Source organism: Sus scrofa, chromosome 16, assembly GCF_000003025.6.
Source record: "Sus scrofa isolate TJ Tabasco breed Duroc chromosome 16, Sscrofa11.1, whole genome shotgun sequence".
Taxonomy (NCBI): domain Eukaryota; kingdom Metazoa; phylum Chordata; class Mammalia; order Artiodactyla; family Suidae; genus Sus; species Sus scrofa.
Genome location: NC_010458.4, coordinates 7,259,335 through 7,403,513, shown reverse-complemented (window position 1 = coordinate 7,403,513; position 144,179 = coordinate 7,259,335).

Here is a 144,179-nt window from a genome sequence, read left to right as displayed (position 1 = left end):
TACACAATGGAATACTACTCAGCCATAAAAGGACAAACTAATGTCATTTGCAGCAACACGGATGGAACTAGAGATTCTTATACTAAGTGAAGTCAGTCAGAAAGAGAAAGACAAATATATGATTTCACTTATATGTGGAATATAAAATGTGGCACAAATGAACTTATCTACAGAAAAGAAACAAACTCATGGACATGAAGAATAGACTTGTGGTTGCCAAAGGGGAAGGAGGGGGGAGGGGGTGGGATGGACTGGGAGTTTGGGGTTAGTAGATGCAAACAATTACATAAAGAATCCATAACCAATGGGGTCCCTCAGTATAGCACAGGAAATTGTATCCAGTCATTTGTGATGAAACATGAGGAATGATATTATGAGAAAAAAAAATGTATATATATGTATAACTGAGTCACTTTGCTGTACAGCAGAAATTGACAAAGCATTGTAAATCAACTATAATAAAACTTTTTTTTAAAGGAACTCTTTTGGGAACTGCATTTTTGGATTGGTGTCCATTAGGAATATTTGCAGTCTTGCTTATGAAATGTTCCCCAAGGAAAAAAAAATGTGGAAGATATATGACTTTCAGCAGTGGAAAACTGAGAAGATTCAACTGAAAATTTTAGAAGGTTATGATTAGAGATCATTATCTTAATTGATTTGAATCAGCTTATAGACTTTTATCAAAAATTTATGAATTATTATACATGTAGTAATCACAAATTTATGAAAGGAAATTACTCTAGCTAAGCTTATTACTGTATCAAGAGGACACATGAAAAATCATGGTAAAACCAAGCATTTCAACTTTCACTCACCTCCTGTGGACCTCTGAATATATTTGATAATTTCAGATTTGACAGTGACTCGAGACTTACACTTTACTATTTTAAAGCTACTAGAGATATTCTGATAAATCCTGATCTCCTAACTACAAAATTACAGGAGTTAAATATGACAGAATTAATAAATTTATAGAGATTTTAAGCTTGAAACATCTTTCTTCTCAGCTTCTCAACTCAATGTTTTATATCTGAAATTCCATTATATCAATTATCAAGATATGTGAAATATCTACTGGCATTATCTTCAAGCCAGGTTGAATATATGAACGAATGAATTAACTCTTTGAGTGCATTAATATATTTAAAATGCATAAATAAATATTTCTATATGTTTTAACTTTAACTTCTCTGTTCTGAATGCCATGAGATAAAAGAGTACAGTAAAAGGCAACAAACTTTATCCAAAACTGGATACACTATGATTTAATTATAATGTTTAGAAATATCATGGTCTGAAATAAATTAATGAAACTTTTAAAAGCTATATAAGGGAGTTCCCATTGTGGCTCTGTGTATACATGAAGATGCAGGTTCAGTCCCTGACCTTGCTCAGTGGGTTAAGGATCCAGCTTTGCTGTGAGCTGTGGTGTAGGTTGCAGATGTGTCTTAGATCTCTTGTTGCTGTGGCTGTGACTTAGGCTGGCAGCTGCAGCTCTGATTTGATCCCTAGCTTGGGAACTTCTACATGCCATGGATGCAGCCCAAAAAAGGGAAAAAAAAAACTGTATAAAAGGAAAACAATTATATAAACATCTATGTGTCTATATATATATATCTACACTACATGATGCTTAGGAAATTCAGGGGATAGATAAAATACTAAAATGTCCACTCTGTTCTAAGTAGCACCTGTGATTCACAGTCTTGCTTTCAGAAAGACAATTAAACTTATTGCACACCATAGGCATCTTCAGTTTATAAGTAACAAATTTCACTTGATTTTTAAAAAATGCCAAACTTTTTTCATATGCAGAAACACTAGAGTGTGTACAATATCATAAGCATGTTATCTTATATCTGAGTAATTCTGCCCTTGGCATCTACATAAGCATAAGGGACCAGGCTGAGTGTTTGAGGAACAGCTAAATTCAGAAAAGCCATTAGATTTATTTTATTTTATTTTTTCTTTTCAGGGCCAAACTCGCAGCATATGGAGCTTCCCATGCTAGGGGTTGAATCGGAGCTACAGCTGCCAGCCTACACCACAGCCACAACAATGCAGAATCCCAGGATCTGAGCTGAGTCTGCTCCCTACACCACAGCTCACGGCAACGACAGAGCCTTAACCCACTGAGCAACGCCAGGGATGGAACTCACAACATCATGGTTCCTAGTCAGATTCATTTCCACTGCGCCACAATGGGAACTCCAAGAAAAGCCTTTAGATTTTCTAACCATGCATAACCAACTCTAATCTCCCTGGTCCTCCGAACCCCATAAATGTTGGTTGCTTTTTACTCAATAAACAGTCCAGAGCAGGAACTCCTCCCTGCTTGGTCTGATGCATACGTCTCAGCCAGATTTAAATTCTTAGATTACAATATCTGGAATTACATGTTGCAAGGAGAATTGACCAGTGCAGATATTCATATACCCCCAAAGCTAGAGGAAAGGCCCAGAACCAGGGCCTCTCCTTCAAACTTTGAGCAAAAAGTTAGGTCCTGTGGGAATGCTTTATTTGAATAAACAAAAGCCACTTAAAATACTCTTATATTTATCAGTCAATGTTTGAGGACACATTGAAAAAGAGTATTTACTATTTTAAGTTATAAAATGTATTAAATATATAGATGAAGATACCATAATGTAATCATTAAAACAATTTGGAATTTGCCTTTAAATAGTTGATGTGGGAGTTCCCATTGTGGCTCAGTGTGTTACAAACCCAACTAGTATATATAAGGATATAGGTTCAAAGGTTCGATCCCTGGCCTAGCTCAGTGGGTTAAGGATCCAGTGTTGCCATGAGCAGCGGTATAGGTTGCAGACGCAGTTCAGATCTGAAGTTTCTGTGACTAGGGTGTAGACTGGCAGCAGCAGCTCTGATTCGACCTCTTGCATATGCAGTAGGTGTGGCCCTAAAAAAAACCCCAGCAATAAATAAATAAATAAATAAATAAATAGTGTGGAGTCAGTTAAGTGATTGGACCACTTTGAAATTATTTGTTTACCTCATGCCCAAGGAAGATAGCAGCTAGGTTCTTAGAAAGACTGACCTTAGCTCTCTTTCTCATTTTTCTTTTCTAATTATCATTTCCTGGAGTGTATTCACACATTCTCAATGATTTGCAGACCTTGAACAAACTGTATTTTTAGTTGTCGATTTTTCTAATATCTAAAGTAGAATTTTTAGTGTGGGCATTATTATCTCTAATGCATAGTTTGAGAAGGTGAGCATCACATCGCATAGAGCAAGCAAACTATGAAGTCAATTTACTGCTTTGCCCCAGTCCTACGGCTCTTTTTATTTAGCTGTACTGTCTCCTTGGGGGAAAATAGCTTCAAAATTTGGGAGAATGATGTCCCAATGTTTTAGAACATACGTAATTCCTGAAAAGAAATAAAAAATTCAGAAAACAAAAATAAGGATTATACAAGGATAGGGACTACATATAATTTAGCTTTATGTGCCCATCACTGAGCCCAGTATAGTACAGACATTTAAAGTTATTTTTTTCTCTCACGAGGGAAATAAATGTACTATAATTCTATACATCACAGAAAGGAAGTGTATATCCATGGTCTGAATTGATTCTTATAATAACCCTGACAATAAAGGTTGTTAGAATTGGACTTTCCAGATAAGGACATAGGCAGTGAGTGAATCTTGTAAGCTGAGGGTCATTGTTTTATTTTTTTCACTTTCTACTCTAAACAGTGTGCTTATATTTAGAGATTCTAATTAGTTCTTCAATTATTTTAAAATACACACTCTTATGTTAAATAAATAATGTAATAACTTTTCAAAAGAAATATTTTCTGTGTGAAGATGCTGAGGTTCAAGAGGTACAATTTTTTAAAATTTACTTACATTTCTGAAATTTGGATGCACAACTGTATGATATTGTGCTGAAGATAAATTCATGAGGGAGTTTCCGTTGTGGCTCAGTGGTTAACGAACACGACGAATATCCATGAGGACATGGGTTAGATCCCTGGCCTCTCTCAGTGGGTCAGGGATCTGGCGCTGCCATGAGCTGTGGTGTAGTTCACAGATGCGGCTGGGATCCAGCATTGCTGTGGCTGCGGTGTAGGCCGGCAGCTGTAGCTCCAGTTTGGCCCCTAGCCTGGGAACTTCCATATGCCACAGCTGTGGCCCTAAATAGACAAAAAGACAAAAAAAAAAAAAAAAGAACAAGCAAAAAGATAAACTCATGAGACACACTGTAACTCTTCGTCATTTCAGAATACTTTCTTATAATTTTATTAAATTTGATTTATAAATTGCCCCAATCTGTTATGTGAAGTTGCTCCTGTAAGTGCCAACATAGAACTACATAATGTAATTCAAAATGTTCTCATCCCTATCGATGAATGTTTAGCCCAAATCTTCATTTACAAATGATATTATTTTATTTTTTTCCTCCACAGGGAAATTTTCACAGTGATACTATGTGTGTATTCACTCTTGCAAACTACCTAGGTGATCAAGTTCATTTAATTTGTTTAAGGCCAGTTCAGGGAAAGTGAATAAGTCTTGGGTTTCAAACCCTGTGCTAGGTAGGATTCCTGCTATTCAGTCTCATCAAATCCACTACGAAGAGTCCTATCAAATTCTTCAGAGTGTGACTCTTTATTTCCAAAGTCATTCATGCTTACCTAACAGGCATGCTGCCTGATAACACACTAGTCAGATGGATGATACTGAAAACAAGAAGAGTTCTATTAACAGTGTTTTAGATACCAGCATTGATCCCAAATGTAAAACATTTTCCATGTATAAAAGGCGGCGCTGACCCCGTGCATTCTCTAGTGAGCTCTGAAGTTGGTTAATCACAGTAATTAGGCGTCAGATGATGACATGCATTTATGATCACCATCATGAATACTGTCATAAGCAAAATTTTCTACTGCTCATTAACGAATGTCTGTGTCATCATATCTTAGGAGGTTTTATTATAACCTTGTATTCTTTTGTTTCGATGAAACATTCTTTAAACGAAAAGAAAATCTTTCAAGAATACTTATGCTGCAAGCTAAGATGTTTTTAAACAGTCATTAGTGTCTCACAAATTTTTTTCCATACCAAAATAACAATTTGATTTCCCAGCTACCAGCATTTTTTTTTTTCTTTTTCTTTGGTGTTTCCCTTAGGCTTGCTATTCAAATAGTATGCTTCCATTAAGAATAATTTCTTAAAGACATCAATTAATGTTTATATTTTCTATCAGTGATATAATATGATATGCATCAGATTTACTGGAGCACTTTTATTTTATTTTATTTTTTTGTCTTTTTCTAGGGCCTCATTCACAGCATATGGAGGTTCCCAGGCTAGGGGTCTAATCGAAGCTGAAGCCACCGGCCTACCCAGAGCCACAGCAACACCAGATCCCAGCTGCATCTGCAACCTACACCACAGCTTATGGCAATGCTGGATCCTTAACCCATTGAGTGAGGCCAGGGTACTGGATCACTTTTAAGGCCAGTTCAGGGAAAGTGAATAAATCTTGGGTTTAAGATATCTTCTTAAACATGACTAAAAATGAGCTTTTGAGGATATGTTTATTTCTTAAAAATTCAAAATAAGAGTACCCTCCCATATAAGCTGGTATCTTGTCTGTCTTGCTATTTGCTGAATTAGTAATTCTATATATATATATGTGTGTGTGTGTGTGTGTGTATACATACATATATATATATATATATGCTTACTATGATCTGTGAGTTTAACTTCTAAAAGAAAAAAACAAAAACATGAAACACAGTAAATTATGTAAAATATTTCAATAAATATAATCTTTTCCTTAAGAAAATATATAGTATTAAAAAATGGCAGTTTCAACTTTGCAAAAAATTCAGTGGCACAGTCAAACATGCAATTAATTAAAAAGCACTTTGCCTGTATTTGCTGGGCATATCCAAAATTATGTGTATATATATATATATATATATGTCTCTACATCACATTAATATCTACATCACAATTTACAAGCTCATATTATTTCCCATGCACACATATAATTGTAAAAACTTCTACTAAAATTTAATAATGAAAGTATTAAGTTATTGTGATAAAAATGCAAAAATTGAATTACTCCCCCTAATGTGAAATTAAAAAAAAACAAAGAACAAAAAACTGCAGAACTGGATTAACATGTACTTTCTGAAGTTGCAATCCTGATCCTTCAAATAGACATGCATCAATATCATGCTTATTTAATGATATGACTTTACAAATCGGATAGGCATTTGCTGAGCTCTAGGACAAACCTTTAAGATGAGTACCTTTTGAGTTTATTTCTTCCTAGTATTTTTTAAGCTTAATTAGGAGTTTGAATCATGTTGAAAGAATCAAGGGACATATGGGAATTTGTGAGTAAACCTATTGTAAGCAAATAAAATAATGTAAATTGTCTTTTTTTAGGGCCACACGCGTGATATATGTAAGTTCCCAGGCTAGGGGTCAAATGAGATCTGCTGGCTTATACCACAGCCACAGCAACGCAGGATCTGAGCCACATCTGTGACCTGCACCACAGCTCACAGCAATGCCAAATTCCCAACCCACTGAGTAAGGCCAGGGATTGAACCTGGATCCTCATGGATACTAGGCAGATTCATTTCTGCTGAGCCACGAAGGGAACTCCCTACTTTGTCCTTTTGACTCATATCATTAGTTGATTTTCCCAGAGCCTACATTATACATGCTGACATTATGACTCTGGCAGGTAGTAGACTGTGTACTTGGGTACTTTGTTTCATTTTAAAATTTTCTCTTTAAAAAATTAATATCTACCAATCCAGCATTCATTTTGTCCTCAGTATTTCTTTATACATATTAAAATATTAAGAACCCCAAATGACTGAAAACAACTGGAAAAGAAGATTGTGATTGCTACATTGTTAAAGAGATAGAGATAGATACATTCATAGATAGAATGTTATTTCTTTTCCTCCATGTTTAACCATCCCATTGTCTGGTAACAGAAACTCTATCCTGTAGTTTAAATAGGCATACTGTTACCCAGTCCAGGCTCTTACTGCTTGCTTCATGACAGGCCAATAAATCAAGAGGAGAGTTTTTAGAGCAAGGAATAGCCCCTTTATTCAGAAAGCTAGCAGACCAAGAAGATGATGAACTAGTGTCCCAAAGAACTATCTTGCACAAGTTTGAGTTGTAGCTTCTTCTTTTTCTTCTTTTTTCTTTTTATGGCCACATCTGGGGCATATGGAAGTTTCCCAGGCCAGGGATTGAAAATGAGCTACAGCTGCAGCCACCCCAGGTCCTTTAACCCACTGTTCCAGGCTAGGGATCAAACCCTGTGTCTTTGCATTGACCTGAGCTGCTGAAGTTAGATCCTTTTCCTACTGTGCCACAGCAGGAACTCTGGATGCTCGTTTCTTTATATGACAAAAAAGGGGGAGGTGAAGAGGTAATGTAAAAAAGGTGATAAGGCATTGCAAATATTTCCTAGTTCCAGCCAGATCTGGAAGGGACGTGTTTTCTTCTTTCCTGCAACTGTTCATAGTGGGCCTAGTCAGGATGTTTCCTACAAACAGTGCAAATACATTTTAGCTTAATGCTTAGGCATCAAAAGCGGGGATCTTGTGCCTTGAAGCTATAGGCAGCATTCTGTTAGTGATTAAAGCTTGTAGCCAAAGCAACAGAGTAAGAAGTTTAAAGGAAAAGAACCAGATCCAATATGGAGTCAGATTTGTTCTCTATTACAATACCTCATGTTTTCCTGCTTTAAAGTGAAGTATTTGGCCCTGCCTAGAAGATCAGAGAATAGCCAGTTCCTGGCCACTACAATGGTTTAGGTTTGGGACTCAACTCAAGTTAGGTCTACCAAAACCCTTTATCAGAATTTTGCTGCAAGTGTTGGAGAGGCCCATGTTTCAGAAGCTGTGAGAAATATGGCCAAATAGTCAAGGAGTTTGCTGGAAGATATACATCCTTACTGAGAAAAGAAGATCCAGGTCAGAAATGCAGAGATTAGAACACAGATATCATGATTTAAACTTCTAAAATCCCACCATATTCACCAAATGTATAAATTAAATAACAGTGCATTATTTGTTGAAACTACTCTGACTTAGGTTTGAATTATATGTGAATGAAATAACCCTGACAAGTATAAACTTATTATTTAAATACTGTGGACTTTGCAATGTTTTATTTTTGAAAACATATTGCTCAGTGTGCTACATGCATTAAGATCAAGTAATTTCTCAACCGACTCTATTTAATATCCAATTAATATGCTGATTTTTAAAATGAGCAAACTGAGGCATATAGACATATAGCAGGTCGGTTATGGTATAGCTATGTTAAAACACAGGATTTTCTTTCTTCTAGAAATTGTGATCTTATTCACTGACTGAAATTCCTTCCTTTTCACACGTTAAATTGTGGAAACTCAAATTTAATAAAGCACAAAGTGTTGGGAATACACTCAAAGCCTCTCTGTTTTTGCACACTGAGAATATTCTGCTGCAAAGGTCATGTACTCAATTCATTTTCCAAGTTCTGAGCATGTGAATCTGGTGATTTTCTGCAAGAAAACATAGTCAATATCATGAAACTTCTGTTTAAGACTTAAAGGAGAATTATAAATCTCAACCGGGTGTGTCCTGGAGGAGAACTAATGCAGTAAATTTCTGAGCAAGGAAGTTCACATTATCCCATAAAAATTATTATTTTTTTTTTCTTAAAGATGCAAACACCTTTTTTGCCTCTGATCTAATTTTTTTCACAACAGATAGAATCTCAAGGCAGCATTGGTACTATTTCCATCTCAGTATACCTCCCATCTCAGTATTTTGAGAAGAAAAACAATGGCTAAACCCATCTTTACTTCAGCAGGGAAGAAAATGATAACATTCTCAGGAGAACCTATCCTCTGAAGAAGACTATTTGAACCAGTTCCAAAAGATTCACAGAAACCATATTTCTAAGTCACACAATTAAACTCTCACACTGAATATTGTCAACAATAAGCTGTAAGCATTTACTCTGCTCTAAGGTAGGGGTTTTCAGGTTTCCAAAAAAAATTCCTTAAAAATGTCAGTGATAGTTTTGCTATAACATTGCGACTAGTTCAGTTATGTTTAAATGGGGGAGGGGTGGGCAGGTCAAGGGTGGCAACTGACCATCACATGAAACTCCAATTTTTCTATCTTTTTGTAAACATCCAGAAGTACACAATTAACACAACAAAGATATTGTTTGTATTATTGATTCTATTGATTAACAAATGTATTTATTTGCATTAAGAGAATTTCTATTCCTGATAAATATCAAATGCATAACTTTATAACACATGTCATATAGCACATTTGATTATTTAAGAAAAGAGAAAACAGAGGCCAGTGTTAATGTGAGGAAAGTCAGTTGCTCAGAGAAATAAGTGTCTTCTCAAATGGTATCAAACAGGAGGAATGGCTTCCAAATCCTTTTGGCCTCAACATTTAGGCTGCCAACTAGCCTCCTAATTACTTCCAGTTGATGTAGCGGCCTATGTCTGCAGAAACGTATAAAACAAATTGTGTCCCTTTATCTGTGAGTTGCTGAGCATCTGTTAGGACATAATGGGCATTAAGTGAAGCTGTTACCAGAGTTTCCACTGTGGTTCAGCAGTAATGAACCCAGCTAGCATCCATGAGGATGCAGGTTAGTTAGATTCCTGGCCTCTCTCAGGGGTGCTCAGTGGGTTAAGTATCTGGCATTGCTGTGAGCTGTGGTGTAGGTCACAGATCCCATGTGGCTGTGGCTATGGCGTAGGCCAGAAGCTGCAGCTCCAGTTCCACCCCAGCCTGGGAATTTCCATATCACAGCTGCGGCCCTAAAAAGTAAAAAATAATGTTAATAATAATTACCCGTTACATTTTCAAAATTTCCATGTAACTCAGTGTAAATCACCAGTACTGATTGAGCTTCTGTTCTAATCTAAAATTATTCATTTTTATTCAAATTCCAAAATGAAATTTCCTTTGTGTGGGGGCGGGGGGCAGAGTGAGAGAGGGATGACATGGTACAGCTTTCACTTGTGTAATATCAATGCCATTTTACATAAATGCCCCTTGAGTTTATTTCGTTATTAACTTGTTCATTTAATGAATACTTGAGTGTCTGCTGTTTGCAAGGCATGGCTCCCGTTTCTATGGATAGAGCTGAAAGTAAAGATATAATAAAGCTTTTCCCGTAGAGCTAATTAGCTATTTTCAGCCTTTATTTGAGAAGATGTGAATTCTGTACCCTTAACAATTTATTAGAGGAAGAAATTTATTACAGGAAGAATTACAAAATCTAGATTTTCATTTTTGATTTACCAAAAACATTTTGTTCTCATTATTTTTCCCAAATTCTATTAACTTTTCCAGAGCCAGAATATTCAAGTTACTATCACGCATTATTTTTCTTTATACTCAGAAGTATTTAAAACTATTTACCTTCTTGTATGTAATGCAATCTGTAACGAGTACAACTTTTCATTGTATAAGATTATATAAAATGTATCTAAATGAAGGCAATTATTTATCTACTCATAGCTATTCTTTCTAAGTGTTTCTAAGTGTCTTGAAGATGAGACTATAATTTGGAAATGTTTACAAAGAAATTCTAGATGGAAAAATAGATCTCATAGCAGATTAAATATACAAAACTAACGTACATTAACACAACTCTTACAAAATTATTACAACTATATCACATTTAGGCAAAATGGACTAGACCAGTATTTCTTTTTAATTTTTTTTATTAAAGTGTAGTTGATTTACAATGTTGTGTCAATCTCTGCCGTGCAGAAAAGTGACCCATATATAGATACGCACATTCTTTTTCTCATGTTTTCTTCCATCATGTTCTATTCTTAGAGAGTGGATATAGTCCCCTGTACTGTACAATAGAAATTCATTGCTTATCCATTCTAAATATAATAGTTTGCATCTACTAACTGCAAATTGCCAGTCCATTCCACTCCTTGCCACTCCTGCTTGGCAACTGCAGATTTGTTCTCCAAGAACTACCTGAAGAACTTACTAAAATGCAGATTACTTGCTAAGAACATACTAAAACACCCCTAAAGTATCTGGAGTGGGACCTGATAATGTACATTTTTTACAAACTGCTGCTGGGTCAGAGAGCACAATTTGAGAACCATTGGTCTAGACTAATGTACATTGCTCTCTGTATTAGTCTAGACCAACTGTTCTGTGATATAGGATATATATTCAATTAGAGGGCAAAGCCTAGAGCATACTAAGTCTAGGAGGAATCCCAATTCAAAAATTCTTTCCCAGGTGTAGAACCCTATTGAAAAATGAATAGCTGGTTGTGAGGATGTTAAGATGAGTGAGCTAAGTCATACTAATAAAGACAAATACCATATGATATACATGTGGAATCGAAAAAAGCTGAACCCATAGAAACAGGATAGAATGGTGCTTAGCAGGGGCTGGAGGCAGGTGGAGCTTTGGGAGGATGTTGGTCAAAGTGTAAAAACCTGGGCTTAAAGGTAGAATAAGTTCTGAGGATCTGAGGCACAGCATTGTGATTATAGTCAGCAATACTGTATTATGTACTAAACGTTGCTAGGAGACTAGATCTGAAATATTCTCATCACAAAAAAAGGAAAGATAATTACGTAACATCCTGAAGATACTAGCTAACACTATGGTGGTATTCACTTTACAATATATAAGTACATCAAATCAAAATGTCGTACACCTAAAACTTACAAAATGTTAGAAAAATGGCTGGCTAAAAATCATACAGTGCAACACTTAATGTTAGAAGACTGCATATCAATACCTATAAACCACATCAAGTATGAAGAATACTTTTAAAAATCGGAACGTTCAAAGATTATTTAATCTAGTCATACTTATTTTTAATTATGAATGTGCAATTGATAACTATGTAATCATTCAATTTTTCCTAGCAAAGATAATGCCTGAAGATTAAATCCTGTCAAAAAGGAACAAAATGAGTATTTCTTTTGAAGGAATCAAAAAAAAGACAAAGCACAGGTGTGTTATTAAGCATGTATATATATCAAAGGAAGGGTTTTCAGTCTTGCCAGGCTTCAGAATCACCTGAGCATCTGAGTTTTAAAAGCTCCATAGAAAATTTCAATCTGCAGCAAATACTGAGAAATGCTAAAAACTCTCAGCATCTCTGGGGATTAGTGCTGCAGAATATAGCATAGAGTTAGAAACTTTTGCAACATGAAAGCAATAGTATATCTAAGAAAAAAAATTCAAATTGAGGAAAGGAAAAGAAAATCTCTAAGAAAGTGCTGCTGTAGTCATCTTTTTCAGGTGATATTAAGCTCATGATGTCCAAAATAAATATACAGTGTTTAGAGATAGTTCTCAGCATTAGCTCTCAAATCTGCTTATATGTTAGATTACCTATTTTCAACATGACTGATTTCTGTATCTTACCCTCTAAGTTTCTGAATATATTATTCTGAAATAAATCATCAGTAATTTAAAGCTCTCCAGGTAATTTCCTTATAAATTTTAAACCACAGAATTTGATAGCAATGACTACAAAAAATTACGAAGCATTTTAAATATGTGTTGTGTTGTTAAGAGAAACAAATACCCATCTGGATCCATAATTCAATGGTTATGAAGTGGACTTATAAGAAATCATCATTTCAGGTAAAAATATTGGTACATAAAAAAATCAAAATAAGACATGGAATTGTCCTACATTCTTACATTTGAGAAGCAATTTGAGCAAAAGAACAACTACAAATATATACACATGCACATTAATTTAATCAACAAATATGTCCTAAAAGCTTTAAATCTATAAGATCAAGAAATTTGTGTTAACATTATTGAAGAGAAAATTGATGAGATTTGCTTTACTGTTGACAGAATTGTTTAAACAATCGTTTCACCCACAGGATTAAGTTATTACACTGAAATTATACTAAAATTGTTTCATGCAATGGACTAATTGCATTAATCAGCACTTCACATGTTGTGTTTATGCAAAATTAATTGATAATTGTTTTATATAGTCATAAATTTTCTTCTGTCTAACCATATAATTTTCATGTTTTAGAAAATTAATAATCATCTGTTTAATTCTTCAATCAATACAATAATAATTTACCTGTGGCAGGTCACAATTTCATCTGTTTAACTTCAAAAGGAATCATCTATACAAAAAAATGATGTTTTAATAGTGTAAATTAGGGAGTTCACTTCGTGGCTCAGTGATTAATGAACCCGACTAGGATCCATGAGGATGCGGGTTCAATCCCTGGCCTCTCTCAGTGGGTTAAGGATCCAGCATTGCTGTGAGCTGCAATGAGGGTCACAGATGCAGCTCAGATCCTGCTTTGCTGTGGCTGTGGCGTAGATTGGACCCCTAGCATGAGAACTTCGATATGCCGCAGGTGCAGCCCTAAAAAATAAAAAAACAAACCAAAAAAAGCCCAATAAAAACAAAAAAATAGTGTAAATGATAAAATAAGTGTATTTTATGAAATTAATTACAAATAAAGTAGACTGGCAAAACATGATCCTAAATTTGATAAGTCATTCTTATCACATGATCTTTTATAAACATAACTTGTAAAGAAAACATATCTCAATAAATAGCTAAAAAATGTATAAAAAAGTATAAGTGCATAGTTTATTCTCTGACATGCATAGTGTAACTGTAGAGAAAAGGAGATACAAAGTAAAGTAGAAAATGTCATATATGATGAATTTTTAAGAATTTATTTCCATCTGGGTATTTCTGAAAAAAGAAGAATTTTTAAAGTTGTGAATGCTTTATTAATATGATAGGAATATTTATACAGTTTATCCCCTTGTGAAAAATCATACTTTAGTGATCTCAAATTCTGTCTATTGCCAAAGCTAGAAAGAGCCTATACAATTTTTAGAACAATGCTGCAGGGAATTACCTTTGCAAATATTTACCTTGTTTTTGTAATATGGAGTTTCAGTTCTAGAATCTACCTTTTTAACCTGCACCTTGAAATTTTCAGTTTGTTGTGAAATTAGCGAGCTGACTGACCAAAGAAGACTCTTCATGCACTCCAGCCATACACAGTCCTTAATTTTTATTTTCACTTTTTCCCATGCCATGAGAAAGTTCATTCTGAATGAGACTACTAAACTGTCTTCCACAGATACCCAATTGGAAAAGAAAATAGAAAGACCTAAACATTCTCCAATTTAATTGTTTTATTCTCAACAATCTGGTTGGAACTTTCATTGCTTATCTACACCAATGTTAATGGATTGTTGTGCTTTGCTGGAGAAGCTAGAGAATAAGGGAATTAATTTCATTGTCCTAAGAAGGGTGTACACAGTCACATTACTCACTACACATTGGTGTCCTTAATCCTCACGTCCTGTTGACTTGTTTCCCACAAACCAACTCTCTTTTAGGAAAGACACTGCACACTCCTCTATCTGACCAATGCACTGCAAAAGAGCATGTCAAGACCCCACAAGCTGCTGTTAAGTTTTAATATTCCCAAAACATGTAATCATGTTAAGAAATGTTGCCTTCTGAGAGTTCCCTTGTGGTGCAGCAGGTTAAAGATCCGGTATTATCACTGCAGTATCTCTGGTCACTTGGTTAGATCCCTGGCCAGGGAACCTCTGCATGCTTGCAGGCACAGCCAAAAAAAATAAATAAATAAATAATAATAATAAAAAGAAACACTGCTTTCTTACCCAGATGGATGGAGAGAAGCTTCTTCCTTCTCACCTAGTTTCTGAAGCACACATTCTGGCAGAACCCTACTCTAATCTTAAGCAGAGGAGCTCTGAATATAGAAAACTTGTGACAAATTCATCAGGCCTGTCTCTCCCCAAGTAAAGAATAGTTTTGCAACTCATCCTATCTAAGGCTAATATTGACCCAATGATATAGTCTTCTGAGACTTCTATATACAGCCATATGTACTGTATGTCCAAGACCGGTTTTGCCCCAGGTATGGGTGGGAAAGAGAAAAATAGAACTAGAGAATCAGTGCTTTGAACCTGGGAAATATCTCAAATGTGAATCTGATGGAAAATAATTTTTCTGATTCCTTATCACATGGATGCAACTTTTGATCTATAAAAATACACCAAATATCTTTGAGGTGATTAAAGATTGTATCTAATACTCCTGTCCTTAGTTCTTATAATATGCATTTATAACATCATAATGTATTTTTTTCTAATCTGAAATTCTATTCATTTTTCATTCAGTCAGTACTCAAATGCCATCAACTGTATCAAGCAGACATTTGTGGGCATAACAGAGTCATCACAGTTCTCAGCTCCTGTACTTTTAACCTACAGGCCCTGTTCTCTTAAGACAAATGATTATGGAGATCAGTCAAATAAATGAATATTTATGAGTTTTTCAGATTCTACCAGCTACTCATTCTTCACTTTTCTTCCCTGATCATCTCAAAACAGACAGGGATTTCATATGGTACTTATGAATGAGTCATAAGTATTGGAAAACTCAGAAATATTTTAAGGAAATTTTTCTTGCTTCCCACATGTGATTTTTCACATCATAGCCATAAAATTAGCAGAGGCTTTCTTTTAGATACGTTAGTTCAAGCCCATTGGGTAACACTGAAAATAACTTCTACAGAGTTGTGTTGTAAGTGTACCCATTTTACCTTAGTTGACATAGGAGTCCCTGGTGGTACTCAGAAAGGTACCTTAAAAACATGGCCCAAAGAGCAAGCTCTCAGCTGGAAAGTGCAGTATAACCAATATGTTAAAAAAAAAAATTCTCTAACCAATCTGTAAAAATAGAGGCTCAATAGAAGGAATGTGAAAGAAAATTGTCTTCCTCTAACTAGCACAAGTTACTGACATTCTCCACTGAATAAAAAAAAAAGGGAAAAATCACAGAAAATGTGCCTAATTAACAGGGCAGGGTGAAAGGATTATGGGCAGTAAATCTTGTATCTATTTCCCATCTTTCTTGCTTTCTATCTGTCTGTCTATCATTTATCACTTATCTATTTTCTCTATCCCCTCTATTTATCTATGTATTTTTTCTTTTCTCTTCTTTTTTTTCCTTTTTATTGGCCATGCCAGCTTCATGCAGAAGTTCTGGGGCAAGGGGTCGAATCCATGCCACAGCAGCAACCTGAGCCATAGCATTGACAATGTTGGGTCCTTAACCCACTGCACCACCAGAGAACTCCTTATTTGTGCTTTTAGCAAAAGAGTTTATGTCCTTTTGAGGGGAGGGTTACTTCTGAGTTAAAGTAAGGGTAGTGGACGAACATGATCATTGATAGATACTGCTGTTCTTATATAAAGTCGACATTAAATCAATTATTAAGTTCAGTATTTGGTTAGTTTTATTAGGTAGACAATGCCAGATCTGCATAATATATACCCATGCTCATAAAAATACACACATGCACCACATGATGTTGAATTACATCAATTTATATCTAGTCATCTACTGAGATGTTTAATGGTCAAGGACATTTATTCCTTTTCTCATCATTTTGTCATGTGGAATTTTTCTTATATGACTTCCTAAAAGAGAATAATGTTGGGTGAACATTTCTGGCTCTATTGTGTTCCCCTTTCTGACTCTTCATCAAGGTGTGAGGAAGTACTATTTCTGACTGGTGATACAGAGAAGAAAAATTGAATTAGTTCCCTCTTCCTGGGAATTAAGACAAAGGAGGAGGAGAAGGAAGAAGAAAGAAGAGAGAGAGGAGTAGAGAGAAAGAAGATGAGAGGGAGAAAGACGAAAAGGAGGAGGAGAGGGAAGAGTCCACATATGGCACATACAACTCATCAGATACTATCCTAAATGCCCATCATATACTGTCTCATTTAATTCACACAGCAGTCTGCGTAGCTAAGGACTTTTATTATCCCCATCTGAAAATACAGAAACTCAGGTGCAAAAGGATACAATGCTTATCCAACTAATAAGCTGTAGAGCTGAGATGTTTATATAGACAGTTTGACTCCAGAATTATACTTAAATTTTAATAATGGCTTTGATTATCGCTGCTACTTGAATTTGACATTTCCATTCCTTATATTCTCTGTTTTTCATCAATAAATATATTCAGACTATTTTAGATGTGTTTAAAATTGTTAAACTTCTCACACAACGTAAGATAATTTTTTTTCCCACCTTACTCTTAGAAGTATGGTAATTCAGAGCCATGATTTCTTGCTCTTTTACAGATTTTATTGTTTTGTATCTCCTAGAAATCAATTCTGCAGAACTGTATTGCAAATCTAATTCATGCTGCTTTGTAAATAGTCTGATATTTTTCTTTTGAAACTTTTCAGAATTTTCACTGTAATTTATTTTAATATCATCCATGTGTAACTGAATGTAGGTCCTTATTTTTCTCTCATTAATCATATTTGCTATGTGACTGGCAATTTTAAAGAGAATAATTACATCTTAAGTTCAATGGAATTTGTTTTTATTATTAATTTGATTTTGTCCTCTGAGTGGAATTTACAAATCTGTTCTTATGGAGCTTGATGACTACATCTCTAAGTTTCTCAACACCCAAGACATTACCCAAATATCACCTCTATTAAATTTCTTCTTTAAAAAAATTACTATAGTTGATTTACAATGTTGTGTCAATTTCTGCTGTATAGCAAAGTGTCCCAGTCATATATAAACACATGCTTTTTCTCATAGTATCCTGCATCATATTGGGCACAGTTCCCTGTGCTATGACCTTTGTTAATTTTTAATAACGGCTACCACATCATATTATTTAAAGTAAAAATATCCTCTCTCTTCTTACACTCATCTACACCACTTCCACTCCACCCTCTAACTTTTTATGTAGTACTATGGTCTGACAACTCACATTATCTTGTAAGCTCCTTGAGAGCAAGCTCCATGGTCTTTTTGGAAGCATTGGAACAATGTCTGGCACCTAACAGGGGCTTCATAAATATCTATTAATGAATGAAAAGACGTCAAAACTTTGACATCTTTCCTCTATGAGTCAACTTTTCCAGATTCTCTGCATCCTGTTCCGATGTATCTCTTTGGCCTTTAGATCACTGTTTCAGTCCTCAGGGCACTTTTGCTTACACTTTTCCACTATTGCTTATTTCACAATTAAATATGCAAAATTATGCTGCTAGATTCCTACAATTCTCTTTCTCAGCACTGCTTCACTATTTACAGATATGACATGCTTTCAAATCTCTCTGTTGAAAGGAATTATATTGATCTTACGTATCTTCTGTTTTGCACAGGACTTTATTATTTCTCTGGATTTTTTTCTCCTTGGTGTACTGGTTGTTTTGTTGTTATTGCTTTGTCTTTTACCATATTCAAGTATTTCTGTGGTGTTTGTTCATCTTGGTTATCTGTTCCAATTCAGTGATGGGAAGTAGATTAACAAAGTTAGCACTGTGGAAAATGTTTTCCACCTGAAGATTCAGGGTTGACAGTGAATAGAGATTCTGCTGACAGCATGCCTAGAGGAAGGAAGTGTAGCCAGGGAGAGTGTGCAAATTGCTACTCTCTATTTAAAATTGTTCTTGCTCCCTGGGTGACTATAAGAAACCTTAAATACTGATCCACTCCCTGGTGCCAAAATTCTCTTTGTTTACCATGAAGAACAAAAGAGACCCCATTGCTCAACATTTAATAGGCATTTAGAACATGTTCAATAAATGTCTGTTGAATTAATTCTTTATGCATTAATATCCCAAATATGACTTGCCCAGGCAGACAGCTGCTGATATAACACCTTCCTGACCCTACAGTACTATCAGAGAGTTCTGTGAACTGATGTTTCTAGGAAAAGGAGTCTTTTCTTAGTTATTAAGATTTTAACATTTATCACTTAGGGCCAGATCGGTTCACCTGGGTCTGACTTTGCTCTATGTGAAATGATGTTTTAAATCAGCACATAGAAAACTATAAAAGAAAACCGGCTGCCATGAACCAGGATTCAATTCTTTCTTAGTGATGGATATTGTTAAATTTTTTAATAAATTGTATTTGGGAAAATATGACTTAAGGAAATTAAAATCCTCACATATGAACTTGTTTAATTGCCAAAGTCATTAGACTAAAACAATGGTAAGATCTTTTAGGCAAAGGAACTTTGATTCCATTTAAGTTTTGATTCTGCTTTTTGTTAAGGGAAATTCTCCACTGACTTATGATTTGAAGATCACTTCCTTCTCTTCATGTCAATGTGATTGTTGTTTCCTTGACTGGTTACTGCCTCAGAACCTGCGTTGCTACCATGTGTGTTGGTTTTCTAGGGCTGTCTTAACAATGCAAAGAATGGAATTCCCGTCGTGACACAGAGGAAGTGAATGTGACTAGGAACCATGAGGTTGCGGGTTTGATCCCTGGGCTTGCTCAGTGGGTTAAAGACCTGGCATTGCCATGAGCTACGGCATAGGCTGGCAGCTGTAGCTCTGATTCAGTTCCTAGCCTGGGAACCTCCATATGCCATGAGTGTGGCCCTAAAAAGAAAAAGAAAAAAAAAATGCACCAGAAACTCAGTGACTTAGAAAGTTTTGGTCTCATAGTTCTGTAGACTAAATGTTAAAAAGAAAATGAACATATCAGTTGGATTGCTTTCTTTTGAGATCTGGGAGGCAAGGTTCTCTTCCACGACTCTCTCCTTGGTTTAGGAGGCATGTCTTCTCTCTGTGTCTTCACATAAGCTTCTTTCAGGGATGTCTGTTGCCATATCTAAATGCCCTTTTTAAGTAAATGTACTACTAAACATATTGGATTAAGGCCTAACTTAATCCTATTGGCAAGGATGGAATTTCCAGGACTAGAGTCACATTTCGAGATTCAAGGAGTTAGGGCTTCCACCTATGTATTTTGAGAGGGCACAAGACAGCCCATAACACAAATGAATATAAGCATCTCTGGTCCTCAAAAGCTCTGGGATGCAGCTTTACCACCCTCCTGATTCCCTCATGTATGAGTTAAATACATTTGGGACATGTATTCAACCTATACAAACATGAGAGTTGAATTTTAACATTTTTTTGAAAAACTATTCTTTAAAAAAAACCTCTGAAATTATTCATGTTTGGCTTTATCTCCATATATGTTGGTAGGCAAGTCTCCCAGTAATTTTTTTTTTTAAAAAAGGGTAAAAACCTTTTAATTCTGCTCAATAGACAATTTTCTAGGGCAAAGCACATATGCTTCTCCTGTATCCCAACCCAAGCTGCCACTGGAACGGGGAACTTCTGTCCCCAAGATAGTAAATATTTCCTGCCTTCCTTCTAAAGAGGGAGAAACTTAATTTACCTGACTCAGGAGTGTGGGAGAAGGAAATCTGCTAGAAGAGATTTCTTTGCCTTTGAGTGTCCTGCTCTGGCCTCAGCATGGATCTGCTGAGTGGAATGCTAGCTGCCTGGCGGTAAACTACCTGCACCTGGCAGTGATTAAGCGCAAAGTGACCAGCAAGGAAGGACATTCTACTTTTCATAATATATCTCTGCTTTGCTCACTCACAATCACCAAATAAGTCGCTTGATCTCATCAGTGAATTCAAGGGAAAGAGTGAGAGCAACTCCGCCTGATGCTTTGAGCATCCTTCACCTCTTTCTGCCTCCAGAGAATGAGTTTGGTTTTTTAGTTGTTTGTTTGTTTTTCCTGCTTGCAGCCATGTGATATGGCTGCACAGGCAGTATTTACTCCTCAAGAAGAGGTCTATGAGTGGTCAGCTTTTTCTGTTGACTCAGTAAGTTAATTCTGGATGAAGTAACAGGAGCTCCATCATGACTGGCTATTCCAGCAAGGTACTCCAATCCAGGCTTCTACGTAGTACAATCGATATTTTCCTCTAACTCAGGTTTCTTTGACTTTTCTCTACTGATTCTGAACACAAAAGGGGAAGAAGAAAATGTATGATTGTTATCAATCTAGAACTCTGTATCAATCATCTAACAAGTTTTTTTTTTACCTGTCTTATCTACTGCTAAAAAAATATTTTCTGCCTATGTAACATATATTAATCCAGTATTTATTAGACCAGGGTTAGTAAATCTTTTTTTTCCCATTTTTAATCACTTCCTGCCATATCCTCTTCATCCTAAATTCAGTCTCAATTAATTTTACTTCATTTTTTCATCTGCTTTTTCTCTCCTCTCTGTGAGAAGCTCATTCACCTCCATTGTTTTGTGTGAAAGAGTAATTACTAACTGAGTTCCCCTAGGAAGATTCTTTTCCTAATAAGAAAAGACATCCTTTTTAAGAGTTATAAGATGCTCAGGGAATTTAATTGTTCATTCTTAGATGAGTGCAATACCCTATGCCTCTCATTTTATAGGGGTTATGATGTAGATTAGAATAGCTACAGTTTTCAAAGATCATACCATGAAGAAACCAATGTAATATTGCTTAATCTAGAAGTTTCTGAATATGCTTCACAATGGGAGACTTTGGGTGTTTGTTTGTTCCATCCCCCCAAAAACATTATCCTGTCCTACCTCAGAGATTTTTCTCTGACTTGTCTGGGCTCCATTCTTCATTGTAGTTGTTATTATTAGTTTTCTTTTAATTTAGCAACCTTTCTCACTACTCTGTAAATTCTACAAGAGCAGAATGTTACCTGTTGAGATTTTTGCATTATAGCCAATATTTGGAAACTTGTTTTTCTGTATCAGACACTGACACAAAAGAATCAATCTTTTGTGAATCTTCTGTGAAGAATGAGTTTTTCATGGTGCATTAAGTCCCTAATGCTTCTCTGTCTCCTTTATTTTTATGTTATAAACATAGTACCATATCATATGTGATTAAGAATATTTAAAGCCGTATTTCAGTACTATCCAAAGCTCTCTTATAAAGAAAAGTCTATTTTCTATGCCTCCTTTTTAGCTAATATGTACATATATCAAGCCTCCATATAATAAAAGCTATAGTCATATAAGTCAGAAGCTTACTATAATACAATGTATACTAAAAAATGATTAAACTGCTTTCTGGCCAAATTTTCTAATTGGTAATATTTAAAGTTAAAAGAGACAATTTTTGTTTGCTGGTCTTTTCTCCCCCCCCCCCTTATTTGCCAGTACCATTTTAGAAAGTTCTAGCAAAAACTTCAATCATTCTATTTCATGAACCTTGCCAAATACTCATCCAGTCTGAATAAAGCAACAATTTTCCAAATCACATTAAGTTGCATTTTTAATATATTGGACAGTAGTCTTTAAAACAGGAATAAAATGACAGAGCCACCTGGACATGTTATGAGATCTGGCTCTACTCAAAATATTGTCCTGTCTTGATTTGCTTCTACAAGGGTATGCCAACCAGTTAAATGGCTTTCAGCTGAGCAATCAGCAGGCCCACTTTACCATAAAATATCTTGCTTCATATCTGAGCAAAAGTCCCTCTTCAGCTATAACCAGTGCTTATCCTGTTGATTAAGACTCTAGTGTTGGTCTACAATATTATAGATTCTTTTTTTTTAATTTTTTTATTTTCCCACTGTATAGCAAGGGGGTCAGGTTATCCTTACATGTATACACTACAATTACATTTTTTCCCCCACCCTTTGTTCTGTTGCAACATGAGTATCTAGACATAGTTCTCAATGCTATTCAGCAGGATCTCCTTGTAAATCTATTCTAAGTTTTGTCTGATAAGCCCAAGCTCCCGATCCCTCTCACTCCCTCCCTCTCCCATCAGGCAGCCACAAGTCTCTTCTCCAAGTCCATGATTTTCTTTTCTGAGGAGATGTTCATTTGTGCTGGATATTAGATTCCAGTTATAAGTGATATCATATGGTATTTGTCTTTGTCTTTCTGGCTCATTTCACTCAGGATGAGATTCTCTAGTTCCATCCATGTTGCTGCAAATGGCATGATGTCATCCTTTTTTATGGCTGAGTAGTATTCCATTGTGTATATATACCACCTCTTCCGAATCCAATCATCTGTTGATGGACATTTGGGTTGTTTCCATGTCCTGGCTATTGTGAATAGTGCTGCAATGAACATGTGGGTGCATGTGTCTCTTTTAAGTAGAGTTTTTTCCGGATAGATGCCCAAGAGTGGGATTGTGGGGTCATATGGAAGTTCTATGTATAGATTTCTAAGGTATCTCCAAACTGTTCTCCATAGTGGCTGTACCAGTTTACATTCCCACCAGCAGTACAGGAGGGTTCCCTTTTCTCCACAGCCCCTCCAGCACTTGTTATTTGTGGATTTATTAATGATGGCCATTCTGACTGGTGTGAGGTGATATCTCATGGTAGTTTTGATTTGCATTTCTCTTATAATCAGCGATGTTGAGCATTTTTTAATGTGCTTGTTGGCCATCTGTATATCTTCTTTGGAGAAATATCTATTCAGGTCTTTTGCCCATTTTTCCATTGATTGATTGGCTTTTTTGCTGTTGGATACAATATTATAGATTCTGATAGAGTTTCTCCAGAAAAGTCTTTGTCCATAATAATAAATAAAATTTACTGTTCATCTTCTAGGGGAAAATGGAGATCTTGCAAGGTCGTCCTCTTTATGTATCTAATAACGACTCCTTTAAAGATCCTGCTTTGCACACAAGCACAGAAATAGAAATATTTTGTAGATTTTTGTCCAAGTAAATGCCACTATATTTAAGACAATTAACAAGCCTCCTTCTTCTAGCATTTTTTCATAGCCCTGTTTTGGCATATAAATATATTTTCTATGTTTCAGTCCATTATAGATTCCAAAACTTCGAGTCATATCAAGAAGGCCGTTTGGGCCTAAAGGAAAAGTGTGGTGTTTTGATTTGTTTCACAGAAATTTGTTTTACCTCATTTGGATGGGTTTTGTTTTATTGGACAAAACATTCTTCCTTTATATTGATTTGTCCAATAAAACAAAAATAAATAGAAAGAAAAGAAAGTGTGAAATATTCTCTTCTGCTCAGAATAGAAAGTTCAGTGGTTTTCATTTATCTCCTTACTAGAAATTCCATTTTTAACATAATTTTTCTGAGTAACTTTGTGTGCTCTGAGCAAAGATAAATCTGTTCAATTTTAAAGTGAAGTATTAAAGCTTTGATATATTGTTTGTAGGATACTTTCTCATAATTAGTGTTATTTGAGATAGAAATTTATGGATATAAAGGTTAATACTAGAGTAACTCTTTCAATTACCCTCTCGAATTTCTGCCTCTAAAACACTTTTAGATCATTCATTTGAGAAATATGCTCTGATGTGCTTCTGTACAGAGCATTTTCTTTTTTGTCTTTCATCTGATTTCTGTCACCAATACTCAATAAATACTTAGATCCTTGAGACCATATAATTCGGTCTTTCTTGTGTATAATGCAAAAATTCATTCTTGTTTTATATTGTGTGATGGAAGGGGAAAAAATGGGATAGCTGGTGCAAATTGGAGAATTGAGATTCCTATGATTTGTGAGTAAGTACTCTTCATAGCAGAGAAAGCTTATAATACATTGGTAGATACAGTATGTTCTAAACTGTAATGCACAATATATGTCTGCTCAGAAGTCATAGCAAAATAATCATAGACTGAATGGCTTATGGACAGGTACCACCTTGCTCTGTGATCTCATGACATCTTCTTGTTATGGGAGGAGAGGAACAGCTCTCTGGTGTCTCTTCTTAAAAAAGACAAATCTCATCAGACCAGGGCACTAACTTCATGATGTCATCTAACCTTAACTACCTTTCAAAGGCCCTGTCTCCAAATACTATCATACTGAAGCTTAGGACTTCCACATATGAACATTTGAGGGACAAAACCATTCAGGCCGTAACACTAAATATCAACATTTAAATAACTTATTAAGTCAAGGCTTAAGAACTTTATTTCCTATAAGTTATGATTTTGGTGAGTAGATATGCAAGCTGGATGCTCTAGGAAGCAGATGTCAAAATGCAGTTAAGAGTTCACGCAGTTTACTAGGGGATTACTTCAGTGAGAGATAAAGAAGGAAAGAGAATTGGGCAGGAAAATCCTTCAAATGAGCATGCATATCTGACATGTGAAAAAGGGTACAGTAAGAAGGAGTGGGGCAGATAGAATATCGGACTGCAATCTAGATCTGACACAGTTTTCCCAATGGGGAGGTCTAGTGGAAAGCTTGTCTATCAAGTGAATTCTGCACCAGACAGAAATAACCAATATACAGCATGCTTACATTGTCATTTATTAGCTCTGGCTTTCTGAAATGAGTGTGCCTTCTTTTCAAAAGCTAAGAAAGAGCCTGTAGGCACTGAGGCCTGTGGCTGTCAATTCACTCCTCTAGTCTGATGTACACCCAGGTCTCAATGATTGCCACAGTCTCACTCTTGTGCTGTGTGGACCAACTTCTATAAACCCATTGAAGGAAAAATTGCTTCAGAGTTCTAGTGGGCTTTTCCTTTTGAAGAAAATGTAAAAGAGAGAGATTAATAGGATATTCAGCTCCAGTTGGTATAGCTATTCTTGGTTTCATACTGGTATTCATCACCTCCTACCTATCCCAAGTCTGTTGACCTCAACTATCATCTCTACTGGGTCAACTGGCTTACTTGGTGGTAAGATGCAAACTCTACTTCCTGAAGGAGAACAGCCTTTGATAAACATAACTTTCTTGGGCTACTTTTGCTGCACTTGTCCATTCACAGTCATAATCTGTTAATGGAGTAACAAGACACTCCCTAGGGGATGACCTGAGTCCCAGACATCTTGTTTCATGCCCTCAATGAATAACAATATCCATACGTCCTTCAGCTGATCAGGGTCAGTTACCCCTACCAAGGTAAACTCTTCTTCCTTCTTAGTTCTTTGAAAACAAGGAATAAAATATGCTCAATTGGCAGCACTAGTTTGTGGTCCAATATAACACTTGCTGTGTCATCTGGCAAAAGTGCATAATCTTTAGGGACCAAACTTTCTAACCCAGAAAAGCCCACATTTATAGATATGAGAATGACAGCAAGCAAGGCCACTCCTACTACCAACCAATCTCCTGCATTATTCCTATTAGGAACACAGCTCCATATACAAGTCTCTGATTTAGTGTTTACACTGAATTGTGGAGAATAGTACTTCATATTCAAGGATGCTCACACTGGTGACTCGGTTGTGCCTTTAGAACATTTCAGTGCTCTGAAAAGCCAGCTGCATCTGGGTGGAGCATTAGCAGATCAAACCAATTGATCTCATTGTCATGGGCCCATACTTGTACATCCTTTTCTATAAAGTATGTTCTTTGGTGGACGCTCTTTTTTGTGGAATATCATATTGGTCAATTAAGCATTCCATTACTTTGGATGTTGGTGCTGGCTGAAGGTCTATGGGCAGGAAAAGGAAACCTATACTCAGAATAATTATTTATGTTTGTGAGAAAAAATGAATTGTCTTCAAGGAGAAAATTTCAATATGGCTGATTGTACCCCTCAGGTAATAATGTCGAAAATAGTTCAGAGTTCATCTCTATTGTTGACAGGTTAGAGATTCAGAAGATACAGAAGCTAGATTGACCTTGACATTTGGAGTCCATGTGGCTGGGCCCACCTGTAGTCTCCATTGTGGCCACCCCATTCATGTCCACATCCTGCCATTTTTGGAGAGGGTGAAGACAAAGCCAAGAAAATATCAATTGGCAGTCATTTTGCTACTTAGTTATGCAATGTCTCTTCCATAATGGGTGATTTCTTACACTTTGTGCTCTCTCCTGGATATCCGCACATGTTTTATAGCATATCTCTTTGTCTCTCATCCACCAGACCTTTTTGTTCATCATGTCATGGTGTAATTATTTGTGTGTGTGCGTGTGTGTGTGTGTGTGATGTGCGTATGTTCTATCTTGACTTCATTTGGAGCCCTGGCTAGAGGCCAGTTAGTTCCACTTCTTGAGCAGTCCATTAAGCCTATCACCCCAACCAATTTTCTCTCTAGTTCTTAGCCTCTTATACACCCCTGCAATCTCCCCAAAGCCAGATACCTGGCAACAAGGGACAGCTCCTCTGCCCCAGAGTCCTGTGCAATTATTTACATTATCTAATCTTAAGCCTTATTTCCCTACCTTATCATTTTATTCTCATAGAAATCACAAAAAAAGGCCACAGTTCCCCTTCCCCCCTGCCTTGTGACAGGCCCTAGTGTTTTCCCTGAGTTTTTCTGTGTGGCATCCTGTGCTCTATCCAGAGGATTGTGTATCTAACAAAACTCTAAAACTCCTTCCAGTCTCTCTCTTGCCTTTCTACCTCTGACCTCACCATACCTCACCCAAGGTAAGATGGTTAAAATGTATGGATGAAGTTGATCAATGTGATGTTTTGTGGTATATCCAGATGTTTCAGATAGTTTTAAAGCTGTATTATAACTGAAAGAAGGATCACTAATAGACCCTTGGGACAAACCATGTGTATATATATTTTAGTCTATTTCATGTTAATAAGAACACTTTCTGACCATTCTTCTTGATTAAACACACATTTGCCAAATTTATGTTCACAAACTGTGTACCTGTAGATGTATCTATCCACTCAAGCATGTCTGTCACAGCATCTGTGATCAAGAAGAACACTTTATTGAAACTGTGGTGTTGTGCTTTCATTCTCCAGGATGACTGAAATTTCTGCAAGGGCCACACTGGATTATGATTCTAGTGGAGTGGTTTCCCTTAGCCAGCCTCCTTCGCATTCACTCTGCCTTTCTTTTGTTTATGTATATTCGGTGGATTGTTCTTGGTCTCACACATTTTGTTCTCAGACGTGCTATGTTCTGTTAGCCATTTTCTAAACTTTCTACATGTCAATCTTGCTTGAATGCCACTCTGATCACTCCATTTACTATGGTACTTGTGATCACCACCCACTCTTACTTTGGGCCCTTAAGAGTTATCACCAAGCTTCTATTACTTTAATGCCCCCTGTCTCCATTGATATAGATATGCTGAGCTCAAGGGCAAGTGCTCCTGCAATGACCCCCGGCCAGGATTTCTAAGTGATACTGAGGCCCTTCTCATTAGAACATTCCCAATAGCTTTCATGGATTGTCTTCTGAGTCTTCCCTTGGATTCTCCAGTGATTTTTTGTGCCCATATAATATATCCATTCCAGCATGACCACTTTGTGAGCCTTTCATTTTCTTCTTCTCTTGCCTATCACAACAATTCAGGCATTTCATCTTAGCTAAGCCTAGGATATTGCTTTTTCTAGGCATCTGTGAGAAGCTATATCACCAGTTTAGAGAGCTATGCTCCTCATCAATGTTAGGTAAATCTTACATTGCAGCAACAGTCTGGTCCTAGTCCTTCTACCATTGTATGGTTTTTGGAGGGAAGCTATTTAGGAAGAAGATGGCTTTGGCTGGAGACACAATTAGCTCCAACAGGTGATATAGCTAGAGGCTCTTAGCTATCTGCACTACTTGCATCTGCATAGCAATGAGATTCTTGAAGATACATCTGATTGGCATGTGTCCATGGCTGCCTCAGGATGTAAAGATAAGAATATGGAATGAATAAGGGGAAAAGCATTTTCAAGCTAAAATTATCAGAATGACTTATTTTGGCATAGTTTTCAGAAAATGAATACTTGAAAGCCCAAAATTTGAGTTATGTGTCCCAAAGAGAGAAGAGTAATTTGCTCGTTTTGATAGTTTCAAAATGTCAACTCTTTTCCCTTCTGCTAAGAGCATAATATCAGAATTAAATTATATACATCTATTGATGTGGGATTATTACAATTTATATAACCATGCATATGTATGTGTTTGAGCTTTTAGATATTAATATTGCACACTCTTAGATTTTACAGTAATGGTCCTGAATAAAGTATACCTACCTTCATCTATTATTCCGTGGAAGCCATTCTCACACTAACTTCAAGACATTGGCTAATGTATGGCATTGGGATTTGCCCTTCTACAAGGTTGCCATAAAATCCCCAGGCTGTGGAAAATACGAGGGTTAAAGGGATCCCACCAGCCCAGGTGTTTCAGCTTAATCCAATCTTAAGCATTTCTGCATAAGTGAGACCTAGTGATTCTAGAACATTTCACAGAGTCCTGGGAAAGAGTGCATTTCTTTTAAGATATTTAATGTTTAGGTGCTCTGTTATGCAACAATAAATGATACAAGGTCTCTTCAAAAGTATTGAAGTGTCATCCATCAACCATCTTTTCAAAAGTAAAAACTGAAATGTCAATTTCTTGAAGTAGCAAATACCATCCAAGAAAAAACTTTCACAACCTATGTTTATACAGAGACTCTAAATTATTCCTAGAAAAAAATACTTCAAATATATCTGTCAAAGCAGATATATTTTCCCTTATAAAATATAAACACCTAGGCTGTGCTTATGAAAATGCTTTTTAAAAACGTATGGTCATAAGTTTATTGTTTTTAAATGTTGTCTCTAATAAAATTTAATTTAATAAAATTTCAATGCACATTTCCATAGTAATCTATAGAAATTCAATAATGGATAAGGCCTGCAAATATGGAAAAGATTTATGCATTAAAATCTCTACTCAGAAAAAGAGATACTCCCTAAAAGGTTTTGATTTCATTGCATCTTTTATTTTATTTATTTTACTTATTAATTAACTATCTCATGTCTGCCAGTCACTATGCTTTATATTTAATATATAAAGTTGAATAAGAAATGTCCTCAGATTTCCCTAGAGGGAGAAGAAGATAGCAATAGAATAATAGTAGGGGACTTTAATATCCACTTTCATCAATGGATAGATCATCCTGACAGAAAATCAATGAGGAAACATTGCCTTCACTGACATGTTAGACCAGATGGACTTAACAGACATATTCTTCTTTCAAAGAATCAGCAGATATGTAAGCTAAAAAATGATAATACAAGATTGCTCTAGGAACAATAAAAGAGGAATTAGTTTCACAGGAAAAATATCTAGAGATGAGATCTAAAGATAAATTGGCTAGCCTGTACAAGAACTAGAAGAATTGCAGAATTAAGTTGGGAAGTGAGAGAATAAAGTGTGCTTGGGAAGCTATTTTGAAATCTCAGAGGAAAGCTCAATAATGATATTATTTGTCCCGAGAATAAATCATGTTCTTTATTACATATTCTGAACTGTGTTCTTATTCTCATGGCCTCTCTACTGATAAGCTAGATAACTGAGACAAGCCACCAAAATAAGACTAGACTCAGTTCTGATATTAATGTTATTTTCTTAAATTTTAAGGAATTAAGTGAGATAATGATTGTGAACCAGTTTTGAAAACTGAAGTATTATAAAAATGGGACATTTAGATTTATATCATTTTTCTACATTTTGTTAACCCTTGATGACTAAAGAGACTCATAAAGTCTTTTTAAGCATATCTCAACACTCACTGCTGATTTAAAAGGTGTAAGTTAACTAGAAAGGTCATATTCTTGGAGTTTTTCAGAAATTTCAAGGTGATGTTTTTGGAAAAGAAAACTCATTTATGCAGTTCCATTTTCTCCTTCACCAAATTTTAATGTTGTAACTTTATAAAGAGAAAATGTATGTTTATATCATTGTGAAGATTACTTTTTAAACTTTTTATTATATAAAAATATTTTAATAATTCTAACAAAAGATTTTCAAAGCTTCCAAAAGAGTGTGCCTGGAGTTCCCATCATGGCTCAGTGGTTAACGAATCCGACTAGGAACCATGAGGTTGTGGGTTCCATCCCCGGCCTCACTCAGTGGGTTAAGGATCCGGCATTGCCGTGAGCTGTGTGTAGGTTGCAGACGCGGTTCAGATCCTGCATTGCTGTGTGTGGCGTAGGCTGGTAGCTACAGCTCGGATTCAACCCCTAGCCTGGAAACTTCCATATGTCCATGGGAGCGGCCCAAGAAATGGCAAAAAGACAAAAAAAAAAAAAAAAAAGAGTGTGCCTGTTATTCAGAGAAAAATGACTTGCTACCTGAATGTGATAGCATTTAAAAAAAATGGGAGAAGAAGAAAATCAAAAACTTATTTGATTCAAGTGTATTTTGAATAGAAATACATGTTATTTGGCTATTAGCAATTAGGTTTGATCTAAATATGTTATAATGATTTTGACATAAATACACTGTCATATCAAACAAGCGCCATTTGCATTTTCTGAGCATTAGATTTGACATATTGGATGTGACATATTAATCATATTATATGACTTAGGCTTTTATATTGCTCTTTAAGGGAAATAATATACTTGGTCATATTCTCTTGCATAGACCTTTGAAATGAGTGTTACATATAAATATAAGCTCAGTGAAACAATAAAAAGTGGAATTGTCAGGTATGACTGCCTCCAGGGCCTTCCTGCCATTCCAGAGATTCTGAATATTTTTGTTGCTTTAGACAGAAAAAAAATAAATAACCTAAAGTAACCTTGATTTAATCTACTTAACTCAGCAGAAAACAATAAAGAAATCCCCACATGCCAGCAATTATTTCTCGAAACCCCTCTACAATAAGAAGGATTATAAACTTTAAGTGGCCCCCTGGGAGTGTTCACTAGAGCTTTCTGGAACATAGCAGGTCAATCTGATCCAGTTCTATCATTTCCTATTATAAACTTCGTCAGCCCAGTTCTTCTAAAAATACACAGGAGTTCAGTTTAACCTTTATAAAGACTGTGGTATAGAAATGTCCACCATTCTACTGGACTAGATTCGATGTATCATTTTTCTCCTTTTGCTTCCATAATTTCCACTAGCGCTAATTATATGCTAGAAATCAATCTCTATGATAGCCTAAACTTGTTAGAAAAACCAAAAGAATTTAATTGATCCATGTCATTTAATATGTGCAAACAATTCTTGTTCAGATACATTATTGGCTTCACTACAGTTTCAAACTGATACCTGAAATGTTTATTCTCTTCATTCTTCCCTAGTTTGAGCTATTAAAAGACTCAACTGAATTGCAAATATACTATATGGAGAAATAAGTTAAATTATTTTCTATTTATGCCCCAGACTGAATTTGTTTATCAAATATGACTTTGCAGAAGATTTAAAAGTATGAAAAATAACTGTACTTACATATTGGTAATGCATATATACCAATATAAAATAGCAGCTAGAAGAGAGAAAAAGCAAATTCCTGAAGATATTTTCACACATTTTGATTGGAAGTTTGTTGCTATTACAAATTTGTAATAGTTTGGATGATATTAATATTGCAATGCACTGATTTGAATTTTGTTTGAATTTGCCTGTCAAGTTTTTTTTTTTTTTAATTTTCCCTTTTGAGTCATTTATATTTGAGTTGTCTATCTTGTAAATAGTGTATTGTTAGACTCCTTGCAGTGATGCTAATTGGTAGTCTGAGGTTTAACACATTTTACTCTAACATAATTTGAAACTCTTGGTGGTTTGCCTATGATATTTTGTCTCCTTTTAAATATTCTGTAAATTGACTTCTTTATGAAATATGTAAGAATTTTGATTTTTCAACAGTGTTCTCAGAATAGGGAAAGAAGTGGTGTTAAATGTCTTGGATATAGGTCTTAATTTCAGTCTATGACATACTATCAAATTTTAATATACTTTATTTTTTTGTATTCATACCTATTTAAGTTTGACTCTCATTTTTGGCATATGTTAATTGTTAAGGTATAATGATAATGGTTTTACAGAAATCTGTTGATAATGCAAACAAGAAAACATCTATTTACTGAATATGTGGTAGAAAGCCCACCCAATGTCTTTCCCTTTGCATGTTCCCCCTACCCTCCGTCTAGTAGAGTAAGAATATTTCTTTAAACAAACTGACCTCTGGAACCAGTGGAATTACAAACCTGATCCCCCACTACTTACTGCCCATTATAAGAAGTAAAGACTCATGTGGGACGTGCAGCATGAATGTGAAAGTAAAATTTTAGAAACGCTGACACTTTTAGAAAGTAAAATTTAGAAATGAAGACCATCCAGAAGTTTGTTCATAATAATTGAGAATTTCATAGTATAAAGTAGTCTCTGCTAAAATTCACTAAATTTTTTCAAATTGCCAAATTATTTGTATACCAACATTTTTAAATTTTACATTGTGAGTGGCAATATATGCAGAATGGTCATATACAAAAGAATTTGTAAAATTTTAAAAGATGACTGTCTGCCAGGTGTAAGCATTAAAGAAAATTTAGAAATTACTGTATCTGGGAGTTCCTTTAGTGGTGCAGAGGAAACAAATCCAACTAGGAACCATGAGTTTGCGGGTTTGATCCCTGGCCTTGCTCAGTGGATTAAGGATCTGGCATCGCTGTGAGCTGTGTTATAGGTCGAAGACGCGCTCAGATCTGGCATTGCTGTGGCTCTGGCAAAGGCCAGCAGCAGTAGCTCTGATTCAACCCCTAGCCTGGGAACCTCCATATGCCGTGGGTGCGGCCCTAAAAAGACAAAAGACCAAAAAAAATTTTTTAAAAAGGAAGAAATTATTGTATCTATTTATTATGTTGAATATCAGAGTGCTAATACCAGAGATGATTATTCAATTAAAATAGTTAATTGAACTATTAACTATTTAGTTGATTATTCAATTAAGATAATATAACTTTTCAGGTTATAAAGAAATGGTCTTTTTTCATAAGTTTAAGTCCTGTCCTATGAAACATGAAATGTGATTTATTTAAACACAATCCTAACTTTGATATTATGCCCCATTCACTTATGTAAGTACCCTAAGAGTAGTTTCTGATTCTTTACTTTATAGTGTAAACATTTGGAATGACTGTAAATTATGTTTGATTACTACCACAGAGAATATGGTGAATTGTCCTTAATTTGGCAAACAATGCTGAACAAAAGTGAACAAGGAAATATTCAAATAAACTTGACAATAATTCATTCATTTGGAAAATCTCTCCATTTATGTTATGAGAAAATGAAATTTAATGTCTGTGGATCTAATTCATCCTTAAATATGCTACTGATTCACTTTCTATGGAAACAAGGACTATAGTCTGTCTCTAGTGGAAAAGCTAGTATTGTTAAAAGTTAATAATATTTTTATATCCAGAAATAGTACCCCAGATAAAACAATTCTAAAATATATGTTACACATGTGTATCCCTAAGAAGTTTCAGGCTAATTCTTTTTAGGTGGATATCAGTATGGTCAGAAATTGAGCCTGAGAAAATATTACATGAAATAAAAATCCAGGAACAAGCAATGGATTATTAAAAAGGCTTCTGAGAAACATGATGTAGTGAAACCAAATGGTAGTGAAAATTCCCATTTTCCCACCTTGAATGCAACTGGAGCTACCAAAATAACATGGGTGTGAAATAATGACAACAAAAACTCATTATGTTGGAGTAGCTAGGGAGAGTACACTTAGAGTATTAAACTGAGATGGATTATTATAGTTAGTACATTAGAGGAGTCTGGAAAAGGACAGAGAATCGCTGTTAAGAGTTCTCAATCCTATGAAAATGGTTTTGTGGGCTGTGAGTTAAGAGGAAGAGAATCTGGAGGAAATCACCCACTCTTCTGGTTTCTGGGAATGAGAAAAAACAATGGGCAGCTCAGGGATTATTTAAAACACTTAATAAACTCAGAATGACCCAGTCTTTCTAAACACATGTGATGTTTCCTTAAAAAAAAAAAAAGTGCAACCACTCCAAACAAAACCTTTGTAGGAAAGTGGAATTTTTTGTGCAGATTTTCCTGACACAATAACTGGCTTCGATAAACCAGTAATTCACTTTCTTGACCCAGTTTGTTATTGAAACAAAAAGATGTTAAGCCTAGCCACATTAGTACCTGAAGTGGAGGGCGGTATGAAAATTAAAAGCAAATATAGAATGCCACTTTCTAGTTGCCTTGTTGTTTTTCTTTTAACTAACCCAGAGAAAATATTTTACGCAGATTTAAGTTTCTAATGCCTCATAATATCACCCAGGATGTCTTGACCTTGAACTGAAAATACATGTGCATAATCCAACCATCTAACAGTGTTATATTGTCTATGGAGTAATTTATTTTAAACAGCCTTCAGTATAAACAGTTTTATATAAGTGTGCATAAGTGGGCCTTAAACTAGAGTGTGATAGAGGAATCCGAGAAGCACATTTCCAGACCTGACCACGTAGGCACTTCAAATATCATTACCAGCATTTCCATCATGTTTTCTAACTACTATGAGAGTTGTTACAGAAAACGTAGAGAACTATTATTGAAAGATGTGATCTGGTGGAAAGCTCTTGCAAAAAAAGAAGGAAAAACATCTAGCAAGATCAGTGACTGGTACTTTGGAATCTGTACTCCCAATACAGAGTTCCTCTGCCTGCTGATCCAGCTCAATTTTTAGCTGGTATGCTGCTGAGACTGTATTGGATTTGCCTTTCACGTAAGATACGTATTGGAGTTCCTTAAATGAGTATATGTCTCTGAGCCTACACATAAATGTCCTTCGAATCATTTTTACCTGCTTTCCAATACACTGTATTAATTTTGAAGAATTTGGTCTAAAAAAGACCATCATGGAAACATGGCAACATAGCGTATATATAATAATGAAATTGTGAAGGAAACATGTGTATCGCTCCCGGATCATGGCCAATTCTGAAGGCATTGATGTTCAAGAAAAGATCTTAATGATTAAATGATTAAATTGTCTCATATAAGTTCACAAGACACATCCCAGAGGGTATTTTTTTTTTCCTATCCATAAGCAATGGAACAATGAGGGAAAGAGTAATCCAACTACAGTTTTGTGAGGGTTTTTTAGAATTAAAGAAAGACATTCAAACATGCACATACACATATAGATATACACATACAACTATGAATATCTCGGACAATGTTCTAAAATGTTAAAGGCAAAATATAGCACAAAAGAAGGAAATTAAGAGCATAGTAAATGACAAAACAATAGATAAAATGAACTGAAGCAATTTTTAAATATTACCTGCTTGCTTTTTTTCCCATTAAATGTAAGTTCTGAAATGTGATTAAACATCATTTTATTCTTTCTTTTTTTTTTTTTTTTGGCTGTGCCTGCAGCATCCAGAAATTTTCAGGCCAGGGAGGAAATCAAACCTGCACCACAGCGCTAGACCACCAGGGAACTCCTCAGCATCATTTTCTAAGATGATTGAAGTGGAAGGTGTGCTAGCAGCATAAATGTTTATTTATTGTCTATGTTTTTCTTTCAAATCATTTTCCCCCTGGCTACAGACCCCAGTCCCAGGGCATCAGGTGTGAGTAGGTAAGCCATGACAAAGTCCACCCATCTTTACTCACAGTGATTGTCCAGAGGTGAACATATCAGTAAATCAAGAACTACAAAAAGCCTTCCTTGGGTTTGTTCTTGCTGGAGCTGGCAGGGAAATGCCTGCTTTCAGTTCTCGGATGCCTGAAGCTCCATGGACATGAGCCTAGAACTATCTGTAGCCGTGGATTCAATCTCGCCTAAGCAGCTGGCATGAAAGAATCAAGCCAACAGACAGAAATATACAAGAGAAAGATAAAATCTCCACAGAATTCAAGTGTTTTATGACCCTCAAAGCCAGTTTCATCCTCTCCATGACTCAATAGCAAAAATCAATACAATTTTCAGCATTCCTTATATTCACATGTAGGGTTTCTGTGTATCAGAGACTTGACTGATGCAAGGAGGAAGAGGGAGTGTTGCTAAAGGCAGATCATAAAATGGGAATCGGGCTAAATTAAGGGCTGGGGAACACAGTCCCTTTTGTACAAGCTGAGAGAGTGTAATGGGGTGAATTGTGTCTCCCCAAAATTCATAGGTTAATTTCCTAATCGTCCTAACTTCTGAATGTGAGCTTATTTGGAAATAAGATTATTCCAGATATAATAAATTGTTTTTTTTAACTTAATATGACATCATTAAGGTTACTCTAATCCAGAATGATTGCATTTTTTATAAGGGAAAATATGGACGCAGACACTCATAAAGGGAAGAACCTGTACAGAGACACAGGCAGAAGATGGCCATCCGCAAACCAAGGATGGGGGCGTGGAACAGATCATTCCTTACAGACCTCAAAAGAAACAAACACGGCTAACACCTTGATTTCAGACTTCTAGCTCCAGAACTTGGCGCCATTAAATTTCTGTTGTTTAAGCCACAGCTTGTGGTATTTTATTATGACAGCCCTGGCAAACAACAACATGATAACAATCCAAGTCCATAAGCAGTAGCCAGCTATTAAAATACCTCTATGATATCCTGGTACTTGGACGTTGTACAAGCTGAGTCTCTATAGCTTAGAGAAAAGAAAAAGGAAATTGAAGAGAAGTGTTCACTTCTTCCTGTTTTGAGTAAAAAAATGATACATGCTCGAAAAAGTAAAAAAAAAAAAAAAAAAAAAAAAAAAAAAGTGGCCTGTCTAGAAAGAAAGAAGACAAAGAAAGACTGACATTTGAGAGCATTGTTGAGGCAGGTCATCTCTCTCTGTAATACATTGAGTCAAGGAGGAATAGCAGCATACTCTGGCCACTCCCTAATGACCTCAGCATCTGCAAATACTGGGTAACTTTTGATTTGAAGTTGTTGACTTAGACTTTTTCTGGCAGTGTCAGTTGTTGAAGTTGACATTCAACCAATCAGCATTTCGTATATGATCATCTCATCCCTTTCTTTCTTTCTTTTTTTTTTTTTTTTTTTTTTTTGTCTTTTCTAGGGCTGTACTCACTGCATATTGAGATTTCCAGTCTAGGGGTCGACCTACACCACAGCTCAAGGCAATGCCAGATCCTTAACCTCCTGAGCGAGGCCAGGGATCAAACCTGCATTCTCATGGAAACTAATCAGATTTGTTACTGCATGTGGGAATGGATATTAATGGTGTGACATCAGTGATGTTAGGGATATAAAGTTGAATCAGGGGAGTTCCCGTTGAGGCGCAGTGGTTAACGAATCCGACTAGGAACCATGAGGTTGCGGGTACGATCCCTGTCCTTGCTCAGTGGGTTAAGGATCCGGCATTGCCATGAGCTGTGGTGTAGGTTGCAGACGCAGCTAGGATCCCACGTTGCTGTGGCTCTGGCGTAGGCCGGTGGCTACAGCTCCAATTCGACCCCTAGCCTGGGAACCTCCATATGCTGCGCGAGCGGCCCTAGAAAAGGCAAAAAAAAAAAAAGACAGAAAATAAATAAATAATAAATAAGTAAGTAAAGTTGAATCAGGCCAGAAGTATTGAATGGTCCCTCTAAGCAGAAATTCTAAAAGTTTAATTGTTTGGCAGAAACATGGACCCAAAGGTAGCCTATACTAAAGGAAGTTGAAATGCCCTAACTGCCTTAGATACTATAAAGAAAGGGATCTAAAGGTTTAGGGAAATTGCAATGCTATAAAAGCATTTTTTTCATGTACTATCTCCTCACCCACCCAGGAAATTCCAGAGGACAAAATACAATTTAACCATGGCTTTGAGAAAAACATTCTGATAGGAGGCCCAGCATCCTTAAAGGACTAGCTTTACAGTTGCTTTTGTGGCTAGGTTAGATATTACAGGGAAAATTCTACCATCAAATTGAATCCCAAATTTCAGTGAAAACAATGGAAACCCATGGTTGCCAGGCCCACGAAGTCACTTAATTGCCAAAGGCAAGGAGGGTACGGTTAACAAAATAGACAGTGGAGCTGGAGAAGTAATCAAAAAAGCCTAATTCGCAAAGACCCATGAGGTCAACTAGTTGAGCATGATTTCCCTAAAAGTGAAATAGATAGGCTAGGCAGTCTACGATTTTACCTCACCTGTGTATGTGGTGACACCCACCATTACTCCTAATGATTCACTAGCAAAATTTTTGCTTCCGCCAGGAGATAGAACAATGATTGTATTAAATTGGAAGTTAAGACAGCTGCCCGGCCACCTGACAATTCATGCTGCTGAATGAAGAGTCAAAGAAGACTGTTGCAATACAGGGTGGAATGATAACCAGGAGCAAACTGGACTGACAAGGAGACACTCTGAAAGTAAAGAATGTGTATCTGGAATGTAGGAAATCCCTTAAGACGTGGTTTATAGTATTACCATATTCTGTGATTAAAGCCTATGGAAACTACAATAATTCCATTTAGGCAGGGCTGCTAATGGTTCAGGCACCTCAGGAATAAAGATTTGGGTCCTCCTGTCGGGCAAAGAACCACAGGAGCAGGTGTTTAATGCATGCAAAGTTACTCTTGAAAGTGTAGTAGTACATACTTGTTTTTCATTAAAGTTTCCTTTTTTATACCTTAAAAATCACTTTGCAGATAAAGGAAGCTTAAGTCAAAGAATTCAAGCCATTATCTGAAGATCTTATGACGGGTAAGTAGCAGATTCTGGAATGTATACTCTGAATCCACAATTCCAAAATGCATCTCTCATCCTAAAAGAAAAGACAAAAAAAAAAAAAAAAAAAAAAAAGAAAGAAAGAAAGAAAGAAAAGACCAAGAAATGCAGGACTCATGGCACATTAAAAAAAAAAAAAAAAGCCGATAAATAAGTAGAAAAAGTCATTAAGGGGAAAAGCAAAGAAGCATTTTGCATGACTTGATATTGCTGTTAGCTGAGTATTATCAGCAGCTGGAAATGGCCAATTATGAAATGGATGAAAAAATGAATGGAAGCCACTAAAGGTAATGTGATTCTCCCCATGTTTTATCATAATAATCAAAGCCCGACTTCTATGGTGGTTGAATTTAAGTGTGAGGACAAACACCAAATTAAAGAAGTCCCCTGCAGAGACTGGAGTCAGACATCTACATTTCACACATAGCTGGTTATATGAACAACTTACAACTTAGAGCAGAGGGTTTTTAGAAGAGAACTGGAAAATCACTAGTTATCAAGGCCTTCAAACTTCTAAAAGTCAGAACAGCCTTCTGCTGCTATCAGTGAAGCTGGCAGAGCCTCCAGCATTTATTACACTCCCAGGATTCAAAACTGAGTATAGGACTTCCCTTGTGGTACAGTAGGTTAAGAATCTGCCATTGTCATTGCAGCAGCTAGGGTCACCACTGTGGCTTGAGTTTGATCTCTGGCTTGTAATTTCCATATGTAACAGGTGTGGTCAAAACCGACAAACAAAACAAAACAAAACAAAAAAACTAAGTACAGTCTTCAGGGTTGATGACTTTAAAAACAGGAGCAACAGTGTAGATGTATTATTCAAAGGCAACTGTGTAAGATATTAGCAAAGAATGGATTTCATATCTTTTATGGGGGAAAATGAGATGGAGAAAGTTTATAGGTCTATAGGAAAATAATGGTCTGGAATTTTACACATATCATTAAGTAGCACCCAACTGAAAAACCTAGTAACCAAACCACTCCCTAGGAAAACCAACTGAATGAAGGTCACGGTTATGTTTTCAAAGACCTCTGGTCAGTGGGTCTCCATGGAACTAGAGAGAATGCAGGAAACTACAACTATGAAGTACTATGTATTCTCTCAGTCAACTAGGTACAACTGTTCCTCTATTTAAGAAATAAATGTTTGCTGACTCTGTTTCTCAGTGCTTTGCTCATGCTACAAAATCCATTACCCACATGGTATTCACTTCATGGTAATGATATCATTACACATTCCTAAAAATAGATTTTACCCAATGATACCTACAAAAAACACCAATTTTACAAAACAATTAATTTTAAAAGTGCCTAAACATTAAGAATAATGGCTTCAAGATATTTACATTTATAAACTCCTTTAACTTTTATAATTTTTTATAAAGTGGCTGTGCTCATATTTCCATATTAAATAACTTTAAGTAATTTTCCCATGTCTAATGAGAGGCAAAACCAGGATCTTGAATCCCCTGGGTCTCAGTTCCAGAGTTTCTGCTTTTCAGCCTTATCAGTAATTATTATTCAATCAAAATAGTAATAATACTGAGAAAATTAAAGCACTTATGGAGATATTTTATTAAAGCTAATAGTTTCATTCAGGAAACTTAAATGGACATTCACATGAGAGCTTTGTTTTCACTTTACTGAATAGCCATGTACCACTATGGTAAATCCCAAAGATAACATTCCAACTCCTAGATTCTTGCCAATAACTGAAACCAAATATCTCATTTTGTTTGGACCCTATTTTTTTTTTTTTTTGACTAGGAGTCAAATTGGACTGTAGCTGCAGGACTACCCCACAGCCACAGCAAGGCAGGATCCGAACCACATCTACAGCCTATACCACTGCTCACGACAACACCAGATCCTTGACCCACTGACCAAAGGCAGGGAACAAACCCCCATCCTTAGGCATACTAATCGGGTTCATTACTGTTGAGCCACCACAAAGTTCCCAGACATTATTTACTCTTGATGATAGTGGGAAAACCAATAGTGAGAGTACCCATCATTTGGGTACAATTAATGAGACTTATTCAGAATGACTTAATGATAGTATTTCATTCTGAGAAGCACAAGGACAAATTACAAGCAAGATTCTTCAGGCTAGAACAGAAAATAAAAGCAGCATTCAAGTCAAAGTGAACCTTTTCCTCATTTTCACCAACTGATTTCTCATTTATGATTTTTCTCTGTCTTATAATCTCATTTTTCTTTTTTCCATGGCACCTGCATTTTCTGCTTTGCTGTGCACAGAGTGGAAGATGCATAGCACTAATCTTGGGTTCAAAGGTCCCCAATTGGAGGAATCCACAAAGACCAACACAAAATGCAAATCCCCAGAACAATAGAGTCTTTGTTGTCGTTTTCATTTGGTTCAGAATTTTTGTTTTGTTTTGTTGACCAATATTTCTCTTATTCTAATCAGCTACAGCTGGGTAAACAGAGTCACATGGAAAAAAACGGCTTTCTGGAATCACCAAAAGAGACTTCAACAAACAATGGTTAAACCTGGAAAATACTAAGATGTTAGTGATTTATTTCAAAGTGACTTCTGAGAAGCTTTCATTCAGAGAAATTTTATGATGGAAAGTTAGATATTGAAATTATATATAATCTGAAGTTCCTGGCATGATGCAGCATAAACAAATCCAAGTAGGAACCATGAGGTTTCGGGTTTGATCCCTGGCCTTGCTCAGTGGTTTAAGGATCTGGCGTTGCTGTGGCTCTGGCATAGGCCAGCAACTACAGCTCAGATTCAACCCCTAGCCTGAGAACTTCCTAAGCCGCAGGTGTGGACCTAAAAAGACAAAAGAAAAAAAAAAAAAAAAGAAATTACATGTAATCTGTCTATTTAAGCTAATACACTAGCTCATTTAGGATGTAACACAGAAAATGTTATGATTAACCTAAAAGAGATACGTATATTTTAAAGAATTTCATAAATGTTATATTTTCTTTTTTTGAATAAATTCAAATGCATATGAAACTAATCTATGTGGATATTTTAAAGGTATTTCTCATTGTATACCTTGGTTTTTCATTGCTATATTTTAATGTATATTTTCTTACTCTAACAGATGTAATAAAGTTAAATGCTTTCAGAGTTCCCGTTGTGGCACAGCAGAAAGGAATCCTACTAGTAAGCATAAGGATTCAGGTTCTATCCCTGGCCTTGCTCATTGGGTCAGGGATCCAGCCCTGCCCTAAGCTGTGGCGAAGTTCAAAGATGCGCCTTGTATCCCACGTTGCTGTGGCTGTGGTGCAGACCGCCAGCTAAAGCTCTAATTCAACCCCTAGCCTGGGAATTTCCATATGCCATGGGTGTAACCCTAAAAATAAAAAAGTTTAAAATGCTTTCAGGGAGTAAGACTGGAAGATAAATAATTGAATCTGTCTGCTGCAACATAACTGGGAATGACCCAAGCTTATTATCCTCATTTTAACATATAATTCTGATTAAATTTGTTATGTTTTATCTATATAGTCAATTAAATAGGAGGAAGGGAGAGGCAGGAATGTAACAAAAAATAAAAACAGTATTTTAAAATAAGACAGATACATGAACATCCAACGTTGACATCTCCTGAATCCTGGACTTGCATAAAAAATAAATAAATGAATAAGTAACTTGAACTCCTAGAAATAGACTATAGAATAGTGGTTACCAGAGGCTGGGTTTAAGAGTGGAGGATGGAAAATGAAAAAGGCTGGCCAAAGAGTACAAGTTTTCAGCTATAAGATAAATAAGCTCTGGGAGGCCAATATGACTATACTTAATAATACCATGCTGTGTACTTGAAATTTGCTGAGAGTAAACCTTAAGTGTTCTCATCATGAAAAATAAGACAATTAAAAAAGAAGTAACGGAGTTCCCGCCGTGGCTCAGTGGTTAACGAATCCGACTAGGAACCATGAAGTTGCGGGTTCGATGCCTGGCCTTGTTGAGTAGGTTAAGGATCCAGCGTTGCCATGAGCTGTGGTGGAGGTCACAGTCGCGGCTCTGATCCCGCATTGCTGTGACTCTGGTGCAGGCCAGCGGCTACAGCTCTGATTAAACCCCTAGCCTGGGAATCTCCATAGATGCCTAGCCTGGGAATCTCCATGTGCCGCAGGGGTGGCCCTAGAAAAGGCAAAAAGACCAAAAAAAAAAAAAAAAAAAAAAAAAAAAGTAAACTCGGAGTTCCCTTTGTGGTGCAGCAGAAACAAATCTGACCAGGAACCATGAGGTGTGGGTTTGATCCCTGGCCTCACTCAGTGGGTTAAGGATCTGACGTTGCCGTGAGCTGTGGTGTAGGCTGCAAATGAGGCTTGGCTCTGGAGTTGCTGTGGATGTGGCGTAGGCCAGCGGCTACAGCTCAAATTCGACCCCTAGCCTGGGAACTTCCATACACAGCGGGTGTGGCCCTAAAAAACAAAAAAAAACAAAATAAAAAAACAAGTAAACAGGTGAGGTGATGGATCTGTTAATTAATTTGATTGGGTTAATCATTTCACAAAATATGCCTATGTCAAATCATTTTGTGCACTTTAAATATACACATATTTGTGAATTATACCTCAATTAAAATAAATATAATTTAAAAATAACAAACAGGGAAAATACAATTTTATTTTCCTTGTTTATAAAATTAATATACACAAAAATGAGAGTGGCATATACATCCATAGTTTTTTGAATTTTGTGTTTTTGTTTTTGTTTCTTTTTCAGAATCACACAAGCACAAATATGGCAAAAGACACTAGGGAAAAATTAGACCACAGGGATAGAAATGCTTTTTGGTAATTATGATAAACAACACAATAAAACACTGCATTACATTTTTTTCAATATAATGAAAGGGATGGTGGAGATGGGAAGAGGAAAATAGCTATGCGCCTTCAATAGCGTTTTTAAAAATGAAGCATGTGTGGTCAAATATTCAATCTGAAAGAGAAAGATGGTAGTACACATCACTCCTCATGTATTTATTTTTTCGGGAAATTGAAATATCTAATAATTTATAGAATAAATAAAAAATATTAAATTCATATAATATTTATGGCATGATGATTTTCAATACACTGATTATCTATTTTATCTAAATATTTCCACTCCATGTTTGCTTGATAGACTTAATTTAAAGTGAAGCTGAGGACAAACGTTTTATGACCAAAAGAATGTCAGTCAATTAATCCTCTAAGCTTCTTTCATTTCTTGTAAAGGTGCTCATTTCAGTTTTACTAACTTGACACAGATTATATATATATCACCTTTCTTCCTTTATGCAGATTTTTAAAAAAAACATTTATAGTAGTTTCACATAGAGAAATAAAAGAGTCAAACATATTCAATTGACCTTTATTGAGTGCTCAGAATGGCTCAGGTACTGTGTTTGATAGTTCCCCACGTAATTCACATAAGTTTTAAAATCAAGTGAAAAATAATTCAGGAAATAATATCCAAATATCAATCTATAGTTTCCATAAAAAATCATTCACTAGTTCTATTAGGGTTTTTTTTTCATACTTAGTGTACAGGAGTAATATAAAAAATGCATTTTGATTAGATGTGTTCAGATCATATAGAAGAAACTAGGAAAACTATCAAAAGAAATTATAATAATATTTTTCTGGGAGTTCCCGTCATGGCGCAGTGGTTAACGAATCCGACTAGGAACCATGAGGTTGCGGGTTCGATCCCTGCCCTTGCTCAGTGGGTTAACGATCTGGCGTTGCCGTGAGCTGTGGTGTAGGTTGCAGACGCGGCTCGGATCCCGCGTTGCTGTGGCTCTGGCGTAGGCCGGTGGCTACAGCTCCGATTCAACCCCTGGCCTGGGAACCTCCATATGCCGCTGGAGCGGCCCAAGAAATAGCAACAACAACAACAACAACAAAAAAAAAAAAGACAAAAAAAATAATAATAATAATATTTTTCTGTCTAAAATATAAATACGGTGGTGAGATGTTAAAGGGAAAGATTAAAAGTGTTCAAACAAATAATAAAAGCATTATATAATATGTCACAAAGATTGAATTTTATTGCTTCTAAATTGAAATATTGCTTTGAATGATGAAATAAGAGGAACTCTTATGGCATTCAAGTGGCCTATTTAAAAGAAATGTATATCAGGAATCCAATGTTAATAAACATGAGACCTTTATATTGTAAGAACTTTTAGTGAATCCTAAGACCATTTCTCATAACCATTTTTTCCTTATTTAAATTCAATTGCCTCATTTCATATTGAGATGTCAGTTGCCCACATTAAATTCACTGCAAACTGCTAATAAACTCCTTTTTAATTAAGGTTTCTTCACTGTGGAAGATTAAGAGTTCATGGTGAGCATACCCACAGGAAATTTTCTGATCGTGTTATTTAGCATCAAATCCCCCATTTTTTACTGGAATGAATAAAATAGAACCGTACTTTAAATAAATACAACTTAACCCATTAATATTATTATATCTTTTACAAACCTTCTTCTTTAAAATTATGTAATCCAGATAAGTGGTGTATTGTTTCGTCTTCCTATTACAGAAACAACCCTCTGTTTTCTCATTTTATTCACCTAAACTCTGCAATTTCTCTCTGGAAAAAAAAAAAAAAAACACACAAAGAAAATTGAAATTAATTTAACAGAAATAATTTTGATATAACTTACAAGAGAAATAATATTTATAATAGGTGCTAAAAGATAAGAATATTTTATCGATGAAATATTTATTGATAAACTATTGATAAAATTGTTGTTCTGCATTTTTGACTAACTTAATCCTTACAAAATTCGATTCACTTGAGGTAAATATTTTTATTATTTATTTATTTATTTTGGTCTTTTTAGCCATACCTGTGACATATGCAGGTTCCCAGGCTAAGGGTCAAATCAGAGCGGTAGCCACTGGCCTATGTTGCAGCCACCGCAATGCTAGATCTGAGCCATGTCTGTGACCTACACCACCGCTCATGGCAAGGCCAGATCCTTAACCCAGAGAGCAAGGCCAGGGATTGAAGTTCCGTCCTCATGGATACTAGTCAAATTCATTTTTGCTGAGCCAGGACTGGAACCCCTCAGTTGAGGTAACTATTACTTAAACTTTACACACAGAGAAGTAGACTCATTCAAAACTATACTGCTCTCAAGTGTGGAGCTAAAAGTAAATTCATATTGTTTGTTTCTTAATGCTGCACTATTTTTTTATTGTTATGCCTTATTATTTTCTTTAATCTATTAGCATTTTGGTGAACCTATTCCCAAAGTGAAATTTGTGTCTGCCCACCTGTGTGCAATAAAGCCAATCTTCTGATAATGGACTATGGCAAAAGGAAGGTTGTGCTTTAATAAATCCTAGATTTATTTATCAATTATATTCTATTAGTCTTTTAGGATTATTTTTCCTCCAAATCAATATATTAGTAATATCCCGTATAGCTTAAACATGGTTTATATATTTAAAACATTGTCACTATAATGAAATGAATTTTACTCTCTAAAAAGAATTGAAAACTAAAAGAACCAAAAGAACTGATCTAGAATAACCAAAAAGAAAAAACATCAAAAGAACCTGGAAACTAGCATTGTATTCTTTTTAAAATATACAGTTATTTTCCACATAACATGGAATTTGTTGTTTGATCCATTCATTTATTTTAAAAAATATTTGTTGAGTTCCTTTCATGCATGATATTCTAAATATTAGGAATGGCATAGCAAACAATATAATAAGAACACTACTCACACATTTGCTTTGTGTGCTAATAAGGAAGTAACCAAAAACTAGCTTACAGAGGTGTGGGTATCATCTTATAAAACTAAAATATAGTAAAACAGCATTTCTGTGAGGAATTCAGTGATCTGTCACATATGGAGTCAAATATCAAGTCATGCCAAGATGTAAGGGAGGAGCATAATGTTGAGCCAATAAGTGCAAAGTTCCTGAGGTAGGAATATGCTTTATATGGTCAAGGAACTAAAAGAAAAATGTAACTTAAATATAGTTAAACTGGAGAAGAGTGTAATTAAGAGAAATTGGAGAACTGAAAATAGACCAGAATTCTTAATATTTTGAAGGCCGTTTAAAGGGAAACAGAAGTCATCAAAAAAAATTTAACAGGATAGGATGTGACAGACCTTTCGACAGGGAAATTTAATTATCTTTTGGTGAGATGGTGAGATAGCAAAGTGGGTTTAGATGGCAAAGAAAGAAAGGGAGCTGATTGTTTGTAAGAACCTAGGTCAAATAGACATATTTCCCTGCTACATGATATGATATGTGGCAATTTTGCAAATATTACTCACATATTTTCTGATAACTATGGAAATTATACAGATAAATCTGAGATTAGGAAGAAAATTATTGATTCAGTCCTATACTTTGACATCAAGAACAAATATTTCATATCATTTTATTATTTTGTACATAGCTAAAGATTATTGAAATGTTCTAAATATTAATTTCTTCTAATTATATAATTTTTAAATATGTATCTCCCCACAAAGCACATAAGGAATGATGACATTCAGTTATTTAAAAATTATCAGTGTTAATATGAGATATTTTTGCATTAACATCGTGATGACCTTGGAGCCAATATCTTATAGTGAGAAGATACAAAAAAAACCTGCTGTTATAAAATGCTTTTCAAATGTGTTATTTCTTTCCAATCCCATCACTTTTCCACTGAATTAGCTAAACAAATGACATACCACTCAATGCACCTTCATTTTATCCTTCATTTTTTGATACTAGTCAGTTTGGGGACATACTGAAAAGCAGTTTTGAGAATCTAGGAATGTGCAACCAATGACATATTACTCAAAAAATAAAGGAAAACTTTAAGCTAAGAGATTTTGAATATGTTCTTGAAAGATATATGATACTTGATCTGTGTAGAATTAATGAGCTGCCTAAGGCCAGGATCGTTTTATCTTTTTCCCAAGTTCTTAATCCCTTAAATTTGAAAGGCCATATCTTTCAAAAGCTATGATGTGCATTTTATTCCAGATATTATGAGATGTTCACATTTCACTATCATATTCATGAAACAAGTCTGAGACGTCTTTGTGATTAAAAAGCAATAAAAAAATTTTAAGGTATCCCTGAATTCTTTAAAAATTATCTTCTATTTATTTTTAGAACTGGCATAAATACTTTTTAGATAGGTACTCAAAGAGAAGTCATCTGGGTAAATCGTGACGGTGCCAGTTTATCAGTGGAAAGTAATGTGAATCTTTCATGAAAATGAGTCAGCAGCCTATGATCAATGGAAACCTCAAAGCACTTGATTTTATCATTAAATACTTTGGGTTAATAAAATGCTATTGGAATGAAATAAATGATGCTATTTTGTGGGAGACAGTGTTCATTGTCAAGACATAATGGGTAAGATTCAAATATAATGTGTTGTGAACATTTTTTTCCTGCTCAGAAACAAAATGGAATGCAAGAATGTGTGTAAGATTAAAAGACTTTAGCTATTGTAGCAAAACTGGAAGATAATTTAAATATTGAATCATAAATTAACTATTTCAATTTTTAGTAGTGAATAAAAGTAAAATTTCAGGATTGAAAGCTCAAAAGTAGGGGATTGTTTCACTATCTAAGGAGTGTCCAAAAACTGAAAGTCTTAGAATAAAAATCAGTCTTTGAGATATGACTACATATGGTGATTTGTGTGTATATGTGTATAAATTCACAAATTACTATCTGTAATTGTTGTTATTCTCCTTGAAAGACATTGTATAACATGATCTTTCTTTTTCCAAAGTATTACCATTAATACTTCCTCTTATTTTGATGCAATTCATCACATAGTATAAATAAGCATACATAGTCTGGATACAAAGAGTTTATATAAATATAATTCAATATTTTTTTCCACTGGCCCTTTCTGTCCACTCAAGTTCATTAGCATGAGTCATCCAGCTCTTATCCAGGATATTGATGTCAGTGAGTCACTTATTCTTCCCTTTAGTCTCATTTTCTTTTCGGCGTTTGAGTGAGAATCCTTCTAAATGGAATTCTAGAGTCATAACTCTAAAAATAAACTAAAAGAACTATCTCTGAAACATTTTGGACACGTATTTTTTTATTTTAAAAGACCTTCAGAGTTTTTCCTCTAATTGCTTGCTAATTTATGCAAGTGTTCCTATTGTTTCCATTCCGTTCAGATTAGGCAAACTTTCAAAAAAAATCACAATTATATTTGTAAAATGCATCCATGTTAACATCATAAATGAATTTAGTCTTTGAATATATATATTTTGTATAGTTTTTCTCAAACTAGCTTCTTGATAAAAATTCACATCACTGACAGTTTTTAAAAATTGTGTTCCAAAGCAAAAATGAACTGGCAAAATAACAGTAGCCTACATGAAATTAATTCAGATTCAAAAATATAACACTTTAAAGTGTAACTCACAAAATTAGTTTTAAAAGAAATTATAAAATGTGCTTGACAGAAAGAACTATAAGATCTTTCTGTATAATTCAAATAATAAAAACATTTTAGACCAGGAGAGTCAGTAGGCTTTCAATGATTTTGAAAAACAGACTTTTTGGGCAACCTAACAGATCTGTTTAAGCTTACAGAATATGCATTTTCTAATGATCTACATCAAGGTTATTTTGGTCAAAATGCAAAACATCACTATAGTGGAACTAGGCTAGAACATGTAGTTTTTTTAATGTTTATTAAACAAAATATGAATAGAATCAATCTCTTTGTTGCTTTGTTTCACATAATGTGAAATTTTATCCTCTTTTCTTCATATGTAGGGTTAAAAACATCTCATCAAAGAACTAAATGTATTATCAAACCAAACCTTGGTGCACTCAGCAAAGCCGTTCTACTGACCCCAGGCTGTGGTGAAAGTAAACTCAGACTTTATTGTAGGACCAAGCAAAGAGAGTGGGAAGTTCATGCTCAAAAGACCCAAAATCCCTGATAGCTTTCGGGAAAGGTTTCTGATGATAATATTAAGGGTGAGGGTTGTGGGTTTCCTGATCAGCTCATGGACATTCTTCTGATTAATTTGGGCTGCGGTAATAGGGTGATATTTCAGTAGTCAATGTCATCAACCTTATGGTCCCAGCTGGTCTGGGTTCTAAGCGGTTGTGATCAGCATGCAGGTAACTTCTTCCTCATGGTTGAGAACCTGCAAAATAGGTCAGGGATATGGATTAGGGTATTATCTATAGCCCTTGAGGAGGAGCCAAAGGTCCTAGACTTTATTTTATGGCTTCACTATTATTATTTTGGCTTTCTTGACTGTTTTCCTTTGTCTTTGCATTTTCTCACTTCTTAGATTAACACTGTTCTTTGGACTTTGGGAAGGTATAGGAGGCTAAAGCTTTTCTGCAAACAAGGGGGTCTGTTCCCAGGAAGGCCCTGCAATGTCCTGATGGGTTTCACATGTATGAACTTGGTAGTGCGACCTCCTAAGGAATATAATAGTTTCTCTTTCACTGGCACTTATCAACATCTTGATGGCAAAACAAGAATAAACATATCACATACATACGCATACATGCATACATACATACACACAATTTCACACACATGTGGAAATTGTATATACATTGGTTTAAGACTGACCAAAAGAATTATAATACCTAAACCTATATCATTTTTCCTCATCAGAGAATTGGTCTTTGCTTTGGCATTATTAACTCCAAAGGAGAATTTTTTTTTTTTTTTGTCTTTTTGCCTTTTCTTGAGCCGCTCCTGTGGCATATGGAGGTTCCAGGCTAGGGGTCTAATCAGAGCTGTAGCCACCGGCCTACACCAGAGCCACAGCAATGCTGGTTCTGAGCCGCGTCTGCAACCTACACCACAGCTCACAGCAACGCTGGATCCTTAACCCACTGAGCAAGGCCAGGGGTGGAACCCGCAACCTCATGGTTCCTAGTCGGATTCATTAACCACTGTGCCAGGATGGGAACTCCAAGGATATTTTTAAAATAAACTTAGGAAGCAATGATAAGGCAAAAAGCATTTATCCGGGATCAAAGAATTGCAATTCAGGGCACAGATCTGGGTAGCAACACAGTGTCCCAATAAGGAGGAAATATGTCAGGGGACTTTTGAAGACAAGGAGGGAGGTTTGCATTACAAATAATTTTAATTGGAGTTGGAGGCAAAAGGTAGTCTTGACTGAGCCGGATTGAGTGCTGAGGGCATCACTAGAGGGAAAGGAAATTTCACTGTCCTGACAAGTTGAAAGTGTTCTTTCATGGTTTTTAGGTTATTTGTGGTTTGGTGTAGTTCAAAAATTCATGGCTCCACCCACTGAAAACATATAACACTCCTTAATGTCTTCCTGGATCCACTTTAAAATCTCTTGGTATAAGTTACTTTGTTTTATTTCACATTTCACAAAGGAAATAGCTGACTGGATAAAGTTGATTAATTATAATTTCCTTTATCTAAAACAATTTCCCATTTTAAAGACTTACATGAAAAACTTCTTTTACATCTCTAGTAATAGGACAAATATATGTCAAAATCCCTTGTTGGTTGTCATTTTAAGTAAATTAACACATTTTAAATATATATCATTTTATTTGCATTTTACTCAGAAGCTTAAAGCCTAAATATATTACATTTGCTAACACTTAATTGTATGCAATTTTTACACTCACTCCATTTTGTCTAATTTTTCCACTCTTTTTTCCCCCATGTTCAGGTTTTCTCTTGTTATATTGTGTGGTAGAGATTACTGTAGGGCAACTATTTTATTTTTCTTTTGGTTGTTCTTTATACTTCATTATGTAGATTGAAGAAGTACAGATTAGATTAAAAATTTCAAAAACACATTGGATAGATTTAGTTTTCTGTGTGTCTATGAACTTGAGACTTTACACTACATAACTTTCTTTCTGTGATGAGCAAGGCTGTGCACATTTCCTGAATCATTTTGAAGTTGGAACATGATGTGGAAACTCAAACAGGAACAAAATATCTACCGTTACTGGAGCACTTATTCTAAACCAGGAACTAGTACAGATGTGACATGCATATGTCTAGTTTTATAAACACTGTAAGAGTATGGGCAGTTTTCAAAATGTTGATGCTGAGAAATGAATAATCTAAGATCAGGAAAGTGATCCAAAATTACATAAAATTGCTGTAAAACCAGCATTCCATGATTTCCCATCCACTATCTTGCTGCTTCAGTGATGCAGTAGGTCCTTTATTTTATTTATTTATTTATTTATTTATTTTTGCCATTTCTTGGGCCACTCCTGCGGCATATGGAGGTTCCCAGGCTAGGGGTGGAATCAGAGCTGTAGCCGCCAGCCTACGCCAGAGCCACAGCAACTCGGGATCCGAGCCGCGTCTGCAACCTACACCACAGCTCACGGCAACGCCGGATCGTTAACCCGCTGAGCAAGGGCAGGGATCGAACCCGCAACCTCATGGTTTCTAGTCAAATTTGTTAACCACTGCGCCACGACGGGAACTCCAGTAGGTCCTTTATAATTGAGCTGCCTCATGCTCATTCTATATCCAATTCCATTAGCTCATGAAATATTGCTTCCTAAATGTAGCTCCTTTTAAAATACTTAGGTAAAAAATTAACCAAATGAAGTCATTTATTAGATTGTTTACCCTTAGATATGTTCTGTGCAAAGGTCCAAGGAAAAGGAACAACAATTTCCACCTTAAAATCCAAAAGAAAAAAATACCTACTTTAGTGCTTTGTATGTCAATTTGATGTCAGTTTTGTCAGTGAATGTGAAGACAGGGAATTCCATATCAATAAAGAATATCTCCATTACTCTTTATGAGATCATTGGGAAATACTACCTATTAGAAGCCTAAATCCCAATCAGTTTAAGGTTTTCCCTTGCCTCCTTCTAATTTATGAATATTTTCTGCAAAGCACAATCTCAATAATTTTTACTGCACACATTAGTATCTACTCTCATACTTCTTCACAACGCAACTCAGTTCAATTAAATTATCTGTGACATCTGATTTTGTTTTTACTATCTTTTTTATTAAAAATTTTAAAGTCACCGTAATGCTCCTGTCTTAATAGGATATTTGCAGGAAAAGAAACAAGAAGTGGTCAAACAATGATGCATGCTCTTGCTTGAATGCTAACTTAAGATGTCATTCTTATAAAGGAAGTTGCAGTTATTTATTTTAATATAGGTATCTCATCAGCTTTAATACTTTTTGTCACAATCAATATCTCCTCAATTAATTTCTCTCATGATCTGTCAACAAGAAACATACTTGCTTATTACAAGCATGCATGAAATTTCACATCTTATGTTCATAAAAGCGATGTATTTATTGCTATGTACAAAATCTAAAGATACAGATACTGTAAAAATAAATGCAATATTTAAACACAAGCCAAAAACTCTTCCTGATGTAAAAAAGGAAAAAGACACAATTTTCTTTTGAGCATTCACTCTGGAAAACTTCTTCTGCTTCTGAAAAATATGGAAAGCTTTTTACAAATTAAATAAGCCCCTTAGTTTCTTCAAGGGCCTAAGAGTCAAGCTTTGAGATGCCCTCACCAAGGAAGTCAGCAGACCACACTTCCCATTTCTGTGGGTGGTTAAAAGGCTAATTTGGGCCAGTGCCTTGCTCTAAATTCTGACATGAAAGTATAAGAAATTTATTTTTTCTTTGGAAAAAGTGAATTAGCTAACACTAATAGTCATCCTAATTGCCAGGTGAATTTGAGATGCACCACATGTGAGAAATGGTTTTGTCAAGACTTACTGGAAGACTAGTTATCATTCATCTTGCAAATTTGTATTAATAGGTTGTGGCTGTATAAAAGGGTAAGATTTCTTTCAGATTTTGCACTCTCTTTCGTGGATTGCTTGTGATTTCAAATCAAATCCTAGTTGAAAGCCTATTCAATAAAGAAGTAGTCGACTTTCTCTTCTACCTTTGTGGAGAGTTTTTTCAGAGTTGGTAGAAGACTTTGTTTTTAATCCCCCAACAATACTCCACACAATTGCATATTTCTTTTTTTTTTTTTTTTTGTCTTTTTTATGGCTACACCCATGGCATATGGAGGTCCCCAGACTGGGGGTTAAATCAGAGCCATAGCCTCTGGCCTACACTACAGACACAGCAACACAATATCTGAGCTACATCTGTAACCTACATGGTGTACCACAGCTTATGGCGATGCCAGATCCTTAACCCACTGAGCGAGGCCACAGATCAAACCTGCATCTTCAAAGCTTCCCCCTGGTTGATATCTTCAACAACAGGGACAATATACACTTCAATTATTTCTTGCTGAAACAAAAATTTACAGCCTTAAAAAAAAGGAAAATCTCTCTAAATTTAACGAACAAATGTTGTAATCGTGCATTAGGAAAACTCCATACAGCTAATGTTAAACATCTTGTTTCTACATTATGTGGAGACATGCAGCATTATGGAACCTTCCTCTAGAAGTGGTTTTTTTTTTTTTTTTTTGAGTTCCTCTCATGGCTCAGTGGTTAGCGAATCTGACTAGGAACCATGAGGTTGCAGTTCGATCCCTGGCCTTGCTTTGTGGGTTAAGGATCCAGAGTTGCCATGAGCTGTGGTGTAGGTCGCAGTTGCGGCTGGGATCTGGCATTGCTGAGGCTCCGGTGTAGGCGGGCGGCTACAGCTCCGATTCAACATTCAACCCCTAGTTTGGGAACCTCCATATGCTGCGGGTGTGGCCCTAGAAAAGACCAAAAAAAAAAAAAAAAAAGAAGTGTTTTTTTTTTCTTAACTGCATATAAATTCATGTATGTAAAATATCAAGAAAGTTCTTAGTAGACATCTGGTTCTATCTAGAACAACCAAAAGCAATTTTTTGTCATTTGTATTTCTGTGCTTCCTGGAATGCCGTATTCCAAACACATGGAGACTGAAACCAAACTACAAGTACAGTTCAAGGGTGGGGTGCTGGTGATGTTTGTTTTACTTAAACTATAGGTTATTACAGAAATCAATCAGAAAAGATTTCAGATTGGAGAGTCCTCCAGAATTATCTGAAATAGAGGTCATTTAGCTTCTTTCGCACATTTCCTTCCAAGATATTGAATTTTTAAGTTAATAAAACGTTGCAAATATGAAAAAAAAAAACTGTTTTTGCTTCATGCACATTAATTTGCATATAGACTCTGCCCATTAAGGTAACACCTGCCAATTATTTGAAATCTTTTATCTGTGATTTCTCAGTCTATATAGCTTATTTTATTTGAAAGTCAAAATCTCCTTAAATTTAGGCACACAGTAAAATGTGTTCAAACTCTTAGCAGAATGTGGTTCTTTTTTTTTTTTTTGCCTTTTCTGGGGCCGCTCCTGCGGCATATGGAGGTGCCAAGGCTAGGGGTCTAATTGGAGTTGTAGCTGCCAGCCTACGCGCAACTCGGGATCCGAGCCGCTTCTGCAACCTACACCACAGCTCATGGCAACACCAGATCCTTAACCCACTGAGCAAGGCCAGGGATCAAACCCACAACCTCCTGATTCCTAGTTGGATTCGTTAACCACTGAGCCACGACGGGAACTCCCAGAGCGTGGTTCTTGCTCGCATTCCATCCCAACCCCCACACCTAGGAGCTCACAACACAAAGTTCAATTTGGTTACTCCATATTCTGCTGATATTTTAAAAATTTTTGTTGGTATATACTTGACTTAGAATATTTCAGGTGTACAGCAGAGTGAATCAGTTATACATATACATATAATGTGTATATTTATTATATGTATTTTATTGATTTTTTCCTCCTACTAGAATGTAAACTTTATGAGGGCAGATATTTTTGTCCAATTTTCTCATCACTTTATGTGTCTGATATCTAAATTGTTTACATAATACATTTTTAAAATACTATGAGTTCAATAAATGTTGCTTGAACTTGAAGGAATTTCAAGTAAAATGGCAGCTGATCTTTAATTCATTATCCATTCATACTGAATGTTTTTAGATTTGACTATTTACTTTTATTGGATGTGACCCCAATAAATATTTTTTTATTGAATGTGACCTCAAAAGGCATCCAAACAATTTCATTCCGAGGTGCCTGAAAGTTGTATAACCTTTGTCTGAACAACTTCACAGAGCTGTCTAGTTGACTCCACAGCACACTCCATTTCTGAGGTAGCTGTGTTGGAAATGTCAGTCTTAACAGCTTGCCAAGCTCTTAATCGTGACTTTCGTTCAGAATTGTTAAATTCTCACAACAGCTTTCAAGGGTGAATCAAGGAAGGAGCCTTGGGCTTAGCCAGGACAAGTGCTAGAGTTAAGACGCGTGCGATATTGAATTCAGAGGTGTTAGAGCTACAACATCTGAGGACTCAGCTCCCAAGGTAATTTAAGGAAAATGTGAGTGCCAGCTTTTGGAGACAGTGGATATGAAGGTGTTTTCTAACTAGAGGAAAGCATGGGAATAGACTTTAGGCAAGAGAGTTTTTAATGGCTTCCTTTACCAGTCCAAATCCACTATAAAAAGCCAATTTTAGAACTGAATACCCCAGGTCAGGTCTGACGAATACACAGTAAATGATGGCCTTCCGACAATATAATATTACAGAGGTATTAACTAGGCCCAAGTTTATTATTGATTCTTAACAACTGTGCACTTCCTTTGGCACAAAGCATTTGATACTGAGCATAGAGATAAAGCACTCCAACAAAGCTATTTTCATCAGGATTTACTTAACCTAGTTTTGTGGGGTCGAGTGACTATAAAACCAGGGCTTAGGGTTTTTTTCCCATTTTAAATCTAATTGGTCGAGAACATTCTTTTGCTTTGACAATAATTGTACTTTGATTCCGGTAACCAATATCTTAACTATCCTTCCAGATGTGGATTCAGGAACTGAGCTAGTGGTCAAAGGACTTTTTAGTGATAAAATGCTTAAAAGTTGAAATGGATGGAACAAGGAAAAATTTGTATCATGCTTCCCCAAGCACTGTAAAATAGCTATGCCAGGAACATACCTACACTTTCTGCTTTAGTTATTTCCTTTAATCTCCACATCACTGTGAGTAGATTTTAAAAATAAAGAAATAAATGGGATTTCCCTTGTGGCTCAGCAGGCTAAGATCTGGCATTGTCACTGCTGATGCTCTGGTTAGAGCTGTGATGTGGTTTCAATCCCTGGCCTGGGAACTTCCACACGAAGTGGGTTCTGCAAGAAAGAAAGAAAGGAAGGAAGGGAGGAGGAGCATTCTCTTCATGGGTCAGATGGTTAAGAACCCGACATATTCTCCGGGAGGATGTGGGTCTGATCCCTGGCCCCTCTCAGTGGGTTAAGGATCTGGCATTGCCACAAACTGCAGCAAAGGTCTAGATGTGGCTTGGATTCATTGTTGTGGTGGCTGTGGAACAGGCCTCAGTTGCAGCTTCAATTCGACCCCTAGTCTGGGAACTTCCATACACTGCAGGTGCAGCTGTTAAAGAAAAAAAAAAGGGGGGGGGAGGGAGGGAGGAAAGAAATAATAAAGAAGGATAGAAAAAGAAAAGAAAGAAAGAAAGGGAAAAGGGAAAGGAAAGGAAAAACCCAATCTCATTTGAGAAACATTTATTTACTAAGTTATGGAGGAAGAATTTGACCAGGTTTAAACCAAAAAAAAAATCATATTCTAGTCTCTTCTCTTTTCCTCCATTCTACGCCATTCTATTCCATTCTGGTTTTGGGTTTGTGGAATTGTTTAGTTTTCCATAATACATTAATACTAAGAAAAAATCAAATTTAATTTTACATTTACAGTGATATTGAAACCACAAACAATATTTTGACCAAATTTAGATATCTTGTTAATGATGAAAAGACAATCAGTACAATTGAAATTTCCTCTCAGTTGTGTCATACTCTGTCATTGTACCAGAATTTTGCCTAAAGCAAAACAAGTTATTCTGGCTCAGGTGTTGATATGAAGACTTCATTTCCCAGGAAAAATTTACAGTGATTTCTCCCAGATTACCGACAGAAAATTTTTAAAAATGATTGCATTTTTGTTTGTTGTTTATTTTGTCTTATTTTGTATAACTTCTGACATAAAATACCTGAGTCTGGAGGTAAGTTCATTTAAAACTACAAAATTTCCTGTCACCATTTTCTTCTCTTATTCATAGGTTTAAATGTTCTTGGTCTACTCCACACATTTAAGTGACACTGATCTGCTCTTTATTTTATTTAATGGGAGCGAAAACTGTGGATTAGGTCTGGTCTACATGCCATCTGTGGATGTTTCACCATCAGCCCCCAGCAGTGGATCTATCCTTTCCTTCTTTATCGCTCTGAATGGGCATCACAAAATAACTGACATCTAAAAAATTTACATTCAGAATAGAATTAAACATCTGCATAGTAAACGTGTAATTCAATTATGGCTTCCTTTGATATTCCCAGTGGGGGGAAATATTTTTTCTAAGTTGATTAAACCATGGAACTGAGCACATTATCGCTATTCTTCATAGATGAATGTTAATTGAAAACTGGATTGTTCATTGTTTTGGTGCTTTAATCTAAGTTAAAATGTATTACATGTTTTTTGGAAAGATAAGTGGTTAAAGAAAATGTGATACGGTTATAGATGTGAGGGACATAGACAGATATAGATATATAATTATTCAGCCATAAAATGGAAGAAATCCTTCTATTTGCTCCAATGTGGATGAACTGGACAGCATTATACCAAATTAAATAAGCTACATAGGAGTTCCCTTTGTGGCTCAGTGATTTTGAACCCAACTAGTATCCATGAGGACACAGGCTCAGTCTCTGGCCCTGCTCAGTAGGTTGAGGATCCCACATTGCTGTGAGCTGCAGTGTAGGTTGCAGATGTGGCTCAGATGTGGTTTTGCTGTGGCTGCAGCTTCAATTTGACCCCTAGCCTGGGAACTTCCATATGCTGCTCGTGTGGCCCTAAAAAGGCCAAAAAATAAACAAGAATTAAAAAAATATAAAAAGATAAATAGTTACACAGAAGAGGACAATACTGCAAGTAATTACTCATATGTTGAATCTAAAACATCTAACTCAGAGATACAGAGAGGAGAACGGTGGCTGCCAGGACTGGGGAGCGTGGGGAATGGGAGAATGTTGATCAAAGCGTACACAGCTTCAGTTATAAGATAACTATGCTTTGGGGACTTAATATACAGCATGATGAATATAACAATGCTGTATTGTATATTTGAAATTACTAAAAGAGTAGATCTTACGTGTTCTCACCACACGTACATGCAAAAGAACTATGTGAGGTGATAGATATGTTGATTAATTTGATTGTGCTAATCACTTCAGAATGTGTATGTATGTCAGATTATCACACTACATACTTTAAATGTATATATAATTTTATTAGAAATATAATTTCAATAAAACTGGAAAAAATTTGTTGAAGAAAAAGTATATTAATATTTTGATAATTTTTAATAACAGGAAAACATAAGCAAGAGATCATTACTGTGCATGATATGCATATAAAATATACATGTATATATATTATGTATATAAAACACATGTGTATGTTGTACTACAGTCATAACTCTATGTATATTAAAAATATATTTATATGTAATAATAAAAAATGCTTGTCTTTGTCAATAAATATGAGAACAAATACATTTGAGGTCATTTTTATTCCTGAATTTTATTGCCTGGCTGAATAACACATTTTTATTATTTTTCTTTCGAAGTTATTAAAAAAAAAAATTTCAGTGAAAATTCTTCATAATCCAGTGTTGTTTGGATGGATATGTTTCCTAAAGATTAATTCATAGAATTGGAATATCTCAGTACTAAATTTTGAGTATATGTTACCAAATAACTATCCAGAAATCTTATATCAGGTTATGCTGCAAAATGCAACATACAAACAACACTTTTACAAATTGTAGCCAAACTCAATATTCATATTTAAAATGATATGTAGCTATTTATTAAAGGAAAAAATAATATTGCATTGTTCTTTTATTAGGCATATTTGCATACTAATAGGACTAAGCACGTTTTTGCATCTCTTTCTCAGTTTTTACCATGCTGAACCAAAGTATTTCCAAAGTTCTCAGATGTTGGATTCTCCAAAGTTCTCTCCAACATTTAGAGACATAAAATGGATAATCACTGAGTCATAATCTCCTGAAATAGGAAAAAAAAATGTGAAAGCAAATATTATTCATATCCAAAATAAAATTCAGTTAATAAAACTCACACTAGACATTATTTTTCACTTTGAAAACTCCCCCAAAAATATATTTTACACTGACAAATATAAACATCAGATGAAACTTTTCAACCATTGTTGTACAAATTCTATAACATTTAAAAAAACCGAGTCCTTGCTGTGCTGTGGTGGGTTCACTATTTAACTGCAGAGGATTGGGTCACTGCAGGAGTTCGGGTTCCATCCTCAGCCAGAAACAGTGGGTTAAAAGATCCAGTGTTGCCACAGCTGTGGTGTAGGTCGCAGCTATGGTTCATATTCCATCCCTGGCCTAGGAATTTTCATATGCTGCAAGTGAGGCCAATAAAAAATAAATAAATCAAAAGCACAAACTTCTCTGTGCTAGCAAAATTTCCAAGCAAGGTATGTCTTCAGCAAAAGATAATGACAAATGGTTGAAAGTATTAACAGATACAAATAGATAAATTTCAAGTTTATAGAATGAACAGAAAATAACTGAAAAAAATCTTACTTCTCTGCTTACTTCTTATCTGTTCTAAAACTTTCTAAGTTATTTGGGTGTCATCTTCTCTCAAAATGAAGAAGAGATATCAAATTACATAACTTCTAGTCTCCCCTTTCTTTTCTGTAGAGAACACCTCTTTTGCACTGACCACTTGCTCAAGCGTCTCCACCCCATCAGAATAATCTGAAATCTGGTAGACTTGTCAACACAAACTAGACTAAGAAATTGTATTGCTTTCGATACCAAAACAATTACAAGTCTCATTTTACTAACTTAAATAAGATATGTCACTTCATTCAGTTCTGACTCAATTACTTGTGCCCCTAAAGAAATAAAAGATTAATATATGAAATACATTGTTTTAAAAAGCAATCTCCTCTTCCCCAGGGTCCTACAATGCCCCTGTTTGGCAGGAAGCAGCCAGAACCGTCTTTGTACCTTTTCCCTTAAAACCTGGGTTCCCAAACACTAAAGTGGAAAATAGCCAGGTAGTTAGACATGAGCAGGGTATTCAAAGGGTCCAAAGACTTGGCCCTCAAGAAAAAGAGGTTGAGGAACTCCTGTCATGGCTTGGCAGTAAAGGAACCTGACTAGCATCCATGGGGGCATGGGTTCAATCCCTGGCCTCGCTTAGTGGGTTGGGGATCAGGTGTTGCTGTGAGCTATGGTGTAGGTCACAGACTGGCTCGGATCCTGTGTTGCCATGGCTGTGGTGTAGGCCAGCAGCTACAGCTCTGATTTGACTCCTAGCCTGGGAACCTCCATGAGCCGCAGATGCGGCCCTAGAAAAACAAACAAACAAAAAAGACAAAAAAAGAAAGAAAAGAAAAAGAGGTTGGGTTGTGGGACTTTAAGACTTCAATGAGATAAACTCAAAGACTCTGGCCTGGGATAAAAATCACCAGACCCTTAAGGCCCCTTTTGTCCCATTGACATTGTTACAGAGTCCTCAAGCCCCCCCTGAGCAACAAGACCTCTTCCTACCCCCTACCAGGAAAGTTATGTCACCCGCTCCTCACCCCACCCCTATAGGAACAGTATACGCCCCCAAAGAACCAGCAAATGTATCTTTAGACCTCTCCTTTCTCCTTTGTCCCTGGGCTATAAAAATAGACAGGATCTTGCACTCTGGGGAGGTTCTCACTGATCATTAGGAAGTTATTGGTGTTAGCAGTGTCTCTTATCTCAATAAACTCTTCTTTTTTTCCACCTCGCAAAAAAAAAAAAAAAAAAAAAAGGAAGTCCTATGGCCTTCACTGTGTTCACTGTGGCTTAGTGTTTAAAAAGCAGTCCTATTCAAGGTTTTCTCTCAGCGCAGTGCTGGTTCTAAGAACCCAAAGTGAGGAATCACAGGTCACTGCCTCTGCTGGCCAGCTGTCATATTGTCCCTGACCCAGGCAGCAAGTGCAGTGATTTTGGTCAGCTCTCTGCTTTCTGTAGTATGAAAAGGCCATTATCCAAAATGATCCCTGGCCACTAATCTGTCTGATCAGTCCAGGCTATGTGAGGGTTGGCAGTCCAATATCTATAAAGTAGGGATTACTGAGGCAGAATATTAACTCGGGTAGTCAGTGTAGGAACATGGGCTCTGATGCACTCTTTGAAATGGATATTGACAAACATTTGTGGCTTAAGGGCTCCAGGGAGAAACACCTCTACAGGCCTTGTTTTATTACAGGAAATGAGCATTCCCCACAGGCTTTGTTTACTATAGGAAATGAGAATCTCTAGCCCTCTCCTCAACTGATAGAAAAGGAATGAGAGGAATGGTGACTTAATCTAAGGAAAGAAAAAGCAAAGAAGTCCTCAAACTTACTGAATATTTCCAACCCTAAAACCCCTATTGGACAAGGACTGATATAGGTAATTGAGCAAGGCCGATGGCAGAAAACCACTTCTTTCTGGACCCCACATTGGTGCCCCTCCCCAACTTTAAGAGATAAAAAATCCCTATAGAACAATAGAGAAGGGGGCTCTTGTCCCCTGCTCCCAGCATCCCTGGGAGCTATTTGCTTTCCTTTAATAAAGACTTTGCTTGCTTGCTGCCTGTGTGTTCCCAGAGTTCATTCTTCCACGGCATGAACAAGAACGTGGATTCTGGTGTCATTATTTGGATTGTTCTGTCTGAGAGCTTATGATGTTTTCCCTTTGTCCTTGGCACTCTGTAGCTGGACGAGGATATCCCTCGATCTTCTGTCCTTTCTTTTTATTATTATGTTCGTTTGTTTGTTTGTTTAGGGCCACACTCATGGCATATTTAGGTTCCCAGGCTAGGGGTTGAATCAGAGCTGTAGGGGCTAGCCTACACCACAGCCACAGCAATGCTGGATCCAAGCCACACTGGTATCACAGCTCACGGCAACACTGGATCCATAATCCGCTGAACGAGGCCAGGGATCCAACCCTCGTCCTCATGGATACTACTCAGGTTCGTTAACCACTGAGCCACGACAGGAACTCCCTCGATCTGTTTCCTAGAACTCCGTGCACCATTTTACTTGGCTGATTCTTCCTTAACACGGGGAAAATCTCTACTATTATCTCATTTCCTTTGTTCCTCTGCTGTTTTCATTTTCTGAACTCTTATTATTCAGATGAAAGTTTGCCTGGATCTGGAAACGTAAAACAGAGGTCTGGGGATTATGCTGTGTGAATGGCTCCCTTGGAACTGTGTGACTTGTGGCCCTAGTTAATGAAGGCTCTGCATTCTTATCTTTTTCCCTTTTGATTTCCAAGTCTGTGTATTCTTGCTTCGAATGTTGAGATATTTCATTTGATTTTCCAGGTCCTCATTGGAGTTTTAAAATTGACCATCTTTCTTTTTTTTTTTTTTTCCTATTCATCTACTTAAATGTTTGAACTTTATTATATGTTATATAGAAATTTTGTCTGTGTGCTACGATGGAATTTCATGAAGTTCTCTTATTATAATTGTTATTGCAATTGGCTATGCTGTGGTCTCTGGCTCTATGACCCTGCAGTGTTCCAGCCAGCAAATTGCCAGTAGAAGCCCTAAGAGAAAATACCTTTGCATCTTCATTGATTCAGATACAAATGTTAAGGCTCTTTCAGCTGGAGGAGTAGAAACTTAGTTACTCCTACTTTCCTCAGGAGCCAAGAAAATCAGCTGGTCTTCCACTAAACTCTCACCGATAGGGCTACATTTTGACTCCACGATGTATATGTGTGTGTATATGCTGAAAGTTCTGCAAAATCAGTATGTTCTCATCATCTCCAATTCACCCCAATGGAGAGGGAGGGATTGTTGCTCTAAGGTTATGGGAAGAGCTGATCATGGAGAGAGGAGAGGACAGGGGTTTATTAGTCACAGACACCCACAGCCCAGGGAGGAAGATGCTGACCCAAGCAGGACCACAGGAGGAACAGAGTGAACAGCCCGAGGAGAAAGGCTTCATAGAAACAGGAGGCAGTAGTACCCTGGAGTCTTATAGGAGGGATTGGCTTATTTCAATAATCCCACATGCTGATGGAAAACTGAAGCTCACTGCTTGGGGGTAATGCATGGTCCCTTTGCTAAGGACTATGGACAATTGTTTAGCTAGGGAAGCAGAGCAGGGTGAGGAACTTGCACTTAGGCCATCTAAGGCCCTCCTGATTTCACCAGATGTCAAGGCAACACGTAATATTGAGCCTTCATTATCTACAGGTCCATCACACATTTGGACATGGATCTTCATTCTAGGACACTCAACTCCTCCCCACCTGTGCTCATATCCATAGAGAAGCTGAGTCCCCGTCACTTTATAAGTCTTGACAAATCCTAAGTTCTGGTTTTTATTCCTCATGAGCACAAGCAGCTGCTTGTCCTGGAGAAGCTACAAAGAGGTAGAAAAGTCAAACTGTGAGGAGCTATGGCATGGTGAGTTAAGAATCTGACGAAGGATGCTTAGTGGCTCAAGTTGCTGCAGAGGCATGAGTTCAGTCCCCAGCTGGGTGCAGTGGGTTAAAGGATGCTGCATTGCCATGGCATAGATCACAGATGCAGCTAAGATTCAACCCCTGGCCCAGGAACTTTCGCATGCCATGTGTGCGGCCATAAAATTTAAAACAAAAAAAAAGAAAGAAAAAGAAAAGTCAAGCTGCAGGGCACAGCAGGAAGCTGAAGTCAAACACTGTTTACTAATTCTCCCCAAGGCTAAATCAGAGATTCTTAAGAGGCACATAAGATTACATTGATTATTCTTTTTGTTGGTACACATGTTATCATTCACTACCTGATACCACATAATATTAAGCATGTTTTTTCTTAGCATTATAATATGATAGTAACATTGATACAGATAAGCTTTATTAGAGGTTTTAGACAACTTGTATTTTTAGAAATAACAGGCATAGCTTCCAGATATTGCAAGTTAGTTCCAGACCACCATAATAAAATGAACATCAAAATAAAATGATTCACACTGAAGGATTTTTATTTTCCTAGTGCACATAAAAGTTATGTTTGCACTATACTATAGCCTATTAAGTATACAATAGCATTATGTCTGAAAAAACAAGGTGCATACCTTAATTAAAAAATAATACTTTTGGAAGCATGGAGTAGATGGAGTAGATAGACTTGCTAGACACAGAGTTGCCACAAACTTTAAATTAGTAAAAGAATGAAATTATTTGCAAAACGCAATATCTGCAAAGTGCAATAAAGTGAAGCAAAATAAAACAAGGTAACCTGTAAAAGAAGAAAGAATTCCCAGTGGTGATTTGATAACTATACTATCTGTGAGAACCAATCAGACCTATTAGTTATATGTGATTTATTACTAGATGCATGATTTATTATTTATCTGATAACATAATATCAGTGACTTATTAGTTTCATTCTAAAGAACAACAATGCAAGAAAAACGGGTATAAAACAGATTATGATGTATATTTGGATGCTTTGAGTTGCATTTAATTATTAGCTTTGGTTTCCAAGTGTAAACATTTTCATCAACATAAATGCAAAGCTACTTGAATATTTTAGAACATTTAAAGGAGGCAAAGATGGATCAATCTGTAGTCCGTTGTTCAAGATAGATAAATTTTAGCTAATGAATAACGTTTTACTACGTACCAATGTAGAATTTCTCCTAGGATGGGAACTGTTTTTAAGAGGTTTTTTTGGTAATCACTTTGAGAATTCTTTCACCTGTTTGGTATGATAAATTCTGCTATCTTAATATGCTTCTATATTTAAAATTTTATTTCCTAAAATTCATAATTATTTTTCTAAGAAATGAATTATGCTCATTTTTGTTCATATATTCTCTACTCTCCTCCCATTACCTCAGAACTAAGAGGTTTTGAAGGAACAACTTCAATTCTATGGATCCTCTTTCTCTTTCTCTTCTCCTCATTTCAAAGTTTCTTACTTTGACAGCCTCTTTGGATAATGTCTTTCTGCTGCATTTGTAGTTATATGTTTATTTTTAAATTTTTACTATAGTCGATTTACAATGTTGTATATGTTTTTATTTACTTATATACTACTATATTTTATTTCAGGTGACTTTCAAAACAATATTTATGTTTAGTTTTTCAGAGGAATCAATTAGTTAAACATATAAAGTTGAACAGATTTGCTTTCCTAGAGATTTGCCTCCTTGATTGACTCTATTAATGGAATGGGTTTAGGTGCTCCAAAAATGTTGCCTTTGCCTGACCTCTCATCTCCATACTATCCTTTGTTCTTAGATGGCTGAGTTTCCACATCTGAAGATAGAAATGATAGCACTTCCTTTGCACAATCTGAGAAAGTTACTATATAGAAAGTCATGGAGTTCTAATAGCCGCTTGGTACATTTTAATATTTCCTATCAATAAACACACAAAACAAATCATACTTTACCTGAAATGCATAGCATGTGAGTTGCATTTAGAAAATAAATAATTCCATTTAAACAACGGATTGTTGAATTCCACTTATTTTGTGTGTATCTACTTTTCATTGCATTTATTTCTGGATTTTGCTTTACTTATTTATTTATTTATTTATTTTTTTAGATAACACTCAATCCATAGAGGTTTATCTTCTTAAATTTCAAATTCTGAGAGAAAAAAAGAGACATCTGGTGTAAATGTTATAGCTGTACATTGAATCAGGCTGACAAACGAAACGGAGACTTTCACTGTAGAGTCACAATGCTATACAAAAAATGATACATAAGAAAATATGATGACCAAGGAACAACCTTCTAGAACTGAGCACTTATGTTGGAGTTTTGACTACGCTATACAAAAATTTTCAGATTATAAAAAATGCAGATTATAAAAAATTTTCAAATTATAAAAATTCATTATAAAAATAATTTTGCATAAATGTCTACATAAACAAAAAATGTCAATGTCTGTGACTGTTCTAAGTTTCTCTTTCGTCTTGTTCGTTCTGGAAGACTGGCTCTTTCCAAGGTGAAATGCGTGTATATTTGAAGGCAATTTGTATTTTCTATAATTCCATGTGTATACAACTAAAATTAAACAGATACATTAAGCTTTTAGAACTCATACTAAAGAGCTGAGAAATGAGGTTAGTAAGTCAAAAAGAAAAGAAAATTCTGAGGATTTTAATAAGAAAAACAGTTCTTTGTCCAACTCAAGAAATATTTCTGAATGAGATTTATTGTTTCCAAACATTATAATCTGTACCAATATGTGGTACATTTTTAGAAATGTATTTGATTGTCGTACATGCTTGTAAACTTTTTATTAATAAATCACTACTTCTGTAGAATATACATGCAGCTTTAAAGGTTTCCTGCATTCTGTAATGAAAGGTTTAAATATGTGTGGGTGGAATTATTTTCAGCATAAATATGTATTTATTTGAAATGTTTCTCCATGAACAAATATTTTTAAATAAAATGAGTTATGTGCATCATACAGATCTTATATTTGCATAAATTGAGTGGAATATTAAAAAGACATTAATCTTTGTAGCTGTTAAACAACACAAGTTCAAATACTAAAAAGAAAAATTTTATTTTAAACATGAGTAGGAGAAAAAGAGTGAAATAATGGTCAGGAATACAGTGCACTCATGGTGGGCATCTCTACATTGAAAAGGGAGTAAGACCTTAAAAAAAATTAACCTTCTGAAAATCATAAAACCATACTTTTTTTAGAGCTGAACTGTTAATAAAATGAAGTGATCTATCCTGAAAGTAATTAGAGAAGCCTGACATGAAGTGGAGTGTAAGAGAATAACCTTACAAGAAAACAGAAGTTCAAATATTCATTCCTGAGGGTCACAATTGAGTGGCATGCCAAAACTCACGGCGATGTCCATCTGAATGCTGGCTGGACTATTACAAAGCACGTGTGTGCCCTTCACCAGACTTGATCTCATGCAACCCTGGGCCAATTAGAAACTAGCTTCTCTGGGCTCGAAATTTATCCCTTTATACCTGCTTTGTGGCACTGGGGCTGTGACTCTGCAAATTACAGCTCTATTTGCTAGCTGATTTCTGGCCAGTCTTTGCTAAGTAGTGGCATAGAGTGACACCGGATGTCAGGAGGAGTGGAATGACATCTGAGTTGATTTGTTCCTCGTGTTACTGTCAGTTGCGCCACAGCAAGGATGCTTCATCTAACAGCACTCCCCAAACCAGCCTCGCTGTGTCTGTCAAGCAAGCAAATTTTTCTACTCTCTGAGAGATCTGAATCTAACTTCCATGAGAAATCTCCGCTAAGCCTCTAGATTCTGATAATCCCAAACCATCCCTTTGCTCTCTCAGTCCTAGAGATAGAGGCTGCTCTGTATAGTTATCATTTCTGATTACCTAATTAGTCTGTGAAAACTTCCATATCTCCAGTTCTGATGTTACAAATCTTTTATAAAATTCACTCTGTTAAAATACCTAGTGGGGGAGTTCCCACTGTGGCTCAGCAAGTTAAGAACCTGACAGTAGTGTCTGTCAGGATGCAGATTCAATCCCAGGCCTCACTCAGTGGGTTAAGAATCTGACATTGCCTCAAGCTGTGGCATAGGTTACAGATTTGGCTCAGATCCCACATTGCTGCGGCTGTGGCTTAAGCCTACAGCTGCAATTCCAATTCCACCCCAGCCCAGGAACTTCCAGATGCAGCAGGAGTAGCTGTAAGAAGAAAAAGAAAAAGAAAAAAGCCAGTAGGGTTTATAGTATCCTCAGTGTACTATGTCCAATGACTCTTACAAATGTAATTAAACATCCCAACCACCCAAGCCCATGCTACCACTATCATTTATACAGCTTGAAAAATAAACTGACCACCCAATGTATACTGCCTGGTTTCATCTACCATCTTCCTTTTTGTTATACAGCATTAGTCACTGAAATACTCAGCATCTCCCATTTAATTATGATCAAATATTTTTATTCCAAAAATAATGTACTTGTTTTAGCTTTAATTACTTTCTGTAATTGATCACCTTAGTGATGTAATAATTCAAGGTTTTATTGTTTGGGAATAAGATACAATGGCAGTCCCTCAGCTATAAACTGCAGTTAGGCGTCTTAAACATATATAAACATAAGAAATAATATTACTCCAGAGAGATAACTATATTGGAAACAGAAGCTTGGGGACAGTGAAGGGGAAATTGAACTAGCCCAGTTTGGCTGGAAAACAATGCTTATTATAAGGGTAACACTGAATGGGGATAAAAATGTAGAGGCCAAACTGCAGAGGATCCTTAATGAAAACCAAACTGATTTAGCAGACATTGAAAATACTGTTGAATTGCACAGACATATCAACCATCACTCTCAGAAATGGAATGATACAGTAATTTGACAATAAATATAAAGTTTGCATTTGTTATGGGAATTAGGGAAGAGCAACATTTATACGGGAGTCATGCTATGAGCACATTTCAGATCTCCCTTCCAAGCTGGAAATGCTCATGAGCTGGCTGTCAAGGTCATTAGTGCCTGACATCATAGACCCAATTGCTGCTGCTGTTTCCAAACCCATGGGAGCTCCCTGGATCCAAGGTCCCAATACCTCCCCAGGACAACACACACCAATGACAAACTGACATAGGGGTATGAAGGAGCCATGACAGTGGCTCAATTGGGAGGTCTCTAAGAGACAGAACTCAGAGCTGTTATCAGCCAGCTGAAGACCCTATTGTAATTGCCTAAGTCAAAATTATCCTTCTGCCCCACTTTGTGTCCACATACTTCTCCTCCTTGCAGGTATGAGTTCAGAAAGTATTGGACTAACTGGATTAGCATGAGAATATCTTTCTCAGAATCTGTTTTCCAGGGAACCAAACCTAAATTATTTTGAGCCAGGTGTGGTCCTAGGAAGGACGCCCTCAAATGTGACTTTGGAACTGAAATGTTGGCAAGCAGACCGGCAATAAGAATCTCATCATCAATTGAACGTTGAACACTAGTAAAGCCCAAATCATGCTGTAGTGAAACTACAAAATTGCTAAAGGGCAACTGTTAAAATTTTCACTACAGATAAATTTCGTGGATGAAAGTGGAGAAGAGTATATAACAGGTGTGATCTCTCAGGTGCTTGTGCAATTGTGAGAAGTGTTCATTGTCAAGGCCAAAGAATCAGATGGCCCTAGGTGGAAGTGTCAAGGCATTAAAGAAAAACAGTGGAAAGCTCAGGGTGATTCATGAAAATCTGGAAGCAAAGGTGAAAGCCAAGGGTCTTCCTTGGCAGCTTATAAACAAACTCTCGGAGTTCCCGTCGTGTCTCAGTGGTTAACGAATCTGACTAGGAGCCATGAGGTTACGGGTTCGATCCCTGGCCTTGCTCAGTGAGTTAAGGACCCGGCGTTGCCGTGAGCTGTGGTGTAGGTTGCAGACTCGGCTTGGATCCTGCATTGCTGTGGCTGTGGTGTAGGCTGGTGGCTACAGCTCTGATTGGACCCCTAGCCTGGGAACCTCCATATGCCGCGGGAGCAGCCCAAAAAATGGCAAAAAGACAAAAAAAAAAAAAAAAAAAAAAAAAAAGAAAGAAACTCTCATCTTTTAAACTCTCTGGGAAGAAAAAAAAAATGTGAAATTTAAGTCCAGGGCAAAATACAGTGTTAACAGAGCTTAGAAGAAAGTTGAATTATGGCAAAGAGCAGGCCAGCTATGAAAATGTAAAGTCCCTAATGCAATTCTCAAATTTGGGTTGGGACCAAATAGGTTGTGCACTTGAAATTATTGAAACCCAGTTTTTCTTGTATCTTCTGGGCCTGCAAATGCAGCCTGATCTTTCTTATAAAAGTGAAGAGCTTACCTCTTGGTAGAAGATGACTCAGAAACTTTTGCCTTTCAAGACTGTATGCATCCCCCTTGTCTTCACCTCTCCTCCCAGCCATCAGGCCATTAACTGAGATAAAATCACACAGTCTGTAATGGAAATGCTGGATCAGCAAAGGAGAAAGTAACTATGCCATAAGGGGGCCACAGGACCCAGTCATATTTATCGACAGTATCTAATAGAGTATGTTGGGGTTGGTTCTGAGGTGGCCAGAACAAAAGGAGATGGCCAAATTTAAAGTTGAATAAAATCAAGTTTAATCTATGAAAGACCTTCTCCATAAAACAGAACTTAATGTCCTGACAAAAGTCTCAAGAGTCAAAGATGAAAGGTGCTGAAAGACGGCTTTTGAAATCTTGAAAGAAGCAATGATATACACCAGGTGAGATGGTAACATCAAAACTATGACGGCAGAGAATGAAAGAAGTGTCCAAATAATGTGGAATGATGCATAAAACCAGGCAATCCATCCTCAAACTGCGTACTGTGGTAGGACGTGGAGGACAACATATTTACCATAACGATTAGGGAAACACCACTGAGAAGGGCACCAGCATCATTGACAAGCTCATTAGTGGCTCTCCTCTGTAAATGAGGCCCAGAGGAATGAGGTGTTCTTGTAGACCTGGATTCCCCAATAACAATGAAACACTGGGTCTCTAAAATCAGAGAGGTCAGAGGTGGTGATTATTAATAAGAAGTAGAATGAGCAGAATTATTTTAATGAGTAGCAGCATCCGATTGGCATCCAGAGGTGCCTGACTTGCAATGAGTTTTGAGGATGGTTTTAAAAAAGTATATAGCAAGACTAGGTCATGCTTTAGCTATAGGAAGAAATGGAGGATGTATGATTCAGGAGGGTGAATGCAGGTGACCCAATTAAAAACAATCACAGTAACTTGTTCAGTTAGTTTTTGGTAACTTAATGTAGTTTTCCAGACTCAGAACCCAGTGACTGAAGGCATTTACGCCTGCCCAGAGGAAAGAATCCTACAATGCCCTGACAAATTATTATGGTGATGAGCCAACTTATTCTTTCTGAAAGTGAGATACAATACTTGCAAGAGTATCTGTAAACTGGAAAAAGGTAAATACTCATATATTTTGAAGTCTATGGTAATGATAAAGTTGATGTTACCACACAAAAAAACAAAATATCCTCAGGGTCTCCTAGTAAAGGAGTATATTAGCTTTTTCTACAGCTGCTATAACACATTATTACAATCTTTGGGGCTTAAAGCTAAATTTATTATTTTATAGTTCTAAAGGTCACATGTCTGAAATAGGTCTCACTGTTCCTGTCAAGGTTATTGCCAAGGCTCTGTTTCTTTATGAAATCTTTAAGGGAGAATCCATTTTTGGCCTATCTTCTAGAGGCCATCCACACTTGTCATGGTCTCCCAGGACATAATTAGAATGAATGTACATCTTTCATCACTTCCAGAACCATCGTGTAATTTTCTAGGCCTATAAATAAAGAGTTAATGTAGTGGGGAATGCAATGGAATCTCTTTTATTAGAAATAAAAATAAATGACCTACTGATACACACTGCAACATGGATTAATTCTGTTATAATTAGGTTGCGTGGAATAAAACGTAGAAAAAAGAGACCATACTCAATGACCCCATGTACATACCATTTTAGAAACTCAAACTAATCTGGCGACAGAAAGCAGATTGGTGATTGTTTAAGGATGTGAAAGCAGGAAGGGACACGAGGAGAGATCATAAATGGACATGAGGAAAATTTGAAAGTGAAAGAAATGTTCACTTGATGGTGGCAACAGTGTATTGGTATGTCTTTTAATTAGTTTTCTATAAAAACTACATGTTATAACTAAATTTACCAAAATAAACACTTTGTGAACGTAGTTACAAAAGTTTTAAAGGCAGATATTTATTCAGCTATTTATTCATTAAAAAACAAAGTAAGTGCCACCAATAACCCAAATTTCTCATTGATGACATATTTCCAGAGTATCAGTTTTAATGTAATGTATATTTATTCTGAGGATTTGCGTGATAGTACATGGACAAGTAGTAGATTCTTTTAGACAACAAGTCTTTCCCAAGGGTTCCTCCAGACTTCTACTCTATGGTAGCTTTAGAGGGTTTATTTCCAAGAGTACCTTCCTAGCAAGTTCCTGCACCTCTAGCAGGCAAGCATCAATTTATGAACATGATGCAGAACTTTTATTATGCCTCTCAGTTCCCCTCATCAGATGAGAGGCTGGCTTGGTAAACTAACCCCTCTTTTCCAAACAATTATAGGTAATTGGGAAGAGAGGGTGTTGATTTGCGGGGTCGGGGGGGGGGGGATGCGAATTTGAGTAGGACTTCTAAGCCTCCCCCTCTCTTTAAGGCTAAATGACTTAATGACTAGTTTACTCTATCATAGTTGAGATGACTATTTTATTAAACTGAAACCTCCTCTACTCCGACTTTCTTGAATGGTTCAAAATTTGTCTGAGAAACATAATGTCTGACATTAACCTGGGGGGTGAATTTTCCTTTCATTAAAAGAAAAAAAAATAAACATTCTCAAAGAATAATTTGCATACAGAGTGTCCTCTTTTTAATATTTTCTGATTTCATGATTTCAAAGAGAATTTTAGCCCTGCATGTTATGCTAATGTCGTGCAAGTGCCAGGTGACTCAACTCCAACATTTGTACAATAGACAAAAATTGCTATTCCTCCATCTCTTGTGATGGTATTTGATGTCTCTTCAACAGGATAAAGGAACCAACAGAATGCCATATAATTTAGAAGAAATATTACAAAGTGTGTATACACTTATTTTCATTCTGGTGGTACATTCATATAGATTTAATGAAAAGGAACACCTTTTCCAAAAGACACTAAACTCTCTCACTTTTATCTTTCAGTTCTAAAACAAAACAATTTGCACTGGTATATATACCCTTGGAAGATCTTTGAATATGTCTTTGGTTATATCTAAAAGAATATCCTACTTCTTTAGAATTATCTACATAGATCTATAGAGTAGCTTGTCAACATATTAGTTGTGTAAAATTGAAAAATAATTAATATCACCAAATTTTAATTTTTTCACTTGTAAACAGAATACTACAGTGACTAATTCATGGTATTAATGTGGAATGTTTCAAAGAAAACATTGTTACCTGATATCTACCGAAAAGAAAGACTAGACTATGCTCCCACAATATCCGCCCTCTGTTGCTTATTTGCCTAATTGGATTCATTTATCAGCTGAAAGAAATCAATTAATTAAAAACACAAATGGAAAAATGGTGGACTCTATAAATAAATATAATTAAAAATCTTGTTTTTGTCATGGTCTCTTCTGTGCTGATTAAAAATAATAGCATTTGAAGTAAAGTTTGTCTTAAACAATTAATGGTTGCTTATATCCTCTCCCCAAAACCACTCTAGATTCTTACTCTCACTTATCTAACAGCAGCCACTTCTATTTTTCATAAAAAGGAAAAAAAATTAAATGTCCTATCTCCATTGGGATGGAAGTGCAGTAAGTATCTTTTAAATGACAGTTTATTTTGGTTATTTAGAATGTTAATATTTTAAGACATCTAGACAGATGACATTAAACATGATAAACATACTTAAGGAAAGCTTCCTGATAAATAAGAAAACCTTAGAGTTCTCTCCCTTCTCTCATTCTCTGCTAGATTACATTCATGAAGGAAAGCTTGAGCAAACCAGCACCAGTCTATATGGACATCACAATTTCCCTCTTCTTTTGGTCTTTTTCATTAATTTCAAGTAGGCCTAATTAAATAGATATGTCTGATATACTCACCTAAGATCCATAAATGAGGTGAAGAGAGAGAGTTCCTATCCTGGCTCAGTATCTATGACTAGTATCTATGGGGTCTTGGGTTCAGTCCCTGGCCCTGCTCAGTGGGTTAAGGATCTGGCTGTGGTGAGTTGTGGTGTAGGTCTCAGGTACAGCTTGGATCCCACGTTGCTGTGGCTGTGCTACAGCTCTGATCTGACCCCTAGCCTGGGAACTTCCATATGCCACTGGTGCAACCCTAAAATGACAAAAGAAAAAAACAAACAAACAAAGAAGTGAAGAGAAAAAAAATCCCTGTGTTTAAAGGAAGATTGAAGAAAACAGGCCCATAAATGTACACATAAGCATGAAATACCTGCCATCAGTTATAGGAAAAACTACAAATTTTCAAACATGATGCCAAATCACCTGTAAGAGAGAGGGATTCTGATTAACACCTCCCTTTTAGATAATTGTATTTCCATTGTGGTTATTATTATGGATCAGAGGAGAAAATTTTTGTTTTGATTTAAGAGAATAATACATCTATTTCCTTGATGAATGAGGATAGAAAAAGGAAGCAGTGGTCAGCAATAAATCCTGCAACATAAACAGTTTAATTAAATTTCTTTTAATGCCCAGAGACTATTCCCAGAATTTGAAATTTACCCAATCCAACATTGACTTCTTTTTTTTTTTTTTTTTGTCTTTTTTGTTGTTGTTGTTGTTGTTATTGTTGCTATTTCTTGGGCCTCTCCCGCGGCATATGGCGGTTCCCAGGCTAGGGGTTGAATCGGAGCTGTAGCCACCGGCCTACGCCAGAGCCACAGCAACGCGGAATCCGAGCCGGGTCTCCAACCTACAACACAGCTCACGGCAACGCCAGATCGTTAACCCACTGAGCAAGGGCAGGGATCGAACCCGCAACCTCATGGTTCCTAGTCAGATTCGTTAACCACTGCGCCACGACGGGAACTCCCAACATTGACTTCTTAAATACTTTTACAGATGAATTCAATGAAGAAGCACTATATATAATAGAAGAAATTAGACTACTAACCAAAAGGAAAAGGAAAATATTCAAGGGTACATTAAGGGGAAATAGATTTTCAGAAAAAAAGAAAATATATATTCCTCAAACTATTGAAGATCTACTTGTCATTATAAATGGAAGTTATCCCCTTGAGGTATCTTTGTGACATTAATGAGAAACTGTGAAACAAAACGTAAAGAAGTAAAAGTGGCATTGTAAGTAGCTTGGCTATTCACAGGAGGATTTAAGTAACTTAAAATAGAAAAAAGAAATTGGGTGTGTTAGAAACAACAAATTAATATATCATAAATATGTATATATATATGTTCCTATGTAATATATACATTGTTAATGGTACGTGTAATATAGTTGAAAAAAAATTTAAAGGACAAATAGCAGAATGGAAATAACTAAAGACGAATAGTAAGCTAGAGGATCACTCAACAGACACTCCACAGGCAGAAGGAAGCGGTAAATCCTGGGAAAATTTTAAAAAAAATAATTGGTATAGAGATATAAAAATGCCTACCTCAAACAAAAATGACGTAAATAAATGGAAGAGAGAGAGATTTGGTGAAAAAAATAACAGAATATTTTCAGAACTAGCAGAAGAGGAAAGTCCTCAGGTTTAAAGTATTAAAAAAGTGCCAAAGAGCATAGACAAGAAAAACATATAATCATTGTTGAAAATGACACTTAAAAACTCTAAAGACCAGGAGAAAACTAGTAAAAGATTCTAGAGAGCTGATACTCTAAAAAGAAGTGAGTCATATTGACATCAGACATTTCAATAGCATCTTAGAAATATGACTACCTCAACAAATACAAGAAGACAAGTACATCATATTTTCAAAAGAATCAAGATAATTAAATTTAAGCTTAGATACTTTTTGTACACCAAATATTTCTTTAACTGTGAAAGACAATAAATATTTTCTCTTTAAATGGGGGCTAATATCTATATATCCAAAAAATATAAAGTATCATGAAAAGGAACAGAAAGATGACATTAAGGCAACATATGCGAAATGTTTCAAAGCATTCAATATATAATATTCAAAATACATAAGGAATGCCTGCCTGCATGTCCAAAAAGCTAATAAATTAAATATCGGTATTACATTTTAATTTCATTAAAACAGAGATATTCTTAGTATTTCTCTAAAAAGAAAAATAAATGAGAAAAATTACATAATTTTTACAAGGTCGCACTTCCTGCAATTGATTTGACAAGGAGAAATTCAAGGCCAGTAGACATCTGAGATAATCGTTTCCACAAGAACGGAGAAGTAAGGGATATCTTGTACCACACATGGGAACCAAGTGCAATGAAACTTTTACATCACTTAGGATGACTTCATTTGTCATTTAAAACTTGCTAAGATTAAGTTTACTTCTCTTTATTATTTATTAATAAAGTCATTGCAAAATGAATATGAGAAGTACACAAAACACTACACTGCGAAAGGATTTCCCTGGATTTTCTTGTGAGAGCTTCCATTGATTCATTCATTGAGAGACTGTTGAATGTATTCTTTGTGGCAAATCAGCATTCCATTACCATAGGGCTAGTGAAAATTATTATTTTTCTTGGTATTCTCTTTTGTTTGTATTCCATTAAGGATTCTTTGTACCATGTAGACATCTTCCCTTTACTATTTCTTTTTCTCTGGTTACATATTTGGGGTCTTTCAAATATGTCATGCCAATAACCCCATAGTCAGCTATTTCTTCCGTAATTCTATTTATATTTTATTAGAAATTTATTTCCAGGGTTATCACTTTATACTTTGCTGCACTTCCCTCTTTATTGGACAATTTCCTCTTTCGATTTTTTAAATTTCATATAGGTTTAACACTGAGAGACAAAGAAGCACACAACTGCACCCTTTGCTGTCCGTGCATGAACTAAATAATATGCACTAAGATGCATCTATCTCTTAGATAATCAATCATTAAGAAGCGAGGTGATTTATCATTGATCTTTGTGCACATTACGCAAAGTGATTAGTAGACTAAAAAGCTAGCAGTGATATTTGTACTTTATGCAGTTACTCAGTTTATATACTATAGCAACTGAAATTCAAATTGTAATGTTAAGGAATTGATGTTAGTTAAAGTAAACCATAGTTGCTGAAATCCATGTATATCAGAACCACTTGAAATGAGGACTAAATGTACAAGCAGCTTACAGCACTCTTCTCCAACACTGCATTATAAACATTTTCGTACCAAAGTTAAAAGACTTTTGTAGTGAACTCCTGTATTACCACCTCTTAGTTTCTCAAAGAAATATTCAACTGTATGGGTTTTATCTATCCATTTATCTGTTCATCTACCAAACTACACTCCATCCATTTTATGTCAATATTTGCAAAAATAGTTTTTTTTATGGCTGCACCCTCAGCATATGTGCTTTTCGAGGCCAGGGACTGAAACTGAGCCACAGCTATGACTTACACCACAGCTGCAGCAACAGCTGATCCTTTAACCCACCATGTCAGGCTGGGGACCGAACCTGAACCTCTGCAGTGACCCAAGCCTTTACACTCAGATTCTTAACCCACCGCACCACAGCAGGAACTCCAGCTCTGACTTTTTATGAAAACTTTACATCAAGGAAATGCTCACACCAAAGTATACATTCTCTGGGATTTGAAAAATGCCCATACCTATAGAACTCAAATTTTAATGACATATAGAACATTCCTAGTCCCTCCAAATTCTCTGTTGTGCTACTTTCAGTCAATTTTTATACTCATTCCAAAGAAAACGTTACTCTTTTGATTATTTGTGTATTGCAGATTATTTTTCTCTCCTAGAATTCATATAATTATATTACACATAGTATATATAATTGGAATCAAATAGTATATACTTTTGTGTCAGTTTCTTTTTACTCTGTAAAATATTTTTGAGTCATTCAGGTTTTTCCAAGTATCAGAAGCTCATTCTATGTTCATTCTATGTTCTTGCTTGATAACATTACACTTTTAAGATGATACTATAATATATTTAGCTATTTTTCCTATTGATGGAACTTCAGGGTGTTTCCAGCTTTGAACTATTATGGATAAAACTTGCAATGATCAATCGTGTGCAAAACATTTTGTGAACTTATTTTCATTTATTTTTGACAATTTTGAAAAGTAAAATTGCTGTGAAGGTGTATATTTAGTCTTATGAGAAACTTCCAGATATTTTTCCATTGTGTGAATGATTTTACATCCCTTCCAACAATGTGTAAATGTTCTGGCTGCTCTACATCTAAATCAACATTTGATTTGCCTATGTTTTCATTTTAGATGCTGTAGTGGACGTGTAGTGTTATAGAATTGTGGATTTAAATTGCATGCCCTTGATAATTGATGATGTCGAGTTTGTTCCTGAGCTTTTGGCTAGTAATATAATTATTTTAATGAACTGTCTGTTTAGATGCTTGCACGTTTTTATTGAGTATGTTGCTTTTGATTACTGAATTGTAAGCTTCTTTATACACAAAAATAATAGCAGTCTTTGTCACAATCTTTGGTTAAATTCTCTCCTATTCTGTGACATGCTAATTCATTTTTTTAACAATGGTTTGATGAGAATTTTTTAATGTTGATAAAGTTAAGTAATTTTTAATTTAATTTAATAAAGTTATTGATTTTGCCCTATTGTTTAAAAATTATTTTTCCAGTCCTAAATTTAAAAGATATTCTCCTATGTTTGCTTGAAAAATCTTTATGGTTTTAGTTTAGTATTCATATCTATGCATTTTTAGAGAATATTTTTTATGTATAGTATGAGGGAAAGATTCAGAGCCCCTTTTATTTTGACATGGATAGCCATATTTTTTGAGTACCATTCATTGAAAATACTTTCCTCCCTCATTTTATTGCATAGATGCCTTTCTAAATATTATTTTGACAACACAAAAACAGATTTACTTCTGGTCATATATTAACCACGTAGCCACTGACATTGATAATATCTGTTGTTATTTCTAATTCTTATTTTATAGAGTTCTTAAATATTCTACCTAAACAATAATGCCATCTGTAGAGAAAGTTTTACTTCTTTGCTTTTGACCTTTAAAACATATTAATTTTTTTTTCTTTCTTCACTATAATAGCCAAGATCTTGAGTAACATTTTCACTAGAAATAAGGAGATTAAAAATCCTTACCTTTATCCCTCTACTGAGATTATTCAATATATTCACTATTATATATGATGTTGCACACAGAATGGTTTTGTTGTTATAATTATTTGGAAATAGAAAGAGACCATAATTTTTTTAAAAGGAGAATTTACACACAACTATAAGCATGTGTATCTTTACTGACTGAGTATGATTCAGAGGTCACTGTTAGCTCATCTTACTAGAACTGCAGAAAGTAAATGAAGACTGTAAAAATAAAACCACAAAAAGACTTTATGAAAGGAATGAAATTTGTATGATGTGACCTTATTAAATGTCTCCTTTGATCTTCATTTTAATTATCTAGTAGAGTAATTCTCCATTAATTGAATGATTTTACTTTTCTTCTCACAGGTATTTTGGGCAATATTTTGGCTACAGAAGTATATTTTCTATTTTTGTAGGAAAAATGAAAAGATTATCAGATCATTAGTGGTTAGCCAAGCATTATACTGTGATTTATATTAAGGTTTATGTAACAAAACATAAAAAATGAAATCATTGCCTTTTCTAGTTTGAATGAGCTTATTTATATATCCAGATTTCTTGTTTCTTTCAACAGTATTTTCTATTTTCCATTTTCCTTTCCTATGCTCCTTCAGCACATTACTTAAGCCTGGATTATTTTCCTCAGTTACTCTTCACTGAGGAAATTAAAGCTATACATGACTTTAAAAAATATCTGCTTATCAGTGAACACATCACTAAACCCCAACTGCAAGTGTCTGGAACCAAGCTAATCAAGATTAATGCATTCATTTAACAGATGGTTACAATGTTATTAAAATGCAAATGATTGGTTTCTGCTAATTGTTCAACATCAGAAACAATTAATCAGGAGATTTTTTTCATTTTCTAATGGCCTTTGTAGAGTTTACCTTCAGAGATTAACATAAAAGACAAATATGTAAATTTCCCTCTCTAACCTCAGGAGAGTCAATCAACTTGAAAGGAGAGTAGAATAATGATTATATATTTATAGTAATGGGAAGAATCCTTTTAGTACTGTAATTTGCTCCTGAATTGTTTTGCACCCAATTTAACTAGTCTCCATATAATTATGTGTACTGGAATATCTATTCAAATGTAATGGAATTTGATGCCTTACTTTGACTCAAAAGAGACAATGTAACTGCTTAAGTAAATAAATTAACAAGTGGTGGTTCTCACTAGAATAGTAACTTTGTAACACTAGGCTATACATAGTGAACATATTTAAAGATAAAAGTATGTTATTAAAATTTGTAAATAAAATTAGAATGCAGTATATAAATGTAAGTGTATAAATTATAGAGTAAATAAAACAACATTTTTTTCCTATAGTCTTTTCCTTCTCTTAAGTGATCTTGGGATGGTACATTCTCACTACTCTTATTTTACCAGTGAAATATCTACATTTTAAAAAGCGTAAATGTAATATGTACATTAACACAAATAGTAAATTGTGCATCCAAAAATTTAAAACAAACTTTGATCACAATCAATGTTTTATTAATTTGCTTTACATCTTTGTATTTTAAAATGCTTAATATTTGCCTTATATTTTGATGAAAACGGATCACCAATTTGAGTAATAGTATATTTTTTTCACACATATCAGAAAGACATTGATTTTTTTTAAGACCAAATTAATATTAGGATGAAACTTCTAATGAATATTCCAAGAGTGCGTATAGTAGGTATCTTTACTTTTAAACCATATTATGAGGGCTTTAAGAAGTAAAAAAAAAAAGATACAAAAGGATAGCAAAGATTACTATAGTTGGGATGGGCCAACTACAATAATAGTTTTATAGAACAGGTAGACCTTTAAAATAAATATTAGAGTTTTATAATGAATTAGTTTTGGACAGTCTCACAATGAACTCAAGCACTATGACAAGCAGAGCACACATCAGGATGGGCCTGACCCGTGTATCTTATTCTCTAAGAGAGCACACATGGAAATCCGTAGAAGGTGGTTAGTTGTCAGCATGGAGTTGCAAGCAGAGATCTAAATTTTATGTTAATTGTAATCTAAAATAGAGAGTGATTCACTGAAAGACTCAACTTAAAAAAAACAAAAAACAAAAAACGTTACTTTCTGTTTCAATTATATTTTGGACATTTTGACTATGATTTGAAAATTTGGGGTTCTATTTATTGTATTTTATTTTATCTTATTTTTGTTATTTTATTTTAGCAGGACTTCACCCTATCAAGTTTTATCATGCAGGTCATGGCCTACTTTTGTGGGCTATTTGACAATGACAATCAATTTTCAGAGCTTCCATATTATTATTTTGGTCTGGTTAGCTGACTCCTGTTGATGTTCTTTGTTCATGCTGCTTGAGATGGTCGAAGGGCAATTCCAAGACAGATCATTCCTTGCCTGTGTGTGGGATAAGAGTTTCCAACTCACAAAATGTAAGTGCTTCCCTAGCAGGTGCTTGTGGCAGAATGCTTCTCTGACTTCAGTCTGGGATGCCTGGTGAAGGACAAAGACATCTTGATGAGCTGGACATTAGTGGAAGTCAGGTCACCCTTGCTAGTGCTCTGGGTGCATGAGGTCACAGGGTGTAGGAGGGGAGTCTCAGGGGTGATAGGAAACAAGTGTGTGTCCTCTGGCTCTTTATTGTCAGCAAAGTAGCCAATTAATTCTCCTTGTTCATTCTGCCAGGTTTGCCTGGTATTGTGCCAGGACCCCAATGCAATCTAGCAGACAAGTGAGTCTACCTGGGCCATAGTTTGTTGCTAGGTGGCGTGTCAGAAATGCCAGGCTTGGGTTGTTTTCTTCTGTTGACCATACTGACCTTTAGAATGTAGGAAACAGTCCAAGAAATCTTCCCAATGTGCTGTTCCTCCCGCTTTTTTGTCCCTAAGCCGTTTGCCATTCTCTCTCTACTTGTAAGAGTTCTCTTTAAATTTTCCCTTGCATTGTTTCCAGGGGTTATACTTGTTCTTGGGGGAAAGAAGAATGGAGATTCTAACTCAATGCCTATTTAAGGCCACATATAGCTTTGTTTGAATATCATTTGCACACCTACTTTTTATCTTTCTGCTTTGTTTCGTGTGTTGATTGCTTAGTTTTGGGGGTGCTTTGTTCATTTTATATGAGCTATAATCATAATTGGTTTATATCAAAACTAGATTTAAACATTTTTAACAATATATTTAAATTGATGGTGGAGAGTTCCCCATGTGGCTCAGCAGTAACAAATCCCACTATTATCCATGAGTATGCTGTTCCATCTAGGGCCTTGCTCAGTGAGTTAAGGGTCTGGCATTGCCTCAAGCTGTGGCATAGGCCTCAGATCTGGCATTGCCATACCTGGGGTATAGGCTGGCAGTTGTAGCTCCAATTTGACTCCTAAGCTGGGAATCTCCATATGCCATGGGTGAGGCCCTAAAAAGACAATAAATAAATAAATAGAAGCTAGATACGCTTTGATTGTGTTTCTTGTTTTGATTCTTTTAAGTTTTTAAAAAGGGTTAATCCATTACTTAAATGTGAGAGACATTACATTAGGTACAGTAGATGTATGAAAACCCCACTTTCTCAATATATTAAGTCATATTACAGTAAGATTTTGCTGACCTGAGAGATATTTAATCTCTTTAAGGTGACTCCACATAACTTCTCAGTTCTATCACACAGCCATTTTATAGTTGAACTCTCAAAAATCAATAATGCTTTCCTCATTTCAAGTGTCTTTTAACTCACATTACTGGAGCCGTTTATTGTATATAATACATGTTTAATTCTAATAACCACCCTATGTAATAGTTTTTATTACCCATTTTTCATAGATGTTCAAGGAGGTTAAGTAAATGTCCCTGTGGATAAATAAAGATTGATGCACATTTCTTTCATTTTAACCTCCTACATTCCCCATGATATATTTTAATAAATAACCCTGTTCAGGAAATTTCTTAAACTAAATTTTATGATCATGTAGTCTTGAGAAACTTGAGAATAAAACTAAATAGCAATTTTGATTATAAATGTCTGCTACTATGATAAAAAAGCAAGGACAAGAACTTTTACACATAACATATAAAAACCATAAGGCTTTCCTCCCTGTTAGTAACCAAGATAACATAAAGGTAAGCAGTATAGAAAGCGGTTCTTCAATTATATGATGGAACCTCTTATCTGCACAGATAGAAGAAGCCAATATTAATTTTTTGTTAAACAGCAATTTCAGTGGAAGTTCTTCCTACCCATTTTGTTTTAACCAACTATTAGAATAAGTGATGCTCTTTCTGATATCCTCTAATAGTAACTTTCTTTCTGGTACAACTATGTGTTTTTCTCCCACTAGTTGATTTATATGCTTACCAAGAATCAGTTGTGTTTGTTTCCAAACCTGGTTTTATAAATTACCTATTTTATTACCACTATATATTTGAATTAAATAGTAGCAAATACATGATCTATGTATACAGAATATTTTATCTGTTTAAAAATTTCTTTAAGGAGTTCCCATCATGGCACAGTGGAAACGAATCCGACTAGGAACCATGAGGGTGAGGGTTCGATCCCTGGCCTCGCTCAATGGGTTAAAGGATCTGACGCTGCTATGAGCTGTGGTGTAGGTCACAGATGAAGCTCCTATCTGACATTGCTGTGGCTGTGGCATAGGCCAGCAGGTGTAGCTCCAATTTGACTGCTAGTCTGAGATCCTCCATATGCCATGGGTGCAACCCTAAAAAGCAAAAAACAAACAAAAACCTTCTAAATATTGGTATATTTAATCAATAAAATTCCTACTAAATAAAGTATCTGTAAGAAAACATTAAAATATGGGAACAAATAATAAAGTCTCCAGGATTATGCTCTTGATTAGCTTCATAGACGAGGTATTTAATGTATCATGAATAAATTCTTACTACAGTAAATTTAATTTACATTAATTTTATAATACTTAGTGATCAGCATTCCCATTGTGGCTTAGCAGGTTAAGAACCTGTCCATGAGGATGCCAGTTCCATGCTTGGCCTCACTCAGTGGGTTGGGGATCCAGTGTTGTCATGACCTCGACCCCTAGTCTAAGAACTTCTATATGCCACAGGTGCAGCCATAAGAAGAAAAGAAAAAAGAAAAAAGAAAAAAAATACTCAATGATCAAAAAAATCAATATTAACCATTCTATTATATAAAATGACTCCGTAAATTGTATATTTGTGTTATTTTCAACAGAATACTGAAATAATGAGTATAGTCTAAAGGATGAAATTGTTGTATCCAAAGGTACCACGTATTTTTTTTTGAAGTTTTAACATCTATTGCCAATTCTAACCTTCAGAAAGTGTATTCTAGCTTAACACTGACAGTAATTTATAAAAGTGGAGAATTAGAGTTGGCATTTAATAACTTGGTCAGTATGGTTGGTTTCTTTCATGACTTTCTGATTCTCATCATACCCAGGGATATTATTGAATCCCAAGACAATCATAATATTCTCTACACTCCTCTGATACTGACCTAAACCATATACTTGCTTTCCTCTAGTTCCTCTCACTATAGTCTATATGTTTACAAAAATCTATTTATAGCCAGTCAAACCACCTATTTCTTATACCGAGTCTTATTATTATATCTTTCACATTTATGCTGATTGGAATATCTCCATATTATGGACAAAATAAAAAATAGAAACATATTTCAGATTCCAAACTCTTGACTCTGTCACACTGAAGGTACAAGCATCTTTGCTTATCACCCAATTAATTATTATCCAAACCATGTAAGTGCCTACCATGTCCTTCAGACACTGTGACTTTAATAAATCCCCAGATTCCCCAGAGTCTGCTTCAGTCAGAAAATTATCTTTCCTTCTCCAAACCTCATTCCACATATTAGTGAAAGAATTATTCCTAGGCCTTCCTTTTATCTCATTTTTTCTTATTCTCTCTCAGTTAGAAGGAGATCTGCCTTTCTTTTGGGAAGGCTTAACTACAAATAAGAGTTCAAACTTCGGTCACCTGTAAAGTTCATGAACATTTCAAATCTAACGAATTACTCAAATATATGCATATAACCCTCAATGCTGAAATTAAAGGGGGAAGATAAAAGGACAGGCTTCAAATTTAGAATGACTTGTGGCTTACCAGTTAATAACTTTACCACCTCTTTTCAATACATTCAGAAGATCAGACTTCAAAAACAAGAGATAATAATAGGTAAACACCGTACATCTGGAAAATATTACTCTATAATTAGAATTGTGCAATGGATTTTAAACCATAATGAGGAACTTGCGGACATTAACTTACCAAAAGGAGGGATAGTTTTCCTCAGTTTCCTAAGTGCCCTCTTGATTTGGCATCTTCAATTTTGAATAGGAACATGTGAAGATATCACCACATTCAAAGCATCTATCCTAATCAGCTGAAGGATGGTGTCAGAATCACTGCTCTGGAACAGCAGCCAAATCCCTTCCTTCACAAGTCTTTTCTTTCACTTTCCAGGATTTAGTAAATGGCTTCAAATCAGCACTAACAGTGGTAAGGACAAAAAAAAAAACAAAAAAAACAAAAAAAAAACACATGTTTCACCTTCATTATAACTAAAAATGGATCCGTTAGTCATAATCCTCCGTAAGACCACACTAACTCACCCTTCCTTTTTCTCCCATATTCCAGTCATTTATCTCCAGTTTTACTCACTCTAGGTGAGAACTTTATAAATTTCCATCTTTATAGAAAAGCTCAACTGTTTCCTGCCGTTTCACTATCATGTTCCATGCTATTCATTCAACTATTGAACACGAATTCATTTATCCCACAAATACACTGAATGCCTACTGTGCAGCCACTCTTACGACCAAAGAGAAAATGTAATGGTCAACAACAACATGTCTTGCTTTCACTGAGCTTCTATTACAAGGTGTGAATTAAAACAACAAAAACATATCAAATTGTTAAAACTTTTATCGAGAGAATTAAAATAGAGGGTAGACTAGAAGTGACTAGGTGATTGATTTTTATCCTTGGAAACAAGATCAAGTGGAAATCTGAAGGATAAAAATTACTTTGCTTGAAAATTTCAAGACAAAAAATCTTTCTGGGGGAAAAGCAAAAGAAATGATTAGTAGATGGGCCATAAGTTTTGTAAGTTTATGGAAACAACCAACCGAAGGCCAGTTTGGTCAAAGCATGATGGGTGAAAAAAAGATTAATGTTAACCTGAGATCAGTTGATAGGCATGGGCTAAGTACTGACGGGTTTAAAAACAAGGCCAGGAATTCTAGGTTTTATTGAAGTGTAAAGAGGAACCAAGAGAAGATCTTAGTCAGAGGAGAGAGGTGATGTAATGAGCTATATTTTACATATCTTTTGAACTGCTATCAAATTGTAGGTTGAGGAATTGGACAAGAGATGAAGCAACACAAAGGAACATTTGGGTGAGATAAAGTCAGTTCATAGTTCAGGGAACAAAATATAAGATACATTACAGATTTCCAGGATTTTACAGTCTACTCAGGGTATTTGACTATTGCTCTATGATAACTGTACATTTGAAACCTTAGGGTTTAGAAAAGCCATTTCTACCCGCAAGACTCCCTGGGTCCACCCCCCAACCAAGCTGCCTCGTCTCACTGCAGCCACCTTGAAAGTCAGTTGAAGGAGGAAAAGCTTTTTTAACTCCCATGACAATTTACGTGCATCTCCTATTTGAAACTAAGCAAAACTTTCTTTAAGAATATCTCATTAAAGACTATACTAATTGTAAATATCTTTAAGGAAGAAAATCTGAATCATTCTTGCTTTTCCACCTGACTCAAAATGGTACCTTGCAGATAATTACAGTTACAAACAAGTGATCAGTTAATGAAGGGTGTGGCTAATGCAGCAAGGGCTGAAGCAAAGCACAGTAGTTAAGCATTTTCAGCAACATGGATGGATCTAGAAATTATCATGCTAAGTGAATTCAGTCATACAATGAGACACCAACATCAGATGCTTCCACTGACATGTGGAATATGAAAAAAGGACAGACTGAACTCCTTTGCAGAACAGATGCTGATTCACAGACACTGAAAAACTTAAGGTCTCCAGAGGAGACAGTTTGGGGGGTGGGGGGATGTGCCTGGGCTATGGGATGGAAATCCTGTGAAATCAGATTGTTATGACCATTATACAACTACAGATGTGATAAATTCATTTGAGTAATAAACAAACAAACAAACAAAAAACACAGCAGTTAAGAGCGGATAATATAATAAAAGGCAAGTGCAGGACCTGCAGAATCCCTTCCTTGGGCCAAAAGACAATTCATTTCACCACTTGGGGTATAACACCTGAGGTTGGCATGTCACAGGGTTCTGTGGAAGCACACGGAAGAAAAGGTGCCAGCAGTTGGGGAAGGCTAGGGTGATAACAGGATGGTTTAACCATGTGATTTTGATGCTATTTCACATTTCCTCTCCCACTTCTCTCTCCCTAGTCACATTGACTCCTGTCCAATACTTTTCCTGTTTTGATCAGTCTTAGGGTCTTAGAACTGGCAGCTCTTTCCGCTTTGATGTTTTCGCCCAAAAATCCAGTTATCCTTCACACATTATTCAGTTTGCTGCACAAAACTCATCAACATCCATTCCTGACTCCCTGGCTAAATGGTATGAAATGCCTCCCATTTTATCCCTAATTCCTCCTCATTTTTTCCTTCATGTTTATCACTTGACACATTTAGTCTTTTATTATTATTATTATTATTATTATGTGTCTCTGCTAGCAGGTAAGGTTTGTGAAAACAAGGGCTTTACCTCATTTTGTCAAAAATACAACCCCTAGATCCTTCCATATAGAAAACCCTTAAATATTTGCTGAATACTCAGATGAAAGCAACCTCTGGGTAAGGTACTGAAGATTTAATGAGATTTTGGTACAAATGTGAAGAAAAGGTATAAGGAAATTCCAAGCAAAGTTAGAAACATCTTTATAGGCACATTCAAGGCACTGTAGGGAGGTCATTTTTTATAAACAATGTGTTAAGGTATAGATATCATGAAGAGACCAGGTTGTGTTGATGTTTGATGAATAATATGATAACGTTTTGATTTCATCTTGAGAACAGTTTGTGCATTAATGTCACATTTTTAGAGGGAACGATCTGTATCACATGGATACCAGATACTTAAGTTAAAATTGATCAAATTCTATCATGATTGGCTCACTTTAATAGTTCATGACAAAATAGATATATGGAGTTACCTGTTCTATGTTTACTTTCTAAAATAAATACCATTTTTTAAAATGGTATTTCTACTCTCATGATCATCTTTTAAAGAAAGAATTACATTGCACTTGACCTCATTAGAGTACAGTCAACTACCTCCATATGGAAAATATGCTCAAGAGAAACAACCTAAAGAATGCACATTCAAGAAATGACCCAAGATTGGAGTTCCCGTCTGGCACAGTGGTTAACAAATCAGACTAAGAACCATGAGGTTGTGGGTTCGGCCCCTGCCCTTGCTCAGTGGGTTAATGATCTGGCGTTGCCATGAGCTGTGGGGTAGGTTGCAGACGAGGCTCGGATCCCGCGCTGCTGTGGCTCTGGAGGAGGCCGGTGGCTACAGCTCCGATTTGACCCCTAGCCTGGGAACCTCCATATGCCGCGGGAGTGGCCCAAAGAAATAGCAAAAAGAAAAAAAAAAAAAAAATGACCCAAGATTTTCTTACATAAGCTTTTTAGACTTCTTAAATTCTGGATTACAACTATCACTGAAAGGGATATAATTGCTTTTCATAAATGTTTTTTCAGACAAGTTAGTTTCCTGGAAAAGTTTTTTAAGGCAAGTTAACTTCCTTTATTTAAAAATAAAAATGCATTGGTATGCTCACAGATTTGTTATCTTATTCGCCTATTATATTTATTTATTTTTATTTTAAAGCTATCTGATAAAAGAAAAATTGCTGTATTTTCAGATGAAATTAACTTAGATTTTTTAGTATAGTTAAAATTCAAGGTAAAATTTTAACATTAATTTTACAAATTTATTCAAGGTTAATTTTGAAAGACACTAAATTTATTGAAATGTAACAATTATTCAACATCTTAATGATTTCACCATAAATAATTTCAATGGATTCATATATAATTTGGAAATAACTCATGTAATTTTGATGAATGTCAAATCTTTGTTGTTATACAAATCTGAATTGCAATTGAAGTAATGCACACACAATCCAAAATTAATTTGAGCAAGAAAATAGTCAATGAGAAGTGATGACATAAATTATACTCAACTATTTTTTGCAAGAATTATAAAAATTACTTATGTCACTTTTTTATTTTGAAAAAAGTGTGGAGTAATAAAAAATAAGTTCTTTTTCACATTACAGCCCTTCAAATGTTAAAAACATACTATTTAAAAAAATATTTCTCCATAGCTCCATTAGCATAACTCATATGAAATCACTTTCAAGCACTGCCATTCCAATATACTGATAATTCTGTTAACAGATAAGATTAAGAACTGAGAAGTACTTGGCATCAGTCTGAGAAATCAGCACATGATATATACAAACAATTGCATTTCTTATGTTATACAATATTTTCATCTAAAGTTGCATGATTTTTAGTAGCTACGTAATAACCAGAAATTGCAATAAATTCGAACCTCTAAGTGCCTTTCACATAGGTTTGCCAGATCAAATATGGAGTACTCAGTTAAATTGGAGTTTTATTTTGACACAATTTTTATATGAATATGTGCAACATACTACATGGACATACTTGCTCTCAAAATATTTGTTGTCTATCTGAAATTTCAAATGTAACTCGACATTTATTTTGTATTTTCATTTGTTAAATCTGACAACTCTACTTTCACATGATCTTCATTAAGCTATCTAATGTTGTATTTTTAGGAAATATTATTAGCCTAACTGCTTTTTTTTTTTTTAATTTCCCCTATTATCTAACAACTGAGTCTTTATCAGTAGATTACAGATTCCTCAAGGGCTCAGACTATGTTCGTCTCATTTGTATGTTTATCAGATTACCAAACATAATATCTTAGGAAATTTGAAGTCCAATAAATACTTCCTCTTTAATTTAGATAAAATTAGGAGTTCGCAACCTGATTAGGATCCATGAGGATGCAGATATGATCTGGCTTCACTCAATGGGTTAAGGATTGGCTTTGCCAAGAGCTGTGATGTAGGTCACAGACACAGCTCGGATCTTGCATTGCTGTGGCATAGGCTGGCAGCTGTAGCTCTGATTTGACCCCTAGCCTGGGAACTTCCATATGCCATGGGTGCAGGCCTAAAAAGCAAAAAAAAATAAATAAATATTCAGTTCAAATCAGCCATTTATTTGTAATGCATATTATTTTTTCAAATACATAGAATTTTAAGGAAGTACAGGAAAAAATTATTGTTTGGGTAGATTCCAGGTTTAAGCACTGTGGTAACTGTCAGGATAACAGTTGCAAAATATTTTAAAGTCACCTTAGGAAGACAAAATGATTACACCAGAAGCAATAAAGGAAAACAGAATGTAGAGTATTAATGCAACAGTAGTTTGACTATGTCCTGGTAAGGGCACTACTTACTTTTTGTTTTCATTATATTTCCAGTACTTACTACACAATGTCTTAGAACACTTCAGTTACCCTACATGACTCTTAGATTAATAACTGATAATTTTAACAGAAGTTACATGTTGAAGGGGTAATTTTGGGGTATAATATGTTTAATATACCATATTACAACAATTAATTAAACTGCTTTCATTTTATGTGTGTTTTTAGAGTGGGTATTATTAGAATATTTAAAATTTGATATGTGGTTTGCATTATATTTCAAACAAGACCAGTGTGAATTTCTGAGAATTGTATCTCTGACAAATCTATTTTTGTTATTTTTACATTTAGAACGAATCTTATGTTCATTATCCACTATTTATTTTGTTTGTTTTTTTACTTTTATTAAAGAAATAAAGCGTGAGTAATTATAAGAACTAATTATACAATAATAAATTTATTTTCAGAATATAGTTTTCATACTTATGCAGAAATTACTAATAATAATTTGAACTTTATTTCGATACAATAATTTATTAGAAATGTATCAAACTAATAAACTACAAAAAAGCATGTATCATGTATTTTAACAGTCTATAATTTGCATTTTAGTACATGTGTTCCTCCAAGAAAAACATTTACATAATGAAGCTTAAATTATCATGCTAAACTAAAATGAGCATTTACTTATGCTTTATTTATAATGTAGTGGACACATGAACAATGTAAAATAGAGTCCTACTACTAATAATATTTCTTTTAGTTACTAAAAGTTTGCTGAATTTTTTTTTTTTTTTTTTTTTTTTTTTGCTTTTTAGGGCTGCATCTGTAACTTACAACACAGCTCACAGCAATGCTGGATCCTTAACCCACTGAGCAAGGCCAAGATTGAACCAGCATCCTCATGGATACTAGCCACAACAGGCTTGCTGAATAATCTTTCACCAAAAGTGAAAGCATCATATTAATGCATGATTAGTAGGTATTAACTGTTTTATTTTCTTACAGAAACCCCTACATGAATCTGTGATACAATTACTAGTTGCTTATCCAAGCAACCGTAGAGAGACTCACAATACTGGGCACAATTGCATTTATATATAGATGATCAAGATTAAACACATCTTGTCTCACCCTCCAGTTTACTTAGGGCATTGGTAGGACTCAGATTGAAATAAGAGTTTTAACTAAAGAACAACACCCCCCTTGGCTAAACAGGCAGCTGCAAGTCTTTCCAGCTATGTTCGCCACTATACCACCCTTCTTGTGATAATGTAACAACTGTGTGCCCTATGTCCAAGCCAGCAGCCCTGCTAATCGTGTACCCAGCATTGCTTATCAGTTCCGCTTCTGTAACCTTGCTTGCTCTGTTTGTTAGGGAGGAACACCGTCTGCTTGGGGAAGGGGGGAGGTCCGGGATGCTTACATGGCAAAATCGAGACCTTGTAATGTATAAAAGTTGCTGGGGAAAAAAAAAAAAGTTGCTGAGAACAAAGACCTTGTGCTCAGACTCTGGAGGAGACTCCTCTGAGCCCACACTGGTGCTGAATAAAACTTGCTTTTCCATATCTCCGAGTGCTGTTTGTCTCCTTCCACTGCTTTGGTTTTTGCTGTATCCGCAACAAGATATTGCTATCTATTGCCTCAACCTCCTCTGTATATCTCATCTGGCCCAAAGCCCAGTGGTAATAGCCCCACTGCAGCAAAAGTAGCTAATGTGTATGTGACCTTAGAATTTATTTATCTCTTCCTATTGTGCATTCATCACCTCATCATCCCAAAAGTTCTATCACTAAAATACTCTTATTATCATATTACGGATAAAAAAATCACAACACGAGAAGTTTGAACTTGCCCCTGTTTTAAGGTTGGAAATCATAGAAGTAGAATTTGCACACTGGCAGTTTTCTCAGTGCCCAGGATCCAAACCATTATGCTGCACTGATTCATAGCAACATTAATCCTTTGCATGTCATTATTAAAAGGAGCAGGACCCTATGGTCCTACCCACTCCAAGTCCCCTGCCTGCCTTTTGTTTGTAGAAAAACTTTGGTCAAAGAATAAGTTCAATCAGAGAAGTGAGAAAATGCACAAGCAAATACCAAATGAAAACAGTCAAGCACCAAACAATAATAATTTAGTCATTAAGCAAAGTCAAGGAGCTTTAGTTCCTTCTTGAGGGCTATAGATAATATTCTGAGACATCCTGTGAGCTGTCCTGCAGATACTGAAATCTCCTTCCCAGAGATGGAAGAATTTAACTGCATGATGACCCAACTATAACCATGACATAAGCTGCCACAATTCCAAGAACCTGCCTCAAAGAAATGGGAACAAACTGGCCCTGGAACCGAAGATGAGCTTTACTTAAAACAAAATGACACTAGTCAGTTGAATTTCAAGATGCTTGTCAGAGCTGACTGTGCTGTTTCTGCATGTACCCCCCTCCCTCAACCTATAAAATGTTTTGTCCACTGGTGGTCAGTGGGAGGAGTTGACTTTTGGACAGGACCCCACTCTCTCCCCCATTGCCAGCCACCAAATTAAAGCAAACTTTCTTTTCCCAAAACTTGCCTCTTTATTGGCTCTAGAGTGGTGAGCAGCCAGACTCCACTTTCCGTAAAAATTACACTTTGCCAAATGGCACAAATATACATGGATATTTTATAGTTCTTAGGATTGACAATTACTAGTGAATGCTAATGAATCAAGGTGTGTTCTAAATCAAAACAGATATTTCATTTATTGTTTATTATCTGTTTTACAGGTATTTCATTTGATGATAAATATACAGAAAATTATTTCTATGAATTGAAGACTATGTGAGCTGAAGTAACATCAAGGATTTGTTACCTTATCAGTAAGATCATTGGATGGTTCTAAAATGTTAATAGAAATGTAGGATAACATTTATCATAGTGATTTTATGGTAATATTCTACCAGTGATTGTTATTTTTCAGTGTATAATGTGATATTGTTTAAGTAATTTATGATTGTCATTTAAATTTATAGGCCTGAAGATTTTTTTTCCTTCCTCTATCACCTTTTCCCCTTCCTTTACATGTTAACATAATTAGAAGTTGTTTTATAGCTCTGTCAGAATTGTTAAAATATTTAGAGCTTTAAAATATTAATCAGGAATCATTACATATTCACTTAATGACTTTCTGACTAACTGACATGAGGGGAAATGAAAAATGAAATATCTCCCATAAAGCCATTGAAAGAAAATAAAACTGTCTATAAAATATCCATTACACGAAATGAATCCCCAGGGTTCTCTGGACCTGAACCCATTGGACTGCTTCATGATGAATGTTACGTTGTCTTTTTTAAGTTAAAAATATATAGTTTTCAATTACAGAGTTTTAATTTACTTTAAAATTTAAATTGCTAATTAATCAGTTTCAAACACTAAATTCCTGATACATGGGAGCTTTCCACTCCTATCAAAATGTATATGGAAGAGTTCCCATCGTCTCTCAGCAGAAACAAATCTGACTTGCATCCATGAGGATACAGGTTCAATCCAAGGCCTTGCTAAGTGGGTTAAGGATCAGCATTGCCGTGAGCTGCAGTGTAGCTCACAGACGTGGCTTCGATCTGGCATTGCTGTGGTGAAGGTCAGTGGCTACAGCTCCAATTTGATCCCTAGGCTGGGAGCCTCCATATGCCAAGGGTGCAGCCCTAAAAAAAAAAAAAAAGTATATGGCTAAATACTGTTACAAAGATTATTCATTTATGGCTAAACAGTGTTATAAAGATTATTCATTCGTATTGAGATGACTATTTAACTTTAATTCCCAATTCAGATAAATTTTTCCTTAGAGAAATTTTACATCTTTGTGATTTTTTTCTTTATAATCATATCAACCATCATGATTATCGCCATGCCCCAACAGTAATTAATAAGCACGTTTCCTTGAATATGGAAAACGAATAACCTAAACATGTGTTCCTTCCTGCATATATCAGCTTGTCATTTGTGATGTTGTTATTCCAAAATGAATGCTAGAAGGGAAAAGAGCTAACATATATTGAGTGTCAAATTCCCAAACTGTTTTTACCATATGTCCCTTCAGAATGGTTCCTATAGTCATTTCTCTAGGACTCTGTTTCATGTTCTTTCTCTAATTGAAACGGCTTCTCTCCTGAGAACACTGCTTCTTATGTGAACTTATCAAAAGATAGCTGTTTATTTGTCTTGCTATTTTTTCCTTAGCTTTATTGAGGTATAATTGGCATATAACATACTGCATGTATTTAACGTGCACAAGATAAATTTTGACATAACACCTGCAGATCAACACCTCAACCAAGACATTGGATATCTACATCTAATCTATATCATCTATACCTATACCTACATCTACATCTGTATCTATATCGATCTATACCAATCTTCCACAAAGGTTTCCTCAGGTCCCTACAAATGTAATCCTTCCCTTCTACACTGACATCCTCTTCCCTATTCCTGGGAACTCCCAATGAGCATCATGTCGTGTTTTGATTTTTTTTTCTTTTTATGGCTGCATCTACGGCGTTTGGAAGTTCCCATGCCGGTGGTCAAATTGGAGCTGCAGCTGAAGGCCTTCGCCATAGCCACAGCAGTGCTGTATCTGAACCACAGCTATGATCTATGCCACAGCTTATGGGCAATGCCAGATCCTTAACCCACTGAGTGAAGCCAGGGATAGAACCTGCATCTTCACAGAGACTACATTGGGCTCTTAACTCCCTGCACAAAAATGGAAACTCCCTGTTTTTTTATTTCATGTTATTTTTCTCTGTAGACATCATCTCACAAGACCGCAAAGTGAATGACTCTTTGACACTTTCAGACATTCTCTTTCCCTTTCTCTTTCTCCTGAATCTCTAAATAGGTGTCGCTTTCATATATTTGATGGTGTGTTCTCAAAAGTTATGCTTACTTAAGTATCTTTATATTTCCAAAGGAAGAGAGATTTCCTAGATGTGCATAGTTTGTTCTCATCGCTGCTCTCTGAGCGAGGGCATTGACTGCCTCTCTTAGTGGACACACAACTGAAGAGCCCACAGTGATCTAGACTAAATTCCCGTCATGCTCCTTTTCCTCCCACAACATAACTCTCAGATAATCAAAAGAGCTGGGGAGTTCTGCTCATTGCTCAGTGGTTAACAAACCTGACTACTAATCCATGAGAATGCAGGTTCGATCCCTGGCCTTGCTCAGTGGGTTAAGGATCCGGTGTTGAGGTGAGAGCTGTGGTGTAGGTTTCAGATGCGGCTCAGATCCTGCATTGCTGTGGCTGTTGCATAGGCCGGCAGCCACAGCTCCAATTATTTCACCCCTAGACTGGGAACTACCATGTGCTGCGGGTACAGCCATAAAAAGACAAAAGACAGAAAAAAAAAAAAAAAAAGAGCTGGCAACCATGAAAAAGTCTAAATTCTACCAGGTACTGATGCTACACCTATTTCTTCCTCTGACTTAATTTTTGGAGACTATGTTTTCCAAAATTCAGAATGGCTTTAGCAGTCTTTACCTATTGCCTACCCACTCATGTGTACTGTGTATAACTTATGCTTCATCAATGTACATCCTTACTTTTATAGAGTTTTACTCTTAGGGGAATTCCCTCTGAAATTGTAACATAGCAACTGTTGCTCTGAATTCTCAGGGGGTGAGTGTTTGTAATGTATTTGACAGCCCTCCCCCTTGGTATTTTAATAGTAACCAGGAGACACTGTGACAAGTGCTACTCATCAGATGTCATCAGAAACAGTAAACTTTGAAAACCATAGTGTATACATCGTTTGGGGTTGATGTGGGAAATTTAATCATTCTTCAAGTCTTTTAAGAGCCAAGAGGAATGTGTTGAAGCATGGTTTTCCTAAGCCACAGGTGTTCGATTCAAATATCCATTTCAGTCAAACCACATACCTGCACACTTTTCATTTGGTATCAGCAACAATTAAAGAAATTAACTATATCATGTAAATATAAACTGTTTATCATATATGTGAATATATAAACACAATTTTCATTTAACATATACCCTATCAATCCTCTAACAGTAAATTAACTTTCAAACAATTTTTTGAGGGCAAAGGGTATTTTAATTACTTCAAGTTATACATTGAATAATTATCTATTAAAGTATGTTTTAATTGTTTTACATTCATGAGAACAGAAACAGCAAAAGTAGTCTTGTGTTGTCTAAATATCACTTGCTTTTCCAAAAGAGTAATTAATTTCATTACATACCCTAGAAAAAAAGACATACTAACACAGGATTTTAGATGTCTTTTTGAGCATGAAACTAATTCAAATTAATAGAGGAATAATTGTCCCTCTCTGTGGCTACATGTATTACTTAATTAAAGAATGAATATAATGCCACAGCAAGGAGAGTGACATTTGTTTAACAAGAAATCATTAACAATATGTCTGTTCCTATTGAACTCAGGAAAAGCTGTGCAGTTGAATATGCCTGATAATCTAGCTTTGTCAGTTCACTTCAAGCCACATAAAATGTGACTCACCCACCCCAAATAAATCAATATTTATATTCATGCAATGCAATAAATTTTTATAAAAAGGTATATAATTACCTAGGTGTAATTCAGAAGACAAAGAAAAAGGGTATAGTATCTAAACATTCAGGTCAATGCTAGGGAAGTATTTGAAATTAATTACCTTTGTATTATTCAAAAACATAATCAAGACTAGCAATAAAAGCATAGATTAAACTTCATAATCACAAGCCTTTTAAAGTTACTTTTTCTTTTCAATTCATAATAGAATATTAATTTTTATAACATTTTAAAATTATTATTATACTTAAAAACTGCATGAAATTAGTAAACTGAAAGACTCCAAGAGGAAGGGAATGTTTATTATTTTTCTGTGTAAAACTCAGTGCCTAAGATAATACAAAGACTTTTGAATAGTCTTATTTTCAATTTCCACAATGCATCAATAAACTTAAAATATTAAATATTTTCCCTCAGACTAATCACTGTTCAAATTACTCCACTACTTCAAAATATTTCTTCTTTTCTTAGAACATAGTAATTACTGTCATTCATCTTTTTAAACAGCTAATCATTCTTGTTTTCAAAGAACAAGATTTCAGGGTTTTTAAAATATATTCTAGTGGTTACTTTTTGGAAGTTTGTTTTCTAATGAATAAATTTCAACTTTCATCTTTATTGATCTCTGCTCTATTGGAAATATTGTTTACTCTCATCATATCTGACTTCTTGTTTTAATTACATAGATCATTTCTTTTTAATGTCTCATTTAATAATGAAAGTACTTTTTGTCCTCTGAAGACAGATTTGAACATTTTAGGTCTTGTGAAAATTTTGCTGTTGCTAACAACTAAATTATCTATTTTATAATTAATATTTGATTCTGGGTTCAAGGATTTTTTGGAAGCCTTGTAAGAAATATGTGACAAATAGGTTTGCTTTTGATTTGTTTTATTTTTCATCTACTTTTCATTGATACTTTTTACTTACTGTGTTTTGCTTTGTAGGCACATGTATGATAAATTGTTCAATGACAAAAGTTTAAAGTCTTACTCTGCAATTTTAAGTATGTTCACACCAACATACACACATACACATATTTACATCCCAGGATATGGATATGAAGAATCAGCTAGCCTTTTTCTCTCCTTTTGGATGCTAAACTCAGATTGTTGGATAACAACCTATAGGTGAAAGTTAGCCTGTAGTTGAAAACTTATAGTCTGATAATTCTGCTTATCAGGTGCCCTATTCAATTTACTAGCATCTCTTCCTCTGCATCAAGGTTCAAATAATGCAGTAAAAGGTTTCAGGAGCCTAAAGATGAGTTGAATAGTGAGAAGTAGCCATTTCTCCTCTTCAGTTTGGATAGGTACAGTAGCGTTTGCACTTTTCTGAGACTTTGCTGTTGGGCAAATTGGTTGTACTGAACTATTAGGTAATAGATCAGTTTTCAGTCTGCTGCTGGTCAGCTTGACCACATGCAAGAGCAACTAGCTCTGTCAGTAGCTTCTGTCTCCTATTTAACCACTACTAATGGTATAGCTCTTACTGCTACTACTACTCCCACGTCTTCTACTATAACAACTAAACCCACCATCATTAGTTCCACCCACCCACATATTCACACACAATTTTTTTTGCTTGGCAATTAATTTATTTTTGCCTGTCTTTTTACCTTGAACCTTTCTTTAGGTAATAATCAATATATAATGCATTTGAAACTCTGCAAATAAATGCATTGGTGAAAGCATTTGTCATTTTTCAAGTGTGTGTGTCTGTGTGTGAATTTCTAGAAGTTGCGAGTTTTACAATGGTGGCGGTAGTTACTGTTTGTATATGAGGGGGGGTAATAAATACAAGCCTCTAGTTGATGTTGATGTTATTAATACCTACAGGTCAAAAGGGCTTGGGGATGTTTCTACTTTCCATTTTTCTTCTATCCTTATCACGGCACTTTGGAATCTTTTACACATTTGGGGGTGTATCATGCAGATCTACCCACTGCTTTAATTTAGGTATATTAGGTATATTAACATCCATGAAGAGAGTGGTTTTACTGCATTAATAAGCCAAACTTTTAGAGATGGAAACATATCCAAGGTCTCTTGCTCTGTAGCATGCAAATTTACACTCTCCCAACTCATATTTAGTGAGTTTGGTACTAAGCTCATTTCACAACGATTTTTCTTCAGCCAGGGTTGCTGAGATCTAGATGAGCAAAAGATGATCCCTCATTTGTTAAGATGTAGCCATCTTAGGTTTTTCCATTCACGCATTTAAGACAGATATTGACAAAATCAATCCTGAGTCTAGGTTCTGGCATCTGACATATAAGAATTACAGGCACAAGGTCTGTGCTTGAGATGGAGCTGCTCACAACAAAGCTGTGGTCAGATACAAGGCTATATGTGCATCTGATCATGAGTTCTGACTCCTCTTTGCCACCTATTTTGTTAAATGCTAGGCTTGAAGAAATCAAGGTCTCAGAGTTTTTACCCAGTAAAGCTAAGATGCACACCACATGGTGATGGTCCCAAGCTTTTACCCTTTCTTCTATCCCAGAGTACTACTCTAATTGTGTCCTGTTTCATTTCTCTCTACTGAATTCGTTCTGAAAATTTCCAAATGACATTAAAATAACAGTAAAATCCAAAACATGTAATAAACACCCCCAGGCCCCAGGTGGGTCTTTCCGGATTGAATTTTCTGGTGTCATTCCTTTTACCTCTTGGCATCACTCTTGGTGCTCAGCTGTGGGGGTTTTTTGTTTGTTTTTGTTTTTATTTTTGTTTTTTTGAACATCCCCCTTTTTTGTCTGCATCAAAATCTTCACACAGGCCATTTTTCTTTGTCTGAGAACTCTCCATCACCTTGCAGGACTTGCCCTAACCCAGCTCCTTAAACTCTCAGAGAAATCCTCTTCCAGGTCCCCAGTTAAATGTGCCAGAAGGCGTTCTTAGTCCACAGTCCTGATTCTCTGTGCAGCGATTTTCCACACTTGAGCAGTGGCAGATTCCTCTTCATTTATCTAATGCTAAGGGGGAAAAATATCTTTTACATTTAAGATATATGAACTTAAAATGCTGTTTACAACCAATGCATAGGCTTATAGAGGTAGCTTGTTTTATTACGGCGGTAGCAATTTTTTTCCTAAAATGCTGCTATTAAAGAGTCATATCTTCTATCTTAAGGGATGTTAGTGCTTAAGGAAAAAAAAAAAAAAAAAACCTGCAGAGATATTTCACAAATAGCCGTAAGCAGTCTTCATATATTTTATGAGGTTGTTATTAGTACTACAGCCACTTAGTGAGGAAACCGAAGCCAGAATGGAAGGTGCTAAATACATTACTTGGTGATAGAATGAATGAATAAATCCATCAGGTCCTTTATGGAATGGAACCACCCCCTTTGTGACAATTAGCTTGTGCTTGCACATGTCAAATGACTTCTACCCTCTCTAATGTCGGTGTCCCTGGTCTTGATGGGGTTTTTATTTGCTTTTCTGACCTTCTCACAAGACTGCTTTCCTCTTAGAAGCCATTTCTCCAGTTGGCCTGTGGAAGCCTTCTGCTGCCCTCTGCTGGCCACAACAGACTTTAGTTCTATTTCAGCACAAATCAAAAGAAAATAAGATACCACCCAAGCCACTCACTACAATAAAAATACTGTGTTTAAGCATCAAAGAGGATATTATACTTGTAATATGATATATCAATTCAATGTTGTTTCTTTTCCTTTTAAACAAACTCATTTGTCCCCGGCATCTCTTGAGTGTAGGACTGGCATAATACAAGAAATCCATACTCTTTAAAGACCGGACTGTTTTTGTTGTTGTTGTTATTGTTGTTTTGCTTTTTAGGGCCACACCCACAGCATATGGAGGTTCTCAGGCTAGGGGTCCAAGCGTAGCTGCAGCCTCCGGCCTATGCCACAGACACAGCAACACGGGATCTATGCCACGTCTGCAACCTACACCAAAGTTGACGGCAATGCCAGATCCTTAACCCACTGAGTGAGGCCAGGGATCGAACCCACATTCTCAGGGATCCTACTTGGGTTCACAAGTAGGAGAGTCACAAAGGGAGTCACAAAGGGAACTCCAGGGACTGGACTGTTAATAGCCTATCTTTCACTTTTCTTATGCTATCTATCCAAAACCAAATTTTTAAATAACATATTAAGAGCAAAGGCATCCCCGAAAACCATGACTCTAAAGGCTGCATCTTTATTGCAATCTTTTGATCTGGTATATTCTGACAGAAAAGCCACAACATTCAGTAAACTTCTTTACGTCGCTGTAAACTAAAGTAACCTATGAACCTAGGATATGGCAGGACTCCTGTGCTGCTGAATAAATACAACTGCTTTGCTTCTCACATATTCTGCACTGTCACCCAAATCAACACATGTTCTTGAATCTGGCGAAGGTCAACTGGGATGGTCATTCTCTCTGCAATGAGAATAATAATACTTCTATTGTGCTGGTCATTTCTCATTCTTACGAAGTTCTCTGTAGAGGCACTATTGGAGTTGGCAGAACTTTTTTCCAAATTCTCTTTGATTTGACTGAATTTTCTAAATTTTGTGTAGGGAACAGTATTACTTTTGTGGTCAGAGGAGGACAAAAACTCTAAAAATAAACAAACCCATATGGAGTTGGAAGGATGAATGACACAAATGAGAGCTTCAATTTTCCTACTGCTAAAATGGGGATGATATAATGTGCATGACCACTTTGGTGAGAATACGTCATCTCTTTTATATATGTAATTATATATATAATTTTTTTTTGTCTTTCTAGGGCTATACCCACAGCACATGGGCTCAAATTGGAGCTATAGCTGCTGGCCTACACCACAGCCACAGCAATGCCAGATCCGAGCTGCATCTGTGACCTACACCACAGCCCACAGCAACGCCAGATCCTTAACCCGCTGAGTGAGGCCAGGGATCCAACCCGCATCCTCATGGATGCTAGTCAGATTCATTTCCACTGAACCACAGTGGGAACTCCATAAATTATTTTTAAATAGAACAAATGTTGGCTTTTGACGACTAGTTCTACAAGTTATGAAAAATGCATGTGGTTGTATATATACCACTAGAGTTAAGACACAAATGTTTCATCCACCACTAAAATTTCTTATCTCTGAACTAAGCCCTGAACTCAGCCTTCTGGGAAGAAAAACTGATTTTTTTCCTCTGCTTATAGTTGTCCCTTTTCCAGAATATCATATGAATGACATTATAAATTATGTAGCATTTTGAATCTCATATTTTTCACTTAGGATACATTTGAAATTCATCAATGTGTTGTGAATATCATGTTTTTCTTTTTTACTACAAAGTAGTATTTCAGTGTATCACATATTGTTTATTCACAAGGTTTGTTCTAGTTTGATGATTGGAATAAAATTATTATAGGTTTTGTGTGAACGTAAGTTTTAATTTTGCCTGGCTACTAGCAAAGAAGTAGAATGAACTGTTCATATGATAAGTGTATATTTAACTCTATAATAACTAGGAGAAAGTTTCATCAAAATGTGTGTACCGTTTGGTGTTCCCAGGAGAAATCTGAGAGGCGCAATTGCCAGTATTTATTATTGTTGGATTTTAAAATATTTTGTGGCGTTCCCATTGTGGCTCAGTGGTAACAAACCTGACTGTATCCATGAGGATGCAGGTTCAACCCCTGGCCTCGCTCAGTGGGTTAAGGGTCCGGAGTTGCCATGAGCTGTGGTGTAGGTTGCAGACACAATTTGCATCTAATGTAGACCAGCAACTGTAGCTCCGATTTGACCCCTAGCCTGGGGACTTCCATATGCTACCAGTGTAGCCCTAAAAGCAAACAAACAAATAAATAAATAAATAAAAAGTATTTTAGTTATTCAAATGGGCTCACAGTGGTATTTCATTGTGGTTTTGATTAGTATTTCCCTAATTATTAATAAAGTTGACCATATTTTCATGTGTAAATTTGCCATCTGTATATTTTCTTTGGTGTAATATATGTTCAAGTGTTTTGCTGAATATTCATGGAGTTATTTACTTTCGAATTATTGATTTTTAATTTTTTTACATGTTTGGATACAAGTATATGTCTTTTCAATCTCTTAGCACTGTCATTTCTAAGTCAAAATTTATTCTAACAATATATTCTTCGATGGGTCCTGTTTGGGGTATCATATCTAAGAAAACTTTTCCTAAAAAATGTTGCAAGATTTTCCACCAATGTTTTACACTATGAGTTTTACAGTTTTAGATTCTACATGTTGCTCTAAGATCAGCATTAACTTGATTATTATATAAAGTATGAAGTAGGCATCATTTCACCTTTCTGCTATCTGGATGTATAAACGTTCCAGATCATTTGTTCAAGGGAGAGTTTTTTCCTTCATTTTCTTTTCACTTTTGTCAAAAGTCAGCTGGCTATTTATGTTTGAGTCTATTTCCACACTTTCAATTCTGTTGTACTTGTCTATGACTTGATAACTGCAGACTTAATGTAGGTCTTTAAATCAGGTAGGAAGTCCAGCAAATATGTTCTTACTTTCTCAGTTATTTTGTTTATTGTATTCCATTTGCCTATCCATGGAATTTTAAAAACAGTTGGTCTACATCTACCCCAAAAAAAAAATCCTGCTGAGATTTTTATTAGGATTGTGTAGAATAATGTATTGTCTGTATCTCTTTTCATTTTTGATTGATAGCTCTAGCAATTACTAGATAAATAACTAACCTTTAAAATTCTAATTAAAGTAATTATTTTACCAATTCAATTAAAATGTTCATTTTAAGGTCACATAGCTCTTTTTCTGCCTCATTTTATTTTACTGTTGTCATAAATATATTACATCTACATAGATTGAAAACTCTACTAGACACTTACAAATTTAGCTTCCAACATTCATAATTACTTTAAATAATAGGAAGGTAAGAAAACGTTTCTAATATTACCATATATTTACCATGCTTTCCCTTCACTTTTATAGTTCAAAGATTGCCTCTATAATCATTTCTCTTAAAGAGTATAAGAAAATCATTTTTCTTGAAAAATTTTCTTTAGCATTTTTTAGAGAAATACTGTTTACAAATCTTGTTTTATTTTTCCTTCATCTGAAAGCATCTCTAACTAACTCATTCCCCAAGAATAGTGTCACAGGATTTAGAATTTCAGGTTCAAAATATGGCCCCTCCCTCTTCTTAGGCAATTTAAATATCATTCCAATGTCCTCTAGATGCCATGTTTTCTAAAAAGAAATTCACTTTCATTCAAATTATTATTTCCTATATGCTGCTGTGTTTCCTTTTTCACTGTCTATATCAGGATTATATTTTTTATTCTTTGGTTTTAGCTCTTAATCATGATGTGCCTGGATATGACTTATACTTTCTAAAGTTTTCTGAACTTCTTTAATTTGTATATTCACAATTTAAAAAAAAAAACTTAGGATATTTTCACCAGTATCTCTTCTTTTTGAATTTTAATCAAATCCATTTCTTCTTTGTTTTTAGTATTCCAGAGTGATAAATGCTAGATTTTTTTATATTGTCCCCATACCTCTGAGGCTCTAATCTTTCTTTTATCTTTTTTCCTCCTCTGTACTTCAATTTGGATACATTCTACTGATACATCAAAATATTTGACATTTTCTACTATTATGTCCTCATGATAAACTTTTTTATATTTTTATTTTTTTTAGGGCCACACCCACAGCATATGGAGGTTTCTAGGTTAGGGGTCCAATCAGAGCTACAGCTGCTGGCCTACACCACAGCCACAGCAACAGGGGATCTGAGCCAGTCTGTGACCTACACCAGAACTCACAGCAATGCCGGATCCTCAACACACTGAGCAAGGCCAGGGATAGAAGCCAAAACCTCATCGATCCTAGTCAGATTTGTTTCAGCTGCGCCATGATGGGAACTCCAATTTTTTTTTAATAATTATTTTTATTTTTTCCATTATAGCTGGTTTACAGTGTTCTGTCAATTTTCTACTGTACAGCATGGTAACCCAGTTACATATACATGTATACATTCTTTTTTCTCACATTATATATTATGTATTTCAGTTCTAACATTTTTACTTAGGGTTTTGTGTTTTTTTTTTTTTTTTTTTTCGGCTGCATATGTGGCATATGGAAGTTTTGAGGCCAGGAGTCAAATCTAAACTGCAGCTGCAATTATGCTACAGCTTCAGCAACCCCTTCATTTAGATTTATTATAGTTTATATTTTTCTGATGAGAATTCTACTGTCCTTCCTTTTGAATAGTTTTCATCTCTATCATGTGGAGTACAATATCCACTTTAGGAACTCCCATTGTGGTGTAGTGGAAACAAATCTGACTAGTATCCATGAGGATGTGGGTTAGATCCCTGGCCTCACTCAGTGGGTTAAGGATCTGGCATTGCACAGATCCCATGTTTCTGTGGCTGTGGCAGAGGCCAGCAGCTGTAGCTCTGATTCGACCCCTTGTCTGGGAACTTGAATATGCCATGGATGAGGCCCTAAAAAAATTAATAATAATAACATCCACTTTAAAATATTTCTCAACTTGGGGTTTGAAGCTGATAATTTGTCACATTTTGCATCTTTTATTATCTCAAGTAATTTTGCATTGGACCTTCGACAGTTTCAGTATTATTTGGGCGATGTGATTCTTTTAAAATCATTTGGAGAATGTCTCTTGAGGTCTTGTTTGCTTATTTTTACAGACAATTAACCAGATTAGGTTAAGCCTACACATTTGTCTCACTTCTCTGTAAGTGTAGTTCAAGGTCAGTGTGGTTTGCATTGCCTGTGCCATGCTGTCCATGCTGCCCAGTGCACTGCCGTTTAGAGCTTCATCTGAGATTTGGGCAGTTCCTATCAGGGATCAGCAATTTTTCTTTTTCTTTTTCTTTTTTTTTTTTTTTTCTGTAAAGGGTTACATAATACTGCAGGTTTTGTGGACCACATATGATCTCTGTTACATACTCTGCTTTGTTTATTATTTGCTTGCTTCTTTTACAGCCCTTAAAAATACAAAAGCTATTATTAAAAGCTAAATATTAGCTCCTGGGCTGTAAAAAGTCTGTCCGTGGGCTGGATTAACCTTTGAGATATAGTTTTTCAAACCTGGTTTATAAAGTGTTTATTTCTCAAAGCCTCTTCAGTGCCTCTTGGAGTCTATTCTGTGACTAGCAAGTTCAAGGGTAAGCTTGAGATTTCTACTGACTCACATGCAGAATTACAGGATCAAGGGATCAGGCTCATCTCTTTGCAGGCTCTCTTTCCAACACTCTAGAGCCCAGGAACCACTTTTCCTGATTTCTCTGGCCAAAAAAAAAATTTCTGAATGCTATCCCCAGCTGTGCTGCACATTTTCCACACAAAATGAGCTACACTCAGCAAAGCAGCAAGAGAAAGAAAGGAGGGGAAAAAATAGCAGGACTCTTCCCACACTCTGGACAAAAGGGACCCTCATCCCTGATCCCTCTGACCAGAGAAGCAAATGTTCTGCATCAAATGTTCATTTTCTGCGCTACTGTTGCAGGTGCAGTTTAATGGAATATCCTGGCCCTGGAGCAGGGCAGGGAGAAAAATAAGTGCTACCATATACTCTCTAACTTAGCTTTTATTTTTTTCTTTTCTTTTTTTTTAATGGCCCCACCCCTGGCATGTGGAAGCTCCCAGACAAGGAGCTGAATCAGTGCTGCAGCTGCCTATGCCACAGCCACAGCCACGCCTTCTGAGACCTACTCCACAACTCGCTGCAACACTGGATCCTTAACCCACTGAGCAGGGCCAGGGATTGAACCTACATCAGTTCGTTAGGTTCGTTACCACTGAGCCACAAAATAGGAACTCCGTCTAGCTTTTAGCTTCAATTGCAGTTTGTGTTATTCACATGAGGCTCATATTTGGGCCACCCTTGGGAGAAAAAAGAAAAACGAAAGGAAAAAAAAGGAAACTCACTGGTGAACAGTCTTTCTTCAGTTTTGACATCCTATCCCAATCTACCTCGTATCATTTACCTTTCAGAGCCCAGAAGGTTTCACTGCAATCAATGAGAGGAATAAGATGGAATGGCGTGCTTCCCCTTTGCTGACAACAGATCACTCCAAGGATATCTTTGAGATTTTTGAAACATTTTTCACAGGTTGTCTGACTCAGATTTGTATGTTTGTGTCCTGAAGGTCCTTCCATTTTGAAATATGTGGAATTATTTAGGGGAACTGAATTCACTAGATATTTTTAGAACTATGTATTTTACCAGGTTGTCTAGAAGACCCATAACTCCAAAATGGTCTCTATAGAGGGGTTTCATCAAAAAAATGCTTTAAAAATAATGACAAAATAAAATTGCCAAAGCTCCTGGAAATATTTAAAGCCATAAATTACTATGATGATAAAGTGGAAGATTACTTAAAACTGAATCTGTGTCCACATCTATTAGGGAAAAAAAACTGCCCCCTGATCTCACACACGCACACACACACACACACACATAGACACACACATCTTCCCGATTTGATTTCACAGAACAAATAAAACTGGAATTGATGATGAAAAAAATATGACAGCAAAAAATACAATCCTGTGGTTTCAAGAGCTTTTGCATTGTCAATCTTTCTAAGAAATGGGTCCATGACAAATACGTTCATCAAGATGAGAAATGTCTGTTGTCAAACTGAGTTGGACATGAATAAATATAACTTGCTAGATATCAGGAAGTGTACAGAATGTTAACTGTTATTAAACTATCAATGTGAGAAACACCTTATAAGAACATATATCTCAGCATTCTACATCACAGAATTTCTACAGCATTCACCAGAAAACAAAGTATTTCTACAATATTTGTAACTAACAGTAAAAAAAAAAAATGGGGGCTCCCATTGTGGCTCAGCAGAAACAAATCCAACTAGTATCCATGAGGATACAGATTTGATCCCTGGCCTCATTCAGTGGGTTAGGGCTCTGGTGTTTCCAAGAGCTGTGGTGTAGGTCGCAGACATGGCTCAGATCCCATGTTACTGTGGCTGTGGTGTAAGCTGGCAGATATAGCTTCAATTCGACCCTAGCCTGTGAACTTCCGGGTGCTGCAAGTGAGGTCCTAAATAGCAAAATAAATAAATGAATAAATAGAATTGTGTTTACAGGTACAGAATCACAATTTTAAATTTATTTTCATTATGTGAAATTGGATAATTACAAGGTTAATTACACAAGGAATAATAGTTCAACTTTCGGCATAAATACTAAAACACAGCCTTAATGATATAAGACCCTGATACACAGAAACAAATTATCTAGGTACTTATGGCAAATATGAGTAATATTAAGTATTTGATAATATTGAATTTTAATTACACAAGAAATAATGAATAAAAGTGAATTCACTAATATAATCACAAAATAAAACCTTTATCAGGTATGATAAATAATATAAGGATGGGAAGAGGTTTATAAATTTCCAGTCAAGATATTTTTGCTTCCCCTTTATTTAATCTAGCCATATTACTTATTTTAGGAATAAAAAGAGAAAGTGAGATTTAAAGGATTTTAATTTTTTAGCAGTTAGTGAATGGTAACCCTAAGACAGGCACTATTGCCTTAAAATGGTTTGCTGCCTTTGTAAAAATACAAATATGTGGTAATTTCTTAATGATCCCACTGAACATCTAAATATCTGTCATGAAGGGAGATTGTTTAGAAGACAAACCAAATGAACTTAAGTCTGTATCTCTGAGTGATGTATCCAGAAAAAATTAAAATATTGTATGTGTTGTTTATCTTTGTCAAAGTATTATGAATAAGAAATAAGCATAGATATGAATCAGCTATTTCCTTAAATAGTGATCAAATTAAGAATGAAGGCTACTAGACCCTAATAACAAACAATGAGACAAAAATGGTTTTGAGCAACACGGACTGGTAAACATTCTTAGTTGAACAATGTGTTTAAACAGCGATGAGTCAAAATGAAATAAAGGGTCTCAGAGGTTGTCATTTATTTATGAGAAAAAAGGAAGGGAGTGATTGATAGTGACTTTGGTAACAGGGTCTAGGAAAGAATTTCAGATGTAGAAATTTGCATATGAGATTTTGGAAGCAGACACCAGAAACTCACTCACCTTCGCTTTTAGGAAATTGCATTCTCAATGGAATCTCTAAGCTAGTAAGAAAATAACCTTAGGCAATTTAAGCGTGTAAACAGCATGTGAGGTCCTAAATTTGCATGTGCAGAAAGCAGGCTGAGAAGCCCTAGACCTGTAACCCTCCAAGGAGTGAATACCTCTGCACACTTATTTTACCATAACCTCAGTGGGATAAAAAATGCAGAAGAGGCTCTAAGGGGCAAAATCAACATCTTATCAAAACCTTTCCCTCTTAGAGAAAGGCACCTCACAAAGGCGACTAGGTAAATTTCTTTGTAAAGGGAGTTTTAATTGCATATGCCCTGGTTCTGATCCATGTATTATAGTTGTGTGGGAGAGAATTTTTGTTTTATAAGCCACCAGATTTCAAGGGAATAAAAATTTGCTTGAAGAATTTTGAGTCCAAAACATGGTAAGGAATTCTGTTTCATGGACTGTTTTAAGACTATTTTGTCTTTCACTTTCCTGTCATTTCCATTTGCATTAAATATCTTTTTCCATCCCCTCACTTTCAATCTATGTGTGTCCTTTGCCCTAAAGTATGTCTCTGGTAGGCAGCACATTGAAGGCTCTTCTTTTTTCTCCACTGTCAATGGACATTTAGGTTGTTTCCATGTCTCGGCTATTGTGAATAATGCTGCTATAAACATTGGGGTGCATGTATCTTTTTGAGTTAGAGTTTTGTCCAAATATATGCCCAGAGTGGGACTGCTAGATCATATGGTAGTTCTGTTTTTAGTTTTTAGAGGATATTGCTGTTCTCAATAGTGTCTGCACCAATCTACATTCCCACCAACAGTGTAGGAGGGTTCCCTTTTCTCCAAATTTTCTCCAGTATTTATTATTTGTAGATGTTTTAATGGCCATTCTGAACGGTGTGAGGTGGTACTTCATTGTAGTTTTGATTTCTATTTCTCTAAGGAATACCATTTTAATATATTTTTCTTAATATTTAGTTTTTTAACTCATGTTGTTCAATTTGCACCATTAGGTCTCTGGATCTGCATATATCGCCAGTGATACACATGATATTAAAAAGACGGGGACTTTGATAGATTGTCACCAATAGAGGTCATCTGATGATCTGATGTTCTTGGGTGACTTGGGACTTATGTACTGGAGATAGGCAGAACCTCTGTCAGACTGGGTTTCTAAATAAACAAGTGGAACAGAGCCCTTCTGACCACCAAGTCCATGGCTATTTGCCATATGTGCCATTTGCCATTTGCTCTATTGCATTAAGCTATAGAGATTTTAAGATTTATCAGGAGTTACCGTCGTGGCGCAGTGGTCAGCAAATCTGACTAGGAACCATGAGGTTGCGGGTTCGGTCCCTGCCCTTGCTCAGTGGGTTGAGGATCCGGCATTGCCGTGAGCTGTGGTGTGGGTCGCAGACGCCGCTCGGATCCCGCGTTGCTATGGCTCTGGCGTAGGCTGGCGGCTACAGCTCTGATTGGACCCCTAGCCTGGGGACCTCCATATGCCGCAGGAGCGGCCCAAGAAATGGCAAAAAGACAAAAAAAAAAAAAAAGATTTATCAGTTACAGAAACTAAAATTATATTATCAAACATCTTAGTATTTCTTGTACACCTACTTTTTTTCTATAATGAATTAATTATTAAATTGGGCAAGCATTTGTCTAAGGAAGAACTCCAGAATATTTGTCATGTTACTACTCAGCATCCTTATGGAAAGGCTCAGAAGAACTGACATTACAACACTAAAAATTAAATAAAATATATAAATATTTTTTCTTCTCCTAAAATGGGTAATGTTTATATATTACACTCTGAATTTTGTTCTATTATTGTTTATTTTATTAAAGAAAAGCATATACATATATATATATATATATATATATATGTTAACTGGATTACTTTGCTTCACACCTGAAACTAACACATCATTGTAAATCAGCTATAATAAGAAAGGACAACTTAAATCATTTATTTTGTTACATTTATTTGTTATAATGTTGTATGATAATATAATATAATTTTTTAATCAACTGAGAATCAGGACAGTTTCTATACTAGAGGATAGTCCAGAAAAATCAGTTCCTGAAGAGTGGAAATGCCATCAATAATCAAGTATTATGAAATTATTCATTTTTTTCTAATTATTAGTGAATAGTATATCTTGTATTTTGTCTCTTAAACACTTTCATGTTAGTTTCCTGGGGCTGCCAATACAAAGTAGCACAGACTAGGTGTATTTAAACAACAAAAATGTATTGTCTCACAGTTCTGGAGGTTAGAAGTTCAAAATCAAGTTGTCAGGATGCCTATGCTCTCTCTGAAACCAGTAACAAGAAATTCTTTCTTGCCATTTCCTAGCTTCTGGTGGTTGCCAGCAATCTATCAAATGCCATGGCCTGTAGCTCTTGCCCTTCAATATTCTGTCCTCACAGGGTGTTCTCTCTCTGTCTGTCTCTGTCCTCTTCTTAAAAGGACACCAGTCATAACATTTGAAGCAATATCACATTGTCATCCCTGAAACCCTAGAAGCAGATGAGCAGGGCATATAAGAACCCAATTTGATGGATAAGCATGTTGAAGCCCACAGAACCACATGACTTTATACTGCTAATACACAAGCAGGAAGTGGGATCTCTACCACAGCATCCCAATTCTTTTATGCTATGTTAATATGGACTGTAATATTCCACTTATTTTTCTTAAGAGTAAATGCAATTAAGCAATGAGCCAATTCTTTCAAAGAGTACCTGGTATAATATTAATACTTTATCTGCATGCAAAGATATAAAGTTATGTGCTAATTTTATTCTCTATCCTTTATTACTATTTTACTGAAAAAAACACTTTTCCTGGGCAAACATAGCATGAATTTATCTATTTATCTATCTACTCTCTATCATCTATCTATCTATCTATCTAAAATCTGTCTTTTTCTACTTATCTACCTATCTATTATCATCATCTATTTATTTTGCAAAGAAAATAATAACTATTTTAAGATAACTGTAGATGGAAATGTCAGGGTAATTTCCTGCACAGAATTGCAGTTTTTAAATTTGATTTTTAAAAATTTTGATTTGATACAGATGTATTTGCTTCCATTCTTAAAAAAAAAATATCCCAAGCCTGGTATTTCTACTTTGGTATTATAAATGAAGAAGAGTTCATCTGTCCCTCTAGATAGTACCTCAGAAGCCATAGAAACCGCCTGTTTATATTACCTCTTCTTGCCTTCCTCTTCATAAAGCTTTCCAACAGAGTGAAGGTACATTTTAGTTTTATTAGGCCATAAAACTTGGTGCAATACATTTCATCCTTTTACGAATTGTCTTGAGAACATTTTAATTGCATTTCATTGTGCCTTGGTGTCAGATCTGTTCTTTTATGACCTACTCTTCAAATCTCACTCATTACTCTTCTCAGTTTCTCTACTAATGAGCAATATTGTATTTCTTAAGATCTTTTGTCAGTTCTAAAGCTGTAAACTTCTCTGTGCAAGTAGTTTTGCTTGGGTACACTTGTGTTTACCCACAGACTTCAATCTCACTCTTTGGATTCTTTTCCTAATTCTTTTATACATCTCTATGTTTTACCCTGGCCACTTTCTATTACTTATTTTTCCTCTGCCTGAAAAACCCATGTATAGTCATTTTTAGAAAGTCATTTCCAATGAAATAATCAATATTAGCTTGCACAAGTTAATTGTAAAAATTAAAATGATGCAATTCTTTGATGTCAAACATTGTGGAAATTGTGGCATTCCTGATAGTTTGCAAATGCAAATAAGGCATCATAGAGTAAACTGGGAGCTGGTTGTAATGTGAAAATGATGTTATTGTTGGAAAGGGCGCAATGTGTGATGCTTGGAAAAAAACAAGACAAACAGGCCACCTAAAAATAAAACTCTGAAAGGCCAAACTTCTATAGAAAATTGAAATATTTGCTTATAAGGATAAGAAAATTTAGAGACAATTTAAAAACTAGGTTGTTTGAGTTATTGATGTATTTTTCCCCTCTCCCTCTGCACCAAGATTATACAGACTCCAGATTTTTTTTCCCATGATCTACAAAATTACTTCTATGAGTGGTGACAGAAGGAACAGGTGTTTCTTAGCCCTACCAGCAGAGGTGAACAACCCTTCAAACAATGAATGAGGGGCCTTGAGCAATGCCAAATATGGTTTTATCCCTCCTTGATGGAGATATATGTGATCAGTATATTTTAGTTACCTGGAGAGGGAGACAAAGATGGGGTCATCCTGGAGATAATAATTGTGTAGGTATTACCTATATACCTATACAGACTGCGATGTCTGCAACTGAGGATTCAAGGAGACAAAAAAGCCAGAAGGAATGCCTCAGACAGTAAATGGAAGGGAGAGAAAGAATGTGAACTCTTTATGCCTCCACTGGAAGTAGAGAAGACCAATCAACCAAAGAAAAATTAGGATTTAGTTCATCTATTTCATGTATAATCCGTGTCTATCTTTTTATATCTATATATTATTTATAAATTATTTTACTTATTTTTTGTGTGTGCTTTTTAGGGCCACACCCATGGCATATGGAGGTTCCCAGGCTAGGGGTCCAATCAGAGCTACAGTGGCCAGCCTACACCACAGCCACAGCAACGCGGGCTCTAAGCCATGTCTACAAACTACACTATTTATTTATTCTTATTATTAAAGTACAGTTGATTTACAATGTTTTGCCAAGTTCTGTTGAACAACAAAGTGATCCAATCCCACACATTTCCCTGTGCTGTACAGTGGGATCCCATTGTCCATCCATTCCAAATATAACAGATTGCATCCCCCAAACCCCCAAAATGCCCATCCATCCCACTCCCACCCCTTTTGCACATCCCCAGAAACCCCAGGTCTGCTCTTCTTGGCCATGATCTGTTTTATTTGTTTGCTTGTTATTTTCATATAGGATCATCTGTTCCATATTTCAAATTCCACAAATAAGTGATAAAATATAGTATCTGTTTTTTTCTTTCTGGCTTACTTATCTTAGTATGAGAGTCTCTAGGACCATCCATGTTGCTGCAAATGGCATTAATTTTTCTTTTTTATGGCTGAGTAATATTTCATTGTATACATGTACCATTTCTTCTTAATCCATTCATCTGTTGATGGATATTTAGGTTGTTTCTATGTCTTGGCTGCTATGAATATAGGAGTGCATGTATCTCTTTCAATGAAAGTTTTGTCTGGATATATGCCCAGCAGTAAAATTGTGGGATCATATGGTAGCTCTATATTTAGTTTCCTGTGTACCCCCATGCTGTTTTCCATAGTGGTTGTACCAATTTACGTTCCCATCAACATTCTTCACACCCTCTCCAGTATTTGTTATTTGTTGACTTGTTAATGATGGCCATTCTGACTGGCGTGAGGTGGTGTGGTACCTCACTGTAGTTTTGATTTGCATTACTCTAATAATTAGTGATATTGAGCATTTTTTTTCATATTCCTATTGGCCATCTGCATGTCCTCTTTGGAGAAATGTTCATTTAGGTCTTCTGCCCATTTTTCAGTTGGGTTGTTTCTTTGTGTCGAGTTGCATGAGTTTATATATTTTGGATATTAGGCCCTTGTCTGTTGCATCATTGGCAAAGATTTTCACCCATTCTGTGAGTTTTCTTTTCATTTTTTTTAATGGTTTCCTCTGCTGTGCAAAACTTTTGAGTTTGATTAGATCCAGTTTGTTTATTTGTGTTTTTATTGTCATTATTCCAGGAGGTGGATCAAACAAGATGTTGCTATGATTTATATCAAAGACCACTCTGCCTATGTTGATAGGAGATTGATAGTGTCTGGCCTTATATTTAGGTCTTTAATCCATTTCGAGTTTATTTTTCGTGTGGTGTTAGATAGTGTTCTACTTTCATTCTCTTATATGTAGCGTTCAAGTTTTCCCAGCACAATTTATTGAAGAGGCTATCTTTCTTCCACTGTATTTCTGTTATCTTTTATCATAGATTAGTCAGCCATAGGTACTTTGGTTTATATCTGGGCTTTCTATCCTGTTCTATTGGTCTATATTTCTGTTTTGTGACAGTACCATACTTTTTTGTTGTTGTTTTTGTTTTTGTTTTTGTTTTGTCTTTTTGGTCTTTTCGAGGGTGGCACCCATGGCATATGGAGTTTCCCAGGCTATGGATCTAATCAGAGCCATAGCCACCGGCCTACACCAGAGCCACAGCAACCCGAGACCCGAGCCATGTCTGCAACCTACACCACAGATTACGGCAATGGTGGATCCTTAACCCACTGAGCGAGGCCAGGGATCAAACCCACAACCTCATGGTTCCTAGTTGGATTCATTAACCACTGAGCCACAATGGGAAATCCAGTTCAGTGTTGTTTTGATGACTGTAGATTTGTAGCATTTTCTAATGTCAGGAAGTTGATTCGTCCATTTTTGTTTTTCTTTTTCAATAGTGCTTTGGCTATTTGGGGTCTCTTGTGTTTCCATGCAAATTTTAAACTATTCTGTTCCAGTTTTGTGAAGAATGTCTTAGATAATGATAGGGATTGCATTGAATATGTAGATTTCCTTGGGTAGTATAGTCATTTTGGCAATATTAATTCTTCCAATCCAAGAGCATTGTGTATCTTTCCATCTGCTTGTGTCATCTTTGATTTCTTTCATCAATGTTTTATTGTTTTCAGAGTATGCGTGTTTTGTTTCCTTAGGTAGTTTTATTCCTAGGTATTTACTCATTTTGATGCAATTGTAAATGGGATGGTTTCTCTGATTTTTCTTTCTGAGCTTTCATTATTAGTATAAAGAAATGCAATTGATTTCTCTGAATTAATTTTGTAACCTGCAACTTTGCCTAATTCATTGATGAGTTTTAACAGTTTTCTGGTGATGTGTTTAGGGTTTTCTAAGTATAGTATCATGTCATCTGCAAACAGTGATTTAGTAATATAATTTTGAATGTAGTCTTAATTACACTAACAGCTGTCATATCACACTCTCTTTCTTCAAAGGTTTTTGCTCACAGAGAATATTTATATTTTTTCTATTTTTGATTAATTTACTATTTATAATTCAAGTAGAAAACTATAGGATAATTAAAATTGCTTTTATATTATTCTTTCAACTTTAAAATATTTCTTAGGAATCTACTATAGAAAGGTTTTTCATTGTTGTTGTTGTACAGCATGGCGTTGTAGAAAGACTAATAAGACAAAACATCGCCTACAAGGATTTCAGGTCTTCAGATTGAAAAATTACCCCATAATTACCAGGACATATCATTAAACTTAAAACAAAAATAGTGTGAAACTGATTTAATTTTTTAATTAGATCTATTTCAAAATCTTCTGGTGATTTGTTATATCACTTGAAATAAATACATCTATACGACTTTAGCTTTGCTATTAAAACAGAATCAAAGCTCATGACATTTTATATAATGCTTAGTAATTATGTAATTTTTTATATTGTTCAATGACATATAAATTCACTTCTATATTCATTTAGTTGGATAATTCGCACATATGGAGAATCTCTTCCTTCGACCATTATTTACTATATATCCTGGACCAGACTCTTGACTTTTGTGCTGAGGAGACTTCCAGGAAGAAATCCAATTCTCTCCTCTCCTGGAGCTTCCATTCTAAGGAAGAAACGGGGAGGAAGAGATGATGTTTACAGAACCCAAGTCTTATAGGCCATATGGAGATAAATTATAAACAATTATAAAGCCAATTAAAGTGCAAGAAGTAAAGGGGAACAGATACAGAGTGAGTATTTTTTATATAGCTTTTCCAGGACAGCATATCTTGAACAGTCATATTTGAACAGAGAGCTGAGTGATGTGGGCATACTGGCTATAACATAGCCAGGCGGGAGAGTGCTCTAGCGAGAGGGAAAGAAGGTGCAAAGGCCCTGAGACAGGATTATACTGCCTGTGCAGGAGGAGCATTCAGAGACCCTCTGGCAAGAGAAAGAATGTAGAGAGTGAAAGGAGATTAAATTCAGAAGGTGAAGATGAGAAAAATGATAAGCATCATATGATTCAGATTAAGGATTTTGAGTTTGATTTTGAGTTACATGGAATACCTTTAGATGCTTTTGAAAAAATTTTCTCCGACTGCCCTATTAAGAATAGCCTGAGAAGTTCCAAAGGAGGAAGGAAGCTGAGGGATCAGTTAGAGTCATTGTTACAGTCCTGACAAGAATTATTGTGGCTTAGACTACAGTAACAGTAGTAGAGAAAGTTTAAGAAACCAGTCAGATTTTGTAACCAAGTTGGAGATAGAAGTACCCAAACTTGTTCAGGCTTTAGGTGTAGAGTATAACAGAATTGTCAAAGACACAAATTACATCTTTTATATAAGAAATTTGGAAGATGTTGCCCACATCATGTATGAAGAATGACGGTTCAATTTCTCTAAAAGAAAAATTAAGGAGAAGTTCCCACTGTAGTGCAGTAGGTTAAGAATCCCACTGCAGCAGCTCAGGTCTCTGGGGAGGCATAGCTTTGATCCCTAGCCTGGTGCAATGAATGAAAGAACTGCCTCAGCTGTGGCATAAGTTGAAGCTATGTCTTGGATTCAATCTCTGGCATGGGAACTTTCATTTGCCATGGATGTGGGAAAAAAAAAGAAAATGTAAGGAGGAAATTATTGTCATATATCAATTCAATATTCAAAATAATGAAAGATGATTATATTTCAGAACTCTCTATCCTGAAGTAAATTAATAATTATATTTTTCCTAGGATAAATTGAAGTAACTTAGGAGGTAAATAGATAATCAATATATTTTTACTTCATGTGCCAAAGGAAAAAAAAATTGCGTTGGAAATCCACGCACAAATACAACAATATTGCTTAAATTAAAATCAAATTATTTTGCCAATCGAACCACTGATGGGTGGTTAAATCAAATCAGAACAGATGCATCATTCTGGAAACATAGTCATACATTTGCCTCTTATCCAAAGGATGTACATAATAATTGATAGTCCCAATTTGCATAATGATACCATCTTTAAGACCACAAGAATAATTATTTTTGATGATGTGGCTACCCTCAATTCAGTTATAAGTCATTTAATTTCATAATATGTATCCATAAGTTTCTGAAAATGTAATATTTAGAATAAAATATACCTCCAAATGAATTTGAATGCACCGTAAAACATTTGATCGATTCTTTAAAGGTAATTCAACCTAGAGTACCCAAAAAAGAATGCCTCAGGTGATTTAGATCTGTTATTTATCTTTGGTGAAATTCTTAGGTTAATGTTTAATCAATTTCTTGTTATATCATATTTTCAATCATTAGAAATGATATGATTGCAATACTCAAACATTTTATAAATACAGATTACAAGGGAAGTCAGAAATTGTAATGAAATGTATGGTTTACTTATAGGGAGTGGTATTTTTAAACAAAATAAAATTGTACTAGCAATTTTAGAGTTAAGTAAAAAGTAATACTTTTTGTATTTTCTATAGCAATTTTATAGGTAGGTAAGTTTATATGTAAATATATAAAATATGTATGTTGTACATGTTTTTCAAAGTCCAATGTTCTAAAGAATTGGAATGTCACCATACTTTGGTTTATGACAATAGATTATTTTTCTTCTTTTATCTAAAGGAAGACTACCAGAAAGTAACCATTCATGCATCATTCCTGATCATGCTATTTAATGTTGATTATTCATATTAAACTGTGTTTTTTGCAAGGTTTTAGACTAAGTGAGCATGAACTGCTATATATGAGAATCAATCCAAGAAAGTGATTCATTTGACCTATAGCGTGGGAAAATTTGACATTACTAATATATCAATGCAATATAGTATTATATACATGTAATTTTTATTTATATCTTTATTTATGTAATAATAATATAAATATTTATACATATATTTATTCAGAATTGCTAATTCTGATCTTTTTATTAAACATAGAAGATATGATAAATTATTTTAATTTCTAACATTTATTTCAATTTTTATAATAACTTCTTACCCTAAACACATCTTTTTAGTCAGTAATTCATAACAAAAAACAAACAAGCAATTGGAGTTCCCCTGTGACTGAGTATGTAAAGGATCTAGTGTCACTGCAGTAGCTCTAGTTATAGCTGTATCGCGGGTTTGTTCCCTGGCCTAGGAATTCCACATGCTGAGAGCTTGGCAAATAAATAAATAATAAACAATAAACCAAAAAAAAAAAAAATAAGCAAACAAAAAACTCGGGTGGCAATTTGGGATCAGTCAAGAATGTAAGCCTTAGGTTTATAGTGAAGAGCAAGAGAAACTTTTCCTCTGTCATCATGCATTCCAGCATTTAGAACTGCCATTACTGGTTATTATTTTAAGGAGGTCTTGAAACTGGTCATTAATCAAAAGTATTTTGAGGAATTACACTTTCCTCTGCTAAAATGTTTATCAAATATATTAAGTAGTCACACAATCAATATATGTGGAGCAAAAGAATGCAGAAAAAAATCACATTTACAGGAATTATATTTACTAAGAAAATGGATAAAACTGCAAACATTTGGGCAAGTTATACTTTGCTAATATTGAGAACATTATCCAATGATGTGACGAGATGGAGGGGGTCATTCTAATTCTTAGGACTCCATTCCATGCAAAATATTTGCTGAATGAAAATAACTGAAGGGACATCAGTAAATGATAATAAAAAAGAAACAAAGGCTGGTAGCCGTGATGTATAAGATTAATCTAGTTGATAATGATTTTCAAAACCCCTATTTTCTCATTGGATTATTTACTTCTGGACTTCCCCGTTGTGGCTCAGTGGAAACGAATCCGACTAGGAACCATGAGGTTTCGGGTTTGATCCCTGGCCTCTCTCGGTGGGTTAAGGATCCTGTGTTGCCATGAGCCGTGGTGTAGGTCACAGACATGGCTCGCTCAGATCCAGAGTTGCTGTGGCTCTGCCATAGGCCCCAGCAGCTGTAGCTCCGATTCGACCCCTCGCCTGGTAACTTCCATATGCCGCGGGTGCGGCCCTAAAAAGACAAAAGACAAAAAACAAAAATCAAAACAAAACCAACCAAAAAAAAGATTATTTACTTCCTCTATTAATTATTGAGGAAAGAGTGTTGAATCCCTACTATTACCATGGACATACTTTTTTTTTTCATATATTTATGCTTTTGCTTTATGTTATTAGGGATGTTTATAATGATGGCTTATTATAAATTGATCCTTTTAGCATTATAAAATAATTTTTTAATCTCTGGTAATATCTCCTATCTTGAATTCTAATTTGTCTTTTATTAATATCAGCATTCTTGCAACTATTATTTATGTGGTAATAATTTTTCATTCTTTTACTTTGAACCTATGTCCTTTGTATTTACAAAGTGTGCTTCTTCCTAAAAATATAGAGTTAAATCTAGATTTTTTTCATCTATTCTGACAAACTGTGAATTTTAAGTTTAGTGTTAAGAATATTTAAATTTAATATAATTTTTGAAATCATAGAGTTTAAATCTACCGTCTTGGTACTTATTTTCTATTTTTTCTTCTGTTGTTGCTTCCCTTCTCTTCTTTGAGATTAACTAATTATTTATTAGTATTTAATTTGTTTATTTTATTGGATTATTAGCTACATTTCTTTCTTTAAATTTGTACTAGTTATTCTTCCTTTAAATTTGTAGTGGTTACACACAGTTCATTTGAAATTCTACAGTATGAATTTAAAAATCTCAAACTTCAAATAATAAACATCCTTGTACATAATGCAGGAAATATTTAGCAGATAATCCATTATTATCATTATTATTTTAAGCAAACTTTTAAAGAAATTTTAAGGTTAGACCATCAAAAAACAAAGTCTTTACAATTAACCTATTTGTTTCCAGATTTTGGAGATGTTCTTTTCTTGTGTAGATCCATTTCCCTTATGATATCAGTTATTCTTCAATAGCAGTAACTTTCATTAAAACAATAATTCAGCTATTTACATTTAAGGATGGTTTTAATTCATCTTCATTTTTAAAAGATGTTATAATTCAGAAAAACATTGAAGCTGCTGAGGTATTTTTTTTTCAGTGCTTTAAAGATAGGCCACAGTTCATTGATTCTCATTGCTTTAGATAAGAAATCAATGAACTTTCTTATTGTTTTATGACTATAATTTGTCTTTTGTTCTGGTTGTTTTATGAGGTTTTTTTTTAGTACTTCTTTTTAGCAATTTAGTTATGAATTGCCTTTGTACACTTTCTTACTCCCTTTCCCTACCAAAGAAGTGTGTCAAGATATTAGGATATTAGGCCCCTGATATCTTCTGGGGCCTCTGTTAAATGTGCAAAGTGCTCACCAACATCTCCCCAGGGTGACTTCTGGGAAACTGAACATTTCCTAGCCCTGTGTGCAAGCTGACAGTGCTTCATCTTAAAATTTCTTGGAGTGTTCCCATTGTGGCTCAGCAGAAACAAGTCTGAAAAGTATCCATAAGGATGCAGGTTTGATCTTCGACCTCGCTCAGTGGGTTAAGGATCTGCATTGCTGTGGCTGTGGTGTAGGCTGGCAACTGCAGCTCCGATTTGACCCCCTAGCCTGGGAACTTCCATATACCCCCAGTGTTATCCTAAAAGAGAAAATTTTTTTTGGTAATTGCTACTTTCCTAGATTTAGGGCATTTTATCCTATGCCTAAGAAGTTTACAATCCATTCAAAGACGTAAGTAGTAGTTCTAAAATTTACAACTCTTTCTCTGTATAGTCATCCCCTTTCTGAGATTCAGTCACTCAAATGCAGACATTCCAGTGTCCCTACATTCTGATCTCTTTCCCTCTCCTCAGCTATGAATAATCACTGTGTCCTTTTTGGCCTCTCCTTACCCTTCCTGCTCAGGTCTGGAAAACAACTTTAGGTAGAAAACCAAATAATTTGTAATGAGTAAAGAGTGCCTCCCCAAATTTCATGCCTGCCTGTGTTGTACTTACTCTATTCAAGCTTCTACAACAAAATATCATAGACTGAGTGGTATAAATAACAAAATTTTTTTTCACAGTTCAGGAGAGGTTTTCTCACAGCCCAAGATCAAAGTTCTGGTGGCTTAGTTTCTGGTAGGAACTTGTAGACAGCTGCCATATTGCTGGGTCTCCACAGAGAGAAGAGGGAAAGGGTGAGCTCCCTACTCTCTGATATATATATATATTTTTTTTTTTTTTTCTTTTTAGGGCCACACCTATGGCATATAGAAGTTCCTGGGTGAGGGGTTGAATCGAAGCTACAATTTCAATCCTACACCACAGCCACAGCAACACAAGATCTGAGCCACATCTGCAACCTATGCTGCACCTTCAGCCACACTGGATCCTAACCCACTGAGTGAGGCCAGGGATTAAACCTGCATCCTCATGGATACTAGTTGGGTTCTTAACCCACTGAGCCACAACTGGAATTCCCTGATGTTTTATTTTAAAGGTATTCATCTTATTGGGTCTGGTTGCCACATTTATGATTCCTCTTAACCTTCATTATCTCCATAAAGAATCTATTTCCAAATACAGCGCCATTGGTGGTTTGGTCTTAAAAATATGAATTTTGAGAGGACATAAACATTTAATTTAAGAAACCTGGATCCTCGAGGTCTAACTCCATTTAAATGAGGTTCTTGGAAGATATAATTAGTCGGGATTAAGTTATGCTGGATTAGTGTTGGCCCTAAACCCAATGTGACTGATGTCCACACAAGAAGAGGAGAGAGCACACAGAGGCACAGACATACAGAGAAAAGTTGGAGATAGAAATTGAAGATGTGTTGCTGTAAACCAAAAACTTCCAGTCACCAGCAAAAGCTAGGATGCCTGGGCACATGGAGGATAGAAAGAAGCAAGGAAGTGTTCTTTCCTAGAGCTTTCAAAGGGAGCAGGGCCCTTTTGACACCTTGATTTGGGACATCTAACTTCTAAAACTAGATAATAATAAAGTAATTTTTTTTTTCTTTTTAGAGCTACCCTTGCAGCATATGGAAGTTCCCAGGCTGGGGATTGAATTGGAGCTGAAGCTGCTAGCCTTTGCTGCGCCCACAGCTACATCAATGGGATCCAAGCTGAATCTGCAACCTACACCACAGCTCATGGCAACTCTGGATCTTTAACCCACTGATCAGGGCTGAGGATTGAACCCGTGTCCTTGTGGATACCAGTCAGTTGGTTACTGCTGAGTCACAATGGAACTCCATAAAGTACTCTTTTTTTTAAGCCCCCTATGTGTGGTATTTTGTTACAAGTCCCCAGAAAACTAATGCACAGTTCTACAGTCACCTCATTTGTTTTCTTTAAGTCAGCAGAATCATGTACTATCTAGTATTCAATATCTGGAAAAAAAAGTGTTTTATATGTAAGTTTTATATGTTTTATCTAGTTTTCTTTTTGTTTGCATAGAGAGGAGCAGCCCGACAATACCAGTTTCTCCACAATGGCTAGAGGCAGAATTCTCACTATGCCCATTTTAATTCTGAAGGTGATATGCTGTTATCTCCTCCCTAACAATCTATAAGAAACATTTCTCACACTTTAATTAACATTGTGTACCATCATTTTTAATCATCACAAATTGTGGCATGTGATAGCCCTAATCTTATTGTTTTCTCTGGCTTGTTAAATATCATCAATGAGATAAAGCATTTATATGCTTAATTCCATTTATATTCCTTTACTGTCTATTGTCTATTTGTCATAATCAATCTTTCCTGAGTTAGTATTTTTCTCATTGATCATTGCAGTTCTTTGATATTAATAAATTATTTTATGTCATGTATATATAATAATTTTTATAACTTTTAAAAAACTTTTTGTGGTTGGACTGTGCAAAAAAAAATGTTTCTTTGTTTTGGTGACACCCATGGAATGTGGAATTTCCTGGGTCAAGGGTCAAACCCACACCACAGCAGTGACCTGATCCACTGCAGTGAAAATGCCAGCTCCTTGCCCCCTACAACACAAGGGAACTCCAGAAAAAAATGTTTATTTTATAGAGTAAAATTAATTTTACTTTTTACTTGCAAAATAGATGCTTTGATTATAAAAGCCTTCTACATTTAAAAAATACTGTTTGCTTTCTAAACATTGTATTTCAAATTTTACATTTAAAACTTTATTACAGGGTGTTCCCGTTGTGGCGCAGTGGTTAACGAATCCGACTAGGAACCATGAGGTTGAGGGTTTGATCCCTGTCCTTGCTCAGTGGGTTAACGATCTGGCGTTGCCGTGAGCTGTGGTGTAGGTTGCAGACGTGGCTCGGATCCTGCATTGCTGTGGCTCTGGCGTAGGCCGGTGGCTACAGCTCCAATTAGACCCCTAGCCTGGGAACTTCCATATGCCGCAGGTGCGGCCCAAGAAAATGAAAAAAAAAAAAAAAAAAAACTTTATTACAAGTGGAAATTATCTGATATGAAAACGTTACCTCCTTTTATATATAAACATTCAGTTTTACCAATTCCATTTTTTGAAAAATATGTCTTTCCCCTCGATCTCATTTACTACCTCTATTATAATAAATTTCTCTCTCTCTCTCCATATATATCTCCCTTACAATAATTCCAAAGGACTTGAACTATACCCAAGATATGCTATAACTCACAAAATATATGCTGAAAGAATATGCGAATCTTTCAGAGTATTTTCCTTTAAAGAGATTTCTAAAACTTTCAGTTTAACTAACATAACTTTTAAATTTGTCACATATATACCCAGATTGTCTTCCAGAAAATAGCTAGACTTTACACCTCTACAACAACCTATTGATAGGTAATAATTGCCTAGTGTTTTAACTGGTACTGGTTTCATTACCTGGTCTTATTATTGGTACGGCTACAGACTTTATTAGCAGAAATAAAATCTTTGTGGACTAATCTTTGTACACTTTCTGGCCATTTTCTATTTGTTATCCTTCCTATTGATTTATAAGATCTTTTCATATGTTAGGAATATTAATCTTTCTGTTTATGGTAACTGTATTGCCTGCTTTTATTTAGTGTTCAATTTAGGTTAGTGTATCACTTTTCTGCATGGCTTAATTTTGCATAGTGAAAAAAACCATGCTTTGCCTGCCTCTCCAGCAATACCCCCTTTCCTGAAGTTTGTACCTGTTATTAAATCTGCTCCTTTGTGAATAAGCATGGCCATTGTATGATGTAGAATCATAATGTCCTCATCACAAATTTAATGTCTTCTAGAACCCAAAATGGGTACAATGTTCATTCAAAACTTAAGAAAGGTAAATTTACGTATGTATATATGTATGTATTTTTACACCCATACCCATGGCACATGGAAGTTCCTACACAGGGGTCAAATCAGAACTGCAGCTGCTGGCCTATGCCACAGCCACAGCAATTCCGGATCCCAGCTACATCTGGAACCTACACTACAGCTTGCATCAATGCTGAATCCTTAACCCACTGAGTGAGGCCAGGAATCAAACCCGCATCCTCAGGGACACTATGTCAGGTTCTTAACCTGCTGAGCCAAAACAGGAACTCTGTAAAGGTAAATTTATAGTGGAATAGAGCTCATGATGAAATAGCAAACCATGATCTTGCCAAACTGCTTGCCCCTTTTCAAAGAAGATAGAGAAAGGCAGGGCTAGAGATGACTAACCTTTGAGAAATATATAGTGGTTTCCTGGTGTTTAATTTTCCCTAATGGCTTATCTCTTCACTTCTTTTAAACATAATTTTTCTTTTTCTTTTTATTTATTCCATTTTAAATTCGAAAACTCTAAATCCCACATTTTATAGCTATTAGTCACTACCACCACCTATTTGTGCTTTGTGCAGGGGAATCTGGCCAAGGAAATTGAGCACTAAATCAGTCCTTTGTACTACAGAATTCTTCCTACTGCTGGGAAAGTTTGATCTATTAAAACAAAAAAATGCATAATGGTCTTGTATAGACTAACTAGGCATGGAACAGATTACATAAGCCCTAGTGGAAATGGAAATAAATAGGAGTAATGAATCATAGCAAAGTGAGAAGAGTGAACATATCCCCAAACTAGTTTGCAAAGAGTCTACTCTATGTTTTGCAGTGAGAAAAGAGTTCAATTATAAATGGATTCCATAACTTTATACTTCATGCCCAAAGAAGGGGAGAGACTAGTGAGGTTTGTAATCAAAGATAAGAATCTACCACTATGTGTCATTTACACTGGACTTCAACAGAGACAAAAGCTGCCCCGTATTCCCTGGTAGAAGTCCTTAGGTAAAAGAAGATAATTAACCAAAATTATAAAAATCCATTTGTCTAAAGCAGAGTGAAATTACTGAAGTGAGACTACTAGATTTTATACGAAAAATAACCAGATACTTTTTTGACTGAAAAAGTCACAATCTTTATTTAAGTGGCTTTTTATAACTCAGTCATTTGAGCACTGATTTTTTTTGTTGATGAATTTTATTTATTTATTTATTTATTTTAGATTTTTAAATTTTTTTCCCATTACAGTTGATTTACAATGTTTGGTCAATTTTTAATGTACAGCAAAGTGACCCATATATATATTTTTTTTCTTTTTCTCACATTATTTTCCATCGTGTTCCATCACAAGTGTCTAGATATAGTTCCCTGTGCTATACAACAAGATTTCATTGCTTATCCACTCCAAATGAAATAGCTTACATCTATTAACCCCAGATTCCCAGTCCATCCCACTGACTCCCTCTTCCCCTTGGCAACCACAAGTATTTTCTCCAAGTCCATGAGTTTCTTTTCTGTGGAAAGTCTCATTTGTGTCCTGTGTTAGAGTCCAGATATAAATGATACCATATGGTATTTGTCCTTCTCTTTCTCACCTTCTTCACCTAAAGTCTCTAGTTCCATCCAAATTGCTGCAAAAGCCATTATTTTCTTCTTTTTTATGGCTGAGTAGTATTCCATTGTGTATATATACCACATCTTCTTAATCCATTTATCTTTCTATGGACATTTGGGTTGTTTCCATGTCTTGGCTATTGTGAATAGTGCTGCCATGAGCAACATATGGGTGCATATCTTTTTCAATGAAAGTTTCGTCCAGATATATGCCCAAAAGTGGGATTGCTAGGTCATATGGTAGTTCTATATTTGTTTTCTGAGGTACCTTCATACTGTTTTCCATAGTGGCTGTACCAATTTACATTCCCACCAATAGTGTAGGAAAGTACCCTTTTCTCCACACCCTCTCCAGGATTTTTTTTTTTTTGTGTACTTGTTAAAGATGGCCATTCTAACTGGTGTGAGGTGGTACCTCATTGTAGCTCTGACTTGTATTTCTCTAATAATTAGTGATGTTGAGCATTTTTTCATGTGCCTGTTGGCCATCTGTATGTCTTCTTTGGAGAAATGTTCATTCAGGTCTTCTGCTCATTTTTTAATTAGGCTGTTTTTTTGTTTGTTTTTGATTTTGTTTTTGCTTTTGTTTTTTTGCTGTTGAGTTATATAAGTTGCTTGTATATTTTCGAGATTAAGCCCTTGTTGTTGCATCATTCGAAACTATTTTTTCCCATTCCATAGATTGTCTTTTTTTTTTTATGGTTTTCTTTGCTGTGCAAAAGCTTGTTAGTTTATTATGTCCCATTGGGTTATTTTTGCTTTTATTTCTGTTGCCTTGGGAGTCTGACTTAAAAAAATATTTTTATGGTTAATGTCAGAGAATGTTTTGCCTATGATCTCTTTTAGGAGTTTTGTGGTGTATTTTCTTATGTTTAAATCTTTAAGCCACTTTGAGTTTATTTTTGTGTATGGTGTGAGGGTATATTCCAGTTTCATTGATCTAAACGCAGCTGTACAGTTTTCACAACATGAAAACACTATTTTTCCCATTTTATAGTCTTGTCTCCTTTTTCAAATATTAATTGACTGTTGGTATCTGGGTTTATTTCTCAATTCTCTATCCTTTTCCACTGGTCTGTATGTCTGTTTTGGTACCAGTACCACACTGTTTTGATTACTGTGGCTTTGAAATATTGCCTGATGTCTGGGAGAGATATGCCTCCTGCTTGGTTTTTGCTCCTCAGGATTGCTTTGGCAACTCTGGGTCTTTTATGGTTCCATATAATTTTTGGATTGTTTGTTCTAGTTCTATGAAAAATGTCATGGGTAATTTGATAGAGATTGCATTGAATCTGTAGATTGCTTTGAATAGTATGGCCATTTTTACAATATTAATCCCTCAACCCATGAGCATAAAATATCTTTCCCTTTCTTTGAATCCTCTTTAAATTCCTTGATTTATGTTTTATAGTTCTCAGCATATAAATTTTTCATGTCCTAGTCAGGTTTATTCCTAGGTATTTAATTTTTTGGGGGGGTGAAATTTTAAAAGGTATTAATTTTTATATTCCTTTTCTAATATTTCATTGTTATTATACAGAAATACAACTGATTTCTGAATGTTAATCTTGTATTCTGCTACTTTGTTGAATTCATTGATCAGTTTGAGTAGTTCTTGTGTGGAGTCCTTAGGGTTTTCTATATATAGCATCTTGCCATCTGCATAGAGAGACATTTTTACCTCTTCTCTTCCAATTTGTACATATTTTATTTCTTTTATTTGTCTGATTACTGTGGCTAAGACTTCCTAAACTATGTTGAATGAAAGTGGTGAGAGTGGACATCCTTGTCTTGTTCCAGATTTTAGTGGGAAGGCTTTCAGCTTTTCTCCATTGAGTATTATATTTGCTGTGGGTTTGTCATAAATGGCTTTGATTATGTTAAGGTATGTTTCCTCTATACCCACTTTGGTAAGAGTTTTGATCATGAATAGATATTGGATTTCGTCAAATGCTTTTTCTGCATCTATTGAAAGGATCGTGTGGTTTTTGACTTTTCTTTTGTTAATGTGGTGTATGACATTTATTTATTTGCATATGTCAAACCATCCTTGTGAACCTGGGATGAATCCCATTTGGTCATGGTGTATGATCTTTTTTATATATTGTTGGATTCAGTTGTCTAAAATTTTGTGGAGAATTTTTATGTCTAGCCTCATCAAAGATATTACCTATAATTTTCTTTTTTGGTAGTATTTTGGTCTGGTTTTTAGTATTAGGGTGGGTGATGGTGGCATCATAGAATGTCTTTGGGAGTGTTCCTTCTTCTTTAACCTTTTGGAAAATTTTAAGAAAGATGGGTATAATATCTTCTTTGTGTGTTTGGTGGAATTTGCCTGTGAAGCCATCTGGTTCTGAACTTTTGTTTGTAGAGTGTTTTCATGACATATTCAATTTCATTTCTAGTGATTGGTCTGTTCAATTGATATATTTCTTCTTGATTCAGTTTTGGTGGGCTGTATGCCTATAGAAAGTTGTCCATTTCTTCTAGGTTTTCAAATTTGTTGGCATATAATTGTTCATAGTATTTTCTGTTTTTTTGTATTTCTGTAGTATCCATTGTGATTTCTCCATTTTCATTTCTTATTTTGTTTATTTGGATTTTTCTCTCCTCTTCTTGTTGAGTCTGGTCAGAAGTTTGTCAATTTTGTTTACCTTTCGCATAACCGGCTCTTGGTTTTGTTGATTTTTTTTTCCATTGTTTTATGAATCTCCATTTTATTGATTTCCTCTCTGATCTTCATGATTTCTTTCCTTTCATTGATTTTTTTAAAGACAGTGAAGTTGTAATTGGAGTGGGAATGCGAAGAAGGAGTTATAAGAGATTCTGGCATCTTAGTTCTTTATAGGATATATTCTTCTAAACCCAGCTTTCTACCACTTAGCCCTCTCTGACCCAATAATGTCCACATTTACTCTAAAGCTGGGTAAGGTTGGAGGATGAGGGTGATGTGCAGAGTTTCTCTGCATCTCGCCTCTGTCTCTATCTCTAAATAGAAGCCTGACATGAGGACCCTTAGCAGTTTAGAGCATAGCAACACTAGAAGATGGAGCCTGTGCCATACTGTTCCTAAGCAAATGCAGCCCATCAGTCATTTCCCTTCTGTACCTGATGTAGCTGTTTAGAACAGTCTAAATGTGCTGAGGATTGAGAAAGAAAATGGAAAAATCACAGAATCAGACCTGCTTTTGGTTTTAATATTGGTTCCCAAGTACGAGTCTGATAAAAACTTCATAGAAGCTTCCGGATGGTCATATTGACAGGAGAACCCATGGCCTATTAAATAGGGGCATCTCTGCCTATTCAAAAATCCAGAGCAGTTTTGTTCCTCTAGAATTTTCTGCCTGCAGACTAAACAAATTAGCAGTGCTTTGCCTAAAACATCCTGCTACCCCACAAATCAGTTTTATGTAAGTGAAACCCTGACTTGTTGAGGTTGTTGAAAAGGGTCATCCTCCTAGCAGCCATTGATTGCCATAGCAGAAATCTCTGTATATGGAAACCGTTTTGTTAACTGGTTAAGTATGTGAAAACTGATGTTCTAGTATACCGTTCACAGTTTACCTGACAGCTGAAAAATGGTTTTTCTCAATGTCTGTGCCATATCTATAGTTTGCTAGCTCCGAAGAAGTGGTCTCTCTCTTGCAGAAATGGTTTCTTGCAGTACAATTGTACTCTGGAGAATTTTATGTATTCCACTTTGCCTCATTTTGTTTTTATTAGTCTACTTACTACTACAGCTTTTTTTTTCATTACTGTTACACATAGAGCATGTTGACATCATTTAATCAATAGCTAGTAAGATGAGAATTATGTACACCTGACTGTTATTGTAAGAGTATTCTTCTGAGTATTGGGTAATATGAAGGAAATGGCCCCATGATATCCCCATGACATATCTTCTCTGACAGACCTGAAAAGAGTCATCGATTTCGGTTTGATTCACTTTTAACCGTGGTGAGGATGGAAAGATGACTTCCAAGCACTTATAGGCTGTATAAGCAACAAGAAAATGAAGATCTGAGCCACAACTGTGACATATACCACAGCTCACAGCAATGCCAGATCCTTAATCCACGGAGCGAGGCCAGGGATCAAACCTGGGTACTCATGGTCACTAGTCAGATTTATTTCCACTGAGCCACACGGGAACTCCAGTTTCTCTTCTACTATTGATTAGCTTGTCCTTCTTGGTTATTGTTCTATATATATTTCTTACTATCTAGTTTCTCCTTATTGGTAGTTATCTGTTTCCCTAGAAATGTGTTTTACCATGATCCTTCATGGAATTGACTCTAGCACTTGTCTTTTTCTTTTTCCTGTTAATTCTTTCATGTCTAGAGCCTATTGTTAAATGTACCATTTGATATTTGACTTATGTTTTCCAGTTTAAATTCATAAGCACAGAATATAATTTATCCCAGTTAAATTTTTGTGATTAGTTGTATCATATATTTTGATGCACGGTTGCTCTTGAATCACGGTTAAACTTCAGGTTTAATTAGCTATATCTACAATAATCATTGCATTGACTCCTCAGATAAGGGATTATGGTGGGTTGCATTAAATTTTTTCCAGAAGACATGAAGCAAAATAGAGGGTCATCCTGTGGTAATGAGGTCACACTGGCAGGGTTTGCCATTAGATTGAAAGTATGCAGTTTATATAAAAGGTGGATCAATGATGACTCAGTTTTCATTCTTCCTTCTTTCCTTTCTCTCTCTATCTCTCTTTCTTTCCTTTTTTATTTCTTTTTTTAATTTATTTTTTGGCCATGCACTCAGCATGCGGAGAAGTTCCTTCCTTCAGGCAAAAGAACATACTTGTTTTGGAAGGTTGAAATTAAAAGTTCAATTTTTAATTACTTAATGTGCAATCATATTAAACATACAAATTGACCTGACAAGCAGATATCCCAGTAGATAGTTCAGATATGTACGTATTTAAAGTAAAGCTCACAATGTGTCATCTATAATCATGGGAAGGGATAAAAAGAAAAAGAACTTTTTTTGAATCTAGCCCTGGGAACTATGTCTAGTCACTTATGGTGGAGCATGATGATGTGAGAAAAAAGAATGTATACAGGTATGTGTAACTGGCTCACCATGCTGTACAGTAGAAAATAAAATTGTATTGGGGAAATAACAGTTAGTTTCTTTACGGATCCGTGCCTTTCCTGAATCGTTTTTGGAATAGCAAGTAACTTTCCCTAGACATTCCAGGAGAGAATTTCCCTCATGTTCTCTTGGTCAGATCTGCATTATATGTTTAATTCTAAATCAATTTGTAAAAAGAAAGGAGAGTTCTCAACTGTTAATTTTTTTTTCAATTTATGAGGCTACATGTTAATTGGTAGCATACTCTCATGCTAATGAGGTTAATATATTTATTTATTTTTTTCTACTAATGTACTCCAGGTTCTGAGCCTACCTAGATGGCAAATCCCTGACATCATAGAGAATATTTTCTTAGGAGGGGGAAGAAACCAGATATTTATAAATAAATAATTTAAATTTAGGTGTTCCAGTTGTGGCACAGTGAAAAAGAATCCAACTAGTATCCATAAGGATGCAGGTTCGATCCCTGGCTTCGCTTAGTGGGCTGGGGATCTGGCATTGCCGTGAGCTGTGGTGTAGGTTGCAGACATTGCTCAGATCCCATGTTGCTGTGGCTGTGGTGTAGGCCAGCAGCTACAGCTTTGATTCAACCACTAGCCTGGGAACTTCCATATGCCGTGGGTGTAGCCCTAAAAAGCCAAAAAAATAAAAAATAAATTAAATTTTAAAAATGCTACTAGAGAAAAAATAAAGCATTCTAATATAGTAGACAGCTTCTAGGGTAGAGGACAGAGGTTGTTTCAGCTGGGAGAGTTTTAAAATTTTTTGTTAATGAATTATATTTGATCTGGATCTGATAAAAAAAAATCATGGCATTTTATGTCAGTCTCAACCTTTCAACAGCTAGTGTTGTAGCTAGGCTGACCTTTGTATTTCTTTATGATTACAAGAGTCCCTTCAGCAATATCAACCAGAAAACTTAGGGAAAAAAAATTCTATTTCTTACAAGACCTGGAAATTACACAGCATACTTAGGACCACACAGCAAAGTTGTGGTAGTGAGAGAAAAATAGAGAGAGAGCTGAGTGCAGGGGCCTGGAATTCAATTTTGAGTTGGATGGTGGAGGCCTAGGGTTTCTTGGGCTCATCATTTATTGGTGAATTTAAAGCATGAGAATGGGAATTTAAAGTGTGGGAAGATAAAGACCCAAATGGTCAGTTATTGCTCAACCAAGATTTTTAAAAAACAAAAGAACCTCAGTGAGGAGAGGTGGGCTTATTATTCCCTTAGTACTTGTCTGGCAATGTGTTTATTTGAGATAGCCATCTGTGAAATGGGTTCCTTTTTGAAGTAGAAGCCTTAGGAATCAAATTTTATGTCAGGCAGTTACAATGTGAAAAAGAAAACAAAACTATCTGGGTTTATACTACACATGGGGAGTATGTGTCCATGAAAAGAATTAGGAGGAGAAAAAAATGAACTAGGAAGAGAGCATAAAAGAGCAAAAACAATTTAATTAATTTTGAAATTATGTTTGATTTTCTGGGATACCAATATTAATCAAACTCAAGGAGGAGCTCAATAGAACCTCCACTCTACAGTAGGTAGGCCAGAAGTGCAGCTGACAGCATGGATTGGTGCCTGAAGTGGGGGTGGGTGACAGTCTTCTAGGACTGAGTTCTTAATCTGTGGATCTGATGTTGCTTTCTCCAGGTAGAGAGTGATAGAATTGAGCTGAATTGTAGGACACCCAGCGGATGTCCAAGAATTGCTTCACGGTGTGCTGTACTTGCTTCCAATCATTGGAATTGGGTGCAGAACCCACTTTAAAGGGGTAATCTACAAAATACATGACTAGCTCTCCTCATATATAAAATACCTGGGGTGACATTGATCTTCTACACAACAGAGTAGAGGTTCCATCTTTAAATCTGTTGAGATGTTACAGCACATTTTCAGTTAAACTTTCCAATGAAAACAATGTATAAAGGCACCCTACATAAATTTTTACTATGAGGCCTAATATTTTCAGATAGACATCTTCCATGAATAGTTTAGATCCTCTGCTAAGAGTGAAATAATGTTTATGTGAATCTATGTGCCTGGAAATACTTATTACTTCTTCAGATAGATTGGAATAAGATTTCTTTCTTTTTCTTTCTTTCTTTCTTTCTTTCTTTTTTTTTTTTTTTTTTTTTTTTTTTTTTTTGCTTTTTAGGGCCGTACTTGCAGCATATGGAAGTTAGGCTAAGGGTCAAATCAGAGCTACAGCTGCCCACATAAACCACAACCACAGCAATGCGGGATCTGAGCCGTGTCTGTGACCTACACCCCAGCTCATGGCAACACCAGATTCTTAACACACTGAGCGAGGCCAGGGATCAAACCTGCATCCTCACGGATACTAGTCAGTTTCATTTCTGCTGTGCCACTATGTGAACTCCTGGAATAAGATTTCTGACAACCATATTTTAATCTTAATATTTCCATTCTTTGTCCTAAGAATTCTTTCTCTTAGTCATTATTACAATATAAAAATGTCAACATTCCTTTGCCCATTAATTTTTATTAGAGATATTTCATAACAATTTTTTTTCAAAACTAAATTATTCAGGGCTTCTTTTTCAGAAGTAAGTTTATAATAATATTTAAGTGTTTTTATTAGAGGGCAAGCTATTTCTACAAGCATTAACATATTTATTGCTGGAGTTCCTGTTGTGACTCATCAGGTTAAGAAACCAACTAGTTTCCATTGGGATGCAAGTTCAGTCCCTGGCCTCTCTTAGTGGGTTAAGGTCTCAACATTCTGTGAGCAAAGGTCACAGATGCAGCTCAGATCCGGTGTTGCTGTGGTTGTGGTGTAGGCCGGCAGCTGCTGCTCTTACTTGACCCTTGGCCCAAGAAATTCCATATGCTATATGTGAGGCCTTAAAAAACAAACAAACATATTTATTCCAACTTTTCAAGAGCATCTCTTAGGAGATCCAAACATTTTGTTTTGTTTCAGAAAAACAATTATCATACTCTGCATCAAAGAATTACCCTTCGCATTTTCTGTTTTCACTTCAGAAGACTCGTAAATGGTTCCCTGATTTCCTTCCCAAACACAACAAAGTGTGGTTAAATTTATTTCATGAAAACACTGTTCTTTTCTTAAAGTTCACAAAACAACTGTATGAACATGTATCATCCAGGGATCAGGGGAGCAGATGCTTTAAACAAAAGCACCCTCACCTATAACAGCAGTGATAATCACACTTCAATTTTGCAATAAAACATTCTGCAAAATCTAAAAACTGTTGCAAACTGCATTTGTGTGAAATAATCATATTTCAACATTAAGGTATCTTGGGATGCCTTGGAAGAAACAAGCTCACACAAGGACTTTTACAGTGCAGATTCCCAAACATGCTCAGCAAGTGGTAACTAAGGGGAACAGAATAGCAGCTGCCTGGTGAGTTGTATTTTACTGCACAACAGGGAAAAATCTCCAAATCAGAACTTGATAATTATATCATATATCTAACCTATATTTTTGAGATTGACCTTGAAGACTCAGGAAGAAAATTTCAAGTGTAAGAACACCTCCTGGATCCAATAGGGCTGGGGAGAGAGCCAGAAGGGTAGAAAATTCAGGAAGCAGCGGAAATGAAAGTTGAGGATGGAAAAATTTAGTTCTCTGACTCTGGAAAGATTTACCTCTTAATGTGAGCCTCCCCCCTCCCCCTTTGAAGGACAGCTGGAATTTAGCCTTTATTATTGGGGATACCTTTTTTTTTTTTTTTTTTTTTTTTTGCTTTTTAGGGCCACACCTGTGGCATATGGAAGATTCCAGGCTAGGGCTTGAATCAGAGCTGCAGCTGCCAGCCTATACCATAGCCACAGCAACACCAGATCGAAGCTGCATCTGCAAACTACACCACAGCTCATGGCAACACTGGATCCTTAACTCACTGAGCAAGGCCAGGGATCAAACCCAAATCATGGATACTAGTTAGGATCATAACCTGCTGAATCACATCAGGAACTCCTGTTTTTTTTTTTTTTTTTTTTTTTTTTTTTCGTCTATTCAACTGTATAGGATTTAGTTAAGTGTCTTTTATTTCCTGCCTTTTAAAACTTCTAATTAGTATGTTATTAAATATTGGCATTCTCTATGGAAGTCTCATGCCACATGCCACAGACTCCATTCTCATTATTACTTACTTTACCTGGGGAGTTTGTGTTCTTTTTTTTTTGTTTTTCAAGATCAGCTGCTTTTTGCAAAATACTCAGAGAAATGGGCTAGGAAACTAAGTTACAGTAAATGGTACACTGAACTTCGTTATTTTCCTCTGAATGTTCTCACTAACACAATTATGCTCCCTGGGGTATGCCCTTTTCCATTTAGGATGCTCCATTTGTCTTTGATTAAAAACACCATAAATCTAAGGCACAGTCCATGAACTAGAGTTTCCAAGTAGAGGGACAATTCACCAAATTAAGGCAGAATTCTGAGAGCCAGCTCAGGCCTCCGTAGCTCTTAGCTAATGTGCAGATTAATTCTTGAATTACCAGCAAAATGTAACAGAAAAAAAGGGAATACCTTCCTACAAGATTCAGAATTTAAGTGCAGATGGAAGAAAAATAACATGTGCCTATCAGCTGTCAGCTAAAAAAATATATTAAAAGGTAAAAGTAATATATAATCTTTGTTCTATAGAACTTCAGGTACAGACCAAGAAACTTCTGGTACTTTTAGTTTTCTAAAATTATGTTGTTAATATGTAGCTTATTTTATCACTGGAATTAAGCCTTTATTTTGTTGTCTAAATCTTTTCAGTGTATGAATTTTTCTAAGTTAAATATGAGGACCTGAAGAAAAAGGAGGAAGAAATGAGACATCATCTTACCCACCACCGCCACCACCAAAAAAGAAAAAAAAAAAGCAAACAAAAAAAACAGAAAAACAAACAAAAAACTCTTTAGAAAATTGTTCTAACTCTTTTTGTTGGATGGGAATAATTTTAAATGAAGGGTATATTTTCGTGAAGTCCATTTTGTATGTCATTCCTCCTAGCATTTACTGGAATCACATTTATTCTTTAGGAAGACCTTGATTTTCTGAATTTTTAAGGTACCCGAGTAGAAACGTTCAAACTTTCATTGAGAACCAGTGTATAGGGAAGCATCGAGCAACCACTGACACCCAAATTATAAACAATTTACACACTTGGTGTGTTACTTTTATTTTTTTCCCTTTTTGGATGTGTATATCACTCAACTCAACTAAGATTCAATTTATTATTTTTTCCTTGTTACTGTGGAGTAATTTTTTAAAGATTTTTTCCTTTTAATATTCTTACACCTACCCAGTTCAATGGAAATGCAACTTGTATCAAATATTAGATTCAATCGTTGCTACAACAGTATTTTCTTCCTTGCTCCTACCACATTAAAATTTATATTTTTCACAAAGTAATTTTTATTCTAGTGGGAGTTTCTGAGCATTTCATTGTTATGAAGTTTGCTTCTCAATTTCAAAACTAGCCACAGTATTTCATGTGTACATCAGAACACCTGTGCCCACAGGGAAATCAAAGCATCATATTAATTACAGTTCTTAAGTTGAAACGTTGACACAATTAACTTACAGCATCCATAAAACATTGTAGTCTAATAAAGAACAGTTGAGGAGTTCCTGTCGTGGTGCAGTGGTTAACGAATCCGACTAGGAACCATGAGGTTGCGGGTTCGGTCCCTGCCCTTGCTCAGTGGGTTAACGATCTGGCGTTGCCGTGAGCTGTGTTGTAGGTTGGAGACGCGGCTCGGATCCCGCGTTGCTGTGGCTCTGGCGTAGGCCGGTGGCTACAGCTCCAATTGGACCCCTAGCCTGGGAATCTCCATATGCCTCAGGAGCGGCCCAAGAAATACCAAAAAGACCAAAAAAAAAAAAAAAAAAAAACAGTTGACACAATGAATATAAGTTCACTGTTAAGTTTTACAAAGATTTTATAGCAATAACAAAGCAGAGATGAAAAACTAAGATTTATTGATGAAAGAATTTCTTTGTCTCTCCAAATTAAGGTAATAGTTTTGTAACATCAGTGTTCTTTCACAGAAGTAATTCAATGCACATGAATTATCTGAAAATGAAAATTCCTATCTTCCTAAACTAATAGCCTTTATCCTTAAGATTTTAAAGACTATCGAGGAAAATCAATATTCTTTAAAAGAGCAGAATCATGGTACAAAAATTTCTGCTTGTGGGTTACTTTCAAAAGTCACTGTGGCCTTGTAGGAATTGATCATTAGTGGCTTTGATGAACTTTGTGTTCTTATTTGCAAAAAAATTGTTATATCAAAGTAGGCAAATGCTTCACATGTTTGGATTCATTGCTTGAGTACTATAAACACAAGCTGCCAATTTATTTAAATTTTATTGAATGTTTTCTTCTTGAGCATATATTTATTAACATTATAATAAACTACTAAAAGGAATGTTTGAGCAGAATTATGACCTAGAAAAAAATTTTTATTTTGTTTTGTCAATAAATAGGAGACAAACACCAACTGGTGGCGTTCTCACTGAAAATGTTGCTGTTTTCCTACTAGAATCCAATGATCTAATAGTATCCAGAGAACAGTTCATTTGCCTCTATATTTCCTACTCAAATTCCAGATATTTCATAAAATCCAGAATTTCTTGTCTCCTTATCACTGTAACTTTTAACTCACTGAGGCTGAAACAAAATATCTAGAAGTCCCATTCAACACATGTTGATGAAATTCTTCTTATATGTTAGATTGAAAGTTAAGTATTTTGGGGAAAGTACTTTTCTTGTGGAAAAAATTAAATAGGAGATTTTTCTCTAATCTTTACCCCAAAAAAAAAAAAAAAAAAACCTCTCAAAGGTTAGAAGAAAAACTTTGCTTGTACTGAGATATTTATCTAACAGCTTGCAAGTGTTATAAGGTAATAACAGAAATTCACCTAAGCAATAAATAATCTCTGTGCCCATAGTCCTTTCAATACAGACATCTGTGCACGCAATGAAATGGAACCATATAAGTGACAGGCACGCTATCTCATCCTAACCTGAATAATGGAAGAACGAGGGAGGAAAAGTTAGTTCTGCTTCAGCAATAAGAGAAAAAAAATGCATGATCACACTTAAAGTAAGAATGTGGAAATTCAACAGAATTATTTGAAAAAAGGTAAATATTTGGAAAAATAAGATTTATCTATTTCCCTCAAGATGAAAAAATACAGTTTTATTAGAACCCAGAATTTATAGAAATACAAATTGGAGATAAGGATATGAAATTGCATTGGAGTCAAATTGTATAAGATTCCATTTTTATTGGTAATGAGAAACAACTTAAATGTGAGACTTATTTAAGTTTAAGAAACTATAATTTGGAATTCCTGGAAAATTAAGACTCCCCCCCAAGGATCATAATTCTACAATCTCCTTCAATTCTTCCTGATGCCACTCAAAATGACCAAAGGGCTAAAGAGGTTGTTGGAGAAGAAATCAGTTCCAGAACCAGAAAGTGGGTGACTATTACATACTTCTGTAAAAAAACAAACAAAAACACAAGAAAAGGAAAAAGTCAATCTATAATAAACATGGTACCCAGAAGGAGGGAAGCTACAGTAGCTCAATTTGACCCCTCTTTTTTCAGTAATCCGTATGGGCACACCATTTGTTTTATTTAGAGGTTTTAAGTCTTGAAGACAAAAGTGGATCTTGGATCAATTTGGATTGATCCACTTAGAACAGAATAAATAGAAAGTAAGTGTGTTAATGGTGTCAGAGCCACAAAATTTAGAAATGAACCCTATAAAGTACTGGGCAGGCCTGATTACCACACCAGGCCATATGGGCCATGTAAAATAAAATGCAATAAAGCACCACCAAAACAAATATATATATATATATATATATATGTAGACACAGATGGTGGCTCCCTAGTACAGAATGTCATCAAAGTGTAGAAACTTCATTTGAATACAAGTATCCATAAATTCCAGCTCTCAGTCTCTATTCAGACTGCTGGTTCACTGGAAAATAATTCAAGTTAGAGTCATCAGCCCTCAGGCACCAAATCTGAGATGTATAATATAAAAGTACGTAGTGAGAGGTGATAGACCCCAAAGGCAATCCATCCTACTATAGTCAAGGTCATCTGCTCCAGGTGTGCACTGCATCCAATCTCTCCCCCTCAAGGCATTGCTCTAGCTTTTAGGTTTTCCCGTTAGCCTCAGCAATGTTTTTCACTCAACAAAGTTGATCACTTTAGCTTTTCAGACATGTTTTACTATCATATATCAAGAAAAAAATTCCTTCTGACTCTACCACACTAATTTTCTTTTCCCATTTGCAACCAAATATTACCCAACAGTTCTAAATATCTGTTGTGTATATTTCCTCTCTTCCTGTTCTCTTCGATCATGTTTTGACCCACCATGAGACCAAACTGCCTTTGTCAACTTCACCAAACATCTACACATTGTTAAAACCATGTTCACACCTGATTTTATTGAAGCTATCTGCAGTTCAAGAATCATAATTCATTTACTGCTTCCTTCTGGAAAGAGTTCTTTGCACTGGACTCCCGAAATGGCGCACTCTCTTGGTTCTATCCTCCTATCAGTGCACAAGAGTCCACACACTTCTTTCATAGGGTCTCTTCACCTGTCCAAATTCTAAACAATGGAATGCCCCAGGACAGAGTCTTTCCCCCCTTCTCATCTCTACTTATACATGTTCCTTCATTACCTAATCTATGACTTTCAAAATCATCTATTTTCTTCTAGCAACTCTATCCTAATTTAGAGACTCAATTCCCCACTAGGTTTCAGTATTCTAGACACCTCACATTTCATACAGATGAAAATAAGACTTGTTTTCCTCCCACAATTGGTGATTTCACATTTTCCCTCTTGCTATATGCTGTTGCCAGTCTACAAATACTTGAAATTAGCCTTGGTTCCTAAAGTAATCTGCCAACCTTTATGCAATATATCAAAAGGAAATGATGCATACCTTCAAAAATTCCTGCAGAAGCCAGCCATTCCCTGTCAAATCTCAGTATCATCAATGCTACCACTTTCATACAAGCCTCCTATTGCATTTATCCTATATTACTAAAAACACTTCTCCCTATGCATTTGCATTCACTTTTCTGTTTTATTATCATTACAGCAGCCAGAATGACCATTTAAATCACATTAAATCCTATCATTTCTTCAGTCAACTCTCCAGTGGTCTCCCATAGGATCAAGAGTAAGGCCCAACATCCTGAAAATGTCCTCAACACCCTGATTTTATCTGCTACCATCGTCTCTATATCTCATGCCATTCAAATCTCCCCACCAATCGCTCTGTATCAGTCATAGTGGCTAAATAATGTCTTTAAAAAGGACATTTGAATTAGTGCTTCTTGCTTCCTGAAATTTTATTGCTGAAGAAAGTCTTGTAGTTTACTCATCTCTGCCTTTGAGACTCTGCTAAATTCATCTTATAAGAGAGGCTTTCCCTAACCAGTCTATATAAAGGACCACTCTCTCCACCAAAGGCACTGTTTTACCTATGCCCTGCTGCAATTTTATTTATATGAAATATCACTACCTGATGAGATGTGGGAATTCATTTATGGTCTTCCCTATGCAGATTTTTTTTCTCATGTAGAGTTATATTTCAGTATCACAGGTACCCGATAAATAAATGATGAATATTTAAATGGATATGCCAAATTCATGAATAGAAATCTATTTCTCCTTCCAAGAATGAAATAAATTGGTAAATATATTTTAAAATGGTCTACCCTAAGAAAGACATTATTCAAGAAGCAGAGAACAGATGTTGCACATCTTGTCGAATAAAATTTGCTATGGTCTAAATGTTTGTGTCACCCAAAATTTATATGCAGAAATCCTACTCCCCAATATGATGGTAATAGGAAGTAAGGCTTTTGTGGAGGCCTAATGAGTAGAATTAGTGTTCTTATGAAAGAGAACCCATGCAATTCCCTAGCCTCCTTCTACCATGTGAGAATACATGAGAGGGTTGGAACTCAGAAATAGGGTCTAGCTTGACCATGCAAACATCCTGACCTTGAACTTCCAGCCTTCAGAAGTGTGAGAAATTTATGTTATGTCTAAGCTACCTAGTCTGTAGTATTCCATTATAGCAACTTGAATGGACTAAGAAATACTCATCATTAGATTTGTTTTCTTCAAGGAGGGAAATTTGAATCAGTACAAGTAGAAAGTATGAGGTTAGTAGTTTCAGAAACACATTTTTTTCACCCTAAAATGATGAAAAAGTCAAGAAGAAAAACAATAAGAGCCTCCCTCCAGAAAATGTGCATTCTTTAGTAAACATATCTCTATTGTCTCTCCTGATGAAGAGTAAATTTTTTACTATCTTGTACCTCCCTCAACCAGGCACGCAATACCCAGTTTATGAAACTGCTTCAATAATTTAGTTTCTTAATGCTTTGTTTCAAAGGAAATATTGTTCAGTTATTTTCCATTTTCCTCCTCCCTCATCCCTCCCTCTCTCTCATTGTCCCATTTTTGTCTCATCCTTTTTTTCTCCTCCACCTAGTTTCAGCAATCTGACCTGCATCTTCCCTTCCTAATTTTTTCTGTCTTTTTTTTTTTTTTTTTTTTTTTTTAGGGCTGCACCCATGGCATATGGAGTATCCCAGGATAAGGTCAAATCAGAGCTGTAGCTGTCAGCCTATGCCTTAGCCACAGCAATGCAAGATCCAAGCTGCTTCTGCAACCTACACCAAAGCTGACGGCAATGCTAGATCCTTAACCCCCTGAGTGAGGCCAGGGAGCCAACCCATTTCCTCATGGATACTAGTCGAGTTTGTTAACCATTGAGCCATGATGGGAACTCCTTCCCATCTCCATTTTTAATAATATAGTCACATACATACACTCTCCCTTGAGCAGC